Genomic DNA, 130,304 nt, shown 5'->3' with positions numbered 1-130,304 from the left:
TGAATGACTTAACTAAGTGCAATGGAGCCAACATCATATCATTGTGAGGCTTCATTCTCTAGAGGCCAAATAAGATGGGTACTTGCAAGAGATGCAAATGAGTAAGCGTACTCTCTTATTATTATTGATGCTAGCCAACATCATATCATTGTGAGGTGGGCTTGATAATGATGAGTCTCCCATACCCTACTAAGAGTTTCCTCCAAAACTCTCGAATTCCGATGAGAGATATGGAATTTGCCAAAAATAGTGGGTAATGCTAGTTGATTTAAAGACCCGAATCAAATGGTTTAAAATCAATCAATTTATATTCGTTATGTATTTATTTACCAATATATTTGCAAACGCTATCCAAAACTTGACAAAGAAAAAGTTGAAAGCTTTAGTTTCCGGACTTGGTACTACAATCCCATAGATTGTCTATAATGGCTTGTATATGTACCTAAGTAGTCTCATCCTCGCAATCTTCCTATTGATAATGTATCATTGGAAGAACATGTTAGATAAGTCTATCATAAAGAAGACAACACTTTTAATGTCATAATTCTTCAATTACAAATTGTTGTATGAAGAAGTAAGAGTTGCTTTGAACAACCCTTAGTTAACGCAAACATTAGTGCTCGTTTCTTTGTTACATGAACGAGGAACTTGAGAAGTAAGCACAAGGGCATGGACACTTTATGTGCCATGATTCTTCACTTACAAATTGTTGTATGAAGAAATGAGAGTTGCCTTGAACAACTCTTGAAAGTTTGTAATTGTGTTTAGAACATAATGGTTGGTTGACAAAAATAGTCCATCAACATGGACTTATGATGATTTTGAATCATTGAGTGTTGAAGTGTTAAACCACTTCTAGAGACGGAAACTAGGCAAGGACTTCACTTTTGTGTCCCTATCCAAATGGTTCACTAAGTTTATTGTAAACTATATAGTGAACAAATAACCACACGCTCTCCAAATTGTTTGATGTATATAACACAATTAAAATAAGTTTCAAGAGAGATAGTGGGAGTTTAGGGACCATGACTATTGTAGTCAAAGGAGAAATCAAATGAAGAAGGCAAAATAACTCCAAGGGAACAAACTTTCTTTATGAAAGGATGGACATGGGTATTTGCAAGAAATGTCTTGCAAGTGTCAAGAACACACCTTTTGAAGGTGTTGTAAATTGTTCTTGAAAAGTTCAAAACAGTTGGTTCTTCTACTTGAATACTTGATTCCGTATTAGTAACTATGTTTTACAATTGTTGTAAAAGTGTGGCTAATAAGAAGTAGAAGATTAATGAGAGAAGAGAAAGTACTTCACATTTTTACGTGGATCAAATATAGATCTCTGCGAAAGCAGGTAGTACTTACTTCCTCATATGAACTACCAAAGAAAATGGAAAAACAAAGATTGTCTTTACATTCCAATTTGAATAAAGGAACTTAATTCCGTATGAGAAATGGATGAATGTTTTGTTTGACAAAACATTGTTCTTTATTAATGAATGATTAGATTATTGTAATCTAATTGATTATCTCTATAGTAGAGATCATATGGTAGTGTTAACTGTTTAGAATATAACGATACTTAAAACCCAAAAGGTTGCAAGGTAGTGACTAATCCCAACTGAGTTGTGATACCTCTAAAACATAAATTACGAGTTGGTCATAGATGGATGCTTTAGATCGTTAGATCCGAATCCAATGCCTTCTTGTTAAAATTGTATAGAGGCAAAATGTTTGAATCTTTATTCTTTTGGAAAGGAAGAAAGAATCGCAAAGTTGTTGAGGTTAAATCACTTAGATGTTAGTGGCACTTGTCCACAACAAAATACTACTCATGTTGTATGACATTCACCGAAGATCGCTCTCAGTTGGACTATCGTTTATTTTGAATAAACACAAGTCCGAATACTTTGCAAAAGGTTTCAAAGAATTCAAGAATGTAAGATTGATGAGTAAGACGTCTAAAGTATTTACCTCCTTAGATTTGATCCAAAGAAAGGTAACACTTTAGAACAGTTTCCTTGAAAGATATCAAGGAAAGAAGCATCATAAGATAATGGATTTCTCCATTAAGAGAAGAACGAACTCGAATAAGATTTAGTTCGTTGGATGTTATCAATTACCCATATATAGGATATATACTTATAAGACAATATGATTGTCAATTAGAAGATCTTCCAAAATTTTCATGACTCCATAGGATGTAGTTGGAAAGAAAGACAAATCTTAATCATGTTAAGATTTGGGGTTGTGTGCTAATAAGCAATATTTGTTTAAAGAATTATCTTGTGGGTATCCTTAAATTGACATTTGGATATCACTTCTATAAACCAACTAACAAATGTTGTTTGTTGGGTAGTTCATTGTTATCCTACACTAGGATTTGCCTAAGATAAAGCAAATGAACGAGGGATAGAACTCAAAGAATGGGTTCTTTGAGAGACAAGATAGTGATCAACAAATATAACAACCTAGTTCCTATATCACAAGCTCCAAGGTAGTCAAGAAGGATTTATAAACTGTCTCAGTTGAATGGTTTGAACTTTATGATTATGTCATAGAGTTACACCTCTTAATTCGAAAGAAATAAGAATGAAAATCCTTTTGACTACATTGAGCGTATATACAACATATACTCAAGGAAATGGTAAAATACCATTTGACCCGAAATAATGAAACCTTTATAGCTAATTGGTAGCTTAAGGTGACTACAATCAAAGAGATTGGTTGACTTTTTAGAAACCATCTTTGACGTAGTCTTGGTTTCAATTAATTTGAAGATTCCTAGCTACAACTAAATGGTGATTCACTGTTTGGACATAATATGGGTTTCCGAAACCATTATTAAGATAGTCTTGATAATATATGTTTGAAACTATGAATCACAAGACATGTAAGTTGTAGAGATCCATCCATCATGAATCTTAGCAAGCTAGTGGGAGCTATAAGCGTCTTATGAGAGAAAGATCAAATCGTTTGATTTCTCATAAAGATGTAAATAAATCTTTTGTTTACTAGGTTTACAAAAGATTAGTGGGAGTTAATCATGTTCCTAAATTTGAATATATATATATATATATATATATATATATACACACACACATATATGATAAATTAATTTTGGAAATGAAAAGAGTACTTCTTCGTTAAAGTTATGACTTTAAACATTCTATAGCGATAGAATGTATATGGGAGACATCGTCTATAAACATGGGATGGAAATCTATAATGATAGATTTCAGGATATAATTGGATTATATCAAGCCCTAATGATAGACAAAAGATGCTAGGAAGTTTCTCATATGATGATAAACTTCAATCAGAAGAACAACTCTAGTAAGACTAGGAGGTAGCTCTTCTCAAAGGGAACGTACCCTTTGACTCCTAAAGAAATAATGCGTAAATAGAATCCTTTATGTATACGCAAAAAGGGTGATTTATGTATTTCATATTGTATGAAAAACGTTGATATGAGTTGTACCAAGATCGGTACAAGATGATATCAATGCAAGCCCAGGATCAGAACCATGGCAACTGTCAAGTGAATCCTTAAGTATTTGAGAAATAATAAAGGATGGATTCCTCAAGAATGAGGAAGAATTAGAGTAACGTAATGGAAGCATAAATGTATTAGATTATGAATTTAATCCATCATTGGATGTTTCTTCATTATGAATGAAGAGATAATCAGATATCTCTTTATTATGACTAAAGAGATATTTGGATGGAAACATTAAAGGTAATGACTTTAGTGTGTTCCATTGTGAATGCAAAATATATTGCCATATAGAAGCTTACAACAATGTTGTTTGGATGAGAAAGTTCATTCATGAACTCTCTATTCTGTTCCAACCAGAAAGTGTCTCTAGTGTACCGGCACTACGACACTAATAGGGCGATAGCTCAAGCCAGGGAATCAAGGTCTCATCATGATCCGAACTCAAATGAGAGACTAAACCACATGATTAAGAATCATGTATAATGGTGACGTCGTTATTCTCAAGGTTGCTTTGCTTCTATGGATAACATATAGATATCCATTGTCTAGGCCTACTACTCGGCCATTTTTGAAATGACTACAGAAGAGGTATCATCATTGATGACCAAGTTGATTGGCTCTAGTGCAAGTGGGAGATTGTTGGAAATGTGCCCTAAAACCAATCATATGATGATACTTTACGGATATTTCACATGTTAAACTAATCTAGTTTAATATCAAGGACAAAGATTATTGTTTTAAGTCGTCTCATATAAATGTTATATGCTTAAACGATACATCCAAGGAATATGTAATTAGGAGAATGTAATTTAAAGAAGTTAGATTCATGAGACCATTCTCTTTCGTATACATATCCTAAACGTTCCTGATCATAGGATTGCCAATTGGGCATTGACAGTCCGTTAAGATCAGTACGTGCTGTGTCTTCTCTCAGGGAAAGTGACTGGTCTCGAGTCATTGGTGTGATTGACACCAAGACAAGCATGTAGGTGCTCAATAGAGAATGAGTCCACTGAACATGATCAACGAGGAGTTCTCATACTCATGTCACATGAGAACTCATGGTTGGGATAATGCAAAGTAGTCCTTTAGCCTGAGGCATCATAATTGTCTTGTGGTTAGGTCCTTGATCTTTGACTATGTCAAAGTCACTCTGTCAGAGGGTATCTACGACATAGTTGGGGTTAAGCCACTTAGCCATGGAGGCAAGTGAATGCGCAACAAGGGATCTTTAACCTTCAAACCGTTTGAGGGAGAATACTCTATGATATGATTAAGAATCTCTGGGCAGAGTATGAATGAGATTTAGGAAGTCGTTCCAAATCACATTCAAGGTAATCATATAAGTAAATGAATCACATTGGATAATAGACATGATTAAACTATCAAACCAAACAATGCGGTCAAGAGTATTGTATTAGAGAAAGACCGTATTGCATTGTAATCCTAAACTGAATAGGTTATCCACCTCTTCTGATTAGCTTGGGTAACCATGACATACTGATAGGTGTCACTCATGGTTTGTGGAAGCCCTAAACGTGTATAATCACTAAAGAGAGAATTGAAAGTAAGTTTCAATTCACAATCGATCGTTAAGAGTAACAATCGCCCACTGCCTCACTAAAAGGAACCTAATGGATCGTACACCGTGTAAGGTAGAGATTGAAGAAACAATGGAGATGAGTAAAGATAATTAAATGGTTTAATTATTTATGGCTATGATTAATTAATATGTTAATTAATCAAACGAATAAGTTCGTTATAGACCAAGGGTTAGTTTTGGGCCGTAAGGCCCAATGGGATTTGAATGTCAAGCCCATTAACTCAAGTTGTATGACAACTTGAATAAACAAAGCGCTTGAAAGCCCAATAAACCCTTAAGGCTGGCCAAATAGAGGAGGGTGGTGAACTTGCTTTACTTGCAAGTTTGCCACTCCATAATAAGGTGGTATAAATGTAACTTTACAGCCATTTCATCCTTAGGGTTTTCTTTTGGGGAAAGGATGAGAACACAATGCTTTCATTTTCTCTCTAAGAGGTCGGCCCCCTTGGAGGAGATTAGATAGTGATCTCTCATCCTCCAAGGTCACTCATCTCTTCTTCAAGTCCTTCCTTGGTGTGGAAAAATTAGAGGTTTTCAATTTTGGGAACTTGGAGAATCCTTTCTACCATCCTCCTCCAAGAAATCGATGGAACTAAGAAGCAAGGAATGAAGGCCATCTCTTTGGTTGATTAGCCTTTGCTTATGCAAAGAGGAATCAACAAAGGTATAAAATATCTTAACTCACTATGTTCTTGAGTTGACTCTTGGTTCACCTTTCTACTAGGCTTTGAATTTCATGGGTAATGTTTTGTTTTTGAGTGCATACAAGCATGATTCTGCCTTTAATTGTTAATTGCATGCCATAGATGTTGCTCAAATGAACATGTTTTTCATAAAATTTCCTTCAGAGAGATCATCCAAATATGAAGTGGAGGGAACCTCAATCTCAACAACAAGACGGATATAGACCGCCATCTCCTGGGCTCTATCAAAAGCCATTTGCACCACCATAACCTCACCCACCATCTACCCAACCAAATTCAGGTCCGTTAATGGATAATGATAAAATTCTACAAGTACTAACTTCTTTGACGCAGGGCTTACAAAATCAAGCCAAAGAGGTGGGCGAATTGAAGAATCAAATAGGGCAGATGGCATAATTCATGGGACAATTCATAGAACAAGGCAAATTGCCTAGTTCAACCGTTGTCAATCCAAATGGAGGTTTTGAAACCGCTATAGCTATCACATTAATAAGTGGCAAGGAGCTTGGAACCAACCTAAAATCATCCAAACAAAGCCAAATAGATGATGAAAAGCTGCTGGAAGAAGAAGAGGAAGAGGATAAAGCCATTGCAAGGGAAGAACAACCCTGCCGCAACCCTTAAGAATCCCACGCAATCCGAATGGTAACTGGTTTAGCAACAGGACTGAAGGTTTCTTGAAAATCAACTCCTTCTTATTGATGAAAGCCTTTGGCCACTAAGCGGGCTTTGTGTCTGTCAATAGTTCCATCAGGATTTTTCTTAACCTGAGACACCCATTTACAACCAACTACATTCTGAGAAGGATGAGATGGAACAAGAGACCAAGTACCTATGGTTATTAAAGCATTAAATTTAGCCTGCATTGCAACTCTCCAGTGAGCATGCTTTGATGCTTGTAAATAAGTACTGGGAACAAATTCAAGATCAACTGGAAGTGGATGTTTGATTGCGGCATAAGCTCTCAACTTGTATATACCAGCCTTAGATCTTGTAATTATAGGATGCATATTCCCAAAAATAGGTGGATGACTTGTCTAAATAGGCACTAGAGAAGAGTCTCGGAAAGAGGCAGAATTTGAAGAACTATGAGAAGTATCCAAGAACTGATTGCATGAAGGATGCTCAGTTGCATGAAGTATCCACGGATTGATACCATATAGAAACAGAAAACTTCCTCTGTAAGTTTTCTAATTGTATTGAATGAATAATTAGTTACACAAATGTGAATATATATAGCATTAGCTACCTTAGGCTAGTTACAAGAATACCCTCAACTACTTTAACTAATTACATTTAGCTTTAACAAACTATTTAACTGTAACTATATTTGATGACTTGTCATTCTCCCTAATAGAACCCACCCAAAGTACAAGGTACCATTTACCGTGATAGCAATTCACATGACAGTGGAGGGTAGTTGGCAATCATTGTCGAGTCCGGAGTTAACGGTATTTAAGGTGCGTAATGTTGTCAAATTATCGTTTTTATAGCCATACCAGTAGTGATCAAGAACATCGTCCGGATACCTAAATAGATTAGATTTAAAGATAATTATCAGTGTTAATGTAGCTAGGAGTTTGTTATTAATTAGCATTCTAGAAAAGTGAATCATGCACTCCTTCCTTTATTTTTTCTACCAAATAAAAGTGCATAATGACTTTTTTGGAATACAAATTAACAGCAACTCACATACGACACCTTCTTTCTATTGACCGATGTCTAACCGGCTGTTAAGCGCCAATGACCCCATTTGGATTTCATAAGATGCATTGTAAAACCCTGAGTTCTATACTTGATATGAATGGAACCCCGAAGCCCGTGTTCACTAGACAAATATGTATATAATTCCACCGAGGGACATGTATGAGCTCTTTATGTCTATTTGCAGTGGTGGCATTCTCCAGCTTGACTAATTCCCAAAAATTAGCTCCGAGATGCCGTTCAAACTCTGGATTTTTATCTTGGCAGTTATAATTTCCATAGAAGAAGCTTACTCAGATTAAATATTTGGTGCTACTTGTAACGTTGATCTTGTAGCAGTTCCTGATTCCTTGAGGGAAGCTCCTCACATACCAATATGGTGTTGGAGAACAATTCAGAAATAAACAAAAATAACAGAAATTCTAATATTTTATTAACTAAAATATACTTGCTATACAAAACGAAAATTACACAATAAATACAGAAATTAATGTTACTAACTTGATTACAGAAGGTAGAGGCTAGCGTAAAAGCTATGTCCTTCGAACAGTATTTTCGTCCCACTCTTAGGCTTGTGGTTCTATAACGTCTGCTCGACCAGGATTCAACTACCTAATTCTACAATCCGCACTGGATTCTAGAACTCTAGCAAATTTGCTTTTTGTGTGTTTACTCTCTAGAAAATTCGTACAGAAGGAAATAGCAAGAAAAGATGATCCATTTGGAAACTGTGATTGCAGATATATAGGCTGTTTCACACCCTTTCAAATACATGTTCAGTGTATTTGAAGGTACACAACTCTTTCTAAGAGCTGTGTCTTTTAATCAAAACGTTTTTAATTAATAAATTAATTAAAAACTTAATCCGAAAATTAAAATTAATGAATCAGATTAATATTAATTGTATTTAGGCTATATTATACAAGCCTAATCCACATAATCATAAGGCCTAAGCCTTCAATCCATTTCCAAATGGCCCATGTTGTAATTACTAGACTAAAGCATTAAATCTATATAAAGGCCTTTAGGAATCTTGTTTTCCCCAATGTGGGACAAGAGTCTCAAAACTTCCAACAATACCCCACATTTTGAGACGACTATTTGGTCCTAGAGAAACCGAGACACGAGAGTAAACAATGGATGTGACATACATCGAGAGATGTGTCTTTTGGACTTGAACCTACCTTAGTATATACTTATCGGATTTACTAGATGACACAGTGAATATAAAATCTTGAACTATTTATCTCCACAGTAAACCAAGACAATAAGCAAAACATTTGTCACACCAACACATCGCAAATTCATACGTTTGTGTTCATTTTGGTCCTGAACAAATCCTGGATTCATGAGAGCTTTAGAGAATGTAGCCATGTAATTATCATAAATGCGACCCCACATTTACTCTTATATAGGTGATATTGATTATGAATAGGTTGCTACTATTCCACTTGATTTACAAGTACCAATATCATTAAACTAATGTATCCTATACCATTAGCAGTCATCACACTTCTTCCATCATAGGAATGGGTATGTAAGTGTGTTTCTTCTTGAATCTAGCCAAACTAGTTTGCCTATTGAACCTAGACCATGGGATCTCCAATCAACTAGGTTAGGTTTCCGTTTAGCAATTTCATTTTACTCTGTTGGCCTTAAACTCATTCCCCTCGATGTATGCTTAACTTAGATAAGCCTTTAGTAAGCGGATCAGCAATATTATCATTTGACTTGACATAGTCAATAGAAATTACACCACTAGAGAGCCATTGCTTTATTGTATTATGCCTTTGTTTAATTTGTCTAGACTTCCCATTGTATACACTATTTTTAGCTCGATATTGTGCAGCTAAACTATCACTGTGTATACATATTGCTGTTACAGGTTTAGGCCATATGGGAACATCTTCCAAAAAATCTCTTAGCCACTCAGCTTCTCATTCAGCCATATCGAGAGCTATAAATTCCGATTCCATAGTTGATCGGGCTATGCATGTTTGTTTGGAAGATTTCCAAGATATTGCTGCTCCTCCCAAAGTAAATACATATCCACTTGTGGATTTCGTATCAGTACTATCCGATATCCAATTCGCATAAGTAAATCCTTCAAGCACAGGAGGATACCTCGTATAATGCAATCCATAATTCATTGTATGCTTTAAGTATCTCAAAACTCGAATTAAAGATGCCCAATGATCATGCCCAGGATTGCATGTATATCTACTCAATCTACTTACGGAGTATGCTATATCAGGCCTTGTATAGTTCATAATGTACATAAGGCTTCCAATAACTTGTGAGTATTCATGTTGAGATATAGCATCACCTTTATTTTTCTTAAGTTTGCTATTGGCATCAAAAGGAGTAATTGCATCTTTACTTTCCAAATGACCATATTTCCTAAGTGTAGCTTCTATATAATGGGACTGAGTAAGAATATATCCTTCTTGGTTTCTTTTTATTTTTACACCAAGAATCACATAAGCTAGTCCAAGATCTTTCATATCGAAATTTGATTTCAATATCTTCTTGGTCCAATTTATTAGGGTAAAGTACAAAAAACTACCTTAATTATTGGTGTCACAACACTTTCATACCTTATCTTTTAAAATTGACAATGTCATACCTTATCTTACGAATTTGTGTCAATGTCATATCTTCCGTCAATTGTTTGTCAATTCCTCAGTTAAATGTTGACGTGGCTTGTGACGTGGCACACTTTATATTAAAAAACTAATAAAATATTATTAAAAATAATTAAATATATATTTTAATAATTAAATATTCAGAAAAAAAAAAAAAAGTTTAAGGGATCCGGCCTTCCCTTTCCTCCACCCGCACTACTTCTTCTTCTTCTTCTGGGTTGCAGGGGGTTGGGGGCATGATTTTTGTTTTTTTATCTTTCTTCCTTCTTCTTCTTCTTCCTCATTTTCTTCTTCTTCTTTCCTTTCTGGGTTGCAGGGGGTGGGGGGAGTTTTTTTTTTCTTTCTTCCTTCTTCTTCTTCATCTTCCTCTTCTTCTTCTTCTTCTTCTTCTTCCTTCCTTTCTAGGTTGCAGGGGGGACGATTTTTTTTTTCTTTCTTTCTTCCTTCTTCTTCCTTTCTGGGTTGCAGGGCGTGAGGGGGGGGACAAATAATTTTTTTTTCTTCCTTCCTTCTTCTTCTTCCTCCTCTTCCTATTCTTCTTCCTTTCTAGGTTGCAAGGGGTGGGGTGTACGAACAAAATTGGGTTTTTTTTTTTTTTGGAATATTTAATTATTAAAAATATATTTAATTATTTTTTAATAATATTTTATTAGTTTTTTTAATATAAAGTGTGCCACATCACAAGCCACGTCAACATTTAACTGGGGAATTGACAGACAACTGACGGAAGGTATGACATTGGCACAAATTTGTAAGATGAGGTATGACATTGTCAATTTTAAAAGATGAGGTATGAAAGTGTCGTGACACCAATAGTTAAAGTAGTTTTTTGTACTTTACCCAATTTATTATCTCTTTGTTAGTTCCCATTATAAGGATATCATCTACATATAAACACAACATAACGCAAACATTATTTTGAGTTTTTGTGTAGACACACTTATCACACTCATTTATCTTAAAACCATGTGTGGTCATAACATGGTCAAATTTTTCATGCCATTGCTTTGGAGCTTGTTTAAGCCCATATAGCGATTTCACAAGTTTACACACTTTGTGTTCTTTACCTTTAACTACAAACCCCTCGGGCTGTTCCATATATATTTCCTCATCTAAGTCTCCATTCAAGAACGCAGTCTTTATATCCATTTGATGTATTTCCATGTTATGGAGTGCAGCTATAGCAATCAATAGTCTTATTGAAGTAATTCTCGTTACAGGTGAGTATGTATCAAAGAAATCCAAACCATGTTTTTGATGGTATCCTTTAGCTACCAAACGAGCCTTATATTTGTCAATTGTACCATCTGATTTTAATTTCTTCTTAAAGATCCATTTGTACCCAATTGGCTTATTGCCAGGAAGCAAATCGACTAATTCCCATGTATGATTTTGCATAATAGAATCTATCTCACTGTTGACTGCATCCTTCCAAAATGGAGCTTTCAGGAGTGGACATGGCCTCCTTAAATGATTGAGGTTCTGTCTCGGTTAATAAGGTCACAAAATCAGGCCCAAAGTCCTTTCGAATTTTTGACCTTTTACTTCTTCTAGGTTCAAGTTCTTCTTCTTCTTGAACTCTAGACGAGGTTGAACATCATCATGTTCTCTAGGTTCGTTAGTAACCTCAGATACATCATCATGTAATCTCTTTTTCAATAAATTGGACTTGCCTATTTTGTATGGAAAAATATCCTAAAAAAATATTTCATTTATAGATTCTATATTAATATTGACATGTATATCACTTACTTTGGAATGAAAAACTAAGAATCTATAAGCTGAACTATTAGATGCAAAACCAATAAAAACACAATCTATAGTTTTAGGCCCTAATTTTGTTCTCTTTGGCAATGGAACTTGTACTTTTGCAAGGCAACCCCACACTTTAAGCAATTTAAACGTTGGAGTTCTTCCTTTCCATAATTCATATGGCAACCCCAAGGCCCTTGTCTTGATTAATTAATATTAATTGTATTTAGGCTATATTATACAAGCCTAATCCACACAACCATAAAACCTAAACTTTCAATCCATTTCCAAATGGCCCATGTTGTAATTACTAGACTAAAGCATTAAATCTATATAAAGGCTCTTGAGAATCTTGTTTTCTCCAATGTGGGACAAGAGTCTTAAAACTTCCAACATACGGTTGTATCTTTCGACCTCTTTGATCTGGCAATAGGAACTTACTTTCACCACTGTCTATGTAGTTGGCGTCTGAAATATACTTAACGAACGTTGTCTTTTCGATATAGCTCGAACCTTCTGGTAGGCCATAGTCTATGCTAACGAAGCCTGTAACAAAAAAAAAAAAAAAAAAAAAACACAACGTTACAAGGAATGCATTGTAGGTATTTAATATATATGTTGTGATCACATTTTTTGTTGTAGATATTCATATACCTGATTGATCATCCTGAGCATGAACCAAGAGCATAAGAGCAAAAGCACCGAGCAGTGAAAAGAGGAATTACTCGAATATCTGTGACATCATTGGAGTCTGGCGAAACAAATACGAATGTCGATCATTTTATAGAAGGGTAAATGCCATCCTGGAGATCAGATTTCCTGGCCGAGTAATAAATACAATGCATTCTTGGTCCTAATATATATAATCAATGTGGGTGTGAGAACGTGAAAAGAGAGGGGTGAAGATGTATGGTACGTAACACGTACGGAGGAACAAGCCAAGATAATGAAAGTTTAACGAAATAGTTAAAGTGAAAGTTTAAGTCGTTAATTGCTACTAGCAATGTGGTTCAATAATATTTTTCTCTATTAGAAAGCGGGAGGTCTTAACTAGTTTGACTCCTACAAATAACAAGTTCAATACTAAATTATTATGACTAATTCTTTGTGTGGCTTATAACCCAAATTATCACCCCTTATGCATTCATATGAAGAAATTGCTTTCATAAGACCATCTCCAAAGAAGATGTCAAATATGCCAAATAGGATTATAAGACATTTAAGTGTTCTCCAATGGATATGTCATATATGATGTGGCATGTGAGTCATTTGACTCCTTGCTTCTAGCTGCCTTTTTTACAGCAAACAAAAAATGAGTTAAATATATTTAATTTAATTTTTAACCCTTGGGTCCCATTAACAACCAATAAAATTATATTATCTATATACTAAAACTAGACCTGTAAACGGGTCGGGTTTATTGGGTTTGGGTCGGGTTCAACTCGACCTATTAAGTTAATGGGTCATCTGATCCCAACCCGTTAAGCTAACGGGTCACCCAAACCCGACCCGTTTCACCCGTTAACACCCTTTAACAATTATAATTTTTTTTTTTGCATAAAGTTTATTTTTTATTATTAAGACTTTACTAAAATTACTAAAATATCCTCAACTAACGGGTGCTAACGGGTGTTAACAGGTTCTAACGGGTCTAACAGGTTGACCCAAAGTGACCCGTTAGCAACCCGACCCGTTAATCATCCACCCAAATACAAATATTAACGGGTTGGGTCGGGTTAACGAGTTGGGTCCAAAATGCCAGGCCTAACTAAAACCCAAGTTCACGGACAGTGCGCAGACGAAAATGCCCCCTAATTGGTGTTCAGCTTTTTTTTTTCACTGTAAAATGGCAGTTTTGTCCTCCCGGCCCACGCGTTTCTCATCCGTGTGCCTTTAGGGTGCGTTTGGTACGCAGACGGGACGGAATGGAACGGGACGGGACGGGACGAGACGGAATAGTGGTTCCATGTGATGTTTGGTATGCGCAGGACAGAACGGGAAAGTTGTTCCGTTTTGCGCTTGGTACGCGCAGGACGGAACAGAACCAAAACATTAAAATTACTAACTTATCCTGTTCTGCCTATTGTTTGGTATAATGTTTGGGACGGGACGGAACAATTTTTTATTTTTTTTCTTCTTCTTCTTGCTCTTCTTTCAGTTGGATTTGTGCAAAATCCCCCTTTTTTTTTTCTTTCTTCTTCTTCTTCATTCTTCTCTCTTTACTTCTCAAACGGTTTCAATTTTCGGTTTTGATAAATCAGTTTCCTTAATTCGAATTGAAATAGTGCAGGTGAGATAGCTCGGATTCTGGTGGAATTCCTGGAGGTTGCAATCACTTCAGTCGTTTTCCTCAAAGGAATTTACCCTCCAGGTTTCTTCTTCTAATCCTCCATTCAATCCTATCCCACCCACCCCACATTTTCTTGTTTGGTTGCTGAGAAAATTATGGTATTGGGTTCTGTTTTGCTTTATTACCCTACCCAGAAAGCAAAACCCCATTTTCTCAACTAAAATCCTTACGCAAGTTGCATACGAGACTTAGTGGAATAATGGGTAATTGCATCTTTTACATTATGAACTGATATTTACTGATAGACTCTGATACTTGGTGTGTTTTGGTAAAGGTGCTTTTGAAAGAAGGAAATATATGAATTTGGTGGTTCATAGAGCTCGTCACCCTGAATTCAGAGATTACATCCATTCCGCTGTCTCGGGACTTCTTCCTTTTATCCAAACGATTGCTCCTTTACTTATTTATTTCTTCTAAAACTTTTTTTATACATGAGCTTATCATCTTTGCTTAGAAATGATTTGCAACCAAATTGGGTGAAAAGTTTGAAGATTGTGTTTCTACTTGAACCAAAGTTTTGCCACTTTTTCTGTATGTTTTTATTTGTTTTTCCACTTAAAGAACATTTTCACTGAGACAGAGAATACATCTTACAAACTAGGGTCTCGTGGAGAGAGTAGCTGTTATTTTCTTTGACGGGGACAACATCCCTGTGGAAAGATTTATGTTTAAGCTCAGTGTGAATCAATCGCATGGCTCGAGGGTGGAAGAAGCTGACCTGGAGTTCTCACTAAGGTCATTTTTTATCAAGCTTCCTGTCGCAGAACCCCTTACCAAGGCTCTTCCCCAGAGTAAATCCTATACTGTATGAATGAGGGTTCGATAAAGAGTTAAATACAGAAGTTAGCGATCTTGATTTGATGAACATCAAAGAACTCTGTGACCAAGTCCTTTCTCTCTCTGAGTACAGAGCTCAGCTATATGACTATTTGAAAAATAGGATGAACACCGTTGCACCAAATTTGACTGCTCTTGTTGGAGAGCTCGTCGGTGCTCACCCCATTTCCCATGGTGGTAGCTTGTTGAACCTTGCAAAGCAGCCTGGGAGCATAGTTCAGATTCTTGGAGCTGAAAAGGCCCTCTTCCGAGCACTGAAGACTAAGCACGCAACACCGAAATATGGACTTATTGTGTCACACAATATGTATATTATAAGTTGAGCTGCGAGACAATTGAATGTCTATGGCAATGGCTGCCATGCAAGGATGAAAAATATATAAGCATGTCAATAAAAAAGAATCTATTAACTGATAATTTTAGCCAATCATTAACACTACAAAACTTGTAGAATAGCTTAAGCATAAAAGCTAAGCTGGAATAGGGAAATACCTCGGGTGAGAAATGGAACGATTTATATATGTTGCCCAGGATCTAAATAAGTGAGCTCCAGCACCACTGCAGTTGAGAAAAAAGCAAGAAAGTAAGCATCATACAGAACAACTCGACAAAGTTTGATATAATTTTTTTCAGCCGAACAAAATTTTCATACGTAGTAACTTTTGACAAGCCCATCACATTGATATGAAGGAGTTTACACAATTTTCTCAGCATTAAATATAAGAAAATATAATAAATTATCACACTTTCACAAGGACATCCTTGAGCCCTTTTGTTGTACAATTCTTGTTTCTTTTCTTTTGGCCCACAGAAATAAGTTAACATGTCCAATTTTGTGTACTGGGTTAAGCCCCAAATTTGACCCATATGTACACATGGTCCACATTTGTGAAATCTTATCAATGCATTGAAGAAGGACTTTGATGCCCTAATGTTAAGTTGTTTAGGTTTATGCAAGTAAAAGAACTCCTGATATGAGCTTCTAGTTTTCCTTGTCTGGAAAATCATTCTGAAAACTAGTTTGGGTACCATACTTTTCATGACACATAACTAGTTTTGACACCGTACTTTTGACGACGCATAACTAATTGGTTTAAATTTAACCAAGTGAGTATGATCAAGGATTTTAGTTAAATTGTTCTGTCCATCGTCTAGCAGTTATGCGTGCCCCAACTATGAAATTCCAATATACTAAACATTTGAATCATCTTCTGTAAACAAAGTCTTTGCAAGCTATCTACCTTCAAAGATTCCACAATTAAACTGCATATAGCATTCAACCGTATAAACAACAACATTTCGAAAAAAGAATATCAAATACTTCCATACAGATCATTCAACGATAAGATTAAATTTATAGACTCGATCACACTAACATACTTAACTACAATTTGGAGGAAATAGCAGGAAACTTTCAGCCACAGGAACACAAAAATCACTAGATAATTCAATATGAGGACATGAATTTACAACTTTTAATCAAATTCTTGATGTTGTGAAGTGAAACTTAACGCGAAAGTTTGAAGTTTGAAACAACTGCTATAACAGAGCACTAGTTTGAACTTGTTTCTTTATAGAAATACCGCTACACCGATAGCAAGTCAGGTGAACAGAGTATCAGTTTCAATAGCACAAAACTACATTCATCGACTTATTACATATGACTGCAGTTTCAATGGCACAAAACTAAATGTTTGAAGTTAGATACTGGGCATTAGTTTCGAATGCTACACACAAATTTTAGAGAACCATCAGAGCTTTTCAATCCAACCCGATAGTCGATGAAGATGAAAACCGTGAGACACAACACCAATTAACAGAAACACCATTAAGATTGGGATTGACAGGAAAATCCAACACAGAGAACCCAATCCAACAGAGGAAAATCCAAAACATGTAACCCAATCCAATTTAACAGAACCCAAAGACATCAAATTTATAGATTTCAGCACATAAAAATCGAAACTTGAACACTGAAAAATAGAGAGGGAGTGGAAGGAGATAAACAGAGGCGGATCTTTGGTTGCAGATGCAGTATTGGGTAGATCGAAGCACTACAAAATATAAAGAAATCAAAACAAGCAAATCAGAAAAGAATACAAAGAAATTCAGCAGAATTAGGAACTGGTTAATAAAATCGAAACAAGCAAATCAGAAAAGAATAATAATGTCTTCAAATTTACATCAAAATTAATTAAAGATAAGATTGGAGGATTTGTAAGAGTATATGGGATTTAGTTTCAAATTTACAGCAAACACCAAACCAAGAGAGAAAGTACTACAAAATACAAAGAAAGAGAGACTGAGAAGCTACACAATCACAATCTGTTAAGACCATTTTTCCATTTCCTTAGTTATTTCCTTTATTTAGGAGTGGATCAGTAGTAGGATAGTGACTCAGCATGTTTACCTAACACTCTTGTCTGTAGTGCGGGTGTGGGCATATTATCCCTGTTGCGACTCCCATTTGGGATATGAATGAAAAGTTGTTCTTTTACAATTTCTCTGTCATTTCCTTTTTCTCTGCAAATTCGCCTCTTGGTCCCCCCTTGGAACCTATCATTTGGTATCCAGAGCCAGGTTGGAACCATGGGCAAAAGTAAGGTTTCCGTTACGGTGGTGGATGTATCAGATGACGAATTGGACCGTGAGTTTCAACAGCACCAGATACTCACCCAGTTACAGGAGTTTCAGGAATCCATCTTGCTGTTGAATATCCGTTACGACGACCTGCAACACACCATGGTCGGTCTCTCGATCCACCAGGTTCGTCAGGATTAGCTGCAGTAAACGATTTTAGACGAAGTTCGTGCCCTCAAAAACCCTCCCCTACCCAACCCACAAATTCCAATCGGCTCCATTCCGGTTTCGCTAGGACCCACCCCTTATCTGCCGTCCACACCCCCATACCACCACTGACATAGTCTCTCTCTCCTTCCCCACCCTTCCTAACAACTCAACCCCAGGGATCCCACCTCACGGCCGGGACCTCATCCCTTCCCTTCACCCTAACAACCACCACCACCCAAGCTCTGAACTGACCCTCCACCTCCCGCTACCTTCCTCTATCCACGACTGGGCTTACCACCTCTTTTGTTCCCCCTAAACCGTCTTACACCCACAAACCCCAACCTACTTCCCCGACCTTTCCTGGGCACAAACACCTTAAAATCGAACTTCCTCGTTTATTTGGAGACGACCCTTACAGATGGATTGCGATGGATGAGGAGTTTTTAGACTATCACGAGATAACTGAGCACCGTCGTGTCACAGTGGCAAGTCTTCATCTTGGAGGCGACGCAGCCCACTGGCTCCGTTGGTTCAAGCTACGATTCCTCTTCTCCTCATGGGCTACCTTCACGACCCAGTTGTTGCAACGATTTGGCCCAACTGACTCCTTGAAAATTAATATGGCCTTGTCCCATATCACGCAGACTACCACATGGAGGCGTATGTGGGCCAGTTCATTCGCTTTTCTTACCGTACTCCGGATTGGACCGAAGCTCAACTATTGGGCGCATTTTTGGAAGGCCTCAAAGACGAGCTGCAAGATGATGTCTTGGCCCAGGGACCTTCCTCTATGGCACGAGCAATTGAACTCGCTCGCATCTACGAGCACAAACAGGGTCGCCGGTCAGCGGTCCGTCCTGGACACTGTCGTTCATCCCCTTATATTTCTAAACAACCTTTTTCCCCCTCACCCACCCCACCTAACCAACCCACTACATCTCGACCTCCTCCTACAACACTAACCCCTCCCCTGCCAAATGCGCAACCGCCGCGAGCAAGGCCTCTGCTTCAACTGTGATGACCAGTATCTACCCGGTCACCGGTGTCGTCAATCCCACATCCTACTGTTACTAGCGGATGAGGAAGATCCCGACCCTATTCCAGTGACAGAGATTCCCGCACCACCGCCCCCTCCCATGGTGGAACATCAGGAGCATCCCATCGCCCTCAATGCCATATCAGCCACTAAGCGTGCTAGGGGCCGTGCAATGCGCTTGGGCGGATTCATTTTCCAAACACCAATCCAAGTCTTCATCGACTCTGGTGCTGATCAAAGTTTTCTCAACCCGCAAGTGGCAACTCGTTTGGGCTTGCACGTTGACCCGTTTTGAACCGAGGTAGTCATAGTCGCCACAGGACGTTGTTTTCACACCAAAGGGGTGGCTCACCAAGTTTCAGTGCACCTTCAAAGCTATACATTTACCAGTGACTTTCACCTTCTTACGGTGGCGGGATGTGACATGGTATTAGGAGTGGATTGGTTGGAAACACTGGGTTTCATCAGATGGACTTTTTTATTAAAAATTATGGAATTCTCAATCTATGGAACCAATTACTGATTGGTTGGGTCCTCGAATCCCCCTGTTCCGCGCTCTCCTGTGCCTACAAGTATTGAGATTGTTCCTGGCAAGCCTCTCCGTGCTGTATCCCAGTTGTCAAGCCTTACTCACCCTTCTCACCAACCTAATCCACCACCGGCCCTACTTCAATCCATCCTCACTAAATATAACAGTCTCTTCCAACCCCCAACATCATTGCCCCCTCATCGTGAGATCGAACATAGAATTCCCTTACTCCCAGGTACGGGGCCTATCAATGTTCGACCATATCGTTACAGGCATGCCTAGAAAGCCGAATTTGAGCGCCAAGTTGATGAGATGCTAGCCGCAGGCATTATCCGCCCCAGCTCGAGTCCCTTTTCATCCCCGACCTTATTAGTGGCCAAAACTGACTTGTCCTAGCGTTTTTGTGTGGATTACAGAGAGCTAAATGCGGTCACCATCAAAGATTGCTTCTCGGTCCCTATTATTGATGAACTGTTGGCTGAATTGAAAGGTGCTATGATATTTTCTAAATTGGATCTCCGCTCTGAGTACCACCAAATCCGAATGCACGAGGCGGACATCCATAAGACAGCGTTTCGCACACATGAAGGCCATTACGAATTCACAGTCATGCCATTTGGCTTTACCAACGCGCCAGCCACCTTCCAAGCACTAATGAATTCAATCTTGAAGCCCTTGCTCTGGAAATCCGTTCTTGTCTTTTTTGATGATATTTTAGTCTTCAGTGACTCCCTAGATGATGCGTAAAATAACTAAACACACAAATTAAGCTCTCTTGTTGACAATTGTAGTATATGTATAAGTAGGGATCGTTTTTAAACCGAGGATTATGAGAGATTGCTAAACACTCTAAACTGACTCAATTAGATAAAACTAAGCTTTAAAACACTTAACTAGACTCAAAAGACTCAAAACAAACTCAAAAGACTCAAAACAACCTAAAAACACTCAAAACTACCTAAAAACACAAACTGGCCAGTTTTGAGCTCTAAACACAAGTTTGGACGAAATTTGGTTTTCTAATGACTCAAAACACTTAAAAACACAATCTAAGACAAGTTCTAACTAATATGACTTAACAAAGTAAAGGGGGTTTGATTTTGGACGAAAATAAGTAAAACAAAGCAAGAACAATTTAAACAGATTCTTAGACAAAATTAGGTGAATTGATGGGTGATAGACTAACTAGAGGGTTCTTCTCCACACATGACACACTTGCGTTCAAAGTTGATTTCCAATTGTTTTTTTCAATAAACCATGAACCTCAATGTCCTAGGTTAACTGTGATAGCACTTTTTTAACCTTCAAGTCTTCCTTAAGTTATTGAATTGGATGGGAATGCACATACAACAACTCAAAACATTCTCTAAAAGTCCCTTACGTGAAAAGCACAATAAAGGTACAATCAAAGATCATTAAACTTCATGAAAACTATAAGCATTGACGAGGCAATTGTTACTATGAAAAACATGAAACGTTTGCCAAGAATTCACTTAACACGATCGTTTATAAGCGACCTCCACTACGTATATAAGGTTGTAACTATTAGGTGAAACTTCCTTATATTTTAGCTTTAAATTCCTGCATGAAAACTAAGTTGGCCACCTTAATCAACACACAAAAATAAGTCATCAATCAAACGGTTAAGCTAATTGAATTCACAATTCATGAAATAACAATTGGAAGTAATCAGTTCATCTTGCAAGTATAATCATGGTATTGAATAGCCCCCTAGCCAAAAAGGCTTAGTTCCTCATGTTCACAAAACAAAGGAAAACATATTTATACATTGTAAATATAAGAAAGAGAACACCTAAATTCTCCAACAATTCGATGTTGAACAGCTAGAACCTTCAAGAAATTCTTCTTCCTCTCCTTTGCTGCGGCACAAGGGTTGGGGGTGAGTTTTTGGGAGTTATGGATGGTGTAAAATGATGGGTTTATGGTTAGGTTGGATGTATGGGACGGCAAGGGATGTTTTTGGGCAGAAACTAGGGTGAATGGTGAAGTATGGGCACGGTAAGGAAGGTTCAATGGTTTCTGGTGTGAATGGGAGTGAATGGATCTTTTGTGGCTGCAAAAAGGAAGTTTATTTAAAGGATTTCAGGAATTAAAACCCTAGGTTATTTAGGTAAACAGAAATTAAGTCAAAAGCTTCTAGAAATAGGAAATCAAATCAGAAACTTAAAGGAAATTGACTAAAAGGTGTGGCAAGGGCATAAAACACAAAAGGAATGTGTTTTAATGCAAGGAAATAGGAAAGAACCCTCTCCCTTGCACGGCAAGGAAGAGGAAAGGTCAAGGGAGGTGCGGCAAAGGTCCATAAGGGTTCTAGGGCATTTGTTTTGTGTCCTAGAATGCATATGAAGTCTTCAAAGTGGCTGGAACATAAAGACTTTTAGTATTAGGAAAGGTCAAACCAAAATAGGAAACCTTGGCTTAACTTTCTTACTTCAAGTAGGAATCCTTGTTGGAGTAGGAATCCTTGTTCTTCTAGGAATCCCCATGTAAGTAGGAATCCATCTTCAATTAGGAATCCTTCGTTGATTAGGAATCCTAACTTCTTCAAATCTTCAATTACGTCCATTCCTTTTGCTCCAAGCTTGTGATAATCATTCCAAGCCCAATTTTCTCCAAAAGGCACCAAATTGCATCCTTTGCCCTTAGAATCTGAAAACACACAAAAGTGACTTTAAACACTAAAATAACTAAGGAAACATAACGTAAATGTACGAGAACAAGCCAATTAAGTCGCATAAATATGCTCCTATCACTAGACCGCCATGTTTCCCACCTCACAGTCGTGTTTGACATTCTCCAGTTGCATCACTTGCGGTTGAAACCATCCAAGTGTACTTTTGGTCAGGACTCGATTGCCTATTTAGGCCATATCATTTCAGCTAGTGGGGTTCAGGTTAACCCATCCAAAATTGTAGCTATTGTGGAATGGCCGACGCCTACAAGTCTTAGGGGCCTTCACGGATTATTGGGTCTAGCAGGATACTACCGCAAATTTGTCCGCCATTTTGGTCTCATTGCCAAGCCTCTCACAAACTTGCTCAAAAAAGACAGTTTCCTTTGGTCCCCGGCAGCTGACACGGCATTCTCGGCCCTCAAACTTGCACTGTCCACCACACCAGTGTTGACTCTCCCGGACTTTACCAAGCCGTTCACTATCGAGTGTGATGCTTTAAACGTTAGTATAAGAGCAGTGTTGGCACAAGATAACCATCCCATTGAGTTCCTCAGTAAGCCCTTGGCCCCCAAACACCAAACCTTGTCAGCGTACGATAAGGAAATGATGGCTGTAGTGTTTGTTGTACAAAAGTGGCACCCATACTTGATTGGTCATCACTTCAAAATTCTCACGGATCACCAAACCCTCAAATAGTTCTTAGACCAACGACTTATTACTCTGGCACAACAAAAGTGGCTGTTGAAACTACTTGGGTACAACTATACCTTGGAATATCGTCCAGGGGCTTTTAATGCAGCTGTTGATGCATTGTCCCGCTGTTCCGACCTTCTATCTCTAATGGGGATATCACAACCACTATTTGATTGTGTATTCGAGATTTAGAATTCCTATGCGGTCGATCCTTCCACGGCCAAGCTCCTTCAGGACTTACAACATAACCCCCACAGTACAGGCTCTTTTAAGCTGCAAGGTGACCTAATTTATTACAAGACTGGTATTTTCGTACCTTCCACATCTCAGTGGCGTGCCCGCCTTCTACAGGAATTCCATGCTTCTCATTTTTTTGGACATTCTGGGTTCTTACGGACATACAAACGCATCACTCATAACTTTAATTGGCCCGGCATAAAAAAAGAGGTTAAAAGCTTCGTGGCCGCTTGTGATGTCTGCCAACGAACTCATTATGAAACCATTAAACCACCAGGATTTCTACAGCCACTCTCGGTGCCGACCCAAGTGTGGACTGATATTGCTATGGACTTCGTCAAAGGTCTTCCCTCGAACCATGGCAAGAATGCTATTTTGGTAGTGGTGGATCGCCTTTCTAAATACGGTCACTTCATTCCTATCCAACACCCCTACTCCGCTCCACAGATTGCTGAAGTCTTTATTCAAGAGGTGTTCAGCTTGCACAGGATGCCTGCTTCTATTGTCAGTGATTGCGACCCGATTTTTCTTAGTGATTTTTGGACAGCCTTCTTCAAACACTAACAAACGGCATTTTGCAAAAACTCTGCCTATCACCCATAAACGGATGGCCAGACAAAAGTTCTTAACAAGACATTAGAGCATTATCTTTGCAACTTTGCCATGGACAAACCCACTACTTGGATTCGATGGCTGCTATGGGCGGAATGGTGGTATAACACCACCTTTCAGTCAACCATCCAAATGACTCCATTCCAGGCGGTCTACAACTATCATTCACCCACTGTGCAGTCCTACCTTCCCGGCTCATCTCCAGTTCATTTGGTGGATGTCATTCTCACGAACTGAGACACCTTTCTTAACCATCTCAAGGAGAACATGCACATGGCACAGCAGCGCATGAAGCAATAGGCAGATAAGCATCGATCGAAAAGGACTTTTCAAGTTGGGGATTGGGTCTTCCTCAAACGCCAACCGTATCGACAAAACTTCTGTGTCCAAAACTCACTGCCTAAAATTGGCCTCGCGTTATTACGGACCATTTCAAGTGCTCGCTCGCGTCGGCCAAGTCACCTACACATTGGACCTTCCTCCTCAGTCCCGCATTCACCCCACTTTTCACGTGTCACTCCTCAAACCCAAGCTTGGTGCTCATTCCGTGACTTTAGCAATATTACCCCCAATGGCCGCTGATGGCTCCTTTCTATGGTTTCCAGAGCGCATCCTGCAACGTGGCATGTTCAAACGACAGAACAAGGCCATCACTCGTTAGTTAATCAAATGGCAAGGTCTACCAGAGCATGATGCAACATGAGAAGATGCTGACTCTATAACAACTCGTTTTTCCAGATTTTGACTCCTGAGGACAGGCTTGTTCTACGGGGGGTGACCTGTTAAGACCCTTTTCTCATTTCTTTAGTTATTTCCTTTATCTAGTAGTGGATCAGTAGTAGGATAGTGACTCAACATGTTTACCTAACACTCTTGTCTGTAGTGCGGGTGTGGGTAAATTATCCCTGTTGCGACTCCCATTTGGGATATGAATGAAAAGCTGTTCTTTTACAATTTCTCTGTCATTTCCTTTTTCTTTGCAAATTCGCCTCTTGGTTCCCCCCTGGAACCTATCACAATCAGATCGAACCTGGAACGAAGATGTAAAGCTGAAAGTTCACAGAGAGGCTACACGAAAAAGAATGAGGAGGAAGGTTGCGAAGGGGAGATGGGATGAACAAGTTCACAAAATGGCAGAGAGAAGAGAAATGGTAGTTTTAGGGTTTGTTGTGTGATATAGATGGTGTAAATATTAAAAAAGTTCAGCGGTATTTTTGTCTTAAAATTTTATGATTTTTGTGTTTCACGGGATAGAACAATCCGTTCCAGGGGTATGTGGAACCAAAAATTTAACCTATTTTTGTTCCATGGGACAGGTGTTCCACACAATTTAAGCGCACCAAACGCACCCTTAGGTTCGATCTTTTTTTTCTGTTCCTCGCTTGGCACACGCCCATCATCGATGCAGTTTATCAGTTCTCTGCTTTTTCTTTTTTTGCTTTCCATTTCTCGTCTCTCTCACCATCTTCTCAGTGTCTTGCAGGCTATTCTCCCTTTCTCTTTGTCGCCATGGTCTCCATCGCTCTTAAACCTTCGTTTCTATCCCTGTTAAATCTTGGCTCGCTGGAAAAATCCGAAGCAGTTTAAGCTTCTTCAGCTTTTTGATTTGGATTGAAGGTGATTTTAAGTAAAAAAGGTTTACGTTTTCTGGTAAGTTCTTTGAATCTACATCTCGGAGTTTTTTTTTTTTAACATCTATGGGTTTTGTTTTCTTCAATTTTAAATATTAAAAATTGAATCTTTTTTTTTGGGTAATATTTTTAATTAGATTATGCTATGGGTTCTGATGAGGCTTTGAATTGGGTTTGAGAGTTTTGATTTAATGAGAGATAAGGAGTATACACGGAGACAGGGAGGTAGGTCATTTGCAGAAATGGAGATTAGGGTGAGAGAGAAACAGAAGAGAAGGGGTAGCAGATTAAGTTTTGATTTTATAATTTTGGGGGTTTTATGTTTAAATTTTGCGTTTGTAATTTTGGGGTTTTGTGTGTGCGCTTGGATATGATTTAGTTTTCAATTTTAGGAAACGGTAATGCTGCAATCTTGGGGCTTTCGTGTGCAACCTTGGAACCACTTTGTGCTCAAGGTATATAAAAGGTATGAAACCTCATTGTACCTTATCTTATCTTCAGTCGATAGGAATTTTGTTGGTTTTTTCAATTTTATCAGGGTCCCTATTTTTACCTCCAACGTTTGGAGTTTGCTGACAACTCCACCTGTGTAAGTTTATCTTACATTGCCGGTCCCAAGCCCGGATAAAGGAGGAGGGGGAGGGCGTTAGGTTGTCGACAACCGGCACTCCTAGTCTACGTCGAATCCTTATGAAAATGAATCCATAACGAAATCGCGCTAAAGCTAGGGCATCACCCGTAAGTGGCGCGTGGTGTGGCACGAGCATAGTGATAAGTGAGCAAGGGTCGCTGTATCTCCATCGGTACCCGGATGCAGTGTTAAATGAGCAAATGGGCCATAGAAACTTCTTTTCGAACGACTCCAATCAAAGTTGTTTGGGAGCATATGCTCCTATCAACTTTACACAGGACACAAAAGAAGTACTTTGATCCTATAAGACGGGGGAGATTGAAGAAGCTATGACAGAATGGTAGAGTTTAAGAGAGTAGAATGCGTTTAGGAATGTGGAGTATAGGAACCCTAACGGGAAAATCTATGGAAGTAGTGGAAGTTATGGTGAGGAGAAGGATAAATATTATGTGCCTACAAGAAACTAAGTGGGTTGGTCTTAAGGCAAAGGATCTAGAAAACTCAGGGTTTAAACTCTGGTATTCGGGCACAAATAGAATGAGAAACGGTGTTGGCATCATCGTGGACAAGACCTTGACACAAGATGTTGTAGATGTTAAGAGGGTAGGAGATAGAATCATGGCAATCAAGATTGTAATAGGACAAGAACTCATCAATGTGATTAGTGCGTATGCACCTCAAGTAGGGTTGGATACGAGTTCGAAGGAGAAATTTTGGGAAGACCTTGGAGACTTGGTGCAAGGAATTGCTCAAATGGAGAAGTTATTTATAGGAGGAGATTTAAATGGACACGTGGGCAAGGAGACAGGCAACTATGGAGGTTTTCATGGTGGCCATGATTTTGGGGAGAGAAACGAGGATGGGGAAGCTATCTTGGATTTTGCAATGGCATATGATATCTTCTTAGCCAACACTTTCTTTAAGAAGAGAGAAGAACATGTGATCACCTACAAGAGTGGGTCGTCAAAAACACAAATAGATTTTCTTCTAATGAGGAAAGGGGATCGTATAACTTGTAAGGATTGCAAATTTATACCGGGAGAGAGCTTGGCTAATCAACATCGCTTGTTGGTGATGGATGTACATATCAAACGAGTGAGAAAAAAGAACAAGACTTGGAAGTGCCCAAGGACTAGATGGTGGAATCTAAAAGGAGAAAAACAAGCCATTTTCAAAGAGAAAGTAATCACCCAGTGTGTGTGGGATAGAGAGGGGGAAGCTAGCCAAAGGTGGGATTCCATGGCTAGTTGTATCCGAAAAGTAGCAAAAGAGGTATTAGGAGAGTCCAAGGGCTTTGCTCCACACCAAAAGGAATCTTGGTGGTGGAATGAGGAGGTACAAATAAAGGTGAAGGCTAAGAAGGAATGTTGTAAAGCCTTATATAAGGATAGGACTGATGAAAATGGTGAAAGGTATAAAAGAGCGAAGCAAGAGGCGAAGAAAGCTGTGAGAGAAGCTAAGTTAGTGGCTTATGACGATATGTATAAGCGACTAGATACCAAAGAATGAGAGTTGGATATCTATAAACTAGCTAGAGCAAGGGAAAAGAAGACAAGGGACCTAAACCAAGTGAGGTGCATCAAGGATGAGGATGGAAAGGTTCTTGCTACAGAGAACACGGTCAAAGACAGATGGAGAGGTTATTTTCATAATCTTTTCAATGAAGGACATGAAAGGAGTACTTCTTTAAGGGAGTTGAGTAACTCAGAAGAGTGTAGAAACTACTCATTTTATCGTCGAATCAAGAAGGAAGAAGTGGTTGTAGCTTTGAAGAAGATGAACATAGAAAAGCAGTGGGCCCAGATGATATACCGATCAAAGTGTGGAAAGTCTTGGGAGAGACAGGTATAGCATGGCTCACTGACCTTTTCAATAGGATTTTGAAAATGAAGAAGATGCCAAATGAGTGGCGAAAGAGCACTTTGGTGCCTATCTACAAGAATAAGGGCGACGTACAAAATTGCATGAACTATAGGGGTATTAAGCTAATGAGTCATACAATGAAGCTCTGGGAGAGAGTCATTGAGCATAGATTGAGGCAAGAAACACGGGTTTCAGACAACCAATTTGGGTTCATGCCAGGACGCTCAATCATGGAGGCAATCTATCTCTTACGAAGATTGATGGAAAGATATAGAGAGGGGAAAAAGGATTTACACATGGTCTTTATAGATTTGGAAAAAGCGTATGATAGGGTCCCAAGAGACATTCTCTGGAGGATTTTGGAGAAGAAAGGAGTACGAGTAGCATATATCCAAGCTATAAAGGATATGTATGAAGGAGCAAAGACTGTCGTAAAAACTCATGAAGGATAAACCGAAAGCTTCCCCATAACTATAGGATTACATCAAGGCTCATCCTTAAGTCCTTACCTTTTTGCGTTGGTAATGGATGAGTTAACAGGACATATTCAAGATGATATTCCTTGGTGTATGCTTTTCACAGACGATATAGTGTTGAAAGATGAAACTCAGGAAGGGGTAAATATGAAGCTTAACCTTGGGAGAGAAGTGTTGGAATCTAAAGGTCTTCGCCTAAGCCGATCAAAGACAGAATATATGGAGTGCAAGTTCAATGCAAATGGAGGCTAAAATGAGTTAGGGGTGAAGATCGGAGATCAGGAAATACCAAAGAGCGACTTCTTTCGCTACCTAGGATTTATCTTGCAAAAGAACGGAGAATTAGATGGAGATCTCAACCATAGAATACAAGCTGGATGGATGAAGTGGAAGAGTGCATCCGGCGTGTTGTGTGACCGTCGTATGCCACTGAAGCTCAAGGGAAAATTTTATAGGACGGCAATAAGGCCGACAATGCTGTATGGCATAGAATGTTGGGCGATGAAGCATCAACACTTACACAAAATAGGTGTAGCGGAGATGAGGATGCTTCGTTGGATGTGTGGGCACACGAGAAAGGATAAGACTAGGAATGAGGATATCCGAGGTAAAGTAGGAGTAGCCGAAATTGTAGGAAAGCTGAGAGAAAATCGGTTACGGTGGTTTGGACATGTGCAAAGAAAGCCTACTGATGCTTCGGTTAGAAGATGCGACTACGGGATAGAGGTTCAGGGCCGAAGGGGTAGAGGAAGACCTAGGAAAACTTTGGAAGAGACTCTAAGAAAAGACTTAGAGTACTTGGATCTATCGGAGGACATGACACAGGACCGAGCACAATGGCGTTCTAAGATTCATATAGCCGACCCTACTCAGTGACTTGGATTTTTCAAGTCTCCAACTGAGAAGTTTTCCTCACTCGAGAAATTAAGGGAACACTACCTCAACCTACATGTTTCACTCACAAAGCTTCAACGTATAAGCTTCAATAAAAGAAAAATTCAAAGAACTTAGTGAAGAAGGCTTTGGTGTATTTAACACAATACGTTGAAATGAAGCAAAGCTTATTTATTGATATCTCCGATAAGTTACAAATATGTACATATACATGAGTCAAAATAAACAAACAAGAGGGGGCCTTCACAAAGGTTGCTTAGGAGAAGTCTCAGCAGTCAGTAGAGCCCCAGAAAGAGAAGGCACCGGAGGGTGATCACTCGGAGCCTCATTTGGAGCTTTATTACGCGGTACAGCCCTAGAAGACGAAGGCAATAAATGCCTTTGGAACAAACCCACAAACCTCTGATGATCAAGTAAAATCTGACCATCAGATTCCTTCACTTGGTCAAGCTTTCTCTTCATGTTTGTAGCATAGTCATGTGCGAGCCTGTGCAACTATTTATTCTCATGCTTGAGCTCTCTAATCTCCTGCTTGAGACTCATGACTTCAGCCGCCAATGATTCAACTTGGCGGGTTCGAGCAAATAGGCGTTGGGCCATATTCGACACAGAACCTGCACATTGAACACTGAGAGCTATGGTATGATTTGGTTGACGTGCAATTCCAACCACTCTGATTCTTTCTTTGATGAGTATGTTTTGTACCAAGTCCAGTCTGAAGACAGTAATCTTGGTGGACTTCTCTAGCATTATCTTTCACTTCATGGCTTGAATCTTGCTAAAACTTTTATTGTTTTCTTTACATTTCTAGTTATGTAGCTCATCCCATCGACCTCGATTTTACTTTTATAAATGTTTGTAACCTTGACTCCACCAGGAAATAATTATGTTCTGATGCTCGCTTTAGAGCTTGTTTGATATGCTTTTAAAATGATTGAAAGCGCTTTTGGTGAAAATATTTTGAATCAATCCTTCGTAAAAATGCAAGTTAATCTTGAAAAAACACTTAAAGCGCTTCTTGGAAGAAGCGCATAACTGGTGCTTCTTGCATAAAACACTCAAACATTTTTAGAACCCAAAAACATTTTCTTTAAAAGTGCTTTTAGTCATTTTAAAAGCACTTCCAAATGAGCCCTTAGTTTCAATTTTTGAGATTGGTACCAAGTGGAATAACCTGCAATTAAAGTTCTATATATGCTTGACTGACTAGTTAGCAACACTAGTCAACTAAGATCAAGCTTGTCAGTTAACCTGCAGTGGAAATAATCAATTTAAAAACTAGGTTTACAGAAATGTCCCTAGTTAACTAAGGTCCAGTTCTGTATAAATGCAAACCCTGATAAGCTTAGATGCATGGACAAGTCTATGTGCAAGTCAAGATGATCATGTATCATATACAAGATGTAAGAAATAAATCAAAGGAAAACAATAATCAACACGGGATGTTTTTGGCCGGAAAAAACCCACCTCTAGGTTAAAAAGCTGGGGACTCTCCACTGAGTCCAATCCACTCGTGAAATCAAGATTCTTACAAAGTGACCACACAAGCTCAATTCTAGATCCTAATCTATGGAGCAGCTTATACCTTTGTGCTATCTTACCTTTCACGAGGTCTATTCCTTTGGTCTTCACAAAGTAGCAGCTCCTCCTAAGCTCTTCACCTTGTGGCACCGAAATCAAATCAACTTATGCAAATGATGTTACGATGAAGTTGATGCAAATCAGGATTCGATGTCTAGTCAGTTTCACCAGTCAAACACTTGAAAGATGAAACTAACGTGAATCCAAAAAGAGGTTTGCTCAAAGATTTGAAACTAGAAATGCTTGACCTAAAACAAAGATCAAAATCACAAAAACAATGCTATCCTAATATGCAATGATCTGGGTATTTAGTGTATGAGTGTGATTTTGTGGCTAGGGTTTTCGAGTGAGAACAAAGAGGTAGCACAAGCTGAAAACAACTCTTTTGGAAAATAAAAATCTCCTAGCCAAGTGAAAATGAAACCCTAGATTAAGCATTTATAGATGGCTTGTTTCAAACAGGAAGAGGGGATGAAATATCATGCATCATGTGCAAAATCAATTTGGAAAGATCTAGGGTTGAAAAACCATTTTTGGGAAAAAGCTGTTAGTTTGCCCATGTGGGTTGTCTTAAAGTGTGTGCCCAGCTCGCGTGAAAGCAGCGAGAAGTTTTGATGAGACAGAACCACTAGATAGAATGTACTGGAAATAATGGCATGAGATGAATATGAATGACAAACCTTTGATGAGAGAAGTTAATCTCTTGAAATGATATTCTCAGTAGCATGATCCCAAAAGTAGCATTTAAACCCTAAATCTAACTAGAGCATGTGTGGCACAATTTACAACATTTGACAAGGAAAGCCAAACAATAAAACTAGACTTCACAATTTCCCCTTACGTTTTAAGAAAAAGCACACAAAGTTACACTAAATTTTAAGTCCTCATCCACACAAGGCATCGAAAAAAACTTAATTGAACCAACGTCTCAATCAACACACAATATTTTGGTTAGGAAGTCAGATTCACACGCAACCTCACTCAATTACTAACACTTTATGTTGGCTGCCTCCAACAGTGGCACACCTATTATCTCTTTCACTCGAGCCACTCCTGGCATTAAGTTCGAAGGCAGCACTCGAGCCAAATACATGTTGAACCTGTGCCAGGACTTCGTCCTGTCCTAGCACCAACATAGTTTTTAGGCATCACCAAAGTGACAATGTGATATTTGTGTATGCCTAAAGTTTCCAAATGCATTCTCAAGCTGACGTGAATATGCCATTGTGAGTTATTTTTCTAGGCCCAAATCTTTACAAAAAGCATTGAATTCAACTGAGGTATATTCACCTCCCCTACATTTCTTATCTTCTTAATTGATGCCCATTTTGTAGTTCCACCATTGCTTTAAATTTCATAAAAATATTGAAGACTTCTGACTTGAATCTCATAAAATATACCTACACATCCTTGAGTAGTAATCTATGAAAGTCGAGAAATATTTGTTCCCATCGATGGCTACAATCTTCATTGGACCACAAACATCAGTGTGAATCAATTCTAGTGGCTTTCTAGCTTTACAAGCCTTTCCTGTCTCAAATGTGTCCCTGTGTTGATTCCCAAGTGCACAACCTTCACAACTCTCATCCATATCTTCTATTTGGAGTAGACCTTGTACCATTTAATGTATCTACAAGTTTTTAAATTCTGCATATTCAAATGGCCAAATCTTTTGTGTCATAACCTTTCTGAATCAACTACGCTTGCTTTCTTGTCATTTCTAATAGACATTTTAATTGTACTGGAATTTTTTTTCTTCATTTCAACCTTGGTAACCAAGTTTGACAATTTGATCTATCATCATATATTTCAACAACTTTGCCACTAAATAACAAAAAGTATCTATATATGCTCCATCATTTGTCTAACACTGAGAAGTTTTTCATCTAATCCAAGTACCAACATGACTTCCTTAATGTCTCTTCTACCCTTCTTAGGTTCAATAATAAAGGTCCCTCTGCCAACTGTTTTCACAAGATCTTAATTTCCCATTTTTACTTTCCCAATGTATGAAGTGTTAATATCAGTGAGGAAGGCCTCATGTGCGAATATATTGATTACTACACCCACTGTCTATGTACCAAACTTACCATTTGTTTCACAACAGTAGCACTAAATGCACAAAACACATTTGTCTCTTCCTCCGCTTGATTTGCACAGTTCACTTGTTGAGTGACATTTGATCTGCAATCATTCTGAACATGACCAAACTTGTTGCATTTATTACATTTTGATTAGCACAGTTTACACTGAGAGTGTTAGTTTCTTTGGTTTTCTCTATCACACTTACTATAGAATCATAAGCCTTAGTCTGGCTAATCAAATGTTTCTGCACTGTTCTTTCATTTGGCAAGTCTTCTCCATAAGTTTTCATTTGATTTACAACATCAAACAGTCTAGAGAAATAATCTTTAAGTGGTTCATCTTCTCTCAAGCGTGTATATTCAAAATCACGTCTAAGAGGTTGGAGTTTCACTTTTCTTACCTTCTTATCTCTTATGTATTCTTGTTACAGGACATCCCAAGCTGACTTAGATGTATCTCATTTGCTATTCTGATAAAGATTGACTTTGAGACAGGGCCGGTCCAGAGATTTTTGAGGCCCGGGACGACGTAAAAAAAAGTGCCCTAACTTTATGTAAGAAAATTATTTATTTTCACACATAAGATATCGAAAAAATTATACTTAGAAAAACACTTCAAACTCAATAATTTAGAAACACAGAAAGACTAATTTATTTTGTATTGAGAGAGGGAAACAAAAAAACTTCGGGCTTACAAGTAGATAGATGATGAGTTTTGTTTTCCATTTGAACTTTGAATGTGTTTTTGAATAAATCGTGAGGTGTTTTTTTTTCTTATTTACTAACCTTGTCAATATGGGACTAAAAAATAATGATATTTTCGAGTCTTTAATTGATATGTATTATTAATGAATGGGCACTAAATTAAACATTTTGATGACACGTCATATAATTTGCAAATTTGGTCTACGTATTATTCTTTGTTGAAGATTAGACTTGAATTAAAACGAATATTTAAAAATAACAACCCACATAGCTACTAGATAGTAACTAAAAATAAATTGCCAACCAAACAAAAATTTGTAAAAATTGAAAAGAATAAACATGCACATAGCATTTCGAACTTAGGACCTCTTGTTAATTTTAAACAACAAAAATCATTGTTTCTAATTAAACTTCTTGATCCTTTAACCAAATTTTCTAAATTTATACTCTTATAAAAAGAAATTTGTAAAAAAAAGGAAAGTAAATAAGCACACATGGTGTTTTGAACCCAAGACCCTCCTTATTATTTTCAAATGACAAACCACAACTTCTAGTTAAATTTTTGTGTGTTTGAATCAAATTTTATAAATTTATACTCTTATAAAAATATATATAAATATATCGCCCTAATAATTTTGGTGCCCCTAATTTTTTTGGGCCCTGGACGGTCGTCCCTCCTGCACTGGGCCTGGGCCGGCCCTGCTTTGAGACTATTCCTTGTGTTATTCCCAAGGCACGAGCATATTCATCATGTTCTTCTTCAAGGCAACCTTTTGTGCCATAGAGAGATCCTATTAAATAACATCATCTTCCATTTCTGGCAACTCATATCCCTCCTCAACCATATTCCAAATGTCATAGGACTAGAAAATGGTTTGTCATTCTAATTCTCCATTAGCCATAGTTTTCTCCATCAAACACTGGAGCTTTGAGCTCACCGTCACTCAATCCTTTTATCTTGGATTTGAACTGACACTTAGGGTTTCAAGCTCTGCTTGAAAATTCCCAAAGATGGTGATGAGTGCACATAATTTTAAAGAGGTCTCGGCTATCAAAGTCTGCTTAACACAACAGCTCTTAGCAGCATATATATCTATCATTAAGGTAGGGTTTTAGGAAAGCACAATCAGCCCTTATTTCCATTGGACCTAGCTGACAAAATGCTTACCAACTCAGTCTGTATAGAACTAATCATAGCCCTTCATTGGAGCTTTTAATCTAAACTTTACACTTGTCAAATACTATCACTTGACTGAAACCAGCCGTTACAATTTAAAAAATAGTCGTTGGCTTTCTTTGGGGATGCTACTGCTTTAACTTCCATGAATTAGTTCCAGAAATCAGCTTAAGATCCAACAGTTAATTGATAAATCCCTGAAATAACGAGCAACATCTACTCATAAACTACTAATTGTTACAAATGAAAATAGGATGTTAAGGCATACTTACAAAGCGTGTATCATGGTGAGATTGGATATATAAGGAGCTATTTCCCCTGTTAATCTTGTTGAGGACATTCTTGAAAGGTTTTATAATTTTCAATGACAAAGTTTAGTTAATTGTAAAGTTATGGCGAGGGGCAGATTATAAGATATAGCCGAGTGACCAGTGGTCTGTGCTAGTTGATAATTTGTATACTACAATTCTGATCCTGCAAAACCTAATCTTACTAGTGAATGTCATAAATTATGTTTTCGTGAAGAGATACAAGGATATTATTCTTGGCTGTGGATCATTTTCATGATTGCTACAATTTAGACCTTCCCATGATCAGTAAATTTGACGGGCGCATGGATCTCTTTGCCATTTTTTTATTATTTTATTTTCAGGAGCAAGTCTCTTTCACCCCCCATTTTCTCTAATTTTTTGAATATTTCCATGGAAATATCCACCGTATCGAAGAAATTTTAAACATTGGATACAATGAAAACATAATTCAGAACGACCACATCTATAAGGTTACATTGACAGTTTGCAAGTCTTGTTACGTATATCAACCACCGTTTAACCATGCACGTGGAAAACATAAAATTTGTTGTCGCTTATTTTATGGACACATATGACCCTTAATGGCCTCTAACCTTTTTCTTAATTTTGTTTTTCACTAAGGCTGGACCTAGGTTGTGGTCATACTCGCTAAATTTTGAGGCACAACATACATGCATCATAACTAGTGAACACTCTCGCTTCTCATATTAAGTGATTGCCTTGCACACCATATGAAAATAATGGGAAAGTTTTTTCAAATTTCACAAATTTCTGCAATTAAACCCTTGAAACATAAATTGGAACATACTCGGTATTCTAGCACTTCAAAAATAAAGTTGTTTTCCACAACTCATAGCCCCAACATGAAACACAAACCCTAATTGAACTTCTAAGTATTAATTCATCTTACAAACAACCCATATATTACCTAAATCATTGATATATGAACTTGGAATTAAACACGTTACCTTACTATGTTTGTCAAAGCTTTAGTTGCCGGAAAAAAATGGAACTTTCCAGCCAAAATAGAAAATATGGCACAAACATCCTATCTTTAAGGATGAAACAAATTGTTGTGTTTGATTATGGAATAATAACACACATAGCTCACATATCTGAGCTCGATGTCACTCTTCTTACCTCTCTCTCGACATCCCTGTGTTCAAAATCAAAGCTCTGATCTCAACCCAAAACCTAAATCTCACTCTTCTCACCTCTCTCTTGACTTCCCTCTCTTCAAAATCAAAGCTCACACATCTAAGCTAAACCCAAAAGCATATAGCTCTCTTGCTCAACATCCCTAACTTCAAAATCAGAAAAATGACACAATGAGCTGTGAGTTTTACAATTTATGTGTGGGTATTTTCATCATTTCACTTTGTGCATGAAGTGTGCATAACCGATTTGTCCTATTTTGATCCCAAGAACAAAAAAATGGCCCGTTCATGTCATTCCCCTTATTTTTGTGTGTGTAAGTTCTGTTTTGTATCTTCTCATATTTACTTCCCGTGTTTGGTTTGCAATCTTAGATAAGCAAATTGTTGCGTAAGGCAATTTTATGGAATAAGGAATGAAGAGTTTTTGGGTATAAAGTTATGTAATTGGTATCCTTGTAGATTTGGGATACTTGTTTCCTAATTTGTAGGAGATTGTATAAGTCTATATATTCCTCTATGTGAGAAAATAATATTAGAATAATATTCATCCAAAACCTAGAATTTTATCTTTGTGGATGACTACACCCTGAATGACATGGCTTTATACTATGAAACATAAAAGTGAGGTTGGGCAGATTTTTCACTAGTTCTACAGCATGGTTAAAAATCAATACTCTCTTCCCCTTAAGGTTCTCAGGTCGAATAATGGCGGGGAATATCTCAACACTGAACTCTCTCAATTTTTTCTAAAGCACGACATTCTTCATGAGACTACTTGCCCACAAACCCCACAACAAAATGGTGTAGCAGAGCCTAAAAATAGACATATTTTGGAAACTACTTGAGCACTCCTCATTGGTGCTCATGCTCCTCACTCCTATTGGGCGGATGCCGTTAGATACTCCGTTTATCTAATGAACTGAATGCCATCTCGAGTGCATAATTTTTGCACTCCTATGGAAGCTTTTGCTAATCATGTGACCTTACCATCTTCCCTTCATTTATCACCACGTATCTTTGGTTGTGTGGCTTATGTGCATCTTCACAAAAATCAGCGCAGTAAGTTGGACCCATGTGCAATTCGTTGTATTTTTTTTGGGATTTAATAATCAACAAAAAGGGTACCGGTATTATCACCCACCAACCAAGCATATGTACGTCACCATGGATATTACATTTTCCGAACATGAGATGTTTTTTCTCACTGAACACACCTACTATAATCTTCAGGGGGAGATAAGCACAAATGAAGATTATAGTTGGATTGATCTACCAACTGTACAAGTGGATGATACCTGCTGTGGTCCAACAGTGGTTCAAAATCATGAGCCCAGCAGCTGTGAGCCCAATATCTTGAGTACCCGTGAGCCTAACTTGAGGGGGAGTGTTGCGTGAGGCAATTTTAGGGAATAAGGAATGAAGAGTTTTTGGGTATAAAGTTATGTAATTGGTATCCTTGTAGATTTGGGATACTTGTTTCCTAATTTGTAGGAGATTGTATAAGTTTATATATTCCTCTATGTGAGAAGAATAATATCAGAACAATATTCGTCCAAAACCTAGAATTTTATCTCAAATAAGTTTGTAAAGGGATATACAGTCACCAAACCTTTATTGGTCCTCAATAAAATGTCAAATACTGGATCATGATCTGTTATAACATATAGTTTTATTCAAGATGGGACATATCGTTTCCAAGAAGGGGAAGCCCGTGTTCAGCTTTCTATATACAAATGATCATTATTTTTCCTTCACCGTGACATGAAGCCAGGTATATATATGTATAAATATTTGCTGTATCATGGTGACCCTTCCTGGGACTGAGTTTCAATTGGTGTAGCACAACAATCGCAACAAGAGCCTTGTGGTGCCGGTGCGCAGCATACACAAGCTGGACATATAGGAGTTGTATCTGAAAAGCAAACCAAGTACAGAATCAACATTTTATACACATATGCAAATGTGCTTATGTTGGTTATCTAAGTTCGAATCTCCATTTTCGTAAATACAAACAGGTGCAGAGATATGAAATAATATAGGTCATGTGAATTACCTAGAAAAACGAATCGAGCTGCCTCTGGGGTTGAAATCGGAGAGAGTACGATGGCAAAGATGAAGAGGGTCACCAAAGCAGACCTCATAGAGCCACCTGTCATTAGTACTATGTTATTAGAAAACAATAACAAACTTGTTGGGATGAGGTGTATTTGTAGGTTGGAGCGCGTTGTTTGAATAGGAAGGTTGATTTTTCTTCTCTAGTTTTTGGAATTAGACTTTGATGCAGCCCTTGTATGTTGACGTTCTAGAATTTGAATACTATTATATACCCCATTATTTAATTAATTAATTCCAGGATATTATTCGTGGATTATCAAACATAAGATTTGCAGATGATCCATAAATTGTCTAAGCTATAAAATCTATGAATACTGACAGGGTAGTTTATTACGGTTTGAATTTGAGCCACCTGTTAAAACATATGAACATGCATTACTAGTGTTGTTTGGCAAAAACATTTTCAACATATTATCACTCACTGTCAAGTCGTGGAGTGCATATCACTTCAATGGAATTGTCCCTAAACCCATAAAGTTGGTTTCCCTGCTGATGCTAAACCATAAAATTGGTTGATTGCTAGTGTTAACATTTTGATTAGCCAAACCCTATAGGACTTAGAATCTCTGGAGAGACTAGAAAATTAATCAGTTACCAACTCAATATAGAACTAATTAGTGTTTGGGCTCACTTCACAATATTTTCTCAGGATCAAAACCATATGTTTTAGATCTTCATTCAAAGATCACCATTACCATTCAAATCTATTAGAATATGATAAATTACTCCAGATTCTTATCCGTTATTAAAGGAATGTGATATCACTTGTAATTAATTTAAGATTCCTACCACATAAGGGTTTTCTCTAAACTCTATATATTGTAAACTTTGTACATAATTAATTTAAGGAGTCATATTTCTACAAAATCAGAAGTAATTTAGTCATTTGATTATTGTCATTAACATTTCTTGTGTTTTTTGCAACGCTGTGTTACAATTAGATATTGAAAATGTTCAGCAATGCTGAAGCGCAATAAGTTAATATCTTAATGTGGTTCTAATCACTCGTTTGACCTTGCTTCACTATGTAATCTTATGATATGAACCTCATACTTGCAAAAATTCATTTCAATCAGAAATTAATTAGCTCTTTAATTATTATTATTATTATGAGCATTTCATTGTTTATCGACAATTCTATCTTCGTCTATTTTTTGTTGAAGTACAGACTCCAAGCTCTTTACTTTCTTCAAAAATCATCAGAACCAATTTCAGATTTCCCAAAATGTAAATCTATTTTTGGGTGTTTGGTAGATTTTTTCAGTGGGTTTTCTGGGTTTCTTTTATTGTTTTTGAAATTACGGAGCATTTGATGAGTATGAAGGGATAGAAGTTGCTTTAATTAAACTAGGCCAAGCTCTACGATCTCCTGCAGTGCCCTGAAGATCTTGAGAGGCTCTACTAAATCCACCTCCTCAAAACATCGAAGCACATAAACATCATGAAGTTCTACACTTCCTCGGTTGATACTGCCAACAGAAACATCAATTTTGTCACTGACATGTTCGCCTTTGGGACCCTTAAGCAGTATGTATTTTGTGAGTTTTTTAATAAAATTTTTATGATTTTGTCACTGAAATGTTCACCTCGCTCACTGCGTTGATAATTGAATGACCCTTCCATACTATAATAATTGCTTCATAAATGATCATACTTGAATCTAATATGAGTGCCCCTATGCAAATTTTGTTGGTCTGTCAAGTAGATTGAATTAAGGGAAAACTATCTACTTAGAAGGCTAATATGTGTTTAGATTTCAATTCAATTTTATTGGAGTAGGGATACCAGAGTTCATGGCTCCTGAAGTATGTGAAGAGGGAAACGAAGAAGATGAAGAAGGAAGCAGTAAAACTCAGTTGGGTCCTCAATGCACTCTTAAAGAACAGATTGAGAAGGATATGGTGTTTTCTGCTCAAATATGGCAAAAAGTTGCTTCTTTTTACATCATTTAATTTTCTTTATGTCATTTTTATTTGCTGCACTGTTGGTTGACTTCGTCGTTTCAGGATGATGGAGACTTGGAGAGTTTGAGGGGGATGGAGCAGCTTCTTATGACTTTGAACCTTGACTTGTCAACAATTCCCTGTAAGGAAACAGAAATTCAGGGCTGCAAGAGTTGACCAAGAGAAAGGAACTCAATTACGCTAAGCCTGTATGCTTGTATTGACGAAGAGCGTACATGACCTCATCCGGTATGTAATACTTCCACCTACGAAGTACGGATACATCTATTAAAAAAAATCCCGATTTGGAAGCTGCGGGGATCCATCTATTAAAAGAATATAACATATAATTAATATACAAAATTGTACATATAGTATTAAGTTTTTTGTTTTTGTTTGAACGAATAATATTGTCTACACTAAAGGGTATGAGATAAGCTAACTCTCACAACGGGCTAGCAATAATGTGGTTCAAATTAGCCTTTAGAGAGAATCGAACTTAAGACCTGTCACTTACAAATGAAGAGGAATATCACTAGATCGTAGTACTAAGTGGCTTAACTTTAGGCTTAACAAGATTGACAAAACCCAAGACCAAATCTGGGTAAGAAAGAAAAAGTGAAAAACATCTCATTAAGTGGGCAGTTATTTCATATGGGCTAAAATAAATAGGCCTAAAACAAATTGGACTGGGGCTCCAACGGAAAAAAAATATGCAGGCTTGAAAGCACCCAACTCTCTGCAGGAGATGTGTAGTGTCATTGGGTTGGCTGCAAGCTAGAGCCTTCTCAAAGCCTATATTATTGAGCTGGAGAACCAAAAACTCAATTAGGCCCAATTTCAGTGGGCTGACTGTGGATCGGTCTGTACAATCCAGCGAGGTTGGTCATGTGCCACCCGTCGGAAAAACTGACAGAGTTGTAGGTAGCCAGAGAAAAGCTATTGACGGCACTCCGCGATGGTTGTAGATCGAGGCCGTTGTCGTGGAGTCTCGAAGGACAAGATGACAAGATATGCAATTCAGAGGGTCAGAGACGATGGGGGATCTACGGGGATAGTCGTATTGGGTGTGGACACCCATGATGCGTCGGAAAATAGGGGGTTTGGGGTAGACATCATCGAAATGACGTGCGTTCTACAATTTAGGCAGCGGTTTGGCTTGGCGCGAGTGCGAGCTAGGGTTTCAAAATCCTTTTTTTCTTTCTTTTCCTAGCCAATTTCTACTTATTAGAGTGTTTTAAGCTATTTTCGTGTGTTTTCAGGTTCAAATGACAAAGTTGGCAAGAAAGTGAGATTTGGAGCATTTTGAAGCAGTTTTGGGCCAAGAATGGATAGCACATGCATGGAGCAAGGTGGATAGACGTTTTTAAAGTTAAAGAGGCTAGGAATGTGCTACAAATTTGGAAGAATCAAATCAAGACTTGGAGGATAAGGAATCAGCTAAAGAGAAGGAACATTATCCAAACCAACCTTATCTTATCCAACATTATCCAAAACCTTATCCTATCTTATCCTAACCTTATCCTAATCTACCTAATTTCCAGCTGCAAGGAGGGCATCTAAATGACATTAGGATACCTACAAATCAGGTTTCGAGAAGCCAAGCCCTATCCCTAAAAGGGTGCCTCATCCGCCCCTTCTAGAAGCTATGTTTCCTACAGCAAGGACCAATCATTTTCCTCCTTGGAATCTGAATGAGAAGTGTCCTTTTTCCTTGTTGATTTGGAGTCCTGATTCCCCTCATTCTCAGCCTTTTGATGTGAAAATTATGTTGACACACAAATTAACCCTCTTTTTATCAATTGTAGCAAAGTATGTAAGTAGGGATCGTTCTAAACCGGGGATTAGGAGGGATTGCAAAATCACTTGAAAACTGACTCAAATACGTAAAAACAAGTTTAAAACACTAAACTAGACTCAAAGAATGCAAAAATAAACTTTAAAACACCAAAACAAACCAAAAGACTCAAAACAGCCCAAAAACACTCAAAACTGCCTTAAAACCACAATCTGGGCAGTTTTGAACACTAGACACAAACTTGGACGAAAATTGGTTTTAACTTGACCTAAGACACTTAAAAACACAAACTAAAGTGATTTCTAACTACTATGACTCAACTAAGTAAAGGGGGATTGATTTTGGACGAATTTAACTTTGAAAACAGAAACTTTGAAAATAAACTTTGACAAAAACGTTTTGATGAAAACTAAGATGGTGAAAGGCTAGTTAGAAGGTTCCTTCTCCACACATGAAACATATGCATACGACTCGATTTCCAATTACTCTTTCAATAAACCTTGAATGACAATGCCCCAAATTAACTAGATTGACCAATTAATTCTCAGATTTCCCTAGATTCATTGAATTGAATGGGTTACGCATTACAACCAAATTATTCTTATCAAGGACCCTAACTATGGAATACGCATGATAGAGACACATATCAAAGATCATTAAGTTCAATGGAAATCATAAGCATTGACGAGGCATTCATAACTATGGGATACGCATGTTACTCTTGCCTAGGATTTACTTAACACAATCGTGACTAGCGACTTTTACTACTTATGAATATAAGTTAATAACGATTAGGTGAAATTCCCTTATACTCTAGCATCAAATTCATGCATGCAAACTAAGTGTCGACCCTCAATCAACATACATAAACATGTTATCAATCAAATAGATAAGTAAACCACATTCACGATTCATGAAATCATAATTGGAAGAAATCAAGTCATATAAAACATATGATCATGGCTTTGAATTCCCCTCTAACTATAAAGAAATTAGTTCCTCATGTTCGCAAACAAACAAAGATAAATAAATTTAAACATTGAAACAAAGATAGAAAACACCTAGAAACGCTCCGACAATCCAACGTCTTGAATGGCATGCACGGCTCCAAGTTGTCTTCCTTCTTCTCCTTGCAAACTCACGGCACAATGAGGGATGATTGGTGAATGGTGTAGTGAAAATCTGGTAGAGGGTGGTGAGTGAAAGGGTGCGGCAATGGGTTGTATATATAGGCTGAAAATCCCATCTCCTAGGTAGCAAAGGACAAGGTTTTAAAGGCCTAAATTGCATAGGATAATAACATCCAATCCTATAAGGAAAACAAGTCAAAAACCCAAAAGGATTGGGAGATAAGGTGGAGCACAAAGAGTGTGAAATGATAAGGCTTCTAGAAACCAAAATCCTAAAGGAAATAGGGTAGAAAATTCGGCACAAAGTGTGGTTTCTAGAAGGATAACGCAAGGCAGATTTTTAGGCTTCTAGAAAGGTTCTTAGGTGTCATCTTGGTAGGATAAGATAAGGTCTTCTAGAAATCCTATTTTAAGCATCCTAATATAATTAGAAACCCTCCTAAGTGGCTGGAATGTGGATAGTTTAGGATAAGGATAAGATAGGATATGATAAGGTTTGATTGGATAAGATAAGCTAAGATAAGGTTATGGATGAGGTTTTGGATAATACTCCTTATCTTGAGCTGATTCTTTGGCTTTAATTCTTCTTCTTCATGTAGGAAACCTTGCATCTTCAATTCTTCAACTTTGAAACGCCTTCCTAGCTTCACCAATTCCTCAAATTCGTCCATCCATTGTGCTTCATGTGCATGAACTCCATTTTAGCCCAATTTTGCTCCAAAATGCTCCAAATTGCATCATTTTGCTCACTTTGTCTCTAAAACCTGAAAACACATGAAAATAGCTTAAAAGACTAACTTAACTAAGAAAACACAACATAAATGCATAAGAACTAACTAACTAAGGCGCATAAATATGCTCCTATCACCTTTGTCGTGCCTTCTCTTCTCCTTATAAATATATTGTGCCGCAGCAATCATACATCATCCATCTCTCACCACAATTCGCACCACACATCCATCATACACAGAAATCCTTTTAGTGCCGCAGCCTTGCAAGGAGAAAGAAGAGGAGACCCTTGGAGCCGTGCTCTGCCATTCAAGCTTGAATTGCTGGAACGTTCTTAGGTGTATTCTATCTTTTGTTTTCAATGTTTAATTTAAGTTATCTTTGTTTAAGTGGAAACATGAGGACTAAACTTGTTTTAGCTAGAGGAGAATTCAAAACCATGAACATATATTGCATATGAATTGATTACATCCAGTTATTATTTCATAAATCGTGAATGCAATTTGCTTAACTATTTAATTCAGAACTTATTCTTGTATGTTGATTGGGGATGCATACTTAGTTTGCATGCAGGGATTTGATGCTAAAATATAAGGGAGTTTCACCTAATAGTCATGAACTTATATTTATAAGTAGTGGAGGTCACTGGTCATGATCGCGTTAAGTAAAATTCCTGGCAGGAGTATTATGCTGTTCACAATTATGAATGTCTTATCAATGCTTATGACTTTCACAAAACTTAATGATCTTTGATATGTATCTCTGTCATACTGTTCGTGTACGGAACTTGATAAGAATAATTTGGTTGCGATGCTGAGTCCAATTCAATGAACTTAGGAAAATCTGAGGGTTAATTAATGTTGTCCACGGTTAATCTAGGGTGTTGTCATTCATGGTTTATAGGAAGAATAACTGGAAATCGATTCGTATGCATATGCGTCATGTGTGGAGATGAACTCTCCAGCTAGCCATTCACTCATTAAAACACCCAAGTTCGTCCAAAGTTGTTTAGAGTTTTTAAATCTGTTTGCTTTTACTTTAAATTCGTAAAAAACCACTCCCCCCTTTATATTTCGTGTCTTTTAGTTAGAATCTATCCAAACTGATTTCTGTTTAGTGTTTTGAGTCAACATAAGTTAGAATTCGTCCATACACATTGTTTTGAGTCTTTTTAGTTCAATTCTCATCCAAAGTCACCCTTAGTGTTAGTTTTGAGTCAATTTGTTTGTTTTGAGTCAGTTTTGAGTCATAAAAATCTAGTTTAGTGTTTTTAAGTCTAGTTAAGTGTAATTGAGTCTAATTTGAGTAGATTAGCATTCCCTCATAATCCCCAGCCTAGAACGATCCCTACTTATCCATACTACAATTGTCAAAAAAAGGGTTTAAGTTTGAGTGCTAGTTTATATCACATTAGGTTGATCATGTGAAGCCTCATTACTTGGCAGAAATCTAGAAGGGGAAGGCATTGGAGATTGATCATGTGAAGCCTCAATACTTGGCGAAACTCCAGAAGGAGGAGGCACCAAAGGTAGATCATTTAAAGCCTCAGTATTCGGTAGAAGTCTAGAGGGTGGAGGCAATGAATGCCGGTTTTCAGATTCTTGTAGCTGGTCGAGCTTTCTTTTCATGTTCGTAGGGTAATTATTTGCAAGTATGTACAACTTTCTATTCTCATGCTTAAGTCATCTAATCTCTTGTCTAAGACTTGCCACCTCAGCCATTAATGATTTAACTTGGTGAGTTCGAGTAAGTACACGTTGGCCCATGTTAAATAAAAAACTCACACACTTAAGACTGAGAGCCAAAGAGTCTTGAACATCCAATTAGTTAGACCTTTTTGAAAGTATTCTTTTATATTTGGGATTGACAAGGTTTTTAGCTATTACTGAAGCGACTATATCATTCTTCATCATGAAGCCTCCAACCTTAAGAGGACCGTTATAGGATAAGAAGGATGGGCACCATATACTGTCTTGAAGAGGCATGTATGCATCTTCCACAAAATTCAAATCAAAACAATGGCCAGATGGGCAAGCTATTTTAAGAAATGATGAAAGAAAATGAGGTTAGATAAGTGAAATCTCAGAAATACAACAAAAGCAATTTTCATAGGTGGGCAACTTTATGAGCGTACTTTTTGGATACAACTGATGGCTAACACGACTACTTGTTCAAACGAAGAGACACCGCTCTCTAAATTTCAAAAGTCGAATTTACCTGAATAAAGTCATTAGCACTTCTCAGACACAATCTTAGCTTTTTGGATATCAATGACAACTCTGTCAAATTATCTTTGACAAAGTTAAAACACATGAATTTTACTGTTTCAACTACACCATTGTTGCCGACAACCGTGAAAGAAATGGTCCTAACAACCCCATTACTTGCTCTTAGGAAATCCCTATATATGTCGACCTGTCCTCCATGGCAAAGTAGACCTCCAAAAATGCCTAACTATTCTTCTTTGCCCAGAATGAATCTTTAACCAAGTCCCTCAAAATGGCCAACTCATTTCCTCAGCAAGAAAATATTTTTGATCAAGAAGTTTTACATCATCATCATATCCTTCTACTGTTTTTCTTCAAGAGCTTTTACCTTATATCATCAGGGTCAAGAGCAAAAGTATCTCATATCATGCTTTTTTCCTGTCTTTTCTTTTGCCTTGTTATTGCCTACAAGATAATAAGAAAGAAAGCAATCAGTCGGAACCTGAAAATCAAACTTCTAATTCAGAACTGATTGCCTGGAGCCTTTGCCTAATTTCATACCTTGCATTGCTCTCAAGTAGTCATCTTCAACTATTGTTAGAGCTAGGTTTCAAGTCACCAATGTCGCATAACAGTTGGTACACTGTTGGCTCTTTACACTAAAACTACCAAGCATGGATGAGCCACCAAGAAGTGATGTTTTGGAGGATCATTTAAAGGCAAAGGTTGCACATCATTCTATTATGCAGGAGGTTGAAGCCAAATGATCAACAATGAACCCATAAAAGTTCAAAAGGAGAAAATGATTGGCTGACTAAGTGAATGGAAGACCAAATTTCTATTATGGGAATCCTACTCATAGCCTTAGCAAACTTTACTTGAGTCTATGGCCAAAGCATAAAAATGACTACAAATATTATTTTGTCTCACCAGTTTATATCATACCAATGATATATAAGAGGTAATACAATCTTCACGATTACTAATAAACTACCAAATGCATTAACAAGTTACAAAATGCTGCATGAATTGAAGTCTCAATAAGACTATTCATGAATTGACCCTACTAAACTATTGCATGCCTGAAGCATGATAGTCGTTGCATAGATTAAAGTCCAAAAAGGACAATCTATGGACATGGAAATTTTAATATATCTCATGCCCGAAGGATGATAAATGTATAGGTTCCAATGATTCAACTCCCTAGAAGTGGAGATTAAAAAAAAATCCAAACTCTATAATGCTTTAGAGGAGGTTATGATCTAAATTCTCCAAACAATTCATTTGATAAGAGATGACTCTCCTAGAAGAGACAAGGTAAAGCCCCTTAAGAGGCAAGTATATCCAAAGTAATGAAATGTTTATAAATATGCATGCGCATGCACATAAGAATTGTGAATCGCGAATTGATGATAACCAATGTTAATTTTGGTTTTACAGTAGCTACTAAATTCATCAATGAGCTGTGTTGATATTGAGCGATATTCTTTTGTTCGTCAACAAAACAAAAATTATAGGCCAAAAATGGAAAGAGACAATTCCATTACAATTTAATATGAACATGAAAAAAATGAACCTATAGTACAAACCACCAAACTATGTTGAACCCAGAAGGTTACATGTGAGCATTTGTAATACAATGAGACGCAAGGTTCTTAGATTGTAATACACTCCTGGAAGCATGATTTCTCATTGTGAAACTTGTTCATTTCAGTGGAGAATTATATATATGCCCAAAGCATATCTCCATACGTAAGTCCCTCAAATATACATAGAAGCAAATTCTGTATAAATTCCAAAGGAGAATGTGTCATGAAGTGTAGAAAATCCTTGAAAGATTCAAATTGCTTAAAGTAAACCCTGGAAGGGTAAAATATAAATTATGTACTTAATACCAATGGATGATATAAATTGCCTTAGTTGGTACTATCATTATGATACTATTGCAACATATTAAATCTCTTGCAAGAGTTGATATTATATTAGGACTCCTGAAGAGCCAGAAAAATTATAAAGTGTTGAAAGAAATATTGTCTCAAGTTGCATATCGAATAATATACCAACATGATTTGTTTCCATCAAAATGTTTGTGGTATTAAAGTACCATATGGATTGAAGATTATGAGTTCAAACACTCAAATGATTAACCAGTATTTAAACACTAAGAAAGATCATTCATCATCGTGAGGGAAATAATGAATTGATGTTTGGTCCAGAAGTACTATATCTTAGTGAAGTATGTGCCTTACTGTATTTAGCACAATACACTGAGTCAGATGTTACATTTCCTATTAAGCACAATACCACCATATGGGTATTAGAATGAAGTAAAATTTATCTATTGATATCTTTAGAAAATTATAGACATATGCTTGTTCTATTCCGAAGAACTCACCAAAAGGCATAACCTTATTAGGCAAGCAAATCTGAATATCTCTTTAGCCTGTATACATATCGCTCACAAAAAGGAATTTGTATTTACATATGAAAATATATTGATCCTACAGCGATCAAGGAAGCAAACATTTATTGCCACATCTTCATATCTCTAAGAAATACATGTGTTTGGTCAAGACCTGTGGCCTATTAAAATTTGGGCACACGTGATCCACCTTCAGAAGCAAACACTGCATGACATCTGATTACATCAACTTTGTAATCAGTCAGATTGAAGAATTCAAAATCAAGGGAAGATACTCATCATGGGGAGCATCCAAAACAAATCAAGATTTTAACAAGGCAACCAATATTGATATGGGCATCCAAAATGGACTGTTGTGAATGGAGGTGTGAATGCCCATAGTAATAGGCAACCAAATATAACCGTAACTTTACAATGTTGCTAGAGAAAATGTCTTGGTAAGATTGTTAGGTTGAAAAACATGGCCAACCAAATATGACCAAGGAAGAATGAAAACCTCTACATAAAGAGGTATTTGCATCATTGAAGAACACAACACAAAAATAGAGAAAAACATAAGGATGAAAGGAAAGAAAGATGAAAGATAGAGAGAAAAGAAAGAAGAGATAAGCAGGCGAAAATACCAGTGAGCCAGACTAGAGAGAAGACAGAAAATAGTGAGAGTTATTTTATACTCCTATTATTTCAGATAATGAAAGAAAGTATTACTACTGTCCCGATGATGTAGCCACACCTGTTGCCTCGTAAATATTGTGTCTTATTTACTTTATATTCTACTGCACACATTTGCTCAATTTCACTACACCTACATGTGGGTTGAGTTTTGTTAGAAATTTTGATTAGGACTAAGATTGATAACGAATTTGACCACAAGGTTATGGATGAACAACTTTTTCATTATAGAGGTCTGCTCAAAATTTGGGTCTCACTAAGGGACCACGAAAAAAAATTGGTCTTATATTTTTAATAGTATGTTGAATTGAATGGTACAAAAAATAAAGGGAAAATTAATGAAAATGACTTGAAAATTTTGAGTTTTAACGATATGGACAAAATAAAGGGTAAAATAAATAGTACTAGGATTAACTTTTTAGTGTAAAAATGTGGTTTTCCGTCAAAGTGAATAGTATCAAGAGCTTGTCATTAAAATTCTTAAAAATAAATGATTGAATAAGAATTATAAAAATCTAGTCTACCCGCTAAAACACATGTATTAACATTGAAGGCACAACCATTTGTTTCTGCGCACATAATGAATAATCCATCTTAAAAATCCATCACAAATCAAATTCGGACCACAAACGACAGCGCATTTTGGGATGAGGTGCACGCCTAGGAGACATAGCCCAACTCATATTCTCAATGGGAGTTTTTTTGCTCACTATTATTTAGGGTGGTGTATGCTTACCATCATTTTTATCACCCTTAGATGAGTTTGAATTTTGAAATTCGTGTAGTGAATGGGAACAAATCTCAAAATTAAAACTTATCTAATGGTGATAAAGAAGGTGGTGAGCATACACCACACTAAATGATGGTGAGCAAAAATGCACTCTATTCTCAATAGTAACAACTAAATTCTTCTTCGCTTCTTTTTGACAAAAACAATATTTTAAACCACTCGAACTTAGGTAAGCCGAATTCAGAGGGAAGAAAGCGGACAAAGTCCCTTACCAACTAACAAAACCACATCAGCGTACAAAATTCTCAATTAGCCTATAATCGTTAGAGCACTCTCTTTGAGTTGAGATTACAGATTGACTCAAAAATACTTGATACTACACCAGTTAACCAATTTTCACAAAAGAAAACTTTTTAGGTCCTATATTATGGTATGGAATAACTATCAATTTAGGCAACGAGTTACAAGTGTATACTGCTTGGAAATAACGAAACCGAGTCATGTAAAACCCTAGTTTTTACTTTTAATCATGCTGGAGTTTTATTAAGGAACCAAGATAAGGGTTCCGATACACCATACATAACAGATAATTTTACACGAAATCATTATGAAATAACAAGGAATTGCAGCTACAAATCGAAATGTCATCCCTCGCATATAGCTCGCTCGCTATCTGCTGGTATATAGTCGACACTCGTTACACATTGAACGGAAGAGCTGGGATATTCACCATCTTAGCTTCGAAGGGAAGTACTGCACAACCAACATTGTTCAAGTTAAAAACACTAATTAATATTCCAGGAAAAAAAATGAAGAAAAGTGTGTTGAATCAAATGAAATCTGGTTGAACTTACCTTTTCAATGAGAGAAATATAGTATGGCTTCACCTTCTCAACGTCAACCCGTATCTTGCTCTTGCTGTAAAGGTCATACTTGCTGCAACGGAAAAACGTAAAAGTATACGAAGTGAACTTAAGCATTTAGACTAAAGAAAAATTAGTAAGAGGTGAAGTATCATATAAACTTACTTGAATACACGGAGCCATTTCAGGTTTTCGACATCCTCTTCGTTCATTAAGTGCTTATACGCTCCCGCTTTATGTAAGGCTGCAATAATATCAAAAAGAAAACATCACAGTTAATTAGTCAGGAAAACAGATTTTTGTTTTGGTAAATTTGTAGTATTTTTCTGCTGCTTAACATACCATAGAATGAGTGGTATCTAATGATAAACAGAGCTGCTGAAGGCAGAGTTGATTTGTTCTCTGTGGCCACCTGAAGATGTCACACCATTAGATTAAACTTAGTTAATTGTGTTAACAAAAAACGAGATTGTTTGATTAGAGGCTTAGAGTTAATATTTTGAAGTATATCTGAATACATGATGAAATATTTGAAGACATACCAAATACATGTAATCATCGTGCCCCCACGACATCATAACATTTTCGAGTCCACATCCCTCCGAGTAAACTCCATACTTAGTGTTGTAAGAAGGATTATAGTAGTCAGGATTTTCCGCAAAGTACTGCGGCAATAATGTGGATAAAAATTTTGATCAGCAAACAGATAATTGTCATCACGCGAAAGGCGCAGCAAGTTTACGACAGAAGTACCTTGTGATGAACATTGGATTGATCAAAAGCACAGCCAACTGGGAATGTATCACCTGAAATACAGATCAGGATTAGTAATTAACTATCTTCAAGTATATAACAAATATGGTGCATGAACTTTGTCGCTTACCGACAACTGCCCATTGAGGAAGCTCCCCAATAGTCGATCCAACCCAATAGTCGATGAAGATGAAAACCGTGAGACACAACACCAATTAACAGAAACACCATTAAGATTGGGATTGACAGGAAAATCCAACACAGAGAACCCAATCCAACAGAGGAAAATCCAAAACATGTAACCCATTCCAATTTAACAGAACCCAAAGACATCAAATTTATAGATTTCAGCACATAAAAATCGAAACTTAAACACTGAAAAACAGAGAGGGAGTGGAAGGAGATAAACAGAGGCGGATCTTTGGTTGCAGATGCAGTATTGGGTAGATCGAAGCACTTCAAAATATAAAGAAATCAAAACAAGCAAATCAGAAAAGAATACAAAGAAATTCAGCAGAATTAGGAACTGGTTAATGAAATCGAAACAAGCAAATCAGAAAAGAATAATAATGTCTTCAAATTTACATCAAAATTAATTAAAGATAAGATTGGAGGATTTGTAAGAGTATATGGGATTTAGTTTCAAATTTACAGCAAACACCAAACCAAGAGAGAAAGTACTACAAAATACAAAGAAAGAGAGACTGAGAAGCTACACAATCACAATCTATTAAGACCCTTTTTCCATTTCCTTAGTTATTTCCTTTATCTAGGAGTGGATCAGTAGTAGGATAGTGACTCAGCATGTTTACCTAACACTCTTGTCTGTAGTGCGGGTGTGGGCATATTATCCCTGTTGCGACTCCCATTTGGGATATGAATGAAAAGCTGTTCTTTTACAATTTCTCTGTCATTTCCTTTTTCTCTGCAAATTCGCCTCTTGGTCCCCCCTTGGAACCTATCATTTGGTATCCAGAGCCAGGTTGGAACCATGGGCAAAACTAAGGTTTCCGTTACGGTGGCGGATGTATCAGATGACGAATTGGACCGTGAGTTTCAACAACACCAGATACTCACCCAGTTACAGGAGTTTCAGGAATCCATCTCGCTGTTGAATATCCATTACGACGACCTGCAGCACACCATGGTCGGTCTCTCGATCCACCAGGTTCGTCAGGATTAGCTGCAGTAAACGATTTTAGACGAAGTTCGTGCCCTCAAAAACCCTCCCTTACCCAACCCACAAATTCCAATCGGCTCCATTCCCGTTTCGCTAGGACCCACCCCTTATCTGCCATCCACACCCCCATACCATCACTGACATAGTCTCTCTCTCCTTCCCCACCCTTCCTAACAACTCAACCCCAAGGATCCCACCTCACGGCCGGGGCCTCATCCCTTCCCTTCACCCTAACAACCACCACCACCCAAGCTCTGAACTGACCCTCCACCTCCCGCTACCTTCCCCCATCCATGACTGGGCCTACCACTTCTTTTGTTCCCCCTAAACCGTCTTACACCCACAAACCCCAACCCATTTCCCCGACCTTTCCTGGGCACAAACACCTTAAAATCGAACTTCCTCGTTTATTTGGAGACGACCCTTACAGATGGATTGCGATGGCTGAGGAGTTTTTAGACTATCAAGAGATAACTGAGCACCGTTGTGTCACAGTGACAGGTTTTCATCTTGGAGGCGACGCAACCCACTGGCTCCGTTGGTTCAAGCTACGATTCCTCCTCTCCTCATGGGCTACCTTCACGACCCAGTTGTTGCAACGATTTGGCCCAACTGACTCCTTGAACATTAATATGGCCTTGTCCCATATCACGCAGACCACCACATGGAGGCGTATGTGGGCCAGTTCATTCGCCTTTCCTGCCGTACTCCGGACTGGACCGAAGCTCAACTACTGGGCGCATTTTTGGAAGGCCTCAAAGACGAGCTGCAAGATGATGTCCTGGCCCAGGGACCTTCCTCTATGGCACGAGCAATTGAACTCGCTCACATCTACGAGCACAAACAGGGTCGCCGGTCAGCGGTCCGTCCTGGACACTATCGTTCATCCCATTATATTTCTAAACAACCTTTTTCCCCCTCACCCACCCCACCTAACCAACCCACTACATCTCGACCTCCTCTTACAACACTAACCCCTCCCCTGCCAAATGCGTAACCGCCGCGAGCAGGGCCTCTGCTTTAACTGTGATGACCAGTATCTACCCGATCACCGGTGTTGTCAATCCCACATCCTACTGTTACTAGCGGATGAGGAAGATCCCGACCGTATTCCAGTGACAGAGATTCCCGCACCACCGCCCCCTCCCATGGTGGAACATCCGGAGTATCCCATCGCCCTCAATGCCATATCAGCCACTAAGCGTGCTAGGGGCCGTGCAATGCGCTTGGACGGATTCATTTTCCAAACACCGATCTAAGTCTTCATCGACTCTGGTGCTGATAAAAGTTTTCTCAACCCGTAAGTGGCGACTCGTTTGGGCTTGCACGTTGACCCGTCTTGAACCGAGGCAGTCATGGTCGCCACAGGACGTTGTTTTCACACCAAAGGGGTGGCTCACCAAGTTTCAGTGCACCTTCAAGGCTATACATTTACCAGTGACTTTCACCTTCTTACGGTGGCGGGATGTGACATGGTATTAGGAGTGGATTGGTTGGAAACACTGGGTTTCATCAGATGGAATTTTTTATTAAAAATTATGGAATTCTCAATCCATGGAACCAATTACTGATTGGTTGGGTCCTCGAATCCCCCTGTTCCGCGCTCTCCTGTGCCTACAAGTATTAAGATTGTTCCTGGCAAGCCTCTCCGAACTGTATCCCAGTTGTCAAGCCTTACTCACCCCTCTCACCAACCTAATCCACCACCGGCCCTACTTCAATCCATCCTCACTAAATATAACAGTCTCATCCAACCCCCAACATCATTGCCCCCTCATCGCGAGATCGATCATAAAATTCCCTTACTCCCAGGAACGGGGCCTATCAATGTTCGACCATATCGTTACAGGCATGCCCAGAAAGCCGAATTGGAGCGCCAAGTTGACGAGATGCTAGCCGCAGGCATTATCCGCCCCAGCTCGAGTCCCTTCTCATCCCCGACCTTATTAGTGCCAAAACTGACTTGTCCTAGCGTTTTTGTGTGGATTACAGAGAGCTAAATGCGGTCACCATCAAAGATTGCTTCTCGGTCCCTATTATTGATGAACTGTTGGCTGAATTGAAAGGTGCTATGATATTTTCTAAATTGGATCTCCGCTCTGAGTACCACCAAATCCGAATGCACGAGGCGGACATCCATAAGACAGCGTTTCGCACACATGAAGGCCATTACGAATTCACGGTCATGCCATTTGGCTTTACCAACGCGCCAGCCACCTTCCAAGCACTAATGAATTCAATCTTGAAGCCCTTGCTCTGGAAATCCGTTCTCGTCTTTTTTGATGATATTTTAGTCTTCAGTGACTCCCTAGATGATGCGTAAAATAACTAAACACACAAATTAAACCCTCTTGTTGACAATTGTAGTATATGTATAAGTAGGGATCGTTCTTAAACGGAGGATTAGGAGAGATTGCTAAACACTCTATACTGACTCAATTAGATAAAACTAAGCTTTAAAACACTTAACTAGACTCAAAAGACTCAAAACAAACTCAAAAGACTCAAAACAACCTAAAAACACTCAAAACTGCCTAAAAACACAAACTGGCCAGTTTTGAGCTCTAAACACAAGTTTGGACGAAATTTGGTTTTCTAATGCCTCAAAACACTTAAAAACACAATCTAAGACAAGTTCTAACTAATATGACTTAACAAAGTAAAGGGGGTTTGATTTTGGACGAAAATAAGTAAAACAAAGCAAGAACAATTTAAACAGATTCTTAGACAAAATTAGGTGAATTGATGGGTGATAGACTAACTAGAGGGTTCTTCTCCACACATGACACACTTGCATTCAAAGTTGATTTCCAATTGTTTTTTTCAATAAACCATGAACCTCAATGCCCAAGGTTAATTGTGATAGCACTTTTTTAATCTTCAAGTCTTCCTTAAGTTATTGAATTGGATGGGAATGCACATACAACAACTCAAAACATTCTCTAAAAGTCCCTTACGTGAAAAGCACAATAAAGGTACAATCAAAGATCATTAAACTTCATGAAAACTATAAGCATTGACGAGGCAATTGTTACTATGAAAAGCATGAAACGTTTGCCAAGAATTCACTTAACACGATCGTTTATAAGCGACCTTCACTACTTGCAAATATAAGGTTGTAACTATTAGGTGAAACTTCCTTATATTTTAGCTTTAAATTCCTGCATGAAAACTAAGTTGGCCACCTTAATCAACACACAAAAATAAGTCATCAATCAAACGGTTAAGCTAATTGAATTCACAATTCATGAAATAACAATTGGAAGTAATCAGTTCATCTTGCAAGTATAATCATGGTATTGAATAGCCCCCTAGCCAAAAAGGCTTAGTTCCTCATGTTCACAAAACAAAGGAAAACAGATTTATACATTGTAAATATAAGAAAGAGAACACCTAAATTCTCCAACGATTCAATGTTGAACAGCTAGAACCTTCAAGCACTTCTTCTTCCTCTCATTTGCTGCAGCACAAGGGTTGGGGGTGAGTTTTTGGGAGTTATGAATGGTGTAGAATGATGGGTTTATGGTTAGGTTGGATGTATGGGACGGCAAGGGATGTTTTTGGGGAGAAACTAGTGTGAATGGTGAAGTATGGGCACGGCAAGGAATGTTCAATGGTTTCTGGCGTGAATGGGAGTGAATGGATCTTTTGTGGCTGCAAAAAGGAAGTTTATTTAAAGGATTTCAGGAATTAAAACCCTAGGTTATTTAGGTAAACAGAAATTAAGTCAAAAGCTTCTAGAAATAGGAAATCAAATCAGAAACTTAAAGGAAATTCGACTAAAAGGTGCGGCAAGGGCATAAAACACAAAAGGAATGTGTTTTAATGCAAGGAAATAGGAAAGAACCCTCTCCCTTGCACGACAAGGAAGAGGAAAGGTCAAGGGAGGTGCGGCAAAGGTCCATTAGGGTTCTAAGGCCTTTTTTTTGTGTCCTAGAATGCATATGAAGTCTTCAAACTGGCTGGAACATAAGGACTTTTAGTATTAGGAAAGGTCAAACCAAAATAGGAAACCTTGGCTTAACTTTCTTACTTCAAGTAGGAATCCTTGTTGGAGTAGGAATCCTTGTTCTTCTAGGAATCCTCATGTGAGTAGGAATCCATCTTCAATTACGTCCATTCCTTTTGCTCCAAGCTTGTGATAATCATTCCAAGCCCAATTTTCTCCAAAAGGCACCAAATTGCATCCTTTGCCTTTAGAATCTGAAAACACAAAAAAGTGACTTTAAACACTAAAATAACTAAGGAAACATAACGTAAATGTACGAGAACAAGCCAATTAAGTCGCATAAATATGCTCCTATCACTAGACCGCCATGTTTCCCACCTCACAGCCGTGTTCGACATTCTCCAGTTGCACCACTTGCGGTTGAAACCATCCAAGTGTACTTTTGGTCAGGACTCGATTGCCTATTTAGGCCATATCATTTCAGCTAGTGGGGTTCAGGTTGACCCATCCAAAATTGTAGCTATTGTGGAATGGCTGACGGCTACAAGTCTTAGGGGCCTTCACGGATTATTGGGTCTAGCAGGATACTACCGCAAATTTGTCTGCCATTTTGGTCTCATTGCCAAGCCTCTCACAGACATGCTCAAAAAAGACAGTTTCCTTTGGTCCCCGGCAGCCGACACGACATTCTCAGCCCTCAAACTTGCATTGTCCACCACACCAGTGTTGGCTCTCCCGAACTTTACCAAGCGGTTCACTCTCGAGTGTGATGCTTCAAACATTAGTATAAGAGCAGTGTTGGCACAAGATAACCATCCCATTGAGTTCCTCAGTAAGCCCTTGGCCCCCAAACACCAAACCTTGTCAGCGTACGATAAAGAAATGATGGCTGTAGTGTTTGTTGTACAAAAGTGGCACCCATACTTGATTGGTCATCACTTCAAAATTCTCACGGATCACCAAACCTTCAAATAGTTCTTAGACCAACGACTTATTACTCTGGCACAACAAAAGTGGCTGTTGAAACTACTTAGGTACAACTATACCTTGGAATATCGTCCAGGGGCTTTTAATGCAGCTATTGATGCATTGTCCCGCCATTCCGACCTTCTATCTCTAATGGGGATAACACAACCACTATTTGATTGTGTATCCGAGATTCAGAATTCCTATGCGGTCGATCCTTCCATGGCCAAACTCATTCAGGACTTACAACATAACCCCCACAGTACAGGCTCTTTTAAGCTGCAAGGTGACCTAATTTATTACAAGACCGGTATTTTCGTACCTTCCACATCTCAGTGGCATGCCTGCCTTCTACAGGAATTCCATGCTTCTCATTCTTTTGGACATTCTGGGTTCTTATGGACATACAAACGCATCACTCATAACTTTAATTGGCCCGGCATAAAAAAAGAGGTTAAAAGCTTCGTGGCCGCTTGTGATGTCTGCCAACGAACTCATTATGAAACCATTAAACCACCATGATTTCTACAGCCACTCTCGGTGTCGACCCAAGTGTGGACTGATATTGCTATGGACTTTGTCGAAGGTCTTCCCTCGAACCATGGCAAGAATGCTATTTTGGTAGTGGTGGATCGCCTTTCTAAATACGGTCACTTCATTCCTATCCAACACCCCTACTATGCTCCACAGATTGCTGAAGTCTTTATTCAAGAGGTGTTCAGATTACACAGGATGCCTGCTTCTATTGTCAGTGATCGCGACCCGATTTTTCTTAGTGATTTTTGGACAGCCTTCTTCAAACACCAACAAACGGCATTTTGCAAAAACTCTGCCTATCACCCACAAACGGATGGCCAGACAAAAGTTCTTAACAAGACATTAGAGCATTATCTTGGCAGCTTTGCCATGGACAAACCCACTACTTGGATTCGATGGCTGCTATGGGCGGAATGGTGGTATAACACCACCTTTCAGTCAACCATCTAAATGACTCCATTCCGGGCGGTCTACAGCTATCATCCACCCACTGTGCAGTCCTACCTTCCCGGCTCCTTTCCAGTTCATTTGGTGGATGTCACTCTCAGGAACTGAGACACCCTTCTTAACCATCTCAAGGAGAACATGCACATGGCACAGCAGCGCATGAAGCAACAGGCAGATAAGCATTGATCGAAAAAGACTTTTCAAGTCGGGGATTGGGTCTTCCTCAAACTCCAACCGTATCGGCAAAACTTCTGTGTCCAAAACTCACTGCCCAAAATTGGCCTCGCGTTATTACGGACCATTTCAAGTGCTCGCTCGCGTCGGCCAAGTCACCTACACATTGGACCTTCCTCCTCAGTCCCGCATTCACCCCACTTTTCATGTGTCACTCCTCAAACCCAAGCTTGGTGCTCATTATGTGACTTTAGCAACATTACCCCCAGTGGCCACTAATGGCTCCTTTATATGGTTTCCAGAGCGCATCCTGCAACGTGGCCTGTTCAAATGATAGAACAAGGCCATCACTCGTTGGTTAATCAAATGGCAAGGTCTACCAGAGCATGATGCAACATGGGAAGATGCTGACTCCATAGCAACTCGTTTTTCCAGATTTTGACTCTTGAGGACAGGCTTGTTCTACGGGGGGTGCCCTGTTAAGACCCTTTTGTCATTTCATTAGTTATTTCCTTTATCTAGTAGTGGATCAGTAGTAGGATAGTGACTCAACATGTTTACCTAACACTCTTGTCTGTAGTGCGAGTGTGGGTAAATTATCCCTGTTGCGACTCCCATTTGGGATATGAATGAAAAGCTGTTCTTTTACAATTTCTCTGTCATTTCCTTTTTCTTTGCAAATTCACCTCTTGGTTCCCCCTGGAACCTATCACAATCAGATCGAACCTGGAACGAAGATGCAAAGCTGAAAGTTCACGGAGAGGCTACACGAAAAAGGATGAGGAGAAAGGTTGCGAAGGGGAGATGGGATGAACAAGTTCACAAAATGGCAGAGAGAAGAGAAATGGTAGTTTTAGGGTTTGTTGTGTGATATAGATGGTGTAAATATTAAAAAAGTTCAGGGGTATTTTTGTCTTAAAATTTTATGATTTTTGTGTTTCACGGGATGGAACAATCCGTTCCAGGGGTATGTGGAACCAAAAATTTAACCTATTTTTGTTCCATGGGACAGGCGTTCCACATAATTTAAGCGCACTAAACGCACCCTTAGGTTCGATCTTTTTTTTCTGTTCCTCGCTTGGCACGCGTCCATTATCGATGCAGTTTATCAGTTCTCTGCTTTTTCTTTCTTTGCTTTCCATTTCTCGTCTCTCTCACCATCTTCTCAGTGTCTTGCAGGCTATTCTCCCTTTCTCTTTGTCGCCATGGTCTCCATCGCTCTTAAACCTTCGTTTCTATCCCTGTTAAATCTTGGCTCACTGGAAAAATTCGAAGCAGTTTAAGCTTCTTCAGCTTTTTGATTTAGATTGAAGGTGATTTTAAGTCAAAAAGGTTTACGTTTTCTGGTAAGTTCTTTGAATCCTACATCTCGGAGTTTTTTTTTTTTAACATATATGGGTTTTGTTTTCTTCAATTTTAAAATATTAAAAATTGAATCTTTTTTTTTGGGTAATATTTTTAATTAGATTATGCTATGGGTTCTGATAAGGCTTTGAATTGGGTTTGAGAGTTTTGATTTAATGAGAGATAAGGAGTATACACGGAGACAGGGAGGTAGGTCATTTGCAGAAATGGAGATTAGGGTGAGAGAGAAACAGGAGAGAAGGGGTAGCAGATTAAGTTTTGATTTTATAATTTTAGGGGTTTTATGTTTAAATTTTGCGTTTGTAATTTTGGGGTTTTGTGTGTGCGCTCGGATATGATTTAGTTTTCAATTTTAGGAAACGGTAATGCTGCAATCTTGGGGCTTTCGTGTGCAACCTTGGAACCACTTTGTGCTCAAGGTATACAAAAGGTATGAAACCTCATTGTACCTTATCTTATCTTCAGTCGATAGGAATTTTGTTGGTTTTTTCAATTTTATCAGGGTCCTTATTTTTACCTCCAATGTCTGGAGTTTGCTGACAACTCCACCTGTGTAAGTTTATCTTACATTGCCGGTCCCAAGCCCGGATAAAGGAGGAGGGGGAAGGCGTTAGGTTGTCGACAACCGGCACTCCTAGTTTATGTCGAATCCTTATGAAAATGAATCCAGAACGAAATCGTGCTAAAGCTAGGGCGTCACCCGTAAGTGGCGCGCTGTGTGGCACGAGCACAGTGATAAGTGAACAAGGGTCGCTGTATCTCCATCGGCACCCGGATGCAGTGTTAAATGAGCAAGGAGGCCATAGAAACTTCTTTTCGAATGACTCCACTCAAAGTTGTCCGGGAGCATATGCTCCTATCAACTTTACACAGGATACAAAAGAAGTACTTTGATCCTATTAGACGGGGGAGGTTGAAAAAGCTAGGACAGAATGGTAGAGTTTACGAGAGTAGAATGCGTTTAGGAATGTGGAATATAGGAACCCTAACGGGAAAATCTATGGAAGTAGTGGAAGTTATGGTGAGGAGAAGGATAAATATTATGTGCCTACAAGAAACTAAGTGGGTTGGTCTTAAGGCAAAGGATCTAGAAAACTCAGGGTTTAAACTCTGGTATTTGGGCACAAATAGAATGAGAAACGGTGTTGGCATCATCGTGGACAAGACCTTGACACAAGATGTTGTAGATGTCAAGAGGGTAGGAGATAGAATCATGGCAATCAAGATTGTAATAGGACAAGAAATCATCAATGTGATTAGTGCGTACGTACCTCAAGTAGGGTTAGATACGAGTTCTAAGGAGAAATTTTGGGAAAACCTTGGAGACTTGGTGCGAGGAATTGCTTAAACGGAGAAGTTAGTTATAGGAGGAGATTTAAATGGACACGTGGGCAAGGAGACAGGCAACTATGGAGGTTTTCATGGTGGCCATGATTTTGGGGAGAGAAACGAGGATGGGGAAGCTATCTTGGATTTTGCAATGGCATATGATCTCTTCGTAGCCAACACTTTCTTTAAGAAGAGAGAAGAACATGTGATCACCTACAAGAGTGGGTCGTCAAAAATACAAATAGATTTTCTTCTAATAAGGAAAAGGGATCGTATAACTGTAAGGATTGCAAAGTTATACCGGGAGAGAGCTTGGCTAATCAACATCGCTTGTTGGTGATGGATGTACATATCAAAAGAGTGAGAAAAAAGAACAAGACTTGGAAGTGCCCAAGGACTAGATGGTGGAATCTAAAAGGAGAAAAACAAGCCATTTTCAAAGAGAAAGTAATCACCCAGTGTGTGTGGGATAGAGAGGGGGAAGCTAGCCAAAGGTGGGATTCCATGGCTAGTTGTATCCGAAAAGTAGCAAAAGAGGTATTAGGAGAGTCCAAGGGCTTTGCTCCACACCAAAAGGAATCTTGGTGGTGGAATGAGGAGGTACAAATAAAGGTGAAGGCTAAGAAGGAATGTTGTAAAGCCTTATACAAGGATAGGACCGATGAAAATGGTGAAAGGTATAGAAAAGCGAAGCAAGAGGCGAAGAAAGCTGTGAGAGAAGCTAAGTTAGTGGCTTATGACGATATGTATAAGCGACTAGATACCAAAGAATGAGAGTTGGATATCTATAAACTAGCTAGAGCAAGGGAAAAGAAGACAAGGGACCTAAACCAAGTGAGGTGCATCAAGGATGAGGATGGAAAGGTTCTTGCTACAGAGAACGCGGTCAAAGACAGATGGAGAGGTTATTTTCATAATCTTTTTAATGAAGGACATGAAATGAGTACTTCTTTAAGGGAGTTGAGTAACTCAGAAGAGTGTAGAAACTACTCATTTTATCGTCGAATCAAGAAGGAAGAAGTGGTTGTAGCTTTGAAGAAGATGAAGCATAGAAAAGCAGTGGGCCCAGATGATATACCGATCAAAGTGTGGAAAGTCTTGGGAAAGACAGGTATAGCATGGCTCACTGACTTTTTCAATAGGATTTTGAAAATGAAGAAGATGCCAAATGAGTGGCGAAAGAGCACTTTGGTGCCTATCTACAAGAATAAGGGAGATGTACAAATTCAAGATGATAACAGGACATATTCAAGATGATATTCCTTGGTGTATGCTTTTCACAGACGATATAGTGTTGATAGATGAAACTCAAGAAGGGGTAAATGTGAAGCTTAACCTTGGGAGAGAAGTGTTGGAATCTAAAGGTCTTCGTCTAAGCCGATCAAAGACATAATATATGGAGTGCAAGTTCAATGCAAATGGAGGCCAAAATGAGTTAGGGGTGAGGATCGGAGATCAGGAAATACCAAAGAGTGACTTCTTTCGCTACCTAGGATCTATCTTGCAAAAGAACGGAGAATTAGATGGAGATCTCAACCATAGAATACAAGCTGGATGGATGAAGTGGAAGAGTGCATCCGGCGTGTTGTGTGACCGTCGTATGCCACTGAAGCTCAAGGGAAAATTTTATAGGACGGCAATAAGGCCGGCAATGCTGTATGGCATAGAATGTTGGGCTGTGAAGCATCAACACGTACACAAAATGGGTGTAGCGGAGATGAGGATGCTTCGTTGGATGTGTGGGCACACGAGAAAGGATAAGATTAGGAATGAGGATATCCGAGGTAAAGTAGGAGTAGCCGAAATTGTAGGAAAGCTGAGAGAAAATCAGTTATGGTGGTTTGGACATGTGCAAAGAAGGCCTACTGACGCTTCGGTTAGAAGATGCGACTACGGGATAGAGGTTCAGGGCCGAAGGGGTAGAGGAAGACCTAGGAAAACTTTGGAAGAAACTCTAAGAAAAGACTTAGAGTACTTGGATCTAACGGAGGACATGACATAGAACTGAGCACAATGGCGTTCTAAGATTCATATAGCCGACCCTACTCAGTGACTTGGATTTTTCAAGTCTCCAACTGAGAGGTTTTCCTCACTCGAGAAATTAAGGGAACACTACCTCAACCTACATGCTTCACTCACAAACTTCAACGTACAAGCTTCAACAAAAGAAAAATTCAAAGAACTTAGTGAAGAAGGATTTGGTGTATTTAACACAATACGTTGAAATGAAGCAAAGCTTATTTATTGATATCTCCGATAAGTTACAAATATGTACATATACATGAGTCAAAATAAACAAACAAGAGGGGGCCTTCACAAAGGTTGCTTAGGAGAAGTCTCAGCAGTCAGTAGAGCCCCAGAAAGAGAAGGCACCGGAGGGTGATCACTCGGAGCCTCAGTACTGGACAGAACCCTAGAAGGAAGAGGCATCAGAGGCTGATCATTTGGAGCTTCATTACGCGGTACAGCCCTAGAAGACGAAGGCAATAAATGCCTTTGGAACAAACCCACAAACCTCTGATGATCAAGTAAAATCTAACCATCAGATTCCTTCACCTGGTCAAGCTTCCTCTTCATGTTTGTAGCATAGTCATGTGCGAGCATGTGCAACTGTTTATTCTCATGCTTGAGCTCTCTAATCTCTTCCTTGAGACTCATGACTTCAGCCGCCAATGATTCAACTTGGCGGGTTCAAGCAAATAGGCGTTGGGCCATATTCGACACAGAACCTGCACATTGAACACTGAGAACTAGAGAATCCTTAACAGCCAACTCATCAGACCGTTTGGAAAAAAGTCTGTTATCTTTGGGAGTGAGAATGTTCCTGGCCACCACCGCAGCGGTTATATCATTCTTCATCACGGAATCCCCAACGGTAAGAGGACCAGTAGGGGATAAGAAGGATGGGAGCCATATGTTGTCTGGAGAAGGCGCGGTTGCCTCTTCACCAAGGTTTAAGTCAAAACGACGGTCGGAAGGGCCATACATTTTCAAAGGTGTTGAAGAGAGAAGAGGTCGGATAAATCAAGATCTTAGAAGTGCAAGAATGGAGTTTCTACTGGTGGAGATTCAAGTGTGCTTTGGAACTTAATGCCAGCCTCTATAAAAATCTACACTCGACAGAGATTCAGAAATCGAAGACGCGTTTGCTTTCTCAAAAACTGGGTTGCTCAGGGACCATGAGGGCTGATCTCAGAGATCGAAGAGGCGTTTGCTTTCTCAAAAGCTGGGATGCTCAAAGACCACGAGGGCCGATCTAAAAAATCGAAGAGACGCTTGCTTTCTTAAAAGTTGGGTTGCTCAGAGACCACGAGGGCCGATCTCAGAAATCGAAAAGACACCTGCTTTCTTAGCCTTGTCAGCACTTGTCACACGCACACTCAGCTTTGCGGAAATTACGAGCAATCTGTCGAAGATTTCTGGTGAAGTAGAAAGCACGTGAAGGTTGCAGCTCCCACTACATCACTATGACCAAGATGGGTAAAAGAATAGCAAAGAAACAGCACTAACAAAGTTTAGACACATAAATTTTGAAGGTTTAGCTACCATATTATTACCCACAAGGGTAAAGGAACAGCACCACTGCAAGATAATTGGAAAGTCTCTGTGTGTCAACCTCTGTGCTTCGTGGCAAGGTAGACTAGCAAAAATGCCCAACCTTTACTCACATTCGAGAAAACACTCCCAACAAGATTGCTTGCTCCAAATTTGAAGAGGCACCACCCTCCGAATCTAAAAAGCCAGACTCCCAACAGGATTACTTTCTCAAAAATCGAAGAGACATCGCTCTCCGAATTTCAAGAGCCAGACTCCCAGCAGCATTGCTTTCTCAAAAATCGAAGAGGCATCGTTCTCCGAATCTCAAAAGCCAGATCCCCAACAGGATCGCTTGTTCGAAAACCGAAGAGGCATCGCTTTCTCAACTTCGAGAGCCAGATCTCCTTGGATAAAGCTTGTTTGTAATCTTCACACGCAACATCAGCTTTCCAGATACCACAGACCATTTTTTCAAAGTGCTCTGACAGAATTAAAACACGTGAAGCTGGCAGCTCCCATTACAGTGCTATGACCAAGAAGGGTAAAGGAATAACATTACTACTTGTTGTTAAGGAGACTCCTATATATGTCGACCTCCATCCTCAACGAACAGGCAGACCTGCAAAAATGCTCAACCCTTCCTCATATCTAAGAAGGCACTCCCAACGAAGCCTCTCGAAATACTCAGCTTTCTTTTCCCCTGATAATACCTCTGCAAACAAGCTACACTAGAGCAAGAATATCTCATATCATCAAGGTTAAAATCAAGAGTATCCCATATCATGCTTTTTCCCTGTCTTTTCCTTTAGCCTTGTTCTTACCTGCAAAACAAGGAGAAAGAGAGCAATCAGTTAGTACTTGGAATCAAGCTTCCAGTCAGGAACTGACTGCTTGGAACCCCTTACCTGATTACTTACCTGACATTACTCTCGAGTACTCATCTTCAACATCTTATGCTTCCAGAGAAGATACCAAATCTTCCTGAGGAACAGATAGGGCAAGTGAGAAGGATACAAAGAAGCATGTGGAAACAAGCGTAACAGAACACGTGCCGATACTTCCACTACTTTGTCAACATAAAAAGTATCCCATATCAGCAGGGTCGAACGTACTTTAGATTTGATGGACTTGTTTTGACCCTCAAATTCTTCAGTCGGCCTTATACTCTGGAGGTAACCAGAAAACCCTCCAGCCCAGTTTAAGAATAAGCCTGTGGAAAGTTACTTATTCAAAAGCAAAAGTATCTCATATCATCTCTTTTCCTTTTCTTCTCTTTATCCTTCATGCTGCCTGCAAGATAAAGAGAATGAGAACAATCAGCCGGAACTCGAAATCAAACTTCTGATCTGGGACTGATTGCTTGGAGCTCTGATTGCTTACCTTGTCTGTCACCTCTTTCAGCAGATCCCCTAGCTCGGCGACTTGGGGGACTCCTACTACATGGTTTGTATCGCGCTTGATCACGCCTGAAACTACAAGTAAGCTTCAAGTGAAATTGATACATTACCTTGTGCATCTCCACCAGTTAAAGATACCACCCTTGGACGGAGGAAGAGTACTTCCAGAGAAGATGCCACATCTACCTATGAGACAGATAAGGCAAGTGAAGACAATACCACACTTCGGTACTTAGAAGTTTCATAATTACTCAGCGGCTTGGATTTTGTAAGTCCCCAACCGAGGAGCTTCCCCTCTAACCAGGAAGCCAATCACAGAGCGATACGTGTCGACATCATAAGCTAATCATAGCGCGACACGTGTCAACATCGGAAGCCAATCACAACACGACATGTGTCAATGTCAGAACAAGGCTAGAAACTCTCTTCTATAAAAGGAGATCATTCTCCCAAAATATTTCCTAATGCCATTTGTACTAAATCATTCACTTGTACCCACTAAAGGAGAGCTTGAACCTATGTACTGGTGTAAACCCTTCACAATTAATGAGAACTCCTCTACTACGTGGACGTAGCCAATCAGGGTGAACCACGTACATCTTGTGTTTGCTCTCCTGTCTCTATCCTTTTACATACTTATCCACACTAATGATCGGAGCAATCTAGCGAAGGTCACAAACTTAATACTTTCTATTGTACCAAAGTCCTCACTGATTTTGTGCATCAACAATCCTTAAGTCCTTACCTTTTTGCATTGGTAATGGATGAGTTAACAGGACATATTCAAGATGTTATTCCTCGGTGTATGCTTTACGTAGACGATATAGGGTTGATAGATAAAACTCAGGAAGGGGTAAATGCGAAGCTTAACCTTTGGAGAGAAGTGTTGGAATCTAAAGGTCTTCGCCTAAGTCGATCAAATACAAAATATATGGAATACAAGCGGGATGGATGAAGTGGAAGGGTGCATCTGGCGTGTTGTGTGACCATCGTATGCCACTGAAGCTCTAGGAAAAATTTTATAGGACGGCAATAAGGTCGGCGATGCTGTATGGCATAGAATGTTAGGCGGTGAAGCATCAACACGTACACAAAATGGGTGTAGCCGAGATGAGGATACTTCATTGGAGGTGTTGGCTCACGAGAAAGGATAAAATTAAGAATGAGTGGGTTGGACATGTGCCAAGAAGGCCTACTGACGCTCCAGTTCGATGATGTGACTACGGGACAGAGGTTCAGGGCTAAAGGGGTAGAGGAAGACCTAGGAAAACTTTGGAAGAGACCCTAAGAAAAGACTTAGAGTACTTAGATCTAACAGAGGACATGACACAAAACCGAGCGCAATGGCATTCTAGGATTCACATAGCCGACCCCACTTAGTGGGAAAAAGCTTTGTTGTTGTTGTTGTTGTTTGTTTGGTGTTTGCTGACGAGTTTTTTTACTTTCTTAGTATGGCCTTTAAATTTTTTTGGTAGTTTTTGTAGATATAGCCTACAAATGTTGACCCCGAAGGTTGGACATAATCAGTACTTCCTATTACAATTTATTTATGTTAATTCAATTAACTAAAGTTGATTGGAATCTGACAATGATCGAGATATTTGCATAGGTGGGAGAATCTAGCTGACAATTTTCGATATTCAGATGCGATTTATGTATGAATTTTATTTTTTTTTTGTAATTTTGGGTTTTGTTTGTATCGTTAGATTCGTCTTCTGGGTGTATGATTAGCTTCTGTTTTTCATTTTAGGAGACGTTACTCTTCGTTTATTGTGGCTTTTGTGTGAAGCTTTCGAAGCCCTTTGTGCTCAAGGTAAATAATTTTGGTTTTTTTCCTTTTGAGGTTTTTGTGGAATTTTTTTTGTTTGTTTGTTTGTTTGTTTGTTTGTTTGTTTGTTTGTTTTTTATTTTTATTTTTTTGTAGTATTGTGATAGTTTTATTTTATATATTATGAAAGTTGATTGTTTGAGAAACTAAGTAACTGTGTATTTCTTTGTAGTTATGGTATGAGACGTGATATAAATTAAACAGGGTGAGATAAGGTATTTAGGTATCACAACAATTGATCGTGAAAAACTATTAACAAACTACATTTGAAACATTCATTCATTTATGTTATATGTGGTGGTTCCAAGCTTAAGTTTTTTTTCCTTGCAGCCTTCTGTTAACCAATACGGGTCTATTCATTCTGGTAATGCTGCAAATGGACAAATCACATCAGAGTGCTCTGCTACCCCTTTGTTACCTGATTTCATGGATTCATCTAAGTGCTATCTCCATAACTATTATCTGTCTGTTGCCTATTACTATGGAGGTAAAACTTATGATTGAACTCTTTGCTTTAGATTGGTTTATTTATGGATTGTCAAATTCTTCTTTAAATTCATATGTGTGGTATGAATGGTTTACTGAATTTCTTTTAGGCTATGATGAGACTAGCAATGAGTACTTGAGATATGTAAATCCTGAGGGAGTAGAAATGATTTCTGTAAGTTCCTCTTCCAACTTCACAATTGTGAACTGGGTAGTCATTATAACTGGTTACAAGCTTCCTGTGATAGTTGTCTAACACTTCGAATGCAGCTCTCTAAAATTTAAATTATCTTTCTGAGTTTTCTTTTCTTCTAATTACATAAAATTGATATTTTTTATATCATTATTTATTTGTCATATGTTCTGGTATATCGATTTCTTTTTTCTCAAAATTTTCGCTTCGTTTTATATAATGCACAGAAAGAAGGAGGAACGCCCAAACTGGAGAAAGGTGCAGTTAAGGATGTTTAAGATCTTAATGACGTTGTGCACCATGACATCCTCTCTATGGACCTAAGGTCAGTCAAACATGTGTTATATGCGTAAGGGTAGAGTTTCCATTGTTTGATTCTCCTCTGCTTATATCACTTTATTGGCTGCCTATTTTAGGGGAAATTATGAGACATGGAAATTGTTGCCAAATGCGAGGACATAAGGTTGTCTATTTGCAAAGTTACGTTAAGTTGCACAAGGACCCTAAGTTGGAGTAGGTTACCTGATCTCCTTAGTTGGGTTTAGGTTTAATGCTCAGTGGTACGTTGTGCTTCTGCTTCTTTTTAATTATCGAGGATATGCAGAGATCGTAAGTGAAAAGGTTGTATATGCTGTGTTCATGTATTGTTGAGCGAGAGATGCAAAATGAAGGACGTATTCAATCCCAAGATCTGTGAGCTTTAACTTCTTAATTTTATTATTATTAATTTTGTTTGCTCTTTGAAATTTGAATGTATGAGTTTTTTAATTTTATTGGGATTAATTTTACCTGAGATGGGTTTTGGGTATATTTTTAGATTATGAAATTTAATGTTGATTGATTTTCTAGGAAAAATGTGAGACTCTTGAGTGAGTATGTTAAAAGGCTACCTTTGCTCAGAGTTTGCTGTTTAGCATGTTATGTTCCTAGGTAACATGCATCTGAAACTCTTTGGGCAGAAGAAAATATCTCATTACAACCACCTCAATCCAACAAAACTTTTATCACTCTTAAAACATTATCTAAACTCTTAGCTCAAGTAAGTCCTCAGTTTCCATATACTTTTTATTTCTTAATATCTACGTGGTTTTCATAGTTTTGAACCATTAAATCACGTAACTTTATATTTACAATTATATTCTTTCTAATTGTTTGTATAAATTTCTTTTTTGCTCCCTGCAAGATGATGTCATGGTGTGGTTTAGTGGTGTTGAATATAATTGTAGAAACTGGTTCTTTAATCTATCATGCTGTAGGATTTCAAAGTTGAAAACCACTGACTTTCAATCTTTTCGAACAAATTCACTTTGTAAAGTAACAAAACAATAATATTCCATTCCTAAAGGAAATAAAATTGTTTGCTTTGCTGAGGTAGTTCTGTTTAGATTAATCAATACTATAGGCATTTTGAAACCTCAGTTATGGATCTTTTAGTTTCAATTTAAACACATCTAGAAACTTAGAGATGCATTTATTAGCTCACATTTATATACTGCTGGAAAGTTATAGATCTGCTGCTGATACTAGATTTAACTTTGGTAGTTTTTCAAACATAATTACCCATACAATTTCTAATCCCGCAGCAACGCGCGGGCATCACTTTCTAGTATATACTAAACGCCTAACTTTCTAGTTAATTCCCTTTGTGTCATTTTTACTGTTCCTTCGCCAATGTTATTCCATTTTTGCCCTTCAGTTGTTCTTTAAGTTTAGCTTTTTGTGTTTATTATGCAGTAAAATGGCGTTTTTGTCCCTGCCGTGCAATAGAAAATTCTCGATTTCTTCAGGAAGCCAAGCATCTCTGCTTCGCGTTCTTTGATCTTTGCTTTGTGATCTCTTCCATCTTTGCTTTCTCCATGATTTGTTCTTTTCTGATCGACTTCTATTCCAATTGAAAACCTTCTAGTGCTCTCTTCCCTAAATTTCAGTAGCAATTTTGCTCCAAATCTTTTCAATTGAAAAAACCCACATCATCATCATCTATTCCTCATCACCACAGGTACTTTCTACACCTATTATATGTCCAAATATGCTTCAAATTTGTGATTTGATATAATTGGACTTTAGAAAAAACTTGATGATTTTGTGGAATCCAATTTAACGGTTAGAAAAAATTTCACTAATTTTCTGGGTTTGTCCTCACCACCATCGACGCGGCCAAAGCTTGCCAATTTGGCCTCTTTTCGGATTTTTCTAACCCATCGTTTGGTTTCCGAGAAAAAAAAATTTTAATAGCAAAAACGTTTTTTTTTTTTTTTTTTGGTTTGCTTTGATGCTGACATTAAAGGCCCAGAAGGAACCGTGTACGCTGAAGGGTTCTTCAACATTAAGATTCAGATACCCGAGGTTGGTTCAAGGATTTTTCCTCTGAACTCAATTCAGGTACACATGGTCTCTCTCTATTTTGATTCTCTCATTAGTTCTTCGCTTGGGCACTGACAAAGTCTCGAACATGAAATTATTGAATTAGTTCACATGTTATTTTCCACTACCTGAGCAACTGATGGAAATCTAGGGCTGCCATTTAACTAATTGACTTCAAATCTTATCAAACATCCTCAATTTTTATTTGTTTGTGGTTTATCCAACCCCCCCTCCATGTATTTTATTGAGATTTTTAGTTGATCTTAAAAACCCGACAAATCTTTACATTTCAGCAAAACCCATCTCCTAAAATGTGCAGAATTTTCCATCAGTTGCAGCAAAAATATGGTAATATTTGAAAGGCACTGAGTTTGCTTTTTTGTTGTCTGATCATATTCAAATCAAAGCTTGTGTTTAGATCCCAACACCAACGCCAAACAAGATTGAGTGGGTCAGTAAAACAAAGCTTTTCGAAAATATTTCATTTAATAACACTTCTAACCCCTCGCTGTAAAACCTGTATACTTTCCCAGAAAAATAATATATATATAATCATATATAACAGCAAATAACTCAAATCACAAGTCTTTAACACTTTTCAGGAAAATATGCCATGCTATGCTTCAAACATAATAAGGATGCATCAATATAACAGGTGAAATAAGAAATCAACCAGAGATCCTGCAGCTGTCCTATACGGTTAATTCTACAGCTCAATATCCAACCCAATAGGAGTCAACACTGTGACCTGTACGACGCTACTCTGCACATAAATCGGAACTACCTGAAGTAGTCTACACGACAAGAATGGTGTAAGAATACGCTCTAGTGCTTCTCTCATCAACAACTGTATAATAATCTAAAGTCACCTACAAGTCGGAACCACCTCTAATGGTCTGTACAACATGTCGGAACCACCTCTAGTGGTCTGTACGACATACACCTACTTAGATCCAAGGTGAGCGTGTGGTGCGGGGTGAATAATATAAGCACTAACACTAGGGGTGCAGGTTATGAGTTCTCAACACAATTGACATCATAAATAAATCACATGAACAACATAAAACTCACCTGATACTCACCTGTGCGTCCATTGTTGGAAATATGCCCTGAAAGTCAATCTTTGGAAGAAACCTTTCAGGACAAATGAATCGATGTATGGATGACTCTTATACATCAAATGGCAAAGACACGAATTAGGACTATCTCAATAAACGATATATGTCCTAAATAGTGTATCCATGGATAATGGATCGATTGAAGAAGTAATCTAATGATGTTAGACTACAGAGACCTTCTTCACATAACCATTATGTCCAAAAGGTTCCTAGTCATTGGATTGTCGGAGGGAAACTGACAATGCTTAGACCGGTACATACTGTGTCCGCTTCAAATGGAAGGATGGAAAGTCTCATCCCATTCGTGTTGTGACACTAAGACAAGTATGTAGGTGCTCATTAAGAGAATGAGTTCACTGAACACAATCGAACGAGAGTACTTGCATGGAGGTCTACTCACATGTCAAGCAAGTAACTCTAATGGTTGGAATAATGTAAGTAGTCCTTTGACCTAAGGCATCGTCGTTGTCTTGTGGCTAAGTACTTAATCTTTGATTATGTCAAAGTCACCCCATTCGCGGATGTCCATGGCATAATTGGGGTTAAGCCACTTAGTCATGAAGGCAAGTGAATGCGCAACAAGGAATCTCTAATCCTCGATTAGAGAGGAAGAATACTCTAAGATATGATTCGGGAATCTTCGGCCGAAGTATCGAGCGTAATAAAGGAAAGCGTTCCTATACAACTCAATAGAATCATATAAGAAGGAATAATCACATTAGGGGTTTGACATAATATATCCATACCCTAGTAATGTGATTGAGAGTATTGTTTTAGAGAAGGATCAAATTACATTGTAATTCCAACTGAATAGGTTCTCCGAACAACTTCTACATTAGCTTGGGTAGCTATGACATATGGTTAGATGTCACTCATAGCTTGTGAGTTCTTCTAGATGATTAAATGTAGTCATCAAAGAAGAAAGGTGAATTAAAATGAAGTTTTAATTCACTAAGTGATCGGATTAAATATAATCAATTTGATTGATGTCAATCACCTCACTGCCTTGCTAATTAGAACCTAAAATGATTGTACACCGATACACTCTTGTAGTGAGTAATTAATGGATGATGGAAATAATTAATTGGATTAATTAAGTGTTGTAATTAATTTAGAAAGTCTAAAGAAATCATAAAAGCGATAAAAGATCGTTTTGGGCTTAAAGAAACGTTCGGGTTTAATTGGGCCCATTGGGCCTAAACCCATTGGGCTTTTATTCTTGCATAGGATGACTTGAAATAATAAAAGCCCAAAGCCCAAACCAAACACTAAAGGGCCGGCCACTTAAAGGGTTTGGGAGAGATATTTAGTCAAGTTGTTGACTAGGTTTCTTTTTGTCTATATAAGAAACTTTATAGCACAAAGTTCATTAGGGTTTTTTGTGTGTTTTTGAACAACAAAGAGGCAAAAGAAAATAGCTCTCTAAAACCACAAAGGCCGGCCACCTAGAGGGTGAATTAACTAACAATCTTTCACCCTTTTGGTTATTCCTCCATCCATCTCACTACACTAGTGGGTGTGGATCTTTAGAGGTCTTCTCCTTTGGAGACTAAAGGAGAACCTTGGAGCACTCTTACTAACAAAGTGGAGGAGGCAAGGAGGGAGGCTAGACTCAAGGACTTCAAGGAACAAAGGGCTTGGAGGTGGTCCATCCTTGGTCTCAAGTGTAGATCAAGAGGTATAAGTCTAAACTTTCACTTTGTTCTTTACTAAAATGTTTTGATGCATTATATATAAACCTATGAACCTTGAAGGGGATTTGCATGACTATAGCTTTGATAATTTGTGTTAAATGCTTCCGCTGCTTTCGTATATAAAATTTGATTTGTATATGCATGATAGTCATTTCGAAATCCCTATGTGTAAAACTTATAATTTTCCCTTCATCCATAGCACTATTTCACATATATACATCAAGTACTAATTCATATATTTCATATAATATGTATGCATGGCATTTTGAAACATACTTTCATTTAAATTCAATTTATGGGAAAAATCAGTAGTATATAGGTATAAACAGAAAATAACTGCCCACTCACTGGTAAGTCGAAGGGTCGTAACCCCTGTGACGCCCTTGAATGCGCTCGTCCTCGTGATAGGTCTCACCTATATGCGAAATAACTATAAAAACGTTAATTTAAAGCACATAACCAACAATACGTAATAACTTCTCATACGATGCTCAATTTGGGTATATGAATATACCACAATGACCTACTCGACGTCACGGACGTCGAGATATTTTTAGAAAAAATTTTCAACGCCGCACGCACCCCCACGCATCGGGATAGGCACGGTGCTACGCGCCCCTACGCGCGTCATCCTTTACATCTAGACGCCGGAGTGGTTTCGCCGGCGACGGAAAAGTCGTCAGTTTCTGGGTTATTTTCAAATTGCCATAACTCACTCATTTCACTATTTTCAACGCTCTTTATATCAAAATGAAGATCTCGACGAGATAAACAAATCCATACCTGTTTCGACCTCTAACTCGCTGGGGATTCACTGGAAAAAGCCTCGAAAGTTCTGGCCAAATTTGAAAAGCTTCGTTCTCAGTCCTCCGACATCTAAATTCTACCAACGAAACACCCCGAAGCTCGTGAGAACCTCCTTGAGCTTGCTATATTCCTAAAATTCACAAAAACTTAAGGGTTTAAAAGTTCATGAATAGTGACCAATTCAGGGATTAGAAAAACTAGGGATCCTTACGTCAAATTCCTTCGATTCTTCTTCTCTAAGCTTCCTTAGAACCTCACTAGGCTTCCTAAGAGCTTCAAATTCCCTGAAACAACCATATTTACGTCCACATGAACAGTATTCCAAACTGGGGGGTTCGGATTTCATGAGTTTTCGAAGGTTGTAGGTTCCAAAAATGGTACCAATAAACTCATAAGATTGCAAGGATTCTAAAACTTACCTTTTTAGTCTCGATCTGTGAAGAAATGGGCAAGTTTCACCTTTGTCCGTACGTGCACAGTGCACGGGAAGAAGAAACCGAGAGGGGAGAAAGAGAGGAAGTCCACGGGGGAGAAAGAGGGATGTACTTTAGGTGATGTGTGGTCCACATTAATCCCTAACCACACAATTGAAAACATAACCTAAGTTCCAAATTAAATTTTCCACAAACTTAGGAAGGACAATATTAACCAAATGTATAAGTCACACACACACTTTAGAAATCTTTAGGGACAATTCCGTCTTTTCACTTCAACGATAATGAAATTTCGGGACGGGCTGTGACAGCCTCAGTTTTGAATTTTCTAGATCAAACATCCATGCCTTTTAGTGATTTGATTAAACTTTTTTTTGGTCATAATTTTGGTGCTATATGCACATTATATCGTAACAAATTTCCTATAATCAAACCTTTTGATTACACTCTCCTTCGTTAGAGATAATTGTAAAAACAAGGTTGGTTAGATTCAATTTATTTTCACAATAATGCTATAATTTAGCAAAATTATCTACAATTTAAGATATTTTCTTTCCAAAATAGTTTAAAATATTTTTAAATCCCACAAAATCAAACGTACTGAAATAAGTTTTTCTTTTAGTACGTTAAGAGAAAATAGGATTGAGAATAATATAAACGTAACAATACACAATGTGTACAAAATAAAACATACCAAAATAAAAATAATGTACCAATATTAACAATATGTATCAAATCAAACGTATCAAAATTGCAAATAAACGTACCAATTAATGATTTTTGTAAATTCAAACGTACCCGCAGATAATATATATACGTAATGTATTGTATCTAATAATAATTCGTCAACAACTATACTTAAAAAAAACAGCAAAAAAAATATAATTTCACAAAAAAATTGAAAATATTACACGGAGCTTTTATGTTGATCACCAACTATTTGAAAAAAAAAAAACATTTGGAAAAAGAAATAATAGTAAATGTTTGCATAACGAAAAAAAAAAACTGTGATAAAAAAACATATCTGGAAGAAGAGAAAATATAGTTTAATTACTAATATCTCAACTAAATAAAGAAAAGTGCTTCATGCAGGTAAAAGGATAAATTTAAAAATTATTTTAATTTAAAAAAAATATAATAATGACATGTAATTGAGCTTGAGGTGGCTATTGGTCAAAACACTTTAATCAATTTTTAAAAAGGCACAGATGTTTAATCTGAATGATATAGAAAAACTGTAGGGGATTCTAATTTTCTCTAAAATAAATTAATAACTGAGAAAGTGAAGAAAACAAATCCTTACACATTCTAACTTTGCTACAATGGTATCATAAAAATAACCCGTGTCAGTACAACTAAATTGTTGAAATATGCTTATTCGTTATTAACAAAGTTGAAAGAGACTGCAATATGCCATATGGCTTCAGCAAATGCTGCAAATCAAAAGCTCTTGACCTCACCACGCATGTATGAAATTAGTGCATATAATTGAAGTATATATGAATTGTATTTTTAGCATTTGAAATATATTGGTTCTTCATTATGACCTATGTGAGACATATATGCTTTAGAAATTTTAATTTTCCTGTTTTATTAGAACTTATAACCAAAAGATTGTTATGTTGTGATTGTACATAGTTATTAATCTAAGGCCAAATGATATAACTAATCAACGTGGTTGAAGACAACTATTGTAGAGACCCAAAGAGGAAAAACTGTGTGCAGGTGCAAGTGCATATAAACAAATGAGAAAGAACTGTTGGAAATATATCCTTGCACCATGAAAAAAAAAACTGTCAAGTTGTGGATAACTTCTGTTACTTTTTGGATAATTAACTGTGTTGAGCTCTTATTTTTTTTCCTTTGTTTTCCTTTTTTTTTCTTTCCTCTTCAGAACTGTGTTGAGCTTATGAATTCATCTTTATGAAATGAATTTACTCACGTCTTTATCATATTTGTTTACTTTTTTGTGGACTTCTATTCGAATTGAAAACCTTCTGGAGTTCTCTTTCCCAAATTTCACTAGCAACTTTGCTGCAGATCTTTCCAATTGAAAAACCCCACATCATCATCATCTATTCCTCATAGCTTCTGTATAGACATCGACAAGCGAACATCACCACTTTCTCTTCTTCCTCAGGTAAAAGTCAACGACTTTCTCTTTCCGAATGCCATTTTATTTCACTTTCTCAAACAATTATTCATTCATTATATCGTATTCACTCTTTCTTCCTCTGCAGTCATTAATGCTGGAGTAGCTGGATGTAGCACTGGTCTGTTGAATGGTAATCTTGCTTCTAGAAAAGTGGCCGGTGCATGCATTAAAAATGCTAGACAATTCTAGCATGAGAATGGCATGTGTTCATTGTGTCCATAAGCAAAGTCCATGGTGGTGGGCTACTTTAGTAGAGTCATGAATAATGGCTAGGATGATTTCACACTTGGTATTCACACTTGGTATGGTTGGTTATACTTGCCTATAAATAGAGTATGTTGTTATGTTTAAGAATGACAAGTTAAGAAAAGAGAAAGAAGGAGAAGTAAGAGAGACAAGAAGGCTCTCTACCTAAAAGAAAAGAGAATAAGTAGAAGAAGCATCCATAGCTTCTAAGAGTGTTTTGAGTGATTCCTCTTGTATTAGTTTGTGTGAGAATAAAAGGTTTTGTGTGTTATACCTTGAGTGTTCTTTTTCTCTTGCCTATCAATTTCCGTTGCGTTACATTCTTCTTTGGAGATAAACATCTCCAAAGTAGTGAAGTCTCTTTAAATCCCAACAAAGTGGTATCAGAGCCATGGCGAACAACGTTATGGCTGCCTTCCAAGTTCCAGTGGTCAACAACAACAACTTCGATAATTGGAGTATCAAAATGAAGGCCCTTTTGGGAGCACATGATGTATGGGAAGTTGTGGAGAAAGGCTACATCGAGCTAGAAGATGAAGATACTCTAATCCAAGCCCAGAATGAGAGTTTGAAAGATTCAAGAAAGAGAGACAAGAAGGCTCTCTACCTCATCTACCAAGCATTAGATGACAATGGCTTTGAGAAGGTCTCGAGTGCAACCTCCACCAAGTAAGCATGGGAGAAGCTTCAAACCTCTTACAAAGGAGCCGAACAAGTGAAAAAGGTTTGTCTTCAAGTATTAAGAGGTGAGTTCGAATCTCTACAAATGAAAGGGTCTGAATCAATCTCTGATTATTTCTCAAGAGTCTTAGTCGTTTCTAATCAATTAAAAAGAAACGGTGAAAAGTTAGATGTTAGAATTATGGAAAAAATACTACGCTCGTTGGACCCAAAATTCGAGCACATTGTTGTGACGATTGAAGAAACAAAAGACTTGAAAGAAATCAGTATAGAGCATTTAATGGGCTCGCTACAAGCATATGAAGAGAAACATAAGAAGAGGCAAGGGAATGATGAGGAGCTCCTCAAGACGCATGTTCAGCCAAAGAAGAAAGAAGAAATCTTCAACAACGAGAGAAGCCAATACGAAAGAAGTCGTGGCCAAGGTCGCGGACGTGGGCGTGGACATGGACGTGGACGCGGTTGGAACTTCAACAACCATAGCAACTACGAAAGATCAACAAAAGGTGGTGAAAGAGGACGCTCAAACTTGAGGTATGAAAAATCTCAAGTTCAATGTTACAATTGTCAAAAGTTTGGGCATTATGCCTGGGAATGTAGAGCACCAAGTAACAGACCTGATGAGAAGGTCAATTATGTGAAAGAAGAGAATGGCATTATGTTACTAGCATGCAAACAATGATGGAGACCAAGACTATAAATGGTATCTTGACACCGGCGCCAGCAACCACATGTGCGGAAGAAGAAGCATGTTCGTAGAGCTAAATGAATCGGTGAGTGGCAATGTTTCTTTTGGAAACGAATCCAAAATACCTGTAAAAGGAAAAGGTAACATCCAAATTCCCTTGAAAAATGGGGGTCACCAATTAATTTCAAATGTCTACTACGTGCCCAATATGAAAAGCAATATTTTGAGTTTGGGTCAACTCTTAGAAAAGGGTTATGATATTCACATGAAAAATTATAGCCTTTTTCTTAGAGATGACCAAGGAAGATTAATAGTCAAGGTGAAAATGTCAAAGAATAGGATGTTTCCTATGAATATTCAAAATGATATTGCAAAGTGCCTCAAACATTTTACAAAGACATATCCTGGCTTTGGCATCTTCGCTTTGGGCATCTTAACTTTGGGGGACTGGAGTTATTATCCAAGAAGGAGATGGTGAGAGGCTTACCGTGCATCAGTCACCCTGATCAATTTTGCGAAAGATGTTTACTTGGGAAACAGTTCAGGAAAAGTTTTCCAAAGGAGTCGACCACAAGAGCCAAGAAGCCACTCGAGCTCATTCATACCGATGTGTGCGGTCCAATAAAACCAAACTCTTTGGGTAAAAATAATTATTTCCTTCTCTTCATTGATGATTTTTCAAGAAAAACCTGGGTATATTTCTTGAAGCAGAAATCAGAAGTCTTTGGAGCATTCAAGAAGTTCAAAGCCGCTGTAGAAAATGAGAGTGGTTGCAAGATCAAAGCCATGAGATCTGATCGAGGTGGAGAATTCACTTCGAAGAAATTTCAAGAATTCTGTGAAGAACATGGAATTCGTCGACCTTTGATAGTTCCAAGATCCCCTCAACAAAACGGTGTGGCAGAAAGAAAAAATCGAACTATTCTCGACATGGTTCGAAGCATGCTCAAAAGCAAAAGATTGCCTAAGGAGATGTGGGCAGAAGCTGTAGCATGTGCTGTCTACTTATCAAATCGGTCTCCAACAAGAAGTGTGTGGGGAAAGACTCCGCAAGAAGCATGGAGTGGAAGAAAGCTAGGTATCTCTCATCTAAGAGTTTTTGGAAGTATAGCCCATGTACATGTATCAGACGAGAAGAGAACCAAACTCGACGACAAAAGTGAGAAGTTCATCTTTATCGGCTATGACTCAAATTCAAAAGGTTATAAGTTGTATAATCCAAACAATGGGAAGACAGTGATCAGTCGAGACGTGACGTTTGATGAAGAAGGAGAATGGGATTTTGGCCCACATGCAGGTGATCTTCACTTGTTTCCTCAATTCGAAGAAGAGAATGAACAAAAGATGATGGAGCAAGTAAGAGAGGTTCAACAAGAATCCACTACTTCACCTGCTTCACCAACATCAACCAATCATGGCAATTCACCAGCATCAACATCGTCAAGTAGGAGTCTAAATGAAAGAGAAGTACCACGCACAAGAAATCTACGAGATCTCTATGAGGTAGCTGAAAGACTTGATAATCCTACACTTTTCTGTCTCTTTACTGATTGTGAACCAGTTGACTTCCAAGAAGCAGTGCAAGATACTAAGTGGAGGGAAGCAATGGATGACGAAATCGAAGCAATCCAGAAAAATGATACATGGGAACTCGCTATTCTTTCGAAAGGACACAAAGCCATCGGAGTTAAGTGGGTGTACAAGATGAAGAAAAATGCCAATGGAAAGGTCGAAAGATAGAAAGCGAGACTAGTGGCGAAAGGTTATAGTCAAAGAGCTGGAATCGACTATGATGAGGTATTTGCACCTGTTGCTCGTTTGGAAATTATAAGATTACTAATTTCTTTGGCAGCTCAAAACAAATGGAAGATTCAACAAATGGATGTGAAGTTCGCCTTCCTAAATGGTGTGCTTGAAGAAGAAGTCTACATTCAACAACCATCAGGCTATGAAATCAAAGGGCATGAAGACAAAGTTCTGAAGCTGAAGAAAGCCCTTTATGGGTTAAAACAAGCGCCAAGAGCATGGAATAGTCGCATTGACAAATACTTCCAGGAGAACAACTTCACCAAGTGCCCTCATGAACATGCTCTCTACGTCAAAATCAAAGATGAAGATATTCTGATTGTGTGCTTATATGTGGATGATCTAATCTTTACCGGAAGTAATCCAAGCATGTTTGAAGAGTTCAAAAGAGTGATGACCAAAGAATTCGAGATGACGGACATTGGGCTAATGGCATACTACCTAGGCATTGAAGTCAAGCAAAATGAAGAAGGCATTTTCATCTCCCAAGAAAGCTACACAAAGGAGATACTGAAAAAGTTCAAAATGGACGACTGCAAGCCTATAAGCACGCCAGTGGAATGTGGAGTGAAACTAACCAAGCATGACTAAGGAGAAAGCGTAGATCCAACATTTTTCAAAAGTCTAGTGGGAAGCTTGCGCTACTTGACATGCACAAGACCGGACATTTTGTATGTCGTCGGATTAATCAGTCGCTACATGGAGAATCCCACAACTACACACTTGAAGACCGCCAAAAGAATTCTTCGATACCTTAAAGGTACTGTTAACTTTGGCATGTTCTATTCAAATTATGATAGCTACAAACTTGTTGGATACAGCGACAGTGATTGGGCAGGAGATTCCGATGATAGAAAAAACACTACTGGATTTGTGTTCTTCATGGGAGACACGGCATTCACATGGATGTCGAAGAAGCAACCGATTGTCACACTATCTACCTGTGAAGCTGAATTCGTAGCTGCTACCGCATGTGTTTGTCATGCAATCTGGCTGAGAAACTTGCTGAAAGAATTAAGCATGCCACAAGAAGAACCAACAGAGATTTATGTCGACAATAAGTCTGCAATAGCTCTAGCAAAGAATCCAGTATTCCATGACAGGAGCAAGCACATAGATACCCGCTATCACTACATAAGAGAGTGCATTACAAGAAAGGATGTGCAAGTTGAGTACGTGAAGTCTCAAGACCAAGTTGCAGACATATTCACCAAGCCACTCACACAAGAAGACTTTATCAGACTGAGAAACTCAATCGGCGTCACAAGACAAGATTAAGGGGGGATGTTGAATGGTAATCTTGCTTCTAGAAAAGTGGCCGGTGCATGCATTAAAAATGCTAGACAATTCTAGCATGAGAATGGCATGTGTTCATTGTGTCCATAAGCAAAGTCCATGGTGGTGGGCTACTTTAGTAGAGTCATGAATAATGGCTAGGATGATTTCACACTTGGTATGGTTGGTTATACTTGCCTATAAATAGAGTATGTTGTTATGTTTAAGAATGACAAGTTAAGAAAAGAGAAAGAAGGAGAAGTAAGAGAGACAAGAAGGCTCTCTACCTAAAAGAAAAGAGAATAAGTAGAAGAAGCATCCATAGCTTCTAAGAGTGTTTTGAGTGATTCCTCTTGTATTAGTTTGTGTGAGAATAAAAGGTTTTGTGTGTTATACCTTGAGTGTTCTTTTTCTCTTGCCTATCAATTTCCGCTGCGTTACATTCTTCTTTGGAGATAAACATCTCAAAGTAGTGAAGTCTCTTTAAATCCTAACATGGTCTTGCTCTTAGTTTTCCAGGTATCCATCGTATTACAGAGTTTGATAATTTATAAATTAGCAATAAACTCATTGACTTTCCTATTAAAATTTAAATTCTTAATATCTATAGAACTCCCGATTTTTGTTTTCTCATTTTTGGATTGTTATTAACGAGCAAGTCTTTTCCTCGCTAATCAATAAAGCAGTTTCTGTACAGTATATTATATCTTTAATTTAGAATACCTTATTTAATCTGCAGGTGCAACCCAGGCTCTTCTACAAAGCTGTCTCACTTTTGGTGTTGGAAATGTGCCCTAAAGCCAATCATGTGATGATACTTTACGGACATTTCACATGTTAAACTAATCTAGTTTTACATATAAAGGGCATACATTATTGTTTGAGCCGTCTCATATAAATGTTATATGCTTAAACGATAAAGTCCAAGGAATATGTGATTGGGAGAATGCAATCTAATGAAGTTAGATTAATGAGACCATTCTTTCGTAGACACATCCTAAATGTTCCTGATCATAGGATTACCAATTGGGCATTGACAGTCCGTTAAGATCAGTACGTACTGTGTCTTCTCTCAGGGAGAGTGACTAGTCTCGAGTCATTGGTGTGTGTGACATCAAGACAAGTACGTAGGTGCTCAATAAGAGAATGAGTTCACTGAACGTGATCAACGAAGAGTTCTTATATTCCATGTCACATGAGAACTCATGGTTGGGATAATGCAAAGTAGTCCTTTGACCTGAGGCATCACAGTTGTCTTATGGTTAAGTCCTTAATCTTTGATTATGTCTAATTCACCCCCTCGGGGTGTCACGGCATCGTTGGGGTTAAGCCACTTAGCTATGGAGACAAGTGAATGCGCAACAAGGGATCTCTAACCTTCAAACAGTTGAGGGAGAATACTCTATGATATGATTTGGAATCTCTGGCCAGAGTATGAATGAGATTGGGGAATGCGTTCCAAATCACATTCAAGGAAATCATATAAGCAAACGATTCACATTGGATAGTAGACATGAGTAAATAAACTATCATACCAAACAATGTGGTCAAGAGTATTAGATTAGAGAAGGACCGTATTGCATTTGTAATCCCGAACTGAATAGGTTCTCCACCTCTTCTGATTAGCTTGGGTAACCATGATATGCTGCTAGGTGTCACTCATGGTTTGTGGAAGCCCTAAACGTGTGTAATCACTAAAGGGAGAATTGAAAATAGTTTCAATTCACAATCGATGTAAAATGGTTTTAATCGCCCACTACCTCGCTAAAAGGAACCTAATGGATCGCACACCGTAAAAGGTAGAGATTGGAGATTAAACGGAAATGAGTAAGAATGATTAAATGGTTTAATCATTTAATTATGGCAAGGATTAATTAATATGTTAATTAATCAAACGAATAAGTTCGTTAAAGACTTCGGGATAGTTTTGGACCTTAAGGCCCAATGGGCTTCGAACGTCAAGCCCATTAACTTAAATTGTATGACAATTTAATGAATAAAGATTCATTAAAGCCCAAAAGCCCAAACATCCCTAAATGGCCGGCCATATTAGATGAATTAGGGTTTTGGTTGTTTAGGTTACTTAAAGAAGTGACTATATAAATGACTTTATAGCCAAAATTCATTAAGGAAAAATTAAGGGTTTATTTTGGGGGAAAATTGGTGAGAATTGTCTCTCCATTTTCTCTCTAAAGAGGCCAACACCTTGGAGGGTACATCTAGCAATCCTACTACTCCAAGGTCACTCATTTCTTCTACAATCAAACCTTGGTGAAGAGACTTAGAGGTTCCCTATTTTGGGAACTTGGAGAAACCTATTTTTCCATCCAAATCCATGGATCTAAGAAGCAAGGAATGAAGGCCCTATCTCTTTGGGTGATTAGCCTTTGCTTATGCAAAGAGGAATCTACAAAGGTAATAATTTCAACTCACTTTGTTTTGAGTTGATTATTGGTTCACCAATCTACTAGGCTTTGAATTTCATGGTAATGTTTTGTTTTTGAGTGCATGCAAGCATGATTCCGCCTTTAATTGTTAATTGCATGCTATATGATGTTGCTCAAATGAACATGTTTTTCAAAATAAATCCTTCATTTGGGGCATTCTCATTGTTATTGAAGGCCTAAACAAGCAGCAGCCGGCTTTAACACAACCATTTTCTGTGAGGAAGAAAAGTGAGCAAGTTCGTCCCTTAGTGCTCCCCCTTCAACTTTCACTCTCGGGAGAACTAAAAGTAGGTTTCACCTTCTTTTGCAATTCCTTGAAGAATCACAAGAAGGGCACTTCTCACCCAGCCTAAGAAAAGGTTGTTTCAGAAAGGCGGCACAGCTTGGACCTCTTTATGAGAATTCAAGGTTTTCACTCGCCAGACAATGATAGGCGAATCACTGCAGCAGTAGTAATTATGCTGCAAACTAAATCCAGGATGACTAACTTGGAGTCTTCATGGTGGTCGCACCTCTCCTCTCTGCTCCTCCTCCAAAACCCCTCTGTAAGTTTCCGAACTTAAATTGTATTTTCTCTCTTTCTGCCCTTTACAAGGGTTTCAGAAAAATAATTATTTTTTTTTACTATAATTTTGGTTTTGATGATAAAATTTGGATTTGCCCATTTGGGGATTTTCCAGTTCAGAACCTAGGAAACAAGTAGCAATTCTGTGGCACTATTGGGGAGATTGTGGACCTCTGTTAAATCACAGTCTAGTGAAGGGATTAGCCCGTCCGACTTTGTGTTTTAGATGAATCCATTTCGGATTGGGAGAAAATTTAAACCCAGAAAAAGTTGGGTTTCCTGGTGAGTTGTCCGGCAGATTTCAGGTGGCTAATTTCGTGATTACAATTAACTTTGCGTCATGACATTGTGGGATGCTATCGAATCTAATTAGTGATTTTTTTTTTTATGGTTTTTGTGTGGATGCAGGTCGGCAATGAACAGGTTGATCACATCTTGAGTTTTCCGACTGATTTATTCCATCCTATCGGTTCTGATTTTGTCCCTCCATAACATTTGCAACACCATCTGCCTTACTCATCACAACTTGGCTTTCAATTCCTCAGGTAAAGTTTCCACCTTTTTTTCTTCAGGAAAATAACAAAGATTCCAAATTTATTGAACTATTTACTGATTTTCTGTTGAGTATCTTCTTAAAATTTTTAATTTAAATTTTTTCAATTGGAATAGGAGGAATGGTGGAATGGTGGATGTGAGAGTTTCTTTACAGCAATTAAAAAAAAAGAGCTTGAGAGACAGTGGACTCTTCCCCTATTCCTCGACATTCACTTTTACCAATTTCCAAGAACACATTAAATTCCCTCAAAATATAAGCCGAGGTATGGAAGAGCTTCGAATTCCTTGGTTTCCTTGAATTAGTATGCAGAACTCTCACAAAAGAAAGAAGTGAGGGTTGAATGTCTTCCCTCATATATACACAAACAGATATGTAAAAAATTAGAATGGTGAAGTGAGGGTTCAATGACTTATTACTCATTTGGTTCTATTTAAATAAAGTTTGCTGATTGGGTTAATTTGTGTTGTGTACATATACTTCTTGGGTTTATTTATGTTTTATGGACTTCTTTGTTTCTGTATCGGTTGCTGACATAATGGATAGGGTGCCAAAAAGAAAGGTGGCATCAGAAATAATGGCGTTTTGATAGAATTAGAGTTTGATCTCTACATTTGGATTGTGCATATTTCGTTTGATCTCTTACTTTGGGTTGTGTAGATTAGGGAGAGTAGTATTTCCTATTGAAATTAACTTTGGAATGTACAGGTGCTGCTCTGCATTTGTAATAGGTGAAAACTGACGAGTGCCAAGTATGATTGTGTAAACTTGAATAGGTTTAGAGTTTTGTCATACCACATATCGAATGAGCAGGTGAATTTATTATGTTAAAAGCGTTGAGCTGAAAATTTTTTGTAAAATGTTTTTCCATTCCAGCCTAATTGAATTTTCTTCTATTTTAAATTCAATATAAATGCATTAAGATCACTCCAGTTTCATGTGTTTCGTCTAAATTATGATTATTATTATGACTTTCTACATGATTTAGCTATCTTCTAATTTCTTGGTTTTAAATTTAATATACTTTCTTAACTAAATTTAAGTTACGTGTTGGTAGCCCCATTGACATTTATACTCTATTGGCCTTCTCCATAACAGGCCTTGGACATTGGTAAAGAACAAATGGTTGATTTGCTGAGGAAGTATGAATCACTAGAACTAAAGACACTGTTGTAATATATTGTACGTTCATGTATCTTTTGTTTTGTTTTTTTTTTGTTTTTTGGTTTTTTATTGATCATAAAGATGTAAATATATTTTGAAATAGAAGTAAATATATTTTAGTCTATTTCATACGCTTAACACAGTTTTAAAACCCACGGCATCACGCGGGCTAAGTTGCTTGTAAAAACTAAAACTAATTTTGATTATTTTTTAATAGTTAATGCAACTCTAGGCCCAATAAAATAATAAAATAAATATTTGACACATCTATCGGAAAATAAGATAATTTAGCATTTGTATTTAATTTGCCACATCAGTCATCAAATAAAATTTTGACATAATATAGCCGACCAATCAACTTGATAACACAAGTTATCATGGTTAAAATACAAGATGTTGACTTTATAATATTAGAGCGAAAGTCTACGACACATCTGGTTCTACGCTTCGACTCAAATGTCCAAATTCTATGACACAGTTGGTTAAACTCAAACCTTATACAATATGCAAGTAGAGGTCGCTGACTAAATATATGCAAAGGAAAATGATTTATTTATGTACATTTTTCTCAATTCTACACCCTTGCGATTAATTTTGGCAGTTGATTATGTTTTATTCATTTAATCCAAAGAATAAGAGTGTACAAAGCATAAAATAAGTGCCCAAAGTTCACATTAATATGCAAATAGTCAACTGATTCCATTCTTAAAATAAGCTATCCATTATTATTTGTTAAAGAGATTGATTGGTATTGCAATTATCCGGATATCCACTATACATTTAAAAAGATTGATCCAATTGCAAATGCCATCAACTTTAATAAGGGAGTCAATGCTTAATCGTAGCAATGATTCTTGATAGGGTAATGCTTGGGAAACCATTTATCTAAACTAAATTTTTATTCATGAACAATACTAGATGGTGAGCAGAAATGTTTAAGGGTTCAAGTTGTTTGTGCCATAAATAAAAAGGAGGTGAAATGGGGCCTATTTATTTTTATTTACGCTATAGTTGTACGTCTTCGGCCCACAACCTTCGAAGCCAAAAACTAGAGCTCGGATGACCATCTTATTTCATGCTAATCTGTCTGAGGGTTTAGACAAGTTTCTCTCTGAAGCGTGTGTGCCATAAAGACGATCAAAGCCCCCAAATATCTAGTCCCCTTAAATGCTTATGAACGCATCATCTGACACGTTGATATCACTAATGCGATCATGCAAAATGCCACAAGACACAACTGAAGGCTACTTACCAGGAATTACAGTTACTAGCAGTCCAAATGACCACTCTTCTCCTACTCTAGCTCAACTATAAGATTGAGATTGCTCCGTCTCCACTGCCTCTAAATAGAACCAGATGCCTTCAAACTTAGGACTTTCATTAAATCTAATCTCTACAATTAAACAAAACCTTGAGAGATAACCCAACTTCTTTTCAGTACAAATCAAATAGCTCTTTGGCAAACATATCAATGCTCTTCAGCTACAAAGCTCAAAGCCTTCTTTCGAAACAAACACTGACTACGATCCTCGAGATCTAAAACTATTATAGGTCTACCATCCTATGGTATGATTTGGTTGACGTGCAATTCCAACCACTCTGATTCTTTCTTTGATGAGTATATTTTGTACCAAGTCCAGTCTGAAGACAGTAATCTTGGTGGACTTCTCTAGCATTATCTTGCACTTCATGGCTTGAATCTTGCTAAAACTTTTATTGTTTTCTTTACATTTCCAGTTATGTAGCTCATCCCATCGACCTCGATTTTACTTTTATAAATGTTTGTAACCTTGACTCCACCAGGAAATAATTATGTTCTGATGCTTGCTTTAGAGCTTGTTTGATATGCTTTTAAAATGATTGAAAGCGCTTTTGGTGAAAATGTTGGAAATGTGCCCTAAAACCAATCATATGATGATACTTTACGGACATTTCACATGTTAAACTAATCTAGTTTAATATCAAGGGCAAAGATTATTGTTTGAGCCGTCTCATATAAATGTTATACGCTTAAACGATAAGTCCAAGGAATATGTGATTGGGAGAATGCGATCTAAAGAAGTTAGATTCATGAGACCATTCTTTCGTAGACACATCCTAAACGTTCCTGATCATAGGATTGCCAATTGGGCATTGACAGTCCGTTAAGATAAGTACGTGCTGTGTCTTCTCTCAGGGAGAGTGACTAGTCTCGAGTCATTGGTGTGTGTGACATCAAGACAAGTACGTAGGTGCTCAATAACGAATGAGTCCACTGAACATGATCAACGAGGAGTTCTCATACTCATGTCACATGAGAACTCATGGTTGGGATAATGCAAAGTAGTCCTTTGACCTGAGGCATCATAATTGTCTTGTGGTTAGGTACTTGATCTTTGATTATGTCAAAGTCACCCCATCCGCGGGTGTCCACAGCATCGTCGCGGTTAAGCCACTTAGCCATGGAGGCAAGTGAATGCGCAACAAGGGATCTCTAACCTTCAAACCGTTTGGGGGAGAATACTCTATGATATGATTAAGAATCTCTGGCCAGAGTATGAATAAGATTTAGGAAGTCGTTCCAAATCACATTCAAGGTAATCATATAAGCACACGAATCACATTGGATAGTAGACATGAATAAACTATCAAACCAAACAATGTGGTCTAGAGTATTGTATTAGAGAAAGACCGTATTGCATTTGTAATCCTAAACTGAATAGGTTCTCCACCTCTTCTATTAGCTTGGGTAACCATGATATGTTGCTAGGTGTCACTCATAGTTTGTGGAAGCCCTAAACGTGTATAATCACTAAAGGGAGAATTGAAAGTAAGTTTCAATTCATAATCGATTTGAAATGGTTTTAATCGCCTACTGCCTCACTAAAAGGAACCTAATGGATCGTACACCGTGTAAGGTGGAGATTGAAGAAACAATGGAGATGAGTAAGAATAATTAAATGGTTTAATTATTTATGGCAAGGATTAATTAATATGTTAATTAATCAAATGAATAAGTTCGTTAAAGACCTCGGGATAGTTTTGGACCTTAAGGCCCAATGGGCTTCGAATGTCAAGCCCATTGACTTAAGTTGTATGACAACTTAATGAATAATGATTCACAAAGGCCCAATTAGCCCAATAATACCCTAAGGCCGGCCATTTAGAGGAAGGGTAGTGAACTTGCTTTAATTACAAGTTTGCCACTCCAATGAATAAAGGTATAAATATGACTTTATAGCCAAAATTCATTTAGGGTTTTCTTTTGGGGAAAGGATGATAACATAAGCTCTCCTTTCTCTCTAAAGTGGCCGGCCTCCTGGGAAGGTTTAGCTAGCAATCCTACTACTCCAAGATCACTCATTTCTTCTCCAATCTAACCTTGGTGAAGAGACTTAGAGATTCTCAATTTTGGGAACTTGGAGAACCATTTCATCCATCCAAATCCATAGATCTAAGATGCAAGGAATCAAGGCCCTCTCTTTGGGTGATTAGCCTTTGCTTATGCAAAGAGGAATCTACAAAGGTATAATTTCTCAACTAACAAATGTTGTTTTAAGTTGAGTCAAGGTTCACCAATCTACTAGGCTTTGAATTTCATGGGTAATGTTTTGTTTTTGAGTGCATACAAGCATGATTCCGCATTTTAATTGTTAATTGCATGCTATAGATGTTGCTTATATGAACATGTTTTTCACAAAATTTCCTTCAGAAAATATTTTGAATCAATCCTTCGTAAAAATGCAAGTTAATCTTGAAAAAACACTTAAAGCGCTTCCTGGAAGAAGCGTATAACTGGTGCTTCTTGCATAAAACACTCAAACATTTTTAGAACCCAAAAACATTTTCTTTAAAAGTGCTTTTAGTCATTTTAAAAGAACTTCCAAATGAGCCCTTAGTTTCAATTTTTGAGATTGGTACCAAGTGGAATAACCTGCAATTAAAGTTCTATATATGCTTGACTGACTAGTTAGCAACACTAGTCAACTAAGATCAAGCTTGTCAGTTAACCAGCAGCGGAAATAATCAATTTAAAAACTAGGTTTACAGAAATGTCCCTAGTTAACTAAGGTCCAGTTCTGTATAAATGCAAACCCTGATAAGCTTAAATGCATGGACAAGTCTATGTGCAAGTCAAGATGATCATGTATCATATACAAGATGTAAGAAATAAATCCAAGGAAAGCAATAATCAACACGGGATGTTTTTGGCCGGAAAAAACCCACCTCTAGGTTAAAAAACTGGGGACTCTCCACTGAGTCCAATCCACTAGTGAAATCAAGATTCTTACAAAGTGACCACACAAGCTCAATTCTAGATCCTAATCTATGGAGCAGCTTATACCTTTGTGCTATCTTACCTTTCACGAGGTCTATTCCTTTGGTCTTCACAAAGTAGCAGCTCCTCTTGAGCTCTTCACCTTGTGGCACCGAAATCAAATCAACTTATGCAAATGATGTTACGATGAAGTTGATGCAAATCAGGATTTGATGTCTAGTCAGTTTCACCAGTCAAACACTTGAAAGATGAAACTAACATGAATTCAAAAAGAGGTTTGCTCAAAGATTTGAAACTAGAAATGCTTGACCTAAAACAAAGATCAAAATCACAAAAACAATGCTATCCTAATATGCAATGATCTGGGTATTTAGTGTATGAGTGTGATTTTGTGGCTAGGGTTTTCAAGTGAGAACAAAGAGGTAGCACAAGCTGAAAACAACTCTTTTGGAAAATATAAATCTCCTAGCCAAGTGAAAATGAAACCCTAGATTAAGCATTTATAGATGGCTTCTTTCAAACAGGAAGAGGGGATGAAATGTCATGCATCATGTGCAAAATCAATTTGGAAAGATCTAGGGCTGAAAAACCATTTTTGGGAAAAAGCTGTTAGTTGGCCCATGTGGGTTGTCTAAAAGTGTGTGCCCAGCTCGCGTGAAAGCAGCGAGAAGTTTTGACGAGACAGAACCACTAGATAGAATGTACTGGAAATAATGGCATGAGATGAATATGAATGAACAAACCTTTGATGAGAGAAGTTAATCTCTTGAAATGATATTTTCAGTAGCATGATCCCAAAAGTAGCATTTAAACCCTAAATCTAACTAGAGCATGTGTGGCACAATTTACAACATTTGACAAGGAAAGCCAAACAATAAAACTAGACTTCACAATTTCCCCTTACGTTTTAAGAAAAAGCACACAAAGTTACACTAAATTTTAAGTCCTCATCCACACAAGGCATCGAAAAAAACTTAATTGAACCAACGTCTCAATCAACACACAATATTTTGGTTAGGAAGTCAGATTCACACGCAACCTCACTCAATTACTAACACTTTATGTTGGCAGCCTCCAACAGTGGCACACCTATTATCTCTTTCACTCGAGCCACTCCTGGCATTAAGTTCGAAGGCAGCGCTCGAGCTAAATACATGTTGAACCTGTGCCAGGACTTCGTCCTGTCCTAGCACCAACATAGTTTTTAGGCATCACCAAAGTGACAATGTGATATTTGTGTATGCCTAAAGTTTCCAAAATGCATTCTCAAGCTGACGTGAATATGCCATTGTGAGTTATTTTTCTAGGCCCAAATCTTTACAAAAAGCATTGAATTCAACTGAGATATATTCACCTCCCCTACATTTCTTATCTTCTTAATTTGATGCCCACTTTGTAGTTCCACCATTGCTTTAAATTTCATAAAAATATTGAAGACTTCTGACTTGAATCTCATAAAATATACCTACACATCCTTGAGTAGTCATCTATGAAAGTCGAGAAATATTTGTTCCCATCAATGGCTACAATCTTCATTGGACCACAAACATCAGTGTGAATCAATTCTAGTGGCTTTCTAGCTTTACAAGCCTTTCCTGTCTCAAATGTGTCCCTGTGTTGATTCCCAAGTGCACAACCTTCACAACTCTCATCCATATCTTCTATTTGGAGTAGACCTTGTACCATTTAATGTATCTACAAGTTTTTTAAATTCTGCATATTCAAATGGCCAAATCTTTTGTGTCATAACCTTTCTGAATCAACTACGCTTGCTTTCTTGTCATTTCTAATAGACATTTTAATTGTACTGGAATTTTTTTTCTTCATTTCAACCTTGGTAACCAAGTTTGACAATTTGATCTATCATCATATATTTCAACAACTTTGCCACTAAATAACAAAAAGTATCTATATATGCTCCATCATTTCCTTGCCATTTTTTTATTATTTTATTTTTAGGAGCAAGTCTCTTTCACCCCCCATTTTCTCTAATTTTTTGAATATTTCCATGGAAATATCCACCGTATCAAAGAAATTTTAAACATTGGATACAATGAAAACATAATTCAAAACGACCACATCTATAAGGTTACATTGACAGTTTGCAAGTCTTGTTACGTATATCAACCACCGTTTAACCCTGCACGTGGAAAACATAAAATATGTTGTCACTTATTTTATGGACACATATGACCCTTAATGGCCTCTAACCTTTTTCTTAATTTTGTTTTTCACTGAGGCTGGGCCTAGGTTGTGGTCATACTCGCTAAATTTTGAGGCACAACATACATGCATCATAACTAGTGAACACTCTCGCTTCTCATATTAAGTGATTGCCTTGCACACCATATGAAAATAATTGGAAAGGTTTTTCAAATTTCACAAATTTCTGCAATTAAACCCTTGAAACAGAAATTGGAACATACTCGGTATTCTAGCACGTCAAAAATAAAGTTGTTTTCCACAAGGCCCCAACATGAAACGCAAACCCTAATTGAACTTCTAAGTATTAATTCGTCCTACAAACAACCCATATATTACCTAAATCATTGATATATGAACTTGGAATTAAACACGTTACCTTACTATGTCTGTCAAAGCTTTAGTTGCCGGAAAAAAATGGAATTGTCCAGTCAAAACAAAAAATATGGTACAAACATCCTATCTTTAAGGATGAAACAAATTGTTGTGTTTGATTATGGAATAATAACACACATAGCTCACATATCTGAGCTCGATGTCACTCTTCTTACCTCTCTCTCGACATCCCTGTGTTCAAAATCAAAGCTCTTATCTCAACCCAAAACCTAAATCTCACTCTTCTCACCTCTCTCTCGACTTCCCTCTCTTCAAAATCAAAGCTCACACATCTAAGCTAAACCCAAAAGCATATAGCTCTCTTGCTCGACATCCCTAACTTCGAAGTCAGAAAAATGACACAATGAGCTGTGAGTTTTACAATTTATGTGTGGGTATTTTCATCATTTCACTTTGTGCATGGAGTGTGCATGACCGATTTGTCCTATTTTGGTCCCAAGAACAAAAAAATGGCCCGTTCTGTCATTCCCCTTATTTTTGTGTGTGTAAGTTCTGTTTTGTATCTTCTCATATTTACTTCACGTGTTTGGTTTGCAATCTTAGATAAGCAAATTGTTGCGTGAGGCAATTTTAGGGAATAAGGAATGAAGAGTTTTTGGGTATAAAGTTATGTAATTGGTATCCTTGTAGATTTGGGATACTTGTTTCCTAATTTGTAGGAGATTGAATAAGTCTATATATTCCTCTATGTGAGAAAAATAATATCAGAATAATATTCATCCAAAACCTAGAATTTTATCTTTGTGGATGACTACACCCGAATGACATGGCTTTATACTATGAAACATAAAAGTGAGGTTGGGCAGACTTTTCACTAGTTCTACAGCATGGTTAAAAATCAATACTCTTTTCCCCTTAAGGTTCTCAGGTCGAATAATGGCGGGGAATATCTCAACACTGAACTCTCTCAATTTTTTCTGAAGCACGGCATTCTTCATGAGACTACTTGCCCACAAGCCCCACAACAAAATGGTGTAGCAGAGCATAAAAATAAGACATATTTTGGAAACTACTTGAGCACTCCTCATTGGTGCTCACGCTCCTCACTCCTATTGGGCGGATGCCGTTAGATACTCTGTTTATCTAATGAACTAAATGCCATCTCAAGTGCATAATTTTTGCACTCCTATGGAAGTTTTTGCTAATCATGTGACCTTACCATCTTCCCTTCATTTATCACCACGTATCTTTGGTTGTGTGGCTTATGTGCATCTTCACAAAAATCAGCGCAGTAAGTTGGACCCATGTGCAATTCGTTGTATTTTTTTTTTGATTTAATAATCAGCAAAAAGGGTACCGGTGTTATCACCCACCAACCAAGCATATGTACGTCACCATGGATATTACATTTTCCGAACATGAGATGTTTTTCCTCACTGAACACACCTACTATAATCTTCAGGGGGAGATAAGCACAAATAAAGATTATAGTTGGATTGATCTACCAACTGTACAAGTGGATGATACCTGCTGTGGTCCAACAGTGGTTCAAAATCATGAGCCCAGCAGCTGTGAGCCCAATATCTTGAATACCCGTGAGCCTAGCAGCTTGGGTGAGACAACGCTGGGCTTGCCGAGTTTGGAAAATAAGATAGGTGGGCCTGAGGGCCTAAAGGCCGAGAGCCTTTCTGAAGGCGGCACACAGATTGGTCCGTGCAGCAAGGCCAAAAATCATTCTGAAGGCAACGCACAGATTGGGCCGTGCAGTTGTAGGCTGCAACCTTTAACTAATTTTGACAACGCAAGAACTTCAGGAAATAACCCTCCTCTAGTACAACCCGTCCGTGTCCCCGAGGATATCCATGAGGTAAGTTTATTCCAATCTGATGAAGCTCATAATTTGACTAACATTGAAAGTACTTATGTTTTGCCTCCTAGACAAAATCGTGGGAAACCTCTTAATAGGTATTCTCCAGATGGAAAAATTAGATATGCTATTGCAAAGTATGTCTCTACGCACCGACTGTCTTCCAAGTACCAAACCTTAGTGAATACAATGGATGGAATCAAAATTCCAACAAAAGTGGAAGAAGCTTTACAAGATACCCAATGGACGGAAGCAATGGAGGTAGAAATGAAGGCCCTACAGAAAAATGGAACTTCGAGTGTCGAGTCACTACCATAAGGAAAAAGACAAGTGGGATGCAAATGGGTGTTCACCATCAAACACAAGGCTGATGGAACCATTAACAGATACAAGGCAAGGTTGGTAGCTAAAGGGTACACACAGACCTTTGGAGTAGATTATTAAGAAACATTTGCCCCAGTATCAAAGATGAATACTATACGGGTTCTGTTGTCTTTAGCTGCTAACTTTGATTGGCCATTGAAACAATTTGATGTGAAGAATGCCTTTCTACATGGAGACTTGGAGGAAGAAGTATACATGGAGCTCCCACCTGGGTATGAAGTGCAGAATAAAGCAGGCAAAGTATGCAGACTATGAAAAGCTCTTTATAGACTCAAACAATTGTCGAGGGCCTGGTTTGGAAGATTTACTGATGCAATGAAGAAATATGGGTACCGACAAGGGAATGCGGATCGCACTTTGTTTATCAAACGCAGGGGATGAAATGTTACCTTGTTGATAATATATGTGGATGATATGGTAGTCATAGGTGATGATACAGAGGAAATGGAAATATTACAGGAGTATCTTTCTTCGAAGTTTGAGATGAAAGATTTAGAAGGTTTGAAGTACTTCTTGGGAATTGAAGTTGCACTTTCCCATGACGGTATTTACTTATCTCAGTGGAAGTATGTTCTAGATCTTTTGTCTGAGATTGGGATGTTGGCATGCAAACCAGCTTGGCATGCAAACCAGCAGAAACACCTATAGTTCAAAATCATCATTTGGCTATCTACCCAAACCAAGTTCTAGCAAACAGGGAAAGATACCAAAGGTTAGTAGGAAGGTTGATTTACTTGTCTCTCATGAGACCAGATATTGCATATGCTGTTAGTGTAGTAAGTCAATTTATGCACTCTCCTAGTGAGGATCACATGGCTGCTGTTATGAGGATATTGAGTTATTTGAAAGGTGCACCTGGAAAAGGGTTGATTTTCAGGAAACATGGGCATATGGAGGTCAAAGGGTACACTGATGCTGATTGGGCCGGGAACATTACTGATAGATGCTCTACGTCAGGGTACTTTACATTTGTTGCAGAAAACCTTGTGACTTGGAGGAGCCAGAAACATAATGCGGTGGCTAGGTCCACGGCAGAGGCTAAATACCGTGGGATGGCACATGGGATTTGTGAGTTATTATGGTTGAGGATTCTTCTTACAAAGATTGGGTTCAAGCCACGTGGAGCGATGCTTTTATATTGTGATAATCAGGCTGCGCGAGAAATAGCTAATAATCCAGTTCATCATGATCGTACAAAACATGTTAAGGTGGATAGACATTTTATCAAAGAGAAGTTGGATGCTAAGTTAATTGATATTCCATACGTAAGATCCAAAGACCAGCTGGCTGGCGTGTTAACGCATGCAGTGGCAACAAGGGTGTTTCAGAACTCACTGGACAAGTTGGGCCTAGGTGATATCTAGGCACTAACTTGAGGGGGAGTGTTGCGTGAGGCAATTTTAGGGAATAAGGAATGAAGAGTTTTTGGGTATAAAGTTATGTAATTGGTATCCTTGTAGATTTGGGATACTTGTTTCCTAATTTGTAGGAGATTGTATAAGTTTATATATTCCTCTATGTGAGAAGAATAATATCAGAACAATATTCGTCCAAAACCTAGAATTTTATCTCAAATAAGTTTGTAAAGGGATATACAGTCACCAAACCTTTATTGGTCCTCAATAAAATGTCAAATACTGGATCATGATCTGTTATAACATATAGTTTTATTCAAGATGGGACATATCGTTTCCAAGAAGGGGAAGCCCGTGTTCAGCTTTCTATATACAAATGATCATTATTTTTCCTTCACCGTGACATGAAGCCAGGTATATATATGTATAAATATTTGCTGTATCATGGTGACCCTTCCTGGGACTGAGTTTCAATTGGTGTAGCACAACAATCGCAACAAGAGCCTTGTGGTGCCGGTGCGCAGCATACACAAGCTGGACATATAGGAGTTGTATCTGAAAAGAAAACCAAGTACAGAATCAACATTTTATACACATATGCAAATGTGCTTATGTTGGTTATCTAAGTTCGAATCTCCATTTTCGTAAATACAAACAGGTGCAGAGATATGAAATAATATAGGTCATGTGAATTACCTAGAAAAACGAATCGAGCTGCCTCTGGGGTTGAAATCGGAGAGAGTACGATGGCAAAGATGAAGAGGGTCACCAAAGCAGACCTCATAGAGCCACCTGCCATTAGTTCTATGTTATTAGAAAACAATAACAAACTTGTTGGGATGAGGTGTATTTGTAGGTTGGAGCGCGTTGTTTGAATAGGAAGGTTGATTTTTCTTCTCTAGTTTTTGGAATTAGACTTTGATGCAGCCCTTGTATGTTGACGTTCTAGAATTTGAATACTATTATATACCCCATTATTTAATTAATTAATTCCAGGATATTATTCATGGTTTATCAAACATAAGATTTGCAGATGATCCATAAATTGTCTAAGCTATAAAATATATGAATACTGACAGGGTAGTTAATTACGGTTTGAATTTGAGCCACCTGTTAAAACATATGAACATGGATTAGTGTTGTTTGGCAAAAACATTTTCAACATATTATCACTCACTGTCAAGTCGTGGAGTGCATATCACTTCAATGGAATTGTCCCTAAACCCATAAAGTTGGTTTCCCTGCTGATGCTAAACCATAAAATTGGTTGATTGCTAGTGTTAACATTTTGATTAGCCAAACCCTAGGACTTAGAATCTCTGGAGAGACTAGAAAATTAATCAGTTACCAACTCAATATAGAACTAATTAGTGTTTGGGCTCACTTCACAATATTTTCTCAGGATCAAAGCCATATGCTTTAGATCTTCATTCAAAGATCACCATTACCATTCAAATCTATTAGAATATGATAAATTAATCCAGATTCTTATCCGTTATTAAAGGAATGTGATATCACTTGTAATTAATTTAAGATTCCTACCACATAAGGGTTTTCTCTAAACTCTATATATTGTAAACTTTGTACATAATTAATTTAAGGAGTCATATTTCTACAAAATCAGAAGTAATTTAGTCATTTGATTATTGTCATTAACATTTCTTGTGTTTTTTGCAACGCTGTGTTACAATTAGTTATTGAAAATGTTCAGCAATGCTGAAGCGCAATAAGTTAATATCTTAATGTAGTTCTAATCACTCATTTGACCTTGCTTCACTATGTGATCTTATGATATGAACCTCATACTTGCAAAAATTCATTTAAATCGGAAATTACTTAGCTCTTAAATTATTATTATTATTATGAGCATTTCATTGTTTATCGACAATTCTATCTTCGTCTATTTTTTGTTGAAGTACAGACTCCAAGCTCTTTACTTTCGTCAAAAATCATCAGAACCAATTTCAGATTTCCCAAAATTTAAATCTATTTTTGGGTGTTTGGTAGATTTTTTCAGTGGTTTTTCTGGGTTTCTTTTATTGTTTTTGAAATTACGGAGCATTTGATGAGTATGAAGGGATAGAAGTTGCTTTAATTAAACTAGGTCAAGCTCTACGATCTCCTGCAGTGCCCTGAAGATCTTGAGAGGCTCTACTAAATCCACCTCCTCAAAACATCGAAGCACATAAACGTCATGAAGTTCTACACTTCCTCGGTTGATACTGTCAACAGAAACATCAATTTTGTCACTGACATGTTCGCCTTTGGAACCCTGAAGCAGTATGTATTTTGTGAGTTTTTTAATAAAATTTTTATGATTTTGTCACTGAAATGTTCACCTCGCTCACTGCGTTGATAATTGAATGACCCTTCCATACTATAATAATTGCTTCATAATGATCATACTTGAATCTAATATGAGTGCCCCTATGCAAATTTTGTTGGTCTGTCAAGTAGATTGAAATAAGGGAAAACTATCTACTTAGAAGGCTAATATGTGTTTAGATTTCAATTCAATTTTATTGGAGTAGGGATACCAGAGTTCATGGCTCCTGAAGTATGTGAAGAGGGAAACGAAGAAGATGAAGAAGGAAGCAGTAAAACTCAGTTGGGTCCTCAATGCACTCTTAAAGAACAGATTGAGAAGGATATGGTGTGTTTTCTGCTCAAATATGGCGAAAAGTTGCTTCTTTTTACATCATTTAATTTTCTTTATGTCATTTTTATTTGCTGCACTGTTGGTTGACTTCGTCGTTTCAGGATGATGGAGACTTGGAGAGTTTGAGGGGGATGGAGCAGCTTCTTATGACTTTGAACCTTGACTTGTCAACAATTCCCTGTAAGGAAACAGAAATTCAGGGCTGCAAGAGTTGACCAAGAGAAAGGAACTCAATTACGCTAAGCCTGTATGCTTGTATTGACGAAGAGCGTACATGACCTCATCCGGTATGTAATACTTCCACCTACGAAGTACGGATACATCTATTTTAAAAAATCCCGATTTGGAAGCGGCGGGGATCCATCTATTAAAAGAATATAACATATAATTAATATACAAAATTGTACATATAGTATTAAGTTTTTTGTTTTTGTTTGAACGCATAATATTGTCTACACTAAAGGGTATGAGATAAGCTAACTCTTACAATGGACTAGCAATAATGTGGTTCAAATTAGCCTTTAGAGATAATCGAACTTAAGACCTGTCACTTACAAATGAAAAGGAATATCACTAGATCGTAGTACTAAGTGGCTTAACTTTAGGCTTAACAAGATTGACAAAACCCAAGACCAAATCTAGGTAAGAAAGAAAAAGTGAAAAACATCCCATTAAGTGGGCAGTTATTTCATATGGGCTAAAATAAATAGGCCTGAAAAAAAAATATATATATTTTTCATACAAATTGGACTGGGGCTCCAATGGAAAAAAAATATGCGGGCTTGAAAGCACCCAACTCTCTGCAGGAGATGTGTGGTGTCATTGGGCTGGCTGCAAGCTAGAGCCTTCTCAAAGCCTATATTATTGAGCTGGAGAACCAAAAACTCAATTAGGCCCAATTTCAGTGGGTTGATTGTGGATCGGTCTGTACAATCCAGCAAGGTTGGTCATGTGCCACCCGTCGAAAAAACTGACAGAGCTGTAGGTAGCCGGAGAAAAGCTATTGACGGCACTCCACGATGGTTGTAGATCGAGGCTGTTGTCGTGGAGTCTCGAAGGACAAGACGACAGGATATGCAATTCAGAGGGTCAGAGACGATGGGGGATCTACATGATGCGTCGAAAAATGGGGCGTTTTGGGATTGGGGTAGACAGCATCGAAATGACGTGCGTTATGCAATTTAGGCAGCGGTTTGGCTTGGCGCCAGTGCGAGCTAGGGTTTCAAAATCCTTTTTTTCTTTCTTTTCCTAGCCAATTTCTACTTATTAGAGTGTTTTAAGCTATTTTCATGTGTTTTCAGGTTCAAATGACAAAATTGGCAAGAAAGTGCGATTTGGAGCATTTTGAAGCAGTTTTGGGCCAAGAATGGATAGCACATGCATGGAGCAAGGTGGATGGACGTTTTTGAAGTTAAAGAGGCTAGGAATGTGCTACAAATATGGAAGAATCAAATCAAGACTTGGAGGATAAGGAATCAGCTAAAGAGAAAGAACATTATCCAAACCAACCTTATCTTATCCAACATTATCCAAAACCTTATCTTATCTTATCCTAACCTTATCCTAATCTACCTAATTTCCAGCTGCAAGGAGGGCATCTAAATGACATTAGGATACCTACAAATTAGGTTTCTAGAAGCCAAGCCCTATCCCTAAAAGGGTGCCGCATCCGCCCCTTCTAGAAGCTATGTTTCCTACAGCAAGGACCAATCATTTTCCTCCTTGGAATCTGAATGAGAAGTGTCATTTTTCCTTGTTGATTTGGAGTCCTGATTCCCCTCATTCTCAGCCTTTGTCGTGCCTTCTCTTCTCCTTATAAATATATTGTGCCACAGTAATCATACATCATCCATCTCTAACCACAATTCGTACCACACATCCATCATACCCAGAAATCCCCTTAGTGCCACAGCCTTGCAAGGAGAAAGAAGAGGAGACCCTTGGAGCCGTGCTCTGCCATTCAAGCTTGGATTGCTGGAACGTTCTTAGGTGTATTCTATCTTTTGTTTTTAATGTTTAATTTAAGTTATCTTTGTTTAAGTGCAAACATGAGGACTAAACTTGTTTTAGCTAGAGGAGAATTCAAAACCATGAACATATATTGCATATGAATTGATTACATCCAGTTATTATTTCATAAATCGTGAATCCAATTTGCTTAACTGTTTAATTCAGAACTTATTCTTGTATGTTGATTGGGGATGGATACTTAGTTTGCATGCAGGGATTTGATGCTAAAATATAAGGGAGTTTCACCTAATAGTCATGAACTTATATTTATAAGTAGTGGAGGTCACTGGTCATGATCGCGTTAAGTAAAATTCCTGGCAAGAGTATCATGCTGTTCACAGTTACGAATGCCTTATCAATGCTTATGACTTTCACAAAACTTAATGATCTTTGATATATATCTCTGTCATACTGTTCGTGTAGGGAACTTGATAAGAATAATTTGGTTGCGACGCTTAGTCCAATTCAATGAACTTAGGAAAATCTGAGGGTTAATTGGTGTTGTCCACGGTTAATCTGGGGTGTTGTTATTCATGGTTTATAGGAAGAATAACTGGAAATCGATTCGTATGCATATGCGTCATGTGTGGAGATGAACTCTCTAGCTAGCCATTCACCCATTAAAACACCCAAGTTCGTCCAAAGTTGTTTAGAGTTTTTAAATCTGTTTGTTTTTACTTTAAATTCGCCAAAAACCACTCCCCCCTTTATATTTCGTGTCTTTTAGTTAGAATTTATCCAAACTGATTTCTGTTTAGTGTTTTGAGTCAACATAAGTTAGAATTCGTCCATACACATTGTTTTGAGTCTTTTTAGTTCAATTCTCATCCAAAGTCACCCTTAGTGTTAGTTTTGAGTCAATTTGTTTGTTTTGAGTCAGTTTTGAGTCATAAGAGTCTAGTTTAGTGTTTTTAAGTCTAGTTAAGTGTAATTGAGTCTAATTTGAGTAGATTAGCAGTCCCTCATAATCCCCGGCCTAGAACGATCCCTACTTATCCATACTACAATTGTCAAAAAGAGGGTTTAAGTTTGAGTGCTAGTTTATATCACATTAGGTTGATCATGTGAAGCCTTAGTACTTGGCAGAAATCTAGAAGGGGAAGGCATTGGAGATTGATCATATGAAGCCTCAATACTTGGCGAAACTCCAAAAGGAGGAGGCACCAAAGGCAGATCATTTGAAGCCTCAGTATTCGGTAGAATTCTAGAGGGTGGAGGCAATGAATGCCATTTTTCATATTCTTGTAGCTGGTCGAGCTTTCTTTTCATGTTCGTAGGGTAATTATTTGCAAGTATGTACAACTTTCTATTCTCATGCTTGAGTCATCTAATCTCTTGTCTAAGACTTGCCACCTCAGCCATTAATGATTTAACTTGGTGAGTTCGAGTAAGTACACGTTGGCCCATGTTAGATAAAAAACTCACACACTTAAGACTGATGGGCACCAGATACTGTCTTGAAGAGGCATGTATGCATCTTCCACAACATTCAAATCAAAACAATGGCCAGATGGGCAAGCTATTTTAAGAAATGATGAAAGAAAATGAGGTTAGATAAGTGAAATCTCATAAATACAACAGAAGCAATTTTCATAGGTGGGCAACTTTATGAGCATACTTTTTGGATACAACTGATGGCTAACACGACCACTTGTTCAAACGAAGAGACACTGCTCTCTAAATTTCAAAAGTCGGATTTACCTGAATAAAGTCATTAGCACTTCTCAGACACAATCTTAGCTTTTTGGATATCAATGACAACTCTGTCAAATTATCTTTGACAAAGTTAAAACACGTAAATTTTACTGTTTCAACTACACCATTGTTGCCGACAAGCGTGAAAGAAATGGTCCTAATAACACCATTACTTGCTATTAGGAAATCCCTATATATGTCGACCTGTCCTCCATGGCAAGGTAGACCTCCAAAAATGCCTAACTATTCTTCTTTGCCCAAAATGCATCTTCAACCAAGTCCCTCAAAATGGCCAACTCATTTCCTCAGCAAGAAAATATTTTTGATCAAGAAGTTTTACATTATCATCATATCCTTCTACTGTTTTTCTTCAAGAGCTTTTACCTTATATCATAAGGGTCAAGAGCAAAAGTATCTCATATCATGTTTTTTTCCTGTCTTTTCTTTTGCCTTGTTATTGCCTACAAGATAATGAGAAAGAAAGCAATCAGTCGGAACCTGAAAATCAAACTTCTAATTCGGAACTGATTGCCTGGAGCCTTTGCCTAATTTCGTACCTTGCATTGCTTTCAAGTAGTCATCTTCAACTATTGTTAGAGCTAGGTTTCAAGTCACCAATGTCGCAGAACAGTTGGTACACTGTTGGCTCTTTACACTAAAACTACCAAGCATGGATGAGCCACCAAGAAGTGATGTTTTGAAGGATCATTTAAAGGCAAAGGTTGCACATCATTGTATTATGCAGGAGGTTAAAGCCAAAGGATCAACAATGAACCCATAAAAGTTCAAAATGAGAAAATGATTGGCTAACTAAGTGAATGGAAGATCAAATTTCTATTATGGGAATCCTACTCACAACCTTAGCAAACTTTACTTGAGTCTATGACCAAAGCATAAAAATGACTACAAATATTATTTTGTCTCACCAGTTTATATCATACCAATGATATATAAAAGGTAATACAATCTTCACGATTACTAATAAACTACCAAATGCATTAACAAGTTACAAAATGCTGCATGAATTGCAGTCTCAATAAGACTATTCATGAACTTGACCCTACTAAACTATTGCATGCTTGAAGCATGGTAGTCGTTGCATAGATTAAAGTCCAAAAAGGACAATCTATGGACATGGAAATTTTAATATATCTCATGCCCGAAGGATGATAAATGTATAGGTTCCAATGATTCAACTCCCTAGAAGTGGAGATTAAAAAAAAAATCCAAACTCTATAATGCTTTAGAGGAGGTTATGATCTAAATTCTCCAAACAATTCATTTGATAAGAGATGACTCTCCTAGAAGAGACAATGTAAAGCCCCTTAAGAGGCAAGTATATCCAAAGTAATGAAATGTTTATAAATATGCATGCGCATGCACATAAGAATTGTGAATCACGAATTGATGATAACCAATGTTAATTTTGGTTTTATAGTAGCTACTAAGTTCATCAATGAGCTGTGTTGATATTGAGCGATATTCTTTTGTTCGTCAACAAAACAAAAATTATAGGCCAAAAATGGAAAGAGACAATTCCATTACAATTTAATATGAACATGAAAAAAATGAACCTATAGTACAAACCACCAAACTATGTTGAACCCAGAAGGTTACATGTGAGCATTTGTAATACAATGAGACAAAAGGTTCTTAGATTGTAATACACTCCTGGAAGCATGATTTCTCATTGTGAAACTTGTTCATTTCAGTGGATAATTATATATATGCCTAAAGCATATCTCCATATGTAAGTCCCACAAGTATACATAGAAGCAAATTATTCTGTATAAATTTCAAAGGAGAATGTGTCATGAAGTGTAGAAAATCCTTGAAATATTCAAATTGCTTAAAGTAAACCCTGGAAGGGTAAAATATAAATTATGTACTTAATACCAATGGATGATATAAATTGCCTTAGTTGGTACTATCATTATGATACTGTTGCAACATATTAAATCTCTTGCAAGAGTTGATATTATATTAGGAGTCCTGAAGAGTCCAGAAAAATTATAAAGTGTTGAAAGAAATATTGTCTCAAGTTGCATATCGAATAATATACCAACACGATTCGTTTGCATCAAAATGTTTGTGGTATTAAAGTACCATATGGATTGAAGATTATGAGTTCAAACACTCAAATGATTAACCAGTATTTAAACACTAAGAAAGATCATTCATCATCGTGAGGGAAATAATGAATTGATGTTTGGTCCAGAAGTACTATATCTTAGTGAAGTATGTGTCTTACTGTATTTAGCACAAACACTGAGTCAGATGTTACATTTCCTATTAAGCACAATACCACCATATGGGTATTAGAATGAAGTAAAATTTATTTATTGATATCTTCAGAAAATTATAGACATGTGCTTGTTTTATTCCGAAGAACTCACCAAAAGGCATAACCTTATTAGGCAAGCAAATCTGAATATCTCTTTAGCCTGTATACATATCGCTCACAAAAAGGAATTTGTATTTACATATGAAAATATATTGATCCTACAGCGATCAAGGAAGCAAACATTTATTGCCACATCTTCATATCTCTCAGAAATACATGTGTTTGGTCAAGACCTGTGGCCTATTAAAATTTGGGCACACGTGATCCACCTTCAGAAGCAAACACTGCATGACATCTGATTACATCAACTTTGTAATCAGTCAGATTAAAGAATTCAAAATCAAGGGAAGATACTCATCATGTGGAGCATCCAAAACAAATCAAGATTTTAACAAGGCAACCAATATTGATATGGGCATCCAAAAGGGAGTGTTGTGAATGGAGGTGTGAATGCGCATAGTAATAGGCAACCAAATATAACCGTAACTTTACAATGTTGCTAGAGAAAATGTCTTGGTAAGATTGTTAGGTTGAAAAACATGGCCAACCAAATATGACCAAGGAAGAATGAAAACCTCTACATAAAGAGGTATTTGCATCATTGAAGAACACAACACAAAAATAGAGAAAAACATAAGGATGAAAGGAAAGAAAGATGAAAGATGGAGAGAAGAGAAAGAAGAGATAAGCAAGCGAAAATACCAGTGAGCCAGACTAGAGAGAAGAGAGAAAATAGTGAGAGTTATTTTATACTCCTATTATTTCAGATAATGAAAGAAAGTATTACTACTGTCCCGATGATGTAGCCACACTTGTTGCCTCATAAATATTTTGTCTTATTTACTTTATATTCTACTGCACACATTTGCTCAATTTCACTACACCTACATGTGGGTTGAGTTTTGTTAGAAATTTTGATTTGGACTAAGATTGATAACGAATTTGACCACAAGGTTATGGATTAACAACTTTTTCATTTTAGAGGTCTGCTCAAAATTTGGGTCTCACTAAGGGACCACGAAAAAAATTTGGTCTTATATTTTTATTAGTACGTTGAATTGAATGGTACAAAAAATAAAAGGAAAACTAATGAAAATAACTTGAAAACTTTGAGTTTTAACGATATGGACAAAATAAAGGGTAAAATGAATAGTATCAGGATTAACTTTTTAGTGTAAAAATATGGTTTTCCGTCAAAGTGAATAGTACCAGGAGCTTGTCATTAAAATTCTTAAAAATAAATGATTGAATAAGAATTATAAAAATCTAGTCTACCCCCGCTAAAACACATGTATTAGCATTGAAGGCACAACCATTTGTTTCTGCGCACATAATGAATAATCCATCTTAAAAATCCATCACAAATCAAATTCGGACCACAAACGACAGCGCATTTTGGGATGAGGTGCACACCTAGGAGACATAGCCCAACTCATATGGTGGTGAGCAAAAATGCACTCTATTCTCAATAGTAACAACTAAATTCTTCTTCGCTTCTTTTTGACAAAAACAATATTTTAAACCACTCGAACTTAGGTAAGCCGAATTCAGAGGGAAGAAAGCGGACAAAGTCCCTTACCAACTAACAAAACCACATCAGCGTACAAAATTCTCAATTAGCCTATAATCGTTAGAGCACTCTCTTTGAGTTGAGATTACAGATTGACTCAAAAATACTTGATACTACACCAGTTAACCAATTTTCACAAAAGAAAACTTTTTAGGTCCTATATTATGGTATGGAATAACTATCAATTTAGGCAACGAGTTACAAGTGTATACCGCTTGGAAATAAGGAAACTGAGTCATGTTAAACCCTAGTTGTGGAGCCAAAAATATTCACTAGGCGACACATGGACTTTTGGACAAAAGAGGACAAAAATACCCTCGAGGCATACCAGGATTCCTACGCGCGAGCAGTGGGCAATCATCTTTCAATCAAGTCAAAAGTGCCCAAAAAAATGTAACAATTAAAAACCTCTTTCATCAAATCCTTTCTATAAGGTATTTCCCAAGACCTAGTATTTTCTATTTCATTATTTAGCTAATCAATTAGCTAAATAATATATACCTACCATATCTCCTAAAAGCATCCTTAATAGGCAATAAAATCACTCAATTAATAGCCCAAAACCGGCCCCCACTATTCACATCCTCATCTTTCCCATTTTCCTTATTAAAATAGTCATTCATTTTATAACCATCCATTTATTCTTTTCATATTTAATTAGCCAATAAATTGGCTAATTAAACATGAAATTAAACCCCACAAAAACCTTATGGCCGGTTACCATTAGACAAAATTGGGCAAGGCCTAACTCTATAAATAGGCACCTATTCTCACCAAAAATCCATTCCAATTCTCTTACAAAAAATCACAAATACTCTAAACACTATTTTTCTCTAAAATTCTAACTTTGGCATCGGAAGTTCTTCGGCCAAAGCCCCCCCCATTCATCGTGGGCGTGTGAGGCTTTTGGCCTTAACCAAAGGTGCTAGTTGTTTTGTAGGTGCAAAATTGTCCAAGATCGAGGAGGAGAAAATTTGCATCCACAAATTGGTGCTTTCATTGAGAGTAGTTATCCATACTCGTAAAAGACTCTCGCGCAAAAAGGTTTTTTCTTTGTTTTCTAGTCCATTTGAATATTTTTCATACGTTCTTATTTATAGAATTTTTAACTTGCAAAGGTTCTTTGATAAAACGTATAAGAAAAATATAATGGTTAGAAATTTAGAAAATTCCGCAAGTAAAAATTCTAGTATTCAAGAAATGGGATTGCGGAGATCCATGAGGCAAAATGTGACAATAAGGGGAGTGGCATCATCACCACGAGCTTCCACCATGGGAACAACCGTGGCGGCTACCTCGGTAGCCACCCGCGGCGAGGTCCATGGTGCCTTCACCACAGCCACCATGGGAACCACCGCAGTGGCTACTTTGGTAGCCGCTCGTGGCAAGGTCCATGGAGCCTTCACCACGGCCACCATGGGAACCACCGCGGTGGCTACTTCGGTAGCCACTCGTGGCGAGGTCCATGGAGCTTTCACCACGGCCCGAGCCGTGCCATCCAAGTTTACGTGGACCCAAGCTCAAGCCTCGCATTCACATGCACCGCGCATTGAGCAGCCTACTCCCGTGATCCAGCCTGCTCTTGTAGCCCAGCCTGCTCCGACGATCCAGCCTGCCCCAGTGATCCAGCCTGCCCCCGCAGCCCAGCCTGCCCTCATGGTTTCCCAAGCTGCCCAAGTCGGCCCGAGACAATCTCAACCATCCGGACCAATCATCGAGGCTGAGGCGTTTTCACCACATCTCTCTGCAGATTTGACATTCCCCAACTCAAATCTCGCACTTGGAGTCAACCACCATTTTATTGTTCAATGAGGTGCATTCCATCCAAGTTCTTCCAATCCGAATGGCGAACAAAACTTGTCCCGACAAGTCATAGAATTGACGAGCGCCCTTGCACAACAAACTACCTTGGTGAATCAACTTTTACAACGCACTGAAATGCAACGCGCCCACGATGAAGTTTCCCGAAGTAGAACAAGGGTAGATAAGAAGCCTTTTAAGCAGCGTCCTGGAAAGCAGCCATTTAACCCATCACAAGTCGAGCATTCAGACAGTGCACACTCTCGTTTGGGCCCCCGAAATAGCGTATACTCCCGTCTTAGCGCACGGAGGAGCGTGCACTCTCGGTTAGGCCCACGGGCAAGTATACATTCACGGTTAGGGCCACACTTTGATAATCAACATGGGCAGCCTTCCAGGCAAAGCATTCATTCGCGATTAGGCTCACAAGGAGTATCATCCACATCACATCGGAGCAGGCAGCCTGACAAACGGAGGGAAACAATCATTCAATCCGGCTCTAGTTCAACCGGTAGCCTGCAAAGAAATCCCTCGCCTTCTAGGAATCTATCTCATCCATTGCAGCCACAGCATAGACGAGCCGATCAAGAAGAAGAACAGCCTAGACAGGTAGAAAAAGACCAAGGGCAGCCGAAGGCTCTGCTACCCTAACAAAAGCAAATCCAAGAAGAGGTAGAAAGGCTTTTCAATGAACGGATGCGTGATTTTCGACGCAACGAAATGGCTGATGAAGCACTAAGGCGAGATATGACCAACATAAGCAGGTCACCTTTCACGGATGAGATCGAGTAGGCAGAACCTCCGCGCAAGTTTAGCATGCCGCACTTCACATCTTTCAAAGGAGACGGGGATCCCGAAAGACACTTGAAGCATTACCGAAGTGCGATGGCCCTTTATCGAAATAATGACGCCCTTATGTGTAAAATATTCGCCACAACTTTACAAGGCGAGGCACAAGATTGGTTTCATACCTTGCCGACATGATCCATCCAGAATTTTGATGATCTTTCCTTGGTTTTCACCAAAGAATACTCATCTTATCGTTCGATCAAGAAAAAGTCCGATCACCTGTTCAACGTAAAGAAAAACCCAAAAGAGTCACTTCGCGATTACGTGAAGAGATTCAAAGCAGAGAAGGCGAAGATCGTCGGATGCGACAACTCGATAGCAAGTGCAGCCTTCCAAAAAGGACTACTAGCAGACCACCCACTGTTTGGAGAAATGATCATGAAAGAATACCTAACTCTAGCAGATTCCTTTGCTCTGGCAGAAAAACATGCACTTTGGGACGAGGCTCGACAAGCAGAAAAGGCTCCCGAACAGCCTCGAAAAGAGTTGGCAGCTGCTCAAAAGAAGGATGAAAAGCAACCCAACAAGGGCAGGCAGGAGGTCAAACGCAGGGACCGACCCACGACCAAAGAATGCCCGATGACCAATAACTATTTTAAGTTCTCAATTCCGATTCATCAAATCCTTCGTGACATCAAGAATGAACCATGGTTCAAGTTGCCGAAACAGTCAAAAGGAGATACTTCCAAGTTGGACCACACCAAGTATTGCGCATTCCATCGAGGTCCTGGTCACACAACCAACGACTGCTACAGTTGGAAGAACTACCTAGAGAAACTCGTGAAAGAAGGCAAAGTCGATAGATATTTTGACAAGCAAGCTGAACAGCCAAAAAGGAATGCAGACGGAGATGAGGAGCCACCAACTAAGATGATTCGAATCAATGGCATTTTCGCTGAATCTGAGCACTTGGGGGCCACTAATAACTCCAAAAAGAGGAAGATCCAGCAGGCTTTACTAATCTCACAAGTTCAAGCAGTCGATACCCAACCTGGACCTATCATTGGCTTCACAGAGCAGGATGCGGAAGGAGTCGACTTCCCACACGATGATGCATTAGTAGTATCTGTCCAACTACCCCATGCTATAGTCGACTGGATGATGGTTGACAATGGAAGTGTGGTCAACCTACTTCAACTTTCGGTCATTCAGAAGATGGGCCTGGAAAGTACAATCATACGCCGGGCAAAGGTACTTACTGGATTCAACGGATACACCTCAACTGCCATCGATCATATCACACTTGACGTAAAAACACCGCCAGTCATCTCAAAGCAAACATTCACGATCGTAAGTGACCCATCTCCCTAACAATGGGATTCTTGGGAGACCTTGGTTGATCAAGCTGGATGCTGTCACTTCCGTCAAGTATCAAAAAATCCGATTCTGCATCCCGGGAAGAGGAGTCGGAGAGATCAAGTCTGACCAGGCTTCATCCCGACGATGCACTGTGCAAATGTTGAAAGAATCAAAGAAGAAGACCTTTACCCCTGTAGAGGTTACCGAAGTCCAAAAGGGCAAAGAAATTACCAAATAGCAATTACAGTAGGTGGATCGAGAAGATGGCGCCCAAGCAGACAAGATAGGATGGAAACCCGAAGAGGACGCCGAAGACATCATTCTTGATCCCCAGCAGCCGGATAAGACGGCTAAAATTGGCTCACGACTAAGCCCAAACGAGAAGGAAGAACTCACAATTTTTCTTAGGAAAAATCGAGATATATTCGCATGGTCACCATCCCACATGCCCGGTATTGATCCCAAAGTGGCCTGCCACAAGCTGCACGTCGATCCAATTGCCAAACCGGTAATTCAAAAAAGAAGACATTTCGCACCCGAACGAGTAGCGATCATCGAGGCAGAAATCGACAAACTATTGGAGGCCGGTTTCATAGAAGAGGTAGCACACTCGGCATGGCTTGCTAATGTCGTACTAGTCATGAAGAAAGAGAAGGGCAAATGGAGGGTTTGCGTAGACTACACCGACCTCAACAAAGCATGCCCAAAAAACCATTATCCTGTCCCCCGGATTGATCTATTAGTAGATTCTACTTCTGGAAACCAGTTTCTTAGTTTCTTAGACGCATACTCCGGCTACAACCAAATAGCCATGCATGAGCCCGACAAAGAGAAAACTACGTTCGTGATAGAGCGAGGCATTTACTGCTACAAGGTCATGCCCTTTGGCCTCAAGAACGCAGGAGCCACTTACCAAAGGCTAGTAAATATGATGTTCAAAAAGCAAATTGGGGTAACCATGGAGGTCTATGTCGACGATATCATGGTAAAGGGCAAGCAGCGATCAGATCACATTCGCAATTTAGCAGAAACTTTCAATATCCTTAGAAGGTACAAGATGAAGCTCAACCCCACCAAGTGCACGTTTGGAGTATCTTCAGGTCGATTCCTAGGGAACTTAGTAACCCAACGAGGAATTGAAGTACATCCCAAGCAAATCCAAGTAATCATAGAGATGAAATCTCCAACTACCTTAAAGGAGATCCAAAGCTTGACCGGACGAGCAGCCGCCCTCAATCGCTTCCTCTCACGATCCACCGATCGATGCAAGCCCTTTTTCAAAGCTATCAAGAGGGCACAAAGGGACAAATGGGATGAAGAATGCAAAAAAGCTTTCCAAGACTTGAAGAATTATCTCACATCACCTCCCTTACTATCCAAGCCGGAAGCAGCGGAGGATTTATACATTTATTTGGCAGTTTCCGAGGTAGCAGTGAGCTCTGCTCTCATACAAGAAGAGCTGGGGGCCCAACTGCCGGTATTCTACACTTCTAAAGCTCTTCTCGATGCGGAAACAAGATATCCGAAGATCGAAAAATTAATTTTGGCATTAGTTGTTACGGCTCGGAAGCTAAAACCGTACTTTCAAGCTCATACAGTCATTGTCATGACTCAATATCCCTTACGATCAATATTACATGGTCCAGACGCTTCTCAACGAGTGATGAAATGGGCATTGGAACTTGGCCAATATGGTTTAGTTTTCCGACCTCGCACAGCGATAAAGGCCCAAGCCTTGGCAGACTTCGTAGCGGAATTCACGCCTAGCCTAGACAGCGCAACAGTGCGGCCCAATGACGCCCCAAAAGCAGCTGAGAGCACCTTAGCCACACTTACTCCATCCAATAAAGATTTATGGAACTTGCATGTCGACGGAGCATCCAACTATAAAGGCTCGGGAGCAGGTGTAGTTCTTGTTACTCCAGATGGCTCAATGATCGAGCAGACGATCACTTTAGGTTTCAAAGCATCCAATAACGAAGCAGAGTACGAGGCTCTACTAGCAGGCCTCCGAATGGCAAAAGACTTGGCGGTGAAGAAACTCGCAATTCATTCTGATTCCCAACTAATCACCAGCCAGGCTACTGGGGAATACACGGCAAAACACCCAAGGATGGCACAATACCTAGAGAAAGTATGCTAGCAGCTTAAAGCATTTCAGATTTACACTCTCACTCAAGTTCCGTGGGCAGACAATGCACATGCAGATGCACTAGCAAGTTTAGGCTCCGCCTTTGACCACCAATTTAAACGCTCCATTCCGGTGGAATATCTAGACAAGCCAAGCATAGAGATGGAGCCGATAGCCGAAGTGTCACAGGTTAGTGTAACTCCCACTTGGCAAAGTTCAATTATAGACTATTTGGTCAACGGCACATTACCCACAGAAAGATTGGAGTCAAGGAAGCTCCAAATTAAGTCGGCACGCTACTATATGTGGAATGGCATTCTCGTCCGAAGATCCTATACCGGACCACATCTCCGCTGCCTAGCACCTCCCGATGACGTGAAGGTTCTAAGCTTAATCCACGAAGGCGTTTGTGGGAATCACTCTGGAGGCCGATCCTTAGCCCAAAAGGCTCTTAACGCAGGCTATTACTGGCCTACCATGCACCAAGATGCTAAGGAGTTAGTACAAAAGTGCGACCGCTGCCAACGCTACAAACCAGTACCAGCACTACCCGCCAACGAGCTACACCCGCAAATGAGTCCTTGGCCATTCATGCAATGGGCAATCGACCTGGTAGGGCCTATGCCGCCTGCTACGGGGGGCAGATGCATGATGATCGTGGCAACCGACTACTTCACCAAGTGGGTAGAAGCAGAACCCATGACGACCACGACTCAGACGGATATAGAGCGCTTTATATGGAGGAACATCATTTGCCGATTTGGCATCCCTCAGTCCATCATCACTGACAACGGCCCTCAATTTGTGGGAAAAGATTTGGCGAAGTTCTTCCAAAAATACGGCATCAAACAACACATGTCCACGCCAAGATTTCCTCAAGGCAATGGGCAGGCCGAAGCATCCAACAAGACGATCCTCGACTGCCTCAAGAAATCCCTCACCGATAAAAAGGGAAAATGGCCAGATGAGCTCCCGGGATGTTTATGGGCATATCGCACCACCAAAAGACGAGCAACCGGGGAAACTCCTTTCTCTTTGGCGTTTAGTTCGGAAGCAATCATTCCTCCCAACATCATCGTGCCAAGCATCAACACTCTATTGCCAAGCATTGAGCAGAACAGTAAAGAGATGGCCACAAATTTAGATCTGGTAGAAGAGAGGCGCGAACAAACCATCACCTGCATCGCAGCCTATTAGCAGCAGCTCATTTCCAGCTACAATAAAAGGGCCAAGATCCGGCAGTTCCAACCCAGAGACCTAGTCTTAAGAAAGGCCTTCATCACTGCCCACAGAGAAGGCTCGAAAAAAATGGACCCCATTTGGGAAGGTCCTTACAAGATCAGCAAAGTAGGCAGCAAGGGTAGTTATACTCTTGCTACTGTGAATGATAAAGAGATCGAGAAGCAATGGAACGCCTACAATTTGAGGAAATACCATGTGTGATTTCACACTATATCAAGACCCAAAGACTCGAGCAGCTCAACGGGCACCACCTCGTAAACCGAGGACTATCCAATCATCATGCAATTTTTGTAACCAAGTTATTTGCTCATTTTATTCATTTTTCAATAAAGAATTCAGAAGTAATTTGTAACTTGGCTTTATTATATGTCTGCAACAACTTTTTTTTTTCTGCACTTCAAAAGAAGATTGCACCCCCCGAGGGACCAACTGTGCTCTCCAAGGCGGGAGGATAAACTCAACACTCCGAATATCCAAACGTGGATGAGCTTGGCTGCCCTAGTATAACTAAGTGCATGATGGCTTGCGCCGGGATTCCTAGAAGTAGCCACAATGGTCTGTTTCAAGGCTTAGCTAGTTGAAGGATTATGGGTCTATCGGCTTAATCCGCGGGGAACCGGGCCCTAGAAACAGAGGGGGCACATTATGCAGCACACCCAATGGGCGGCTACCCTGGAAACCTAAAGCTGCTACCGAGTGCACTAAGGTAGCCTACGGATTTCCAGAAGACTGCCTACGGCTTGCCCTTCGAGCAGTAGAACCATGCTAGACTTACGCAACCGCACATTCTTGTGAAAGGTTAAACAAGTTAGCGTGCGCACGCGAAGATCTTATCCACTGTCGACATGCTACGTAGTCGATAAGCTTTACCTCTGCCAAACGCAGAACAACCTACACCAAGTCCTAAAGTGTTGTGATACTTGCTACACAACCTACGGAATTGGAAAAAGCCAAGGTTAAATAGCCAAGTGGTTACGCGGATTCGTCTGCTTCTGTAAGTAAGGCATCCAGCTGCCAACCCTATGGTTAACAGCTTGGCAAAAGTTCTACATCAACACCTACGGCTGCATAGGCTATGTGGGCTTGTCTGCTTATAGAAAAGTAGCACGCCTGCCACTGGCCTATAAAGTCAAAAGGTTAGGGTAAAAAAAAAAAAAAAAGGCGAGAATGGGAAAAGCAAAAGAAGCAAATTTATTAAATTTTATAGAAAAATTGATAAACAACAAGCAAATACCGAAGGAGTTCAAGCAAAAGCAACAAAGGAAAGAGAAGGAAATCCTAAAAGCTACCTAGAAGACTATTCTTCAGTAGTTTGGACATCTCTCAACTGCTCGGTCGTTACACCTTCAGCAGCCTTGGTGTTTTCAGCAGCGGCATCCTCCGAATCTTTACCCTCGACTGCTCCAGCCTGGGTATCAACTCCTCCAACTATTTCACCGATAGAAGACTCAAAGGTAGAATCGAGCAAGTATTCTGGAGAAATAGAGAAGGTATCGAAGTCTTTACCGGAAAACTCAAAGTCAGACGGCCGCCCATAGAGATGATCTACATAGCCCAGCTTGTAGAAATCGGTTTGGTTCTGAATAAGTGAAACCTCGAAACCATCCTTCTCACTCTTCAACTGCTCATTCTCCTCAAGCAGGCAAGCACGAACCCGCTGCAACTCCTCAATTTCCTTCTTCAGATTGTCGTTGGTCTTCAAAACACCTTGAAGTTCCGACACTTGAGGTTCAAGCCTATCAACAACCTTTTTGAAGTGGATCGCTTGGTTATAAGTAGCAATCAATTCTTCATCCTTTGCATAAGCAGCGGAGCGAAATTCAGATATGGAACGCTCAAGATCTTGAATCTGAGGTATGTAACGCTCGATTTCCTTCTCTGCACTTTCATTCTTTATTTGGATCGCATCAAGCCTAGTTTTCAAATCCATGATCTCCTGGTGAGCGGCCTCAAGCTGCAGAGAAGTGGGGGCAGAAGTATTAGATTCCTTCAAAGCAGCAAGCTCAGATTCTAATTTCTTGATTTTTTCGGCTGAGGAGTAAGCTTCGGCAGCCATAGTTCTTGCCATCTCTTTAGCAGCCTTGGTGTCCTCTTGGTCAAGGAACATAGACTCGGCTGCCAGAATTGTTGTTTTCTGCATCATGGCTAGCAGAGCAGACTTCCTATACTCGGGTGTGTGTTTTGCAAAAGGACTCGGACCAACAATCTCTTTGACGCCATCAACAAACTGGGCACATACATCCATGTCTTCAAGAAGATCTGGTTTCAAAAGCGCACAAATCTTAGCAGCCTCCCCATAAACGGCCTTGGCGGATTCTTCAAGCCTGCCTGAGCGAGTAACTTCATTCTTATCAGCAGACGAGTTGGTTGCAGCAGCGGAAGAAGCAGTTTTTGGCGCCACTTTAGCAGACAAGGGCACCTTATCATTCTTCATAGTAGCAAGCCTCTTCAAGGGTAAGCCAGGTTTAGTCCCGGACGGACGCTTCGGCACAAACTTCGGTACCAAAGGCACGGAAGAACTTTTACGCTGAGCAATTTTTTCAGCAATCAAGCTAGCAGCCTTCGAAGCAATAGGCGTTACCAGCACAAATGTAGCAGTTCGTTATTTCTCGCCCTTAAAGGAAGTCAGGTCAATCACAATCTTGGGAGCAGCCGGAGAATCCCCACGAGCAGTCTTCGTTTTCTTCTCAGCAGGCATCTCTTGAGCAGGCGGGGAATGTTTCTTTTTCCCACCTTCATTGATAGTAGGCTCCATCACAGTGATAGGACGACCCATCGCGTCTGCCTTGATCCGTTTTATTTCTTCTTTTGGGGGCAGTCCATCTTTTTCCCTACGAAGAGGACTAAGCAACCAACACCACTCACGATACTCGGAAGGGACACCCAGAGCGACATGTACTTTTTTCATGTCTGGAGAAACCCTAGGAGTTGAGCCAAATTCCAAATCTACAAAAAAAAAAAACGGAAGACAATCAGAAAATTGAAGAATAATTTGGCACTGAAGCAAAGCAGCCGAAAAGACTAAGCAGTCTGCTTACCAGATATGAAGACCGTTGATACACGCAGCTCGGGAGAAGAATCAGATTCCCATTCTCCACTTATCTCCAAAGTCTTTGGCCCAATCATGATCTCCTTTGCTCGAATTATCAAAAAGCTTATGACGAATTCGCAGTTGTCCAACTCCATCAATACGACCTATGTCAAAGAAATACCAAAATTCGTTGGTGGTTAGTCCCAAGTCAAAGAATTGGTTCAAATTGTGGAACCCCACCATCACTCGGACCGCATTCGGGGAACATTGGGCAGGCGCACATTTCATGGAGCAAAGCACTTCTTGGAAGAAACGCGACATAGGGAAAGTAAACCCTAACACAAAATAGTAAGGATGGAACTTGATAGCTCTCCGAGTTCCACTGCATGGTTCCCCGCTGCTACCATCCTTAACTCGCCTCACACGCACTCCCGACGGAATGGCATGCCAATACGTTTCAAGAAAATCTCTAAACAAATTGTCGGAGCTAATCTTGAGGTGAGCAGCTTTGAAGTAGCCAATCTTGCTCAAAGACCCGCCTTGACGATACAACGGGGGCACACCATCATTATTCTTGCGGCTCGAGGAAGACATGCTTGAAAATTCTACAAAAGTACAAGGAAGATTTGTTAGAGAGTTAAAAAAAAAAAAAAAGAAAGAAACAGCTCTCGGTAAAAAAAAAAAATAAAAAAAAAAAGAAACAGCTCTCGGCCAAAAAAAAAATAATAATAATAATAATGATGAAGGTCGCAGGACCCAGCAAACCCACATGTGCAGCATCCAACGTCCAAAAAAAAAAAAAAAAAAAAAACAGGGAGCCCAGCCCGCGCTGGCTCCCTCCATCTTCCTTCTCGGCCCCGTGGCCCTGCATAGCTGACAGGGGGCAGTTGCCCCCACAGTTTTCTCTCTTCTTCACAGTCCAGACACGAAGGCCCAGACTGCAATACCAACCTGCAGTACCCCTTGGTCTACTTTCAAGTCTCCTTGATTTTTTATCAAGCCAATTTCAAGTCCCGAAAACTTCCAAGAAAATCAAGAAGACAAGAAAATTAATTTTTTCTTACCTAGAAGCAGCGAGAAGACAAAGCACGCAACGAGAGACGATCCTTTACATGGGCAAGACGTAGAAGATTGCTAGAGGAGGGGGAATAAATATCCTCTAAGCTCTTTTTCTCTCTTGTAAGGTTGAATAAGTTTCTCTCTAAAAAGTTGATTTAATAATCCACTTAAGGTGGACTTAAATAAGCTTTGAGGAAATTTATTTCCTTTTCCTAGAAGGATTAAATTTCCTATTAAAAAGAGAATCAACAACAAAATAGGAAGCAATTCAGAGTTGCCTAAAGCGAGAAAATCTCTACACTTGTTGCACTTTTTCTGCAAGCAGCCCAACAGGTGTGGGAGCATTTGTGGAGCCAAAAATATTCACTAGGCGACACGTGGACTTTTGGACAAAAGAGGACAAAAATACCCTCGAGGCATACCAGGATTCCTACGCGCGAGCAGTGGGCAATCATCTTTCAATCAAGTCAAAAGTGCCCAAAAAAATGTAACAATTAAAAACCTCTTTCATCAAATCCTTTCTATAAGGTATTTCCCAAGACCTAGTATTTTCTATTTCATTATTTAGCTAATCAATTAGCTAAATAATATATACCTACCATATCTCCTAAAAACATCCTTAATAGGCAATAAAATCACTCAATTAATAGCCCAAAACCGGCCCCCACTATTCACATCCTCATCTTTCCCATTTTCCTTATTAAAATAGTCATTCATTTTATAACCATCCATTTATTCTTTTCATATTTAATTAGCCAATAAATTGGCTAATTAAACATGAAATTAAACCCCACAAAAACCTTATGGCCGGTTACCATTAGACAAAATTGGGCAAGGCCTAACTCTATAAATAGGCACCTATTCTCACCAAAAATCCATTTCAATTCTCTTACAAAAAATCACAAATACTCTAAACACTATTTTTCTCTAAAATTCTAACTTTGGCATCGGAGGTTCTTCGGCCAAGCCCCCCCCATTCATCGTGGGCGCTTTTGGCCTTAACCAAAGGTGCTAGTTGTTTTGTAGGTGCAAAATCGTCCAAGATCGAGGAGGAGAAAATTTGCATCCACACTAGTTTTTACTTTTAATCATGCTGGAGTTTTATTAAGGAACCAAGAAAAGGGTTCCGATACACCATACATAACAGATAATTTTACACGAAATCATTATGAAATGACAAGGAATTGCAGCTACAAATCGAAATGTCATCCCTCGCGTATAGCTCGCTCGCTATCTGCTGGTATATAGTCGACACTCGTTACACATTGAACGGAAGAGCTGGGATATTCACCATCTTAGCTTCGAAGGGAAGTACTGCACAACCAACATTGTTCAAGTTAAAAACACTAATTAATATTCCAGGAAAAAAAATGAAGAAAAGTGTGTTGAATCAAATGAAATCTGGTTGAACTTACCTTTTCAATGAGAGAAATATAGTATGGCTTCACCTTCTCAACGTCAACCCGTATCTTGCTCTTGCTGTAAAGGTCGTACTTGCTGCAACGGAAAAACGTAAAAGTATACGAAGTGAACTTAAGCATTTAGACTAAAGAAAAATTAGTAAGAGGTGAAGTATCATATAAACTTACTTGAATACACGGAGCCATTTCAGGTTTTCGACATCCTCTTCGTTCATTAAGTGCTTATACGCTCCCGCCTTATGTAAGGCTGCAATAATATCAAAAAGAAAACATCACAGTTAATTAGTCAGGAAAACAGATTTTTGTTTTAGTAAATTTGTAGTATTTTTCTGCTGCTTAACATACCATAGAATGAGTGGTATCTAATGATAAACAGAGCTGCTGAAGGCAGAGTTGATTTGTTCTCTGTGGCCACCTGAAGATGTCACACCAATTAGATTAAACTTAGTTAATTGTGTTTACAAAAAACGAGATTGTTTGATTAGAGGCTTAGAGTTAATATTTTGAAGTATATCTGAATACATGATGAAATATTTGAAGACATACCAAATACATGTAATCATCGTGCCCCCACGACATCATAACATTTTCGAGTCCACATCCCTCCGAGTAAACTCCATACTTAGTGTTGTAAGTAGGATTATAGTAGTCAGGATTTTCGGCAAAGTACTGCGGCAATAATGTGGATAAAAATTTTGATCAGCAAACAGATAATTGTCATCACGCGAAAAGCGGAAGCAAGTTTACGACAGAAGTACCTTGTGATGAACATTGGATTGATCAAAAGCACAGCCAACTGGGAATGTATCACCTGAAATACAGATCAGGATTAGTAATTAACTATCTTCAAGTATATAACAAATATGGTGCATGAACTTTGTCGCTTACCGACAACTGCCCATTGAGGAAGCTCCCCAAAGCTAGGAAGAAGAAGCACTTTTCCAAGGTCTAAAACACATAAATTAAGGATCAAATTAGCTATTTAATCATCATGCAGCATCCATTTTAATCAATTAATACATAATATTTAAAGATATTAATTAAATTACCATGGATGAGGCCAGTCAAGTGCAGCCAATCTTCATTAGGATAGTCCTTCCTAATGGCTTCAGCTGTTTGCAACAAGTGCTCGATTTGAGGCTCGTCCAAGTCGGGATCGCTCTCGTCGACAACCTCGTTGAGAAGTTCACAGCATTCCCAAATGCTCATCTCCACTCTGTTCAATTTGCTATACTCATTTCTCATTCTCTGCACCTGAATGGTACATTTTTGTAATATATTTGGTATTAGGATATAAAATGGTGTGAGAAATATGTAGTGATGTTAGGTAAAATTGCTTACAAAATCATAAGTCTGATTGATGTGATTGATCTGGTAGAAATTCTCCACACTTGGTTGTCTCTCTCCTTCTGCATCATAATCCCTGGCTTGCAATCATACAAAAATTATCAATAAAAAAGTTGATAATTCAATGGGTGGGGGGGGGTTGTGAAAGTAACCAACTTCCAATAAAAAAAAATTAAAAAAAACTTTTGGTAGGCCCAAATCTAAGGGAAGGCCAAACAAAGAGGGCTTTGAGTATTTCAGCACGTGGCAAAATCAAAGGGATGGCGTTTATTTTCAAGTGGATTGGTGTTGTACAATGGAAAAAAAAAATTATAAATTAAACGATGCTACGATCTGTACAAATTGCTAAATGATAAAAATCTACGTCTTTTTCTATCTTTCGTGAAAATATAAACCTCAATTTATATGATAAGGTGTTCTTTTTATTTTTGTGTCTTCCCAATCGTAGGATATGTTTCCAAATTTCCCTGTTTTTCTTCTAAATTCTTTGTAAAAGGCACAGCCTAAAGGGATCATAATCCCAGATATTTTCTTCCCTTTGTCCCTATATGACGATTAATTAATTAACTGGTCATAAATTCATAATACAGTTTATTATAAATTGTCCTTCGGATGCTCCAATTTATTATTAATTAACTGGTAAGAAGAACAACTTATAAATTTGTATCGTTCCAATTTATTCGGATGCTCCGGAAGGCAACTTATAACCGCAGCTGAGAGCCTGTCAAGGGTCCTATCCATGGTTCATATTGCAGATCACATCAGATATTTATAGATTCAATTCTGCAGGCTTAAAAGTAGTACAAAAATTATGGAAAGAATATAACCTAAATGTTTGTCCAAATGAATTGGTATGTGGCACCACAAATCCAGCATCTAAGACCAATTCCTTTTCATCATTTAACACCTTTCTCTCCCCTGCTTCAATTTCAACTTCAACTCCTATCACTAAAACACAGAAAAATAAAATGACAATAAAATAATATACACGATAAAGGGAAGAATAACTTGGAAGCTCATCAGATTTGCAGAATATTAGAATTAACTAAATACAGATACTCCTCTGTGTCTGTACGTATTCGACTTTCTTATCGATGAATATCGTTCTTTAAAAATAAAAAAAAACTAAATACAGATATTAATGAAGTGGGAATTAAATAATTTACCAAACTCAGGCTGCTCAATGAGGATAGTCATCCTGAATCGAAACTGAAGCAGGAAATCCAAAGAAAGCAGATGAAAATATTGAACCCAAAAATCTGATAAGAAATTTGGGCAAAGAAATTGAAGTTTTGTGGCATATTTTAGGTCTTAGAAAGTGGTTAGTATTTATAGTTGGCCGGAAAAGTCCTTTCTTGGGAATTCGGAGGTCTCCTGTCCTTCCCTGAAATTCTACAAAAGTTTTGCATCCTTTCCGTTTTTTTTTTTTTTCAGAAAACAGTGTTTCTGTCTGTCAGAGGATAAATATTATTTTAACTCTAAAGTAAAAGCAACAAACATAAACAACGGCTAAGAGATATTTTAAGTGTTTCAGATGCATCAGTTGAAAAGTGTAAATGTAAACTACTTGCGACGTGGTTTCATTCTAGTGCACTAGACGATCTAAAGAGACTCAATTTACCTTTTAAATGCGGTGCATACAATAGTGAATTGTGGAAAAACACACTAATACGCTCCACTTCTAACTTCTGAGGTACAATTCAAGTACAACCCATTCAGACAGTCTCAATTAGCCGTTCCAACACCCATGCATACAAAATACATTAAAAAAAAAAACTCTTTAATATGTGTTACTTCCATGTATAATTTGAGTACAACTGGAATATATATATATATAGAGGAAATCTTTAAGGAAAGGGATCCCCATTTTTTTATAAAAATGGGGATTAGTTGTGGGGTCCACATTACATTGAACTTTAATGATCCGAACCGTCTATTTTTCAAGTTGCACCTCATAGATCATCCTTACAAAATATTAGTCAAATCGGAAATGTTTAAGACATCTAATTGGGTTCAAAGAAATGAACGAATACTTTATTATATAAGAAACAATGAAATTTTATCTTGATAATTAAATAGGCAAATGGTTTCAGATTAAATTGAATTTTTGCAAGAATGATCTATGAATCGAGACTTATAAAATAGACGGTTCGGATCGTTGAAGTTCGATGTGAAGTGAGCCCCACACCTAATCCCCATTTTTTGAAAAAAATGGGGATCCCTTTGCATAAAGGGCCTGTATATATATATATATATACTCTCAAATATGTGTTGGTGAGTCTGCTAGACTGTAGCCACGAACAGAATGAAATTTCTCATAGTTTCTCTAGACTCGAAAAAATGAATAATTGTGGTTTGTCATACATTATTTCATTATTTTTCCCTTTTAAGAGAGAAAAAAATAATAATATCACATGTGTGTTTTGAGTACAACAAAACGAAAGAGGATCCCAAGGATCTTTTAATCGTGTCCGTTCATCATACATCACATGCCAGAAATTATTGTAAAATTTTTTAGGAGTTCTTTAGATATAGGCCCCTTGAGACTCCTATTTTTCAAACAAAAACCCACCAAATTTTAAACATTCAAATAAAACCCAAATTTCAAATAGACTACCATGTCGACAAATATATAACCAACTATTACAACACGTTTACAATTTATGCCACAAAATCCTAATTTGGTCACTAAATGTTATTACTCATCCTGCTTTTGATGAGCAATTAAATCCATATGGATATTTTACCTTTCTTGTATCATAAATATTAGTAACATATATAAATTAATCTACCATATTAAAAAAAATAGACATATCTCGTACAAAAAAAAATTGTTTGCATCATGTAATTACCCTACATATAATTTAATTTACCTACTTATAAAATATTAAATTAATTTACTTACTTATAAAATATTATACTAATTTACCTGCATTTAAATTAATTTACCAACTTATAAATTAATTTGTCTACTCATAAAATATTATACTAATTTACCTACATTTAAATTAATTTACCTACATTTAAATTAATTTATCTACTCATAAAATATTATACTAATTCACCTCCATTTAAATTAATTTACCTATTCCAAAAAATAAATAAATAGTGATATTGGATAATGTTTGAATGTTGTGGGTTTGTGATTGCAGGCAATTAAACAACTTGAAATCTAATGCACATAAATCATGTAGGTAAATTAGACCATTTTGGAAGTAAAAATTAGACCCTTTAAATTTTGGTTTGATAGAATAGGTAAATTAGACTATTTTGTAGGTAAAAATTGCGTGGAACATATAGCTTTTGTTTTGTGCATTAGGGATTGAAGTATATATGCAATGCGGAAGCTGTTTTAGGTTAATTTATTGTTGTGTTGGTAGGTAAATTAACTTGTATATTTAATGCACAAAATCATGACATTAGTATTATTATTTTTCAACCGGCACCTTATAACAATTTGAAAATTAATACATTGAATATACAATGAATGACATAAAATATTTAGTAAAATAAATATAATTAATTAAATAGATAGAACGAGTAACTAATCCAAAAACTCAATCCAAGTATTAATAGGGGTAGTTTAGGCATTCAGAAAACATACAATTTGAAAAGTTAAACTTAATTAAAGAATTTGCTTAATTAAAGATGGGTTTTAGTTAAGGAAAATGGAAAAGGATTCTCTCTTGAGCATATGCTCAGGATCCTGCTGAGCAAGACACGAGGACCGTAGATGAAAATTCAACGGTTACAATTATTATAACTTTAAAGGGATCCACCTTTTTATAGCCGTTGAATTTTCATCTAACGGTCCTTGTGTCCTGCTCAGCAGGATCCTGAGCATATGCTTAGGAGAGAATCCTTCTCCAAGGAAAATATAGTTTCAAGGGTAATATCAAATTTAAATAATTTTTATTTAAAATTAAATATATACAATATCTACGCAAACTGTATCATACAATATACAATAAACAAACACAACTATAAATCTCCTGAATCCTTAAAAGAGAATCCGAAGCATATCCTCGTTCAACTCCTCCCTTGCAAAAGATGGTAAACACAAAAGGCTTGTGGGGAACCACCAGGGTGTCAAGAATGAGTCAGCCTTGCATTGGACATCAGTCATGTGTCGACGTACCACCAAATATAGTAGAAATCCTACGGCTGTCATTAGGCGGGTGGCTTTTCGTACTGACGTTTTAGATAGTGGCACGTCGTCGGCCGCAGAATCTCTGACGCAGACAGCACCATGTTGGTGGACGCGTGTCGTGCAACGTGTTTTATAATTAACACGTGTACGAGTGTCAGAGGATATGTGGACTGCTATCAAAATTCTGGCATAACTAATGAAGGGGTGATTTAAGGACAGTTGAGTTTACAAAGTAATCTTTTACTACCTGGTGAAAATGCGTTGAATTTATATATAATGATGTAAGTTTGAACGTTGATAGTTAATTAAATATCTAATCTAATAAAAATTATTATTTAAAAAGAAAAAAAAAGAGGAATTCATTTTTACTGAGTTGTGACATCTGCACAATTTACTTCTACTAGGCTTTTGAGAGTAGGTGCAAATCTGATGAAACAGCTACCCTTCTTCCTATAATTTTTTCTGGAATTATATCTCCTTACTGGAGATCTCGAAAGTCAATTAATAGTGACTGTTCATAAGTTGGATTTTCACGCAAAAGGAGCTGTCTTGATGTTGAAAATATAAAAAATAAAAACAAATCGACTGTGATCATATGATTTTTTATCAACGATCGTTATAAATTGATCTTCTGAATTCCTAATGACGAGATCCAAAAAGGACCTAAGTCCAATTTTTTGGATATAGGATTATAAAAGTCTTTGACCACCAAAAAAAGAACATGTAAAAGTCACAACACTATTTTACTAAACCACGTCAAGTGTTTCAATAAAATTGTGGTAGAATTCTAAGTTATGTTTACTTTTGATTTTGAAGTCCATATACCAAGTTGATGCAAATATACAAAATAAAAATTAACACTAGGAGAATTAAACGTGATTCATGTGTGAAGCACAATGGCCGTACTTGTTCTATGTCACTTAATTTGTGTGGTTCACTTGTTAAATTTAAAAATTTATAACGTAAATGTGAAATTATGTGATAAAGAAAAATGAAGTTCCAAATATGAAGTTTTCGACTCTCTGCCTTGATCCGAAAGAAAACTATAAAAGTTAGACATATGATTCCGACCATATACAAATGGATCCGCCGTATAAAATTGCTAGTTTTCGTTTGGTGACAAAGGCTTTTCAACTTAAGATAATTTAAAGTTTGAGTCATGAGAAATTCCTTGGTTTTCATGGTCGGCACGCTAACCTTCACCTCACATTCTCAGCAAATATCTTATCTTCTGCATCACTTTTATTGGGCAAGTCACGTTTTATAGGACAAATCTATGGTACTTATCATATGTCCACATCAAGTATTGAGGGAAAAAATAAAAAGAAACAAACATTCACAGCTACTTTCAAGCCGACGGTTGAAACAAAAATTGATGTCACTTTCGACTTTTTAACACATAAATGATTTGAATTCAAGTGTAAGAAGTAAACAAATTATTTTAATTGAACAGACTTTACCTGTATGTGATTATTACCAGTAAAATTGACGATTAATTAAATGAGAGATGAGTTCAACATTTATTTTTAATTTTTCATACACCTTATATATTGGACATAAGTTTGTGTTTATTATTTTCCTTACCAAAACAAAGTAATTGAGTATTATCTTTGTCGGTTGCAAGCAATATGGTTAACATATTTGTTTGTCCAAGTTCAGTGCTGTAATACATGATTTGCTAATCAAAGGTCAAAAGCAAGTGCACAAGTAAGCATATTACATGGTTCACAAATCTCTGATGATATATCAGTCTTATTTTTCTTGACCATATGGTGGCCACAGTTCAATTTTTCAGTCGTCTTGTCAGGTTGAGAGGTGACTCACAAAGAGTGAAATTTTTTATTTTTGTAAAATGGTAGTGGGAAGAGAGGGAAAGAGGTAAATTTTTATTTTGTAAAATTACGTTACTGCTTTCAATTTTTTTTATCTTTTTATCCTCTTTTGTTTGACAAATAAGATTTTATTAATATATACTTTAGAAGTTTAGATAAGATGATGCTCATTGAAATTAAAAATATTGTTGAATTAACAATTAAAAATATTCACCTAAACGACGTAAACGGGATCGTAAGCCTTGACCTAAGCACTTTGAAAACCTAGATCTACTGAGTTGATACTCCATTAATTAATGAAAGAAGGGATCTTGTATATGCTTATAAGTAATTATAATTTTATGATGAAACTTTAACTTTCTTCTAGTAGCACAAGAAGCTTCCTTTCCCATCAAAGGGTTTGTAGCTTCAGTGTACACTTAACAAGCTGCAGATTTGGCAACTCTACTCTAAAATTTTATTCTTCTTAGTACTGGTTTGGTATTGATGTGCTTTTATAAAAAGTGGGTATAAAAAAAAGATGAGCTCAAAAAGGTGTTTGGTAAACACTTAAAAACAACTTATTTTCACAGTTTTGGGTGAAGAAAAAGCTGAAAACGTGAAGCAGCAAAAATGAGCTTATTCTCATAGCACAGCAGAAGTAGTTTTTTTTCAAAGCACAGTAATACCAAACCAGCCCTTAGCTGGGCCTTGATCAATGGTAAATCCGTCTGAGGGCTTTGTGTTTCTCCAACTTGCTATGTTTCAGTGTCGTTATCATCTTTTATAGTCAGAGAGGAACATAGCCTTATGGAAATGGTGGCGGTAGCTGCATAAAATGAGTGATAATTATGAGGTATTTTTAGTCATGGCCGAAGCTAGAAAGTTAGTTTACACAATTAAGTGGTGGCGAATGTAGGACTCTATTCTTGTTGCATCCTAATAGTGGTGCATGTACGTAGCGCCAAATGTTTTTCTTCTAGTACTTTCATGAACATTGTATGCTTAGCATACATCCCTGCCCTTTAGTGCTCATTTAATTGCGTCTTTAAGCCAATTTTGTTATAGTCAATAAAACAAAGAGTTAAATCATATATGCATAGGTCGGGAGCTCACCAATTTATACGACAATTGGGAGGAGAGAGGGTTAATAGCCTTTTAATTTTTCTTTAAGAAAAATGACTTACTTTAAACTTTTTCTTAAAATGATTGTCTATTATCTAAGAACATATAGATTTTTTCCTTGTTCTTCTTTGTCAGCTGTCGTAACTAACTTTTATACCTACCTCCCGATGGACTTAGATGAGAATCTAGTGATAGAGTTGCACAAAAAGATGTCGATGTTATTTGGCTTTTGTTGAATTTGTTTATTTCACTGAGAAAAATTGAAGAAGAGATATTTCAGGAGTAGTTTTGTCAAATATTTTTAACTTACATATTGTTTTTTGGGTTTTTATCACAAATGGTTACTGAAATTGACTCTCACCATCAAGATAGTCTCTGACATTGAAAATCAATCCATGTAGTCCCTGAAAATGGGTATCGCAAATCAATGTGGTCCTTCCGTCACAAATCTGTTAAAAATTCCGTTAAGTGCTGATGTGGCACATAAATGGCCCCACAAGATTTACGGATTTTTATCACAAATGGTCCCCGAAATTGACTCACACCATCAAGATGGTCCTTGAAATTGACCCACACCATCAAGATGGTCCCTGAAATTGAAAATCGATGAATGTAGTCCTTGAAAAATAGGTGTTGCAAATCAATATGATACTTTCGCCACAATTCTATAAAATTTTTGTTATGTGCTGATGTGGGTATAATAATTAATTAACAAAGTTGTTTAAATCCCTTCCATAAATTCTCAAAGGCACAAGGCTTAACCAAGGCCTAAGAGGGGGTTTGGAAATAGTTTTCAACCAATAATTTATCTCAAGGCAAACCTCGCCGTTCTTTGAGTCACCAGACCACTAGGGAAGCGCCGAACAAGCTCTCCAAGATTAAAATTGTGAGGATGTTGATTGCCTAAATGTTAACGGTGTTGTCCCAGAAGTCGTTGTCAATCAGCCAAGCCGTCACCAAAGGTGATCTTGATCCAGGTTCACTTCGGTGAAGGGTGTCAAAGTGTGTAAAGTTGGATGTATTGAGATTTTTTTTAGAGGATAGACAGCGAAGGAGGTAGAGGAATGTGGACTGGGATTGGAGGTGATTGTAGGACTGGATTTTTGGGTTCACAATTTTTTATTAACAATTAAATTATTAAACCTATTTGTAATATTTTTTAAATTTAATTAGGCTTGTGTGATCCATTTATGTGTCACATTAGCACATAAAATAATTTTTGACAGAATTGTGACGGAAGGTCTACATTGATTTTGGACACTTATTTGCGGGACTACATTGATTGATTTTCAATTTCAGGTACCACTTTGATGTCACTTGTCAATTTCAGGGACAATTTTGATGTCACAGGTCAATTTCAAGGACTATTTGTGAGAAAATAGGACTTATGGGATCCATTTATGTGCCACATCAGCACTTAAT

At 38.2% G+C, this 130,304-nt stretch overlaps 3 protein-coding genes and 2 long non-coding RNA genes across 11 annotated transcripts; 2 read left to right on the top strand and 3 right to left on the bottom strand.

The window, feature by feature from the left end:
• Nucleotides 1–15,086: 15,086 nt before the first annotated feature.
• Nucleotides 15,087–15,725, bottom strand: LOC126612098 (uncharacterized). The gene is made up of 2 exons (XR_007618961.1): nucleotides 15,581–15,725; nucleotides 15,087–15,431 (listed from the first exon to the last, which is right to left on the bottom strand). It is a non-coding gene; the product is annotated as an uncharacterized LOC126612098 (long non-coding RNA).
• Nucleotides 15,726–37,842: 22,117 nt separating this feature from the next.
• LOC126612096 (uncharacterized) lies at nucleotides 37,843–38,669 on the bottom strand. The gene is made up of 2 exons (XR_007618960.1): nucleotides 38,244–38,669; nucleotides 37,843–38,102 (listed from the first exon to the last, which is right to left on the bottom strand). It is a non-coding gene; the product is annotated as an uncharacterized LOC126612096 (long non-coding RNA).
• A 949-nt stretch (nucleotides 38,670–39,618) lies between these two features.
• On the top strand, nucleotides 39,619–42,303 carry LOC126612095 (uncharacterized). Of its 2 annotated transcripts, XR_007618959.1 has the most exons (4): nucleotides 39,619–39,832; nucleotides 40,059–40,206; nucleotides 40,312–40,497; nucleotides 41,511–42,303. XR_007618959.1 is itself a non-coding variant. In XM_050280407.1 (3 exons), the coding sequence occupies exons 1-3, from the start codon at nucleotides 39,747–39,749 to the stop codon at nucleotides 40,423–40,425; spliced, it is 348 nt and encodes a 115-aa protein (XP_050136364.1). In that variant the 5' UTR covers nucleotides 39,619–39,746; the 3' UTR covers nucleotides 40,426–40,566. The 2 variants fall into 2 exon arrangements, 1 of the variants encoding a protein (XP_050136364.1); XM_050280407.1 differs by lacking the exon at nucleotides 41,511–42,303 and having other exon boundaries at nucleotides 40,312–40,566.
• An 8,147-nt stretch (nucleotides 42,304–50,450) lies between these two features.
• On the bottom strand, nucleotides 50,451–123,130 carry LOC126612092 (inositol oxygenase 1-like). Of its 4 annotated transcripts, none has more exons than XM_050280403.1 (11): nucleotides 122,963–123,130; nucleotides 122,624–122,744; nucleotides 121,791–121,872; nucleotides 121,499–121,703; nucleotides 121,338–121,397; nucleotides 121,208–121,260; nucleotides 120,996–121,118; nucleotides 51,142–51,211; nucleotides 50,965–51,043; nucleotides 50,791–50,872; nucleotides 50,451–50,689 (listed from the first exon to the last, which is right to left on the bottom strand). In XM_050280403.1, the coding sequence occupies exons 1-11, from the start codon at nucleotides 122,991–122,993 to the stop codon at nucleotides 50,663–50,665; spliced, it is 933 nt and encodes a 310-aa protein (XP_050136360.1). In that variant the 5' UTR covers nucleotides 122,994–123,130; the 3' UTR covers nucleotides 50,451–50,662. The 4 variants fall into 4 exon arrangements, with proteins under 4 accessions (XP_050136360.1, XP_050136358.1, XP_050136359.1 ...); XM_050280401.1 differs by lacking the exon at nucleotides 120,996–121,118 and adding an exon at nucleotides 51,342–51,464; XM_050280402.1 differs by lacking the exons at nucleotides 120,996–121,118; nucleotides 121,208–121,260 and adding exons at nucleotides 51,342–51,464; nucleotides 51,553–51,605.
• Nucleotides 98,888–102,088, top strand: LOC126612093 (uncharacterized). 3 transcript variants are annotated; one of them, XM_050280404.1, is made up of 4 exons: nucleotides 98,888–99,619; nucleotides 99,845–99,992; nucleotides 100,100–100,285; nucleotides 101,300–102,088. In XM_050280404.1, exons 1-3 carry the CDS (start codon nucleotides 99,534–99,536, stop codon nucleotides 100,211–100,213), a joined length of 348 nt encoding a protein of 115 aa, XP_050136361.1. In that variant the 5' UTR covers nucleotides 98,888–99,533; the 3' UTR covers nucleotides 100,214–100,285; nucleotides 101,300–102,088. The 3 variants fall into 3 exon arrangements, with proteins under 3 accessions (XP_050136361.1, XP_050136363.1, XP_050136362.1); XM_050280406.1 differs by having other exon boundaries at nucleotides 98,888–99,630; nucleotides 99,871–99,992; XM_050280405.1 differs by lacking the exon at nucleotides 101,300–102,088 and having other exon boundaries at nucleotides 100,100–100,308.
• Nucleotides 123,131–130,304: the final 7,174 nt, after the last annotated feature.

The sequence above is a fragment of the Malus sylvestris genome, chromosome 17, assembly GCF_916048215.2.
Source record: "Malus sylvestris chromosome 17, drMalSylv7.2, whole genome shotgun sequence".
In the NCBI taxonomy this organism is placed as follows: Eukaryota; Viridiplantae; Streptophyta; class Magnoliopsida; order Rosales; family Rosaceae; genus Malus; species Malus sylvestris.
This window is presented reverse-complemented; position numbering and strand designations above follow the sequence as displayed.

What these genes read in the sequence shown, in the direction of transcription:
- LOC126612095 (XM_050280407.1), top strand. Translation starts at nt 39,747, where the DNA reads ATGAAGTTCTACACTTCCTCGGTTGATACTGCCAACAGAAACATCAAT. An exon ending in GCCTTTGGGACCCTTAAGCA is followed by an intron (nt 39,833 to 40,058) that starts GTATGTATTTTG and finishes ATATGTGTTTAG; the next exon opens with ATTTCAATTCAATTTTATTG. An exon ending in AACAGATTGAGAAGGATATG is followed by an intron (nt 40,207 to 40,311) that starts GTGTTTTCTGCT and finishes TCGTCGTTTCAG; the next exon opens with GATGATGGAGACTTGGAGAG.
- LOC126612093 (XM_050280404.1), top strand. Translation starts at nt 99,534, where the DNA reads ATGAAGTTCTACACTTCCTCGGTTGATACTGTCAACAGAAACATCAAT. An exon ending in GCCTTTGGAACCCTGAAGCA is followed by an intron (nt 99,620 to 99,844) that starts GTATGTATTTTG and finishes ATATGTGTTTAG; the next exon opens with ATTTCAATTCAATTTTATTG. An exon ending in AACAGATTGAGAAGGATATG is followed by an intron (nt 99,993 to 100,099) that starts GTGTGTTTTCTG and finishes TCGTCGTTTCAG; the next exon opens with GATGATGGAGACTTGGAGAG.
- LOC126612092 (XM_050280403.1), bottom strand. Translation starts at nt 122,993, where the DNA reads ATGACTATCCTCATTGAGCAGCCTGAGTTTG. An exon ending in CTTGACTGGCCTCATCCATG is followed by an intron (nt 121,398 to 121,498) that starts GTAATTTAATTA and finishes TATGTGTTTTAG; the next exon opens with ACCTTGGAAAAGTGCTTCTT. An exon ending in ATATTTCTCTCATTGAAAAG is followed by an intron (nt 50,690 to 50,790) that starts GTAAGTTCAACC and finishes TTGGTTGTGCAG; the next exon opens with TACTTCCCTTCGAAGCTAAG.